This window comes from Aplidium turbinatum, chromosome 18, assembly GCF_918807975.1.
Source record: "Aplidium turbinatum chromosome 18, kaAplTurb1.1, whole genome shotgun sequence".
Lineage (NCBI taxonomy): Eukaryota > Metazoa > Chordata > Ascidiacea > Aplousobranchia > Polyclinidae > Aplidium > Aplidium turbinatum.
The window spans coordinates 9,067,346-9,197,836 of NC_137489.1; the positions used below are offsets into that span (position 1 = coordinate 9,067,346).

The window sequence follows — 130,491 nt, forward strand, 5'->3', positions numbered from 1 at the left end:
TTTTTAATTTATCTTTCTTCTTTATCGATAAAACAGTTACCAAAAGAACAAAACCATGTAAAGTACGGTCGTTTTTCTGAACCAACCACTGGATTAAATGTTATGCTGTGACACAGCGTTTCAAAATAAAAATAATAAAATTGCACTGTTGTTTTAGAATCAGACACATCGTATGACGCATGCAAACCGCATTTTCACGTACCGGATATCAACGCACTGAGTAGGGGAATCATCGGTATTAATTTATAGCAGCATTTACAACACTTTTTCTTGGGACACACCGTTTCGATGATGATAAGATGAAAGAATAATGACACATTAATTACAGGTCAGCATATTCCAATAAAATGCAATTTCACAATTGAATCACAATTTCCCCTCACTATGATTAATACATTTAGCCTAAATCAAAATCAAGATTGGTGATAACGGGTGAAAACAAAAAAACGTGGTAATTAAGAAAGACGTTTACCAGTACAATTTTCCATACGCCCTATCCCCTGCTAAGCAGCACATTAGGCTACACGCCTTAGGCTACTGTTAAACTGTTCACAAACTTTCGCACAAAAAAATTAAATTTCAATCAACTGAAAAGTCTTTTGTAACAATAGCCTACTAGTAGGACTAGACTACAAAGGTACATTACTGTGAGGGCCTAAATGTCAAACAACATATCCCATAACCTGTGCTCATGATACAGTACCATACAGCGTGCATCATTATGAATTCCACTGATAGCAAACTGCTTTATTTTACAATATAGCCTATTTTGTGTACTGTATTACAGTATATGTTCGTTCAACTGTAGGCTACGAATCTCGGCAGCTGTTGCTAAATACTCTTTTTTCTTTTGCATTAAAACTTTTCAGCTGATTTGTAGTCTGCTAAGATACGACTGTCTTGCATTATGTTGCGAAATTAGAATACTTAAAATTCCCCTTTGATTGACATTCTCGCTTTGTGACATCACTCGCTTTCAGCAGTCAACAATAAGGAACTCAGCACTTTCATGAGGTTTTCCGTTTGGTGGAGCAGGAGAGCTATATTTACAGTAGCTTATCAGACACGGACACTTTGTCAGACAATGCACTACGTTTTCTTATTTATTTCAACTTATTTCAACAATGCACTACGTTTTCTTAATAATGATTTGGTATTGTAACATTCTGCAAGTGTAATTTCTTGAAGTAAAATTTGGAAAATGTGTTTCACTATATTTTTATTTTAACTGCCTTCCCATGGTTGAGACTGAAGACACGACAGTTTTTTTGTTTTAAATATCATCATGGCTTCTTCATTTTACTTTTGTTGTTGATGTAGCCTATTTGCAATAAAAAAAAGAATGCAAGCCACAGAATGGCAATTACTTGAGGGATGTAAAACATGTATGTTCAGTTGTTTGGTTGAGTAATAAAGTGCCCAAGCTTACTGTCATATGGGCTAAGACTACGGAGCTAGTATGGCTTTAGTGCCCAAATCAAAGATAAAAAACGATTAAAGGAGTATGCTGTGACGTTCTTCTTGTAACTGCAAAAAGTAAAAAAGGGAAAGTATTTGTAGGCTGCTGAAGAAAAAAGTGTTTCTACATCAATATAAACAGGGATTGACACAGGAAGAAAAACAATTAGTATAAAGTAGGCCTATTTCAAGGCATATTACTCTGCGCTACGCTACGGCAAAGCTTTTGCAGCTATAGGGTCTACTGCATTTACTATAGAAGAAACTCCACTTCCAAAGCAGGCTCAGTTCTAATGCAAACGTTTTGTCAATTGTCATCGTTTAAAAATTTGAACAGAAAATTAAAACTTGGTAGCTGGAAAGATTTGTAAATTGTAATAATGTATTTTTGCAAAATAACAAGAGACATTTTTTATACGAGTTTATGGCTTAAATAGCCTGCTTGAACGCAGAAGGTATTTTGAAAAGCTCTTTGAACGTTTTGTAAATATCTTAAATCACTTTATACTACCTGGCCGAATAAGTCAACAATTGCCTATTTTCATTCGATTGACAAGCAGGGCGATTTTATACCAAATTGGTTTTGCAGACGAGAACGCAGCTTTTTAATTTGGTTTGCAAAAGAAAATTGCTTACAGAGTAAATTACTGCATTAACTAACTTTGGTAATTCTTATATAACATTGTGATAACCTCCAATACAAACACAATATCTTGTGGTATTTACTTTCGACCGAAAGCAGTTGATGGTTTCAGATAAAAAGCGTTGCAGTCTTACATCCCACTTTCCAACAGGATGCAAAAGCAAAGACCCGGATATTTGTGAAGCATTTTAAAGAGCGATTGTTTCTTAAGGAAAAATTGTTTTAGTGTCGGTTGTCGCCAAAAGCTTGTTGTCACTTGTATTTGCTGCTAACTGGAGGGCATGGCGCAAGGCAAAAGTCCACTAGGCTACAATAGGTGCATTTAAAAGATTTGGTATGCGGGTTTTTATAGACGTGATCAGCAAATGCCATTGATTATGCAATTAGTTTTTATAAACTAAAGTAGGGGTAAATAGAGGCATTACACAATTTGACGATTTCATTGAAAAGCAGGTTTAAGTTAGACGAATGAGATGCACCCACGCATATGTCCTTAGCTACAAGTTTATGAGAAGGGTTTGATGTTAGGGACAAAGTAACGAGGCAGTAGGACTTGAAGATAGAATACTGAATACTTTCAATACGTTGCGATTCATTGTTTTTGCTTTAAAATATTATGGCCAAATACATAACATCTTCCCATCTTCGAATGGGACTGTTTGCCTCCTTATTTTGTAGTGTAAGTTGGCTACAAATCTGTTACTCGTAAGTACGTAGTAGGCTACTGGTTAAAACGATTCGAATTCTGATCGCATTAAACTTGAAATTGAGTTGTTGTAAATTTAAAATGACAACTCTGTCAGAAATATACAACTTCAGTAAAAAGAGATCGATTGTTTTCTTGTGTACAATGGTAACTTTGACGGCGAAGTTTATTTTTGAAATAACACCAGCATTCAGATGTAGTCTTTTTTCCCAGTAGCCTAACATTGCTGATCTGTTTTATCTGCAACATAACAAAGCTTAGATTTTAAATGAAACAATACACACCACATTTAACAATTCACTGTTTTGCAAGATATGTTTCTCGGCAGTCGATAGTAGCAAGAATTGACAGCGATAGACACAGGTGTGTTGCCAACGAGGATGGTGGGCTCATCAATATCGTACCACAGGGGCCTCGTGCTGACGAGAAGGGCGTTGTTGCTACAGCGCCATTACAACTCTTATGAAATTATTCTTACTAATTTTAGGTACAGTATTTTCCATCTAAAATAGGAGATATGGTTGTTCATTCACATTGTTTGCAGAATGTCACACGTCGTATAGTGTATACAGACTTACACACACCATATTGCTTGTGAATAAAACAAAAAGCAACTGAAGTTGCAGTCTACCATAGACATTGTTCTCAAACTTTCCTTGGTTTAAAAAACATTGTTTAGCTTTGCAGTTGCCAATTCATCATGAGAGCATTTGTGTTGCCCGTTTTGTTTTGTGTATTGTCAAAGAACCATCTCCTCGGATATGGATCACCAGTTTCTTCAGAAGAAGAAACGACAGGTGATGGAATACGTTTTTGGTGCTGCTTGAATAAAAAACCTGCTTATTTTTTTTTTTAGATTTGTCTTGAATATGTTTTTAGCGCATATTCTTGCTCACTTTCGGACACTGTTTCTGTTTACACTTAATCGTTTATCTCTGGTGTTATGGTGTTGTGTTACGTAATCTTATTTATTCTCTAAGTACTTATATCATACTGTAGTTCAGAGTGCTAGAACTTGCTAAAATGGTTTGCGTTCCTCATGCCAATGTAGAGATTGATTGTACTTCTACCAACGAACTCAATTTACATGGCTGTGTGGTTCTTCACATATTTATAGTACAACTAAAGTTCTTCAGTTCAAACCAGTACATTCTGTACATTCAGTGCTTTTAGTTAACTTGCGCCAGAGTGTGTTAACTTCGAATTCGGTGGGTGTGAACTGCTAGTTTGTCTACTGCTGCTTTTCTTGCTTATTGTCAGTTTGGTTGTCAACATTTTTCAGTTTCATCTTTATTTTTTTTTTGTCTAGCACCAAATAGAATTTGAATATTCCATACGCAAATTTATTCAAATAGCATATTATACACGTGTTTACATTTTGCTCCTGATATTTCCTCTGACAAGAAAAATAATGCCAAAGAAATTCCTATGTAATTTTGTTACGTTGCATTGTTTTAGTATGACGTATTGAACACTTTTGTTTTAAAATTCTTCAACCTATGTATCTGAAATACAATATTTATTCATCGCACTTCCAAACTGATAAAAAAATCGACTCCAAATGCTTCCTAGAAGCTCAGTGCTGCCATTTTTAAAGATTATATTAAAGAAGTTATTTGTTTCAAGCAGAGTCATCTTCTAATTACCAACTACTATCATCATTGACGAAGTATCACCTGTTCATTCCATATCAATTGCAAGATGGTGGTGGACAAGTAAAACACAGTACTCTAAGCACCGAGCATCCCGACGTATGTATTACGTAGCACTAGTGGTGCTTTTTTTGTCGAAACGAGACAAAATGAAATTTTTTACAAGAAATTTAGTTTCAAAAGTGTCGAAGCGAAATCATATGACAAGTTTTAAAAGACCTATCTTTAAACACATAAAATAATTTGAAATGTTTTTGTCCTAAACACCAATAAGCTCGAATAAATAGTAAATTGTTTCTTTTCGTTTCGAATTCACCACGTAACGAGTTCAACGTCTAAAAGCTAATAGCGTTTTTCATGTTAGCAAATAGTACGTGAAAAGCACTTTGTTTTTGTCACATTAGCTTAGAAAGATCGTAACTCAAGCTCACAAGCTTTTCTTTTTATTTGATTGAGAAAAGGAGTAGTGTGCTTTGTGGCAGACATACTGACAAACACAAAGTAAAATAATAACTATGACGTATGCTGTGCACAGTAGCGTTGACAAAAGGGGTTCAGGGGTACTGTTGGACCCGGACCAGAGATGATTTTAGGGGCCCGTAACCATTTCAAGGGGCCGGAAGCTTGAGGAAACAACTTTGTATTTAGTGGATGTAGTACATTTTTCTTAAAAGTGTTGATTTGAAGCCAGAGGATCTCATTGTTACCGGGCCTAAATTATCCGCTCAACGGCCCTGGGTGTGCATATCTACCATAGCCTACAAAAACTAACTCGGATGTTTTTTTTGTGTTTCACAGGTAACAGGTATTCACAAGACAAATGCTTTCTTTGTGGTTGACCTTGAAGACACAGAGTTTACTCTCAATCTGACTCTGAATCACGATTTATTGCCACACACTTTTGCGACTTCAACTTACTCCACTGATGACAATTTGATCACGAAAGAAACAAATAAAAACGTAAGATTAATAGGCGAGCTAGTTGCTTCACTTTTTATGATCTTGCAACTTAATATTGCAATGTAAATCTATGAATGATGAATCAAAATTACATTGTTCAGGTTTATGACCACTGCTATTATCAAGGAGAAGTGAACGGCATTCCAGGCAGCCAAGTTGTATTGAGCACATGTCGTGGTTTGAGGTAAAATGATGGTCTTTGACTTGGTAATTTAAATTTGTGGTAAATCAAACGTTTGGATAGCCTACTGGCAATAAACTGGCGTTAAAACAATACATGCAGTATAAGGTAATAACTAAAAGTGGATAAAAACAATGGATTTCTCCACTTTTTAAAGCACTCTTTTGCCTTAAATAGTGGCGGAAAAATACCTTTTCTCTAAATTAGGGCTCCATGTCATTGAGCATCTAAATGGGCTAAAATGATGAGCTAGTACGATGAAACATACTTTAAGATTTTTTACCGTCTTCTTTCACGTTTTGAAGGGGTTGTGTTATTTTGCCTGACGACTTTTTCATCATTGAACCTCTTGCAAGGGAAGGAAGTGAAATAGCAACCTTTCATCACGTCATATACCGGCCGAGCGATAAGAAACAGGAAGAAAGCAAATCTTGCGGCAATAAAGACATGCAGCAGAATGCGGAAACAATTTTAGGTCAGCAATTGCTTATTATCGCTTCCGAACAATGTAAAGTATTGAATAGAAATTTGTTCATCTTGCGATATGTAGCATTGTTGAATGTGGTATTTTTGTACGTTTAAAATATGTTTGAAAAGATTCAGGTGATGTTTATAGTTTCACTTGCTAAATTCTGTCACGGCATATGTTCCAGTCTCCGTTCCATGCAGGCCTACCTAAAAATCTTTTCCGTTAACACGCATTTTTTACATTCGAGCTTGCCTATATCGACATCGGCTATATCGTCAGTTCGCCTATATCAACATTTTTTAACCTCCAGAGCATTTTGTTCGTTTATTGTGCCAGTTATAATTTTTCTTTTCACTTTGGGACTTATGTTTTAATAACCGATGTGTTGTGAAATGGTTGAACTGTGAAAAGCCAAAACTAATTTCATACTAAATTACGTTTTAAAACTGGACGTTGTTGCGACTGTAGTCAATCAGTCAAGAAAACAAAATAATTAACAATATTTTGCAAGATTACTGCACTGTGCCTTACGGTGTAGCAACGCCACATTGCTCTGCATCAGTACCGACTCCGTGTAGGCCTATATTAAATTTAAATACAACTTACGCTATTTTTCACCATTTTGTTTGAGTTGTTTTTTGTCAAAGTGCACTTAAAAACAGAAAAATTTGCAGCAGTGCTGATTAGAGTGCACATTGTACCCTGACCAGGCTCTTACATTGAGCTAAATCCGAATTTAAGAACAAATTATATTGATTTTTTTATGTCGATACTGCGCCTATGTCGACACTTTTTCTTCATCTCTTTGAAGTGTTGATAAAGAAAAATTCTTCTGTATCAAATAGACCTAATTTAGATTGATAGCATGATGTATCTGGTTGGCGCTGTAAGAAACTTTAACTAAACTTCATTGTAAAAGCCCAACTAAATGAAATGTTGCTCTTAGGTATTTATACTGCCCAACTGCACCCTCGGAAACAACTAGCCTTAGATAAACGTTTTTCAGTTTTGTTTTTCGTTATGAAGCTAACCCGTTGAGTTTCTGTGATAGATTGCTAGTTTACCACATATTTATATGCTGCAATAACGCTCTGCTTTCCAGATTTTATCAATTCTGCTCACCTTCGACAAAAAAGAGGAGTGACTCAGCAAAACATCAAATATGTGGAGCTCATGATTGTTGCTGATAGTTACACAGTAATTAACATATTTTAAAGTTGAATTTTTATTGGAACTACAAATTTTTGCCTGGTTTGGATCTTTATCCTCCAACTGAAAAAAATCTGAAAGTTTTTTTTCTGGCAGTTTCGCATACCTGTAGCGGCTTTGAACCACTGACGCAAGCCCAGTTACCAAGATTGACAGAGTGACGTTTTTGATTGTCAAAGTGTTCTTGTCTGCAAATTTTTTCATTCATTAGGTGCCACCGAATAGAAAGCATTCCATGAGTGGCTCAAGCGCACTCCCCCAGAACTAAACTACCAACATATTGCATACAAAGTTAAAAATAAGTTTGTGGTACTGTATTTGATTTTTTACACGTTTTAGTACAATTAGTTATTATTAATATGGCCCATGTAGTGTATATGCTAAGTGCTGCTGCTGCTACTGCTACTTCCACCACAGCTACTACTGTTGTTTTAAAGGCCAAGAGGTTTTCCACAACTGGAGATCTGGAAGCTCATGTCAAAGAACTTATCAACTACGTGGATGCATTTTATCATAAGTTGGGAATGCGAATTGTTTTGGCACACTTAGAAATTTGGAAAAACGCTGACAGGGTGAAATTGTCGGCAAACGCTCAAGAGGTAAACCTCTGATATAATCATGGCCTTGCATTTGTGATATCTTAAATTAGGAGAATTATTTTTGAGTTTATGAAAATCTTGTATCTTTCTGTAAGATAATTTCTACAACCAACAACCCCTTGAGAATTTCCAGCACAGTAGTCCACAGAAGTTTTTGCAAAACCATCGCATAAACTTTCGTTAAGCTACCATCCTCGAATTAATTTATCCTTTGCATTTGACCTCTACTGGGGTATTATTTTTGAAGCAACTGTTGGCAGGTGGTTATGAACTTTTAGAATTTAATTCAACACATGAGTAAAAGTTGGCTCCGACAATAAACTACCTTGCTTTGCTATGGTCTTACAAGCGTATTATGAATTCACATTTTAAGGAGTTCGTAGTAACCTACTTATTACGTACACTTTTTGTTTCACATTTGACAAATACAATTTTGGTAAAGAGGTCTCTTTCTTCAACCACAGACATATACAACCAAGCAACTACACGGCATTTAACTAAATGCCGTGTGGTTGCTTGGTTGTATATGTCTGTCATTTGACAAATACTATGCATGTGAAGTGCATTAATACCAAATCACACGTCTTAGTCCAATGTCCAATGGACAACTGCTATGCATTGGTGCCGAAGGTTTAGTATAACGAGAGCCTTATCTTCTCATTCACTATATTTGGAACCAAGTATGGCATTAATATTTTTTTAATTTATGCGCCTGAAAGCTCCTGATGTAGGATGTAGCCTATTTCAGCATTTGGAAAACAGTAATTTACGCTCTCAAATTTTTTGTACAATGCAGCAAAAACCCAGCATAGATCGGTGAGTTAATAATAACATTATTATATACAATAATTATATTGTTATAATGCAATAATATTATTATTATATTATGTTTGTGAAATACTTTAGCTTGATAAAAAATAAAATGTACAATTTTTGTAGACTGTCACTTATATTGCAATCTATAAAGAAGAGCGTTTGATTTCTGATTTGGTTTTGCAAGTTAACAAGATCAATACAGAATCAATATTGTATTTCCACCGCCGTCATTTGAGCATCTGGGATCAAGAGTTTATTTTTATATCACCCTGGCCTTTCGATATTCGTCCCGACAACACCGAGAGGCTATGAGAGGGTATAAAGCCGGTCTCAACATCAAAAACACAGACAAGAGATTAACACAAACCTTCTGCCCAACTGGTAAAATAAATAAATAGGGTGGGTATCGGCTTTAAGGGTAAAGGAGCGAGGCCTAATTGTGTTTTGACTTTATATTCGTTAAAGGATTAGGCTACATATTGCTGGAAATTTGTTGTTTATTTTGCAGGCGTTGGATGCATTTCTGGGTTTTCGTGAAGCCATGATGCTTTCTGAGCCGGCATCTTCCCCGTGGGTGTATGCAGACAACTTCCACCTTCTTTATGGCCGTGACTTTGATGAAGTTATTGTTGGCATTGCCTCATCCGGGACCATGTGCACTTCCCGTTCTGGAGGAGTTAATCAAGTTTGTGAAAGATATAAGCAACTTGATTAAAAAAAAAACTTTACCAGGAATATATCAGCAATCGACAAAATCCACAAAATTTCAAGAAGCAGGACGTAGTTATCTTTAGAAAGCCATGTAATGTGTTAAGGGCAAACATTCAGTTTTATTTGTCAAGCCAACTTTTCTAAATCATTTATTACGCAAACACTCTTTTAAATTAAAGTAGGCCTATTGTAAATGGAGAATGCTGGAAACTTTGAAATATCGAATGAAATTGACTTGCCAATCGTAACTTGACAACTGACGTTTACATGGTAATCTGATTTGACTCTGCATTGCTGATTTCTATTAAAATTCAAGAACAGTTTGGCATACTTACCAAAATAAATCGCATTTTTCAGTTTTTTTGTTTTTGTACTGTATAAAATTTCAAAGAAACTGAAAAAATGGTCGACCGTTTCTGACCCTTTTGCATTGCTTGTATTGAATGAATTGAATTGTATTGCTTGTCGAAGGCATTTGATTACATTGGTCGATCTTGTTGTTTAGTAGTAAATGTTTTGGCTAGTTAAATAATTTTAACTACTCATCAAAACGTGCTTCAAAAAAGCTCTATAACTTTGATATAGTCTAAGCAAAGAAATGTAGCAGTTATGTATCAATCATTTCCGAGATCACCTAAATGAGTACATTTTGCCAACATTTTAAAACACGGTTGCTAAGTTTCCTTTCTAGTAAAAAACGAAGTCAATTAATTATAAAGGTGACAACATTGTCGTTTCAGGATACGTCAGCCAACGTCATCAACACCGCCGCAATTTTAGCTCATGAAATTGGGCACAATTTTGGAATGGCTCATGACACTGCAGAGTGCTCATGTCCTACATCTAGGGATAACTGCATTATGACGGAGTCTACAGGGTTAGTAAGAAAGATCTACAAATTAGACGCTTTGGTTTCCATTGAACTTTCATCATCATCATCCGTTCAGTCGTTTACGACTCTCGGTCACTCTATACGTCATCTTTCTCCACATCTCTCGATCCCACGCAGCCTCCTTCAATTCATGCACTCCCATGCCACTGTCATTTACAATCGTGTCAAGCCATCTTGTTTTCGGGCGCCCCCTTCCTCTTCCTCCGCTCACCAAACCAAGCATGATGTCTTTTTCCACTGATTTGCTTCTCATTATGTGGCCAAAATATAAAAATTTCTGCCTGACGATTCTAGCTTCTAGGGATATGTCCGGTTTAATTTGTTCAAGAATTTTCTCATTTGTTATTTTGGCTGTCCAAGGAACACGCAGTAACCTTCTTCAACACCACAATTCAAATGCGTGGAGACTAGCAACTGGAGACTGTGGAACAGATCACCAGTTGCTAGTAACCAAACTAAAAGTACGTTTTTGCAATGCCGGTACAAAACAGGAAAAAAGAAACATGATATATGACACAGAACAGATTGGACTAAATTATATAGCCGAACTTGAAAACAGTTTGAAATTTCTTAACACTGAAAATAAGCAAGCTGATATGATATGGGACAATATAAAGGAAAAGATCTTGGACGCAGCTGCAAATAATGTACCGAGTAAAAAGACATCCAAATCTGCTCAATGGATTTCCCCTGTAACAAATAAACTAGCAGAACATAGAAGGAAAGCAAAAGCAAATGGAAACAGAATACAATTCAAAAAGCTAAATGCTGAATTCCAAAAACAAGCTCGGAAAGATAAAAACATATATTGGGAAGAAAAATGTAGGAAGATGGAATCAGCAAGTAAAACTGGGAACATGCGAGAGCTTTACTCACAAGTAAAGAAAGCAAGATCAACCTTCAAGGCCAAGAATGCTACAGTACGTGGAGAAAATGGAGAAGATCTGCATGACAAACAAGCAATTTTGAATCGGTGGAAGGAGTATGTTGAGCAGTTATATCAGGACCCTCAACTGCAACCACAGATTGAAGAACATAAAAGTCAACAGTTTGACCTTGAACCTGACATACTGGAAAAAGAAGTTATCTGGGCAAGAGACCAACTATCTAAACATAAAGCTCCAGGAGTCGATGGAATTCCAGCAGAATTATTAAGACATGTGCCAATTCAAATACTATTGGCCTTATGCCAATGTATTTGGAAATCACAAAAATGGCCAAAAGATTGGAAAAGATCAATATTTATTCCAATTCCAAAAAAAGGAGACATACGGACATGTTCAAACTATCGAACCATAGCCTTAATACCTCATGCAAGCAAAATTCTTTTGAAAATCATCCAAAAACGACTGGGCTCAATTATTGAAAGAGAAATGCCAGATGAGCAGGCTGGTTTTAGAAAAGGCAAAGGTACCCGTGACCAAATTGCAAATCTCAGATGGATTATGCAAACCAGCAGGGAGTACAAAAAAGATCTGTACATGTGTTTTATTGATTATTCGAAAGCTTTTGATGTTATCCAACATAACATTCTTTGGAGTAGTCTGAGAGACATGGGAACGCCAATGCACCTGCTGGAACTCATAAGGTCATTGTATGAAAATCAAGAAGCTACAGTTCGAACAGCATACGGAAATACAGCTTGGTTTAAAATTGAAAAAGGAACACGCCAAGGGTGCATTTTATCTCCTTCTTTATTTAATATGTACACAGAAATGGTCATGAGGAGAGCAGGGTTGAGTAATTCCAATATAGGAGTGAAAATCGGTGGCAGAATTATAAACAACTTGAGATATGCAGATGACACTACCCTTTTGGCCGAGAACGCACAAGATCTTGAAGACTTAATCATCAAAGTGAAAAAGGAAAGTGAAAGGGCTGGATTGAAACTCAACATCAAAAAAACAAAAATTATAACAACTGGTAAAGCAGATAACATAAACATCAAGATCGAAAATCAAGAAATTGAAACAGCGAATGAATTCATATTTTTAGGCTCAAAAATAAGCTGGGATTCTAATAACTCACCAGAGATAAGGAGAAGAATAGCGCTGGGAAGAAATGCATTTGTTGGAATGAATAGCATTTGGAAGAGCAAGGATATAAAATTAGAAACAAAAAAGAAGCTGATCAAAACTATAATATTCCCAATACCTAAACTTTCACCAAGACTTAAATATACCAGGTTGCAAGCAAACGATACAATCCTAAGCAATACACGTTTGTCATAACAAAGAGTATATGCCAACATCAATAAATCTTCTAAGTCTCAATAGCATACTTTAAATTAAAAAAAGTGATCATGGTTATTTAGTAAAATGAGAAAGTAAAAATTGGGAAATTTTTCCCATTTTCCATCTATGCCATGTCCATTGTCCAACCTGCAAGAAGGTGGAAAACGGAGACTATTGGTAAGGTTGGAAATTTATGCACTTTTTACTTAATAGTGTGGCAGAGCTCCACGATTTGTTGCGAAACTGGCATCCCTTCATGATAGATGAAACAAATCTCGCACCTCCTATTTTGATCGGTCAGTTTGTTTGTTTTTCATATCTTTATCCTGCATTGCGGGAAAGCGGACTTGAGCGCTATGCATCGGTGTACGCCTTCCGATGTACATCTGACCCACGCTGCAGCCGACAGCAATGTCTGTTTCCGATTATCTACTCTACTTATGACTTAAATTTGGTACTATACCCATTACTCGAAATCGATCACTGGGTAGAGGCAATTATCGTAAAGTTTTTTTCCCAGAGAAACACCAGCAAGTGCGGGTGGCTGGAGTCGAACATGCAGGCTCTCGACTGCGAACCCAACGCGCTAACCACTCGGCCACTGCTTCCGACTCCAGCGACTCCTGCCGACTCCAGCCAGCAATTATTGTAAAGTTTCTTGCCCAGAGAAACAACAGCAAGTGCGAGTGGCTGGAGTCGAACATGCAGGCTCTCGACTGCGAGCCCAGCGTGCTAACCACTCGGTCATTATAAAAGAAAACATAACACGTATTAAAAGCAGTACGGTACGAAAAAACAGGTCAGTGAGAAGGAGCGATCTTCCTGGCGTCAGCACTACCTGACTACTCACTATAGAACAGCGAGCATATTGTGTTTCGCTAACCATACCGGTGTATAGCCTCCACACTAGCCATCAAGACTATTTCCCAAAAACAAGAACTAGTGGTGCGGTACTGATGAGCCCAGCCTCATGGGCAAAATACGTGTCTATCGCTGAGTTCTTGCTACACTCGACTGCCGAGAAACACATGAAAAAACAGGTCACCGACAATAATTGGGAAAGGAGCAACTTGCAACAAAGAAAATAGACACAACTTTTAACACAATTTTTTTGATTGATTCATTGATATAAAGATACGGAGGAGTAATAAAAGGAATGATAGATTATATCACTTTTATGCTTGTGTTTTTACATAATCTCTATGCTTTCTTATCCTAAATCACTGAATTCTTGCACCCCGGACAGCACCTTCTCGCACTTCCAGGAGGTACAAGCTACAAACACCCCCAACATGGAAGCACTGATCTATAGACTAGGTATGCGAGAGCATGATAGTACCAAAGCTTTTAATCTAACAACAACGTATCTTCACAGATACAAACCTCCAACAGATTGGTCTTCATGTAGTCATGCTTATCTAGAAAACAATGTTAAGTTTGGGACCGAGAGTTGTCTTCTTAACATTCCCTTGCCCAATCGGATGTACTTTGTCGGAGTGTGCGGGAATGATATCGTTGAGGAAGGAGAAGAATGTGATTGTGGCCACACATATGATTGCACAAGGTAAAAGTTCTTTAAAATCTCCATTTATTTGTATTGTTTAAAAAAAAATCGTGCTTTTTTCAAAAGTTAGTTAAAATAGCTTACGTGGACAAGTATTGCAGTCTATCTTAAACAACGGAGTTGTTGTAGCTTCCAGCAATTCCATAAGAGCATTTCGTCCACAATCTTTTTTTCTGTTTTACAAAAATTGAAAAACTGGTTCGTCACTGTTTGGCGAAACAGAAAGAAAAGCTATTTCAACAACTTTGAAATACTAATGGGACTTAATCTAAATGTCGCTTATAGCACGTGTTGCAATGCATCTTCATGTACACTTCTTCCGGGAGCACAATGTGATGGCGAGACATGTTGCTCTAATTGCCGCTTCAAGACGGCTGGAACATTGTGTAGAGATAAGATGTCAGAGCAGTGTGATTTAGTGGAAAGGTGCACTGGAAATTTAGCTCATGTAAGTTTGTGAAGTGAAATACTACATTGAATTCAGCAGCTAAACATGTTGCGTTGCGTCTTCCTTCATCACCACATCAATCATTCTGGTTTGGATTCTGAACAATCGTTAAGCAAAACAAAGCAGAAATCACTTCGACAGAAAAAAATTCAAATTTGTATCACTATTTATTTGCGTTGATGTTGGGTTATTATTGTCAAAAGAAAACAAACATACCACTTTATTACATACCAAAGTCCTCTTGAAACAACTTAATATATATTGTAAATGCAGTGCCCTGACAACTTGTTCCTTGAAAATGGATCGCCATGCGACAACCAGACTGCTTTATGCGTTGAAGGAGTTTGTCTAAACTTTGATGTGCAATGTGAGAGTACATGGGGACCAGGTGGGCTGTCCTGCTTCAATTTATGTTAAAATTCATCAGCTCGACTTTTTACCACACAGTTCAACGTTTAGTCTATTGCTCTCCATTTTCTTTTAGCATATCGACAAAGCCGACTTGTTTTTGAACTGAAGTGTCTCAAAAGTTAAGGATTTACACTGATTCTTTAATTATCATGTGTTGTGTAGGTTCTGTTAACAGCAACGAAATATGCTATAAGGAGTTGAATGCACGTGGTGATGAAGTTGGGAATTGTGGATATAATCAAACCGAGCAAGCGTTCATTGCATGCTCAAGAGAGTATGCTATTTATTGTATTTATCGACAGAAGTTAGGTTTTATTTCTTTATTTTATATCTTTGCCGGTGTCTACTTTAACTAATTGATTTGGTTGGTTTTGTTTAGTTTTGAATCTTTACCCTCGGACTGACAGAACCTTGATAGGTAATTCCTGGTAGTTTCGCATACTCTTGTAGAGGCTTTTGACGCAGGGCTGGTTTCCGAAATTGACAAAGTGAAGTTTTTTGATTATTATTGAAGTATTGTTGCGAAAGAATTATTCTATCCATTAGGTGCCGTTAAATGGAGAGCAGTCCTTAGAATGCGTTGCTCAAGCGCACATCCCGAGAGTCGAACCAGCGCTGCTTGATCTTGAAGCATCTTCGTTCACGAAGCCACGCGCTAACCAACTGAGCTAACGAGGCGGACTGCTCCAGGCCCAGGCAGCAAACTCCGTGATTTTTACATTAATTCAACGTCTGCAGACGTCGAATCAATATAGAAATCTCGGATTTTGTTGCCTGGGGGTTTATGATTTACACTCAACTTTTACTTTTCAAATTATCTTATAAAATTCTTCGGAGTTTTAAAAGTACAAAAGCTGAAAAGTGTAGGCCAACTAGGCAAGGGTTTTAACAATACGTCTCAAATATAGATTTTCATATTGGTTACCAATAACCAATTAGAATACTAATTGCAAACTAACAAACTAAATATTTTGAAAACAAATAGCCTATCAAACTAGCCTATAAATAAGCTATTGCAAAGAGTTTCTTTACCTCAATCTATAGTTTAATCTAAAAATCCGTATTATGCTTAAGTCTAAACAGGCAAACAATCAACTATTTTTCACAATTCTGCAGACGTTATTCCAATGTAAAAAATTACTAAGTTTTTGATTAGGCACTTCTCTGTAACCCATGATGCTGATTTAACAAACAAGTCGATACCAAAAATTTTAATTTGAGTTTTTAAATTAACAATAGCTCCGTTAGCTCAGTTGGTAAGCGCGTGACTTCGTGAACAAAGAAGCTTCAAGATCAAGCAGTGCTGGTTCGAATTTCTGGATGTGCGCTTGAGAAACGCGTTCTAAGGACTGCTCTCCATTCAGCGGCACCTAATGGATGGAGTAATTCCCCGGCAACAACACTTCAAGAATCGGAAACTTCACTCTGTCAATCTGGGTAATCGGCCCTGTTTGAAAAGCCTCTACAAGTATGCAAAATTACCAGGTGTAACCTATCAAAGGCTTTGTCAGTCCGAGGATAAAGATTCAAAACCAACCAACCTACCTACCAACTAACTAATTGACAAAATTATTTTATTAAATCAGAAACGCAAGATGCGGCAAACTGCAATGTTCAGGAGGAGGTCTTCAACCTGTTATAGACCGGAATCGTGCTTCATATTCAAGTTCCATTGGTGTTGGTGGAACTGGTGAAACTTTTGTGTGCAAAACCATTGCTTCGGAACCAGCTCTGACTGATGTTGCTTATCAAGGATTAGTCAGGGATGGGACAAAGTGTGCAGAAAATAAGGCAAGTGAAGGCATATCATCAAAACATAAAGTAAACATTTCATTGGAGACATGCTGCATTACTTATATTGTATACCTACATTTAAATTGAAGCCTTGAAGGTGAAATTAAAAATATCTTTTTTGTCGAAAACAACGTTTCTTTAAAATATGCTTCACAAAAATGTAAGTTTTCGCAAGAAGATTTGTTCATCTTTTTAAGTGCGGTTTCTATTTTGGCTTAATTTTTGTAACATAATAACCTTAGTAAGGGAAACTCGAACACCGCCATGACGACATAAGATGAACTGTAATAATTGTAGTCCAACGTTTACAACATAATAATTCTTTTTATAGTAAAACGTAACAAAACTGCATTTGCAACTTAGGTTTGCTCCGAAGGAAGATGTATATCATCCAGAGCATCATCATGTCCTTTCAGATGTTATGGTCATGGGGTGAGACCTCTACGTTTTGAGTTTAATAAAGCAGTTTTGAAGAAAGTTTGCAGTTTCGTTCATGTATTGTTATTTATTGATCTTGTGCTGTTCTGTGTCGAATCTCTCCAAACCGTTTATTTAATTTGGTTTTAATCGTAACTTATTTATTTGCAGCATTGCAGTAATGATGGCCACTGTCACTGTGACGTTGGCTGGGAACAGCCATACTGCCGCTTTCGAGGGACTGCAGCAGGAAAGGAATGCGGTAATCACGTCGTTGATGACGGTGAAGAATGCGATTGTGGGCATATCGATGAGTGCAATAGGTAAGCTGCCTAAAAATAAATTCAAAAGATACAAAAAAAAATTTTTGATCATGGATTTAAATTAGTATCCTGACGCAGGTCTATGTTTCAAACAAAAATTCTTGAAGCACTGGATATTAAATACAATGATCGCTCAATCAAGAGGCAACTGCACGCCAGTGGTTCTTCCTTTTTGTTTATTTTCTGATCAATTTGCTTGGCGTCTTTTCTTATCTGTAACATTTCATGCAATCTGTTCCGGCCCCGATAGCTCAGTTGATAAGCGTGACTTCGTGAACGAATTGAAGCTTCAAGATCAAGTGGCACTGGTTCGACTCTCCGGGTGTGTACTCGAGCAACGAATTTTAAGGACTGCTCTCTATTCAACGGCACATAATGGATGGAATAATTCCCCGGCAGCAACACTTCAACAATCAGAAACTTCACTCTGTCGATCTTGGTAACCGGCCTGCCTCAAATGCCTCTACAAGAATGCGAAACTACCAGGAATAACCTATCAAGGCTTTGTCAGACCAAGGATAAAGATTTAAAAACCAACCAACTTCGAAAACTTCGATTTGTTGAGCTGATTGGGTACAATGTTGAGTGGTGGCGTTTTGTTCAGAGTTGTTGCTCGCAGTTTAATATGATAAAAAAGATATAACTCTTAATTTAAGCTACTTCTAATGTAGGTTAATTCAGTCATTTTTTATGACAAAGGCACAGCACTATATCGATAACATTCGATTCATTTATTTTTTGTTTTGAAAACTCTCAGTAAATTAGCATTGAATCCGATTAATGCTCCTGCAAATAAGAAAACCACAACAAAGTGTTGCAATTATTTATTACTATTGCTAATTATATTGTATTCACTAATTTTATTATGCAGTAACTGTAACCTATTTACTACAATTTACTACATTTGCAGCTCAGTAACTGCCACTTTAGCACTAGACTATGCTATAGTTTCTTTTATCAAGTCCCCTATGTTTGAAAACTAACATGTTTTTCAGCCTTTGTTGCAACGCTTCAACGTGTAGATTGCTGCCAGGGGCTGAATGCGATTCTGGGGTATGCTGTGCTGATTGCCAGTATCTAAAGTCTAGAACAATTTGCAGGGGAAGAAATGGAAATGTTTGTGATTTGTACGAATCTTGCACAGGAACATCGGCCAATGTAAGTATGTTTTTAATGGATAGGATCCTTGTATTGTATGTATAAGCCTGTACGCTACAGATTATTTGTGATTGAACACTGACGATCGAAGATTAGATTCCTTTGTAAACAGGATAGTCTATGAAGCCTATATGGATGTCAGAATTCTCAGTCTGCAAACAAATAACGTTTAATTTGCAATGCGTATCTATTCTAAAGCAGGCTATACCGACTTAGTGAAAGAAATGAAAATTTTGATAAAAAGAAACTAACATCGGTAACTTTATGTTTTTAGCTTTAATGTATGCTTTCAACTTCACGTAACTAAACGTTAATTATTTTAGTGCCCAGGCGATGTTTTTAAGCAAGACGGAACTCTTTGCCATGATGGGAAAGCAATGTGTTACCAAGGCATTTGCCTCACCCGAGAAAGGCAATGCAATGAAATATGGGGAGGAAGTAAGTTCAGTATGTACACTTAAACAAGCTTGTAGCCAACTGGTGGTTCCCACCACACCAGTGATGTTTAACCTTTTCTTGCACATGTTTCCTTGATACTTAAAACACTTGCTGGTGGTTAAGTTTAAAGGGGTACTAAAGGAAAAACCTGACTTGGCGATTTTCCACGTTCTTTGTGTTTAACATGCTACCATAAAACGATTTTCAATAAAATTTTGCCCCATTGCGGTCTGACCACCATTGCGCGCGTGCTTTTGTCAGAGAGTCAGAGCTTTCAAAACGAGATTGGGCTTGAGCAGCGAAGCGTGCGACTGTGCAGTCTGCGTCACTAGAGACTAGCAATCAGCTGATCACGCAATAATTGTTACTGCGGGCGATTTGACTGTAGGCTATGTATGTATGTACATCAAAACAGCACATTTTAACATCAAAACAGCAGACAGTTTGTTCAAAACATCAGATGTGGTAACGTGGCTTTTGTTATTGCTGGCTTTTATGACGTATTCTCGAGCAGTGTTTGCACGTTTTGGTCATTTTGAAAAAAATGAAAATAAATGAAACACTGGACTTTGGGCCTTGCCAGCGCCATTGAAAACAATTTTTTTTCGGTAATTTTTTTTGAAATGTATTCTTGAATGTTCAGTTTACTCATTTTAATGCTTAATTCCGGTTTGAAATTTTTCTTTAGTATGCCTTTAGCAATGAGTAGACCTATATGCAGCCGAAGGAGCTTTAGTTTGCATGCTGCAAAATGCCTCGCTTCAATCAGTATCACACTAAATCGAAGAAATACCTGACTTTCTCTAAGTTATTATGGTGATCGCAGGGCCGTTAAGAGGATAATTTGGGCACAGTACCTATGAAATTCTAGGCCTCCCAATTGAGGCACTTTTTAGCAAAACGCATTGTAATTGTATCCAATCAAGACACGGTGCGGTTTCTTCAAGTTCCCAGCCCATTGGAAAGGTCGTCGTCGTCGTCGTCTGAGCTTCTGAGGCCGAGGGTCTATCCTTTTACCACCCCAGATTCACGATGTTCCCGGACTACACTGGAAGGCTGCTAGAGAGCAGCCAGTCTTTAGTTTCATCATCCATGACGCGCAGACCTTCCACTCCGTTAGGTGGTTTGAAGATGGTACAGTCATTGATGATGTGGTCTGCGGTCTGTTCCTCGGCACCACATTCACAGGAGGAGGAGGAAGCCATTCCCCATTGGTGCATGGTTGAGCGGAAAAGCCCGACGCCCGTACGGAGACGGTTGAGGCGCACCCATGCCTGTCTCTGTAGTGTCAGGCCGATGGGGCGTGTGTCGGCGTCGGGGTTGAATGAATGGAGTCTGGTGGTGCTTGACTTCCATTCAGAATTCCATTTATGGTCCGCCCAAGTAGCCGCAGAGATGTCTTGTTCATCAGCTTCGTTGATCAGAAGCCGAGCGGCTGGCACGAATGGGTGTCTTGATTTCAGTCGGCGGGGGTGCCCGTTTGGGAAGGCAGAGATCTTGTGGTGGAGAAGATGGTTAGGCTCCAGTGCCCGTCGACCGAGGGACAGAGTGGCTTCTTCGCGACGAAAGGTTAGGTTATGTAACCTTTCCTGTTATTGGAAAGGTTACAGGCCCTATAATCATCCTAAGCCTGGGTCCAAAAAAATACCTCCTGTACGCTACTGGAACAACGTGATTCGCTTTTGCTGTAGCAATAAAAATTGTTTTTTTTTCAACGACAATTGTGGTATGTTTATCAAAAAGTTTTTCTTTTTTCCAAGTTTTAGAATCTGATGTGCCATTTTGAAAAAAAAATTACAGTATAGCCTACATGTTACTGCAAACCGTGACGCGACAATTTATCGAAAGACAATTTATTCATCGAAACGACAGTTTATCGAAACGACAGTTCATCGAAACGACAGTTCATCGAACGACAGTTTATCGAAACGACAGTTCATCGAACGACAATTCATCGAAGGGGCTAGGGGCTAGAGGCTAGGGGTTAGGGGCTAGGGGTTAGGGGTTAGGGGTTAGGGTTAGAATTAGGGGTTAGAGGTTGGAGGTTAAGGGGTTAGGGGTTGGGGGTTAGGGGTAGGGTTAGGGGTTGGGGGTTAAGGGGTTGGGGGTTAAGGGGTTGGAGGTTAAGGGGTAGTTAGGAGTAGGGTTAGGGGTAGGGTTAGGGGTAGGGGTAGGGTTAGGGTTAGGAGTTAGGGTTAGGGTTTAGTGGTTAGGGGTTAGTGGTTAGTGGTTAGTGGTTAGGGGTTGGGGGTTAAGGGTTGGGGGTTAAGGGTAGGGTTATGGTAGGGGTTAGGGGTTAGTGGTTAGTGGTTAGGGGTTAGAGGTAGGGAGTTAGGGTTAGGTTTTAGGTTAGGGGTTAGGTTTTCGATTAACTGTCGTTCCAGGCCCGTAGCCAGCCGGGGGCCAGGGAGGGCCTCGCCTCTCCTGAAAAAAATTTCGCCCTCCCTGGCAAAATCCCAACATTTAAGAGCAACAGCTTCAATTATAATGATTTTGCCCATTTACAATTTTTCGGCTTCCCCCCTAAGAAAAAGTTGGCCCTCCCTTGCTCTGCGGTCTGGCTACGGCCCTGTGTCGTTCGATAAACTGTCGTTCGATAAACTGTCGTTTCGATAAACTGTCGTTTCGATAAACTGTCGTTCGATGAATTGTCGTTTGATAAATTGTCGTTTCGATAAACTGTCGTTCGATAAACTGTCGTTCGATAAACTGTCGTACTACCACTGCAAACAGTGCAGCGTGCGTTCAGGTCAAACCGATTTTTTTTCTTTAACCGTAACAGAATGTAAAGTAATGAATTGTGACTTTTATTAGTAAATTTGTAATTTATAGGCTCATTAAACAGTGCGGATTTGTGCTACACGATTCTCAATGCAAGAGGAAGACTTGATGGAAATTGTGGCTTTGATGCAGAAGGAAACTTCAGACACTGCAGTGAAGAGTAAGCAAGTTATGAGTGACACGACACTCATTTACAGAATAATTTTGGTCTATTTGTTCTCGTGTGAAAACTTTGCCACCTAACGTGTTTTGCGACATTACATAGATGTAAATATGAACGTTTTTAGTTTTTATTCTTGTCTAACTTTAAAGTAACTTTTCTGCAAGGGACAGTAAGGTTTAACTCATTGACACAATAACACTAGGTTTAATAAAAAAAAAATTGTCAGTTTGCTGGTGAAAAGGATGTAATTTACAAGCTGCAGACAATCAAAATTTATTAAAACAAACTTTATTGGGTAAAAATCTAATCTGAAGCAATAGTTTCAATTTTTCTATTCAAAAAATAGGCCATAGCGAGACCCTGTGATAATTTTATAACTCAACAGAGATGTTTTTTGCGGGACCTTACAATGCCAAAGAGGAGCAATAAGTCCTATCATCAACGGAGTTCAGTTTTCGTATCAAAACAATATTGTGACTAGACGTGAAACATTGCAATGCAAGTCAGTTGGATCTAATAAGTTGTCATCTAATGGGAGGCTCCTTGGTTCTGTGAAAGATGGAACAATGTGTGGTCCTGAAAAGGTGCTGTCTGCGTAGACTGTTGTAGTTTTTGTTACTATGCATCCGATGTTTAACACACAGTTTCAGTCTAAATAAGATCTTCCTGGCGAATCTCTGTGAGATGAAACAGGCTGTTAAAATCTCAGAATTATGATAAATTTGTGTGTTGTAGCTACATGTTTGTCAGTTGTCGGAAGAATCGTTGTAGCTCTATCTGCAAAAAATAACTCTATCTGCAAACCTGTCAACACAGATCTTCCACACTTACCGTGCACCTGCAGGGGTCATCAAAAGTGGTCATTGCCCTGGGCTAATACAGATGCACTACCATTCTCCAACTTGGCATATAGAAATATTACAAATACTGGCTTTATAAGGAGAGGGACACACTCTTGAACCAAGTGAAGATAAAACCGTAAACGTATTTTTGCTTTTGTACATTTTTAGGTGTGCATGAAAGGAGTTTGCCGGAAGCTCACAAATACATCAAACATTCCGAAAAAATGCGAGTGCAATGGTCATGGGGTAAGGTCAAGTTTCGCGTCCTTCACTACTAACTGTAGGCTACATTATATTAAAGTAGATTTGTGGCTGTATTTGGCAACTTTACTGCATCAAGAAATTGATGCTTTTGCTCATGTAGGCCTATCACACGTCATGTAAGAGACGTTCAGAAGAAAAAAGCTGACTTTATAAACGAGAAAACTGAAAGATCAAGCGATGCTGGTTCGACTCTCAAGGTGTGCACTTGAGCAACACATTTCAAGGACTGCTCTTCACTTAGCGGTGCCTAGGAGTGGAATAATTCATAGACAACCCCACTTCACCAATCGGAAACTTCACTTTGTCAAACTTTGTGACCGGACCTGCTTCAATGGTTCAAAGCCTCTACAAGTCTACAAGTATGCGAAACTGCCAGGATTAATCTCACAAAGTTTTCCCAGTCCGAGGTTAAAGACATCCTCAATCAAAGTAAGTCAGGGTTGTTGCGTTATTTTCAGCATTGTGATAACTTCGATCATTGTCATTGTAACCCTGGGTGGGCTGCTCCGGATTGTGCAACGCGAGGGACCAATGAGCCTGAATGCGGAGATCATTTTGTAGATGAAGGAGAAGAATGTGATTGTGGACATCCAAACGTGTGCAGAAGGTACAAAACTGAAAGACCACATTGCAACTACTTTTGTTAAGTTTTTCGGCAGCCAATTGTAACAAGAACAGACAGCGATGGACTCGTGTTTCGCCCATGAGGCTGTTCTCTTTTTTTTTTTCAGTATCGCACCGCTTACTCATGCCACATAGTATCGATCGCCGTCTTTATTGGTCAGTTGAACTTTTACAGTTGTGGAAAAAACAAACAACCAAACCAGCAAGTGCTATGAGTAAACCAAGCAAAAAGGAATTTTTTTATACCAGTCAGCACAAGACTTTGTGTTGTCTGTCAGGAAGAACACTTCTCCCTACATACCTTATAGTTAACTTGATTTTAGCAATTTGTAGTTATCTCGAGTTACTCTCGCCTATTAGCTAAAATATAACCATTTCAAGTTACATGTTTATAAAGGGTTGTATTATACATCTACCAGCAAGTGCTGTGATCCAATTACGTGCCGTTTGTTACCCGGAGCAGTATGTGATGGTGGAGTTTGCTGTGACAAATGCCAGTTTGTGTCAGGTGGAACAGTATGTAGAGAGACCGACAGAAATGAATGTGATTTGCCGGAATATTGCACAGGATATTCTGCAAAAGTAAGTGAAATGTATTTGTCTGTTTAGGAATATATCCCTGTAGGCCACTTTTAAGATAATATTATGGTAAGTTACTATACTTTATAAAAATACTAAAATCGAAAAATTATTTTCAATGTACGTATTGTTATTAATTTTGCATAACACCATCAGTCTATTATTCCAGAAGCCACCTCTACTGTTTCAAGAACGACATGAACATAGCGAGTAGAACTAGAAGGTTGCACATAGCTCGAAGCTGCAGGTTGTCGTCTGACCCTCTTCAGGGGCTAACGTCAGAATCAAAGTAAATTCAAATGCTAAGCCCTGAAACTTAAATTCTGACGTTAACTCCTAAACAAAGTCAGACGAAAACCTGCAGCTTCGAGCGATGTGCAACCTTTTACTCGCAATTTTCATGTTTCGTACCACCAATCAACTCGTCATGAACATACAGTAGGTGGAAAGCTGCGTGACCGTGATATTCGTGGTCTGCAAATGTTTAGTTGAGTTGATGACGCTGCAGTGACGCTATACGTAAATTACGTTATGGAATAGTTTTGTAAAAAGAATATAACCTTGTTCAGTATCAATGCAACAAAGTAGCGTTAAGCTATATACCACGTTTGTGATTTTTTACCGAAACAAAACTAATATTTTTTTTACATCAACCTAAACCTTGTAGGCCTATTTGAAAATCTTCTAACAAATTGCTGCAGTGTCCAAGCGATGTATTTTTGGAAAATGGAAGTCCTTGTTCTGGAAGAAGAACTGGCATAAACGCTGGATTGGGTCTTATCGATGCTTTTTGTTATGATGGTTCCTGTCGCACGCACGATTTAGCTTGTCAGGATTTGTGGGGAAAAAGTAAATCAAATTTTATGAAAATATTTGTAATCTGCAGATATGTGATGATATTGACCAGAAATGTTGCCAAAAAAAGTTAACTGCTGTTTTATATTTTGTTGGACTATATAGCCTACACTTATACAGTCCCATTGTTTTAACATTTTTTTCTGTACACAAACTCCTGTCAATAGCAATTGTACAATGTCCATAGTTGACATAATGTCCTTTGGCGCTAGCTAAAGTGATTAAATCGATGAAAGGCATTTCTGTTTTTAGTGCATTAATCTAAAAAGGCTTTGTATTAGAATAGTGTATTTGGAGTGAGTTAGTTTTCAAACAATAATTATGAACGATTTAGATGCTTCGAGCAGTGCAGACGTTTGTTACACTTACGTAAATGCTGTTGGAAACATGAACGGAAACTGTGGGCCGAAAAATACAGGAGGATTCTCAAAGTGTTCCAAAAAGTTGGTTCTTGCAGAATATCGTACTTGAAATGTTGCACCTTAAAATTGCAATTGGCTATGCGGTGTGGCGTCCTCAAAAGTGGCAAATAAAGCTATGGAATACTTTTGACTTTATTATGTTTAGTGTGCTTTAATAATAAAAATAATTATGACAATATTTTTTGTCCATTGTGACTTTAAGATGAAAGTAAAAAAAGTTAAGCTTTAGAAATTGCAATTTTGTCAGTTTAAAATTTACTACAATACTTCATCATTTTTGAATTTTCAAAGCTGGTGTAATATCAAATCCCATTAAAACGTAGCCTTGTATTTTCCCAAGACGGAGCCTCAATCTCTGTGTGAAATTTACTGTCTTAGTAACTTGTACTTCATAGTAAGCAACTAGTTAAGCGTTTAATACTGAATTAACTTCATTTCTATTATAATTAAAACTGAAATTTGTTTGTGGTTTCATCCCGCAGAAATGCTCTCTGCGGTAAGCTTCAATGCCACGGAGGTGAAAAGAAACCGAATACGAAAAAAATTAAAAGAGCTTTCAACAATCGACTAACATACGGAAGGAAAAAAATTGTTTGTAAAACGATTGCATCTCCAAGAAGAAAAGCGACGTTTGAAAACGATGCTGGCCTTGTGAAAGATGGGACTGTTTGTGCTCCTGAAAAAGTAATAAAGGCTTATAAAGCTGTTTTCTCTTAGTGTGTAATTATTTTCTTAGATATAGCCTAATGTAGTTTATTCTTAGTTCTTTTCCTTTTGTGTTAAACTTTTGACCAGGGAGCTGCCACCTCACAAGAATAACTTATGATCTTCTTTAGCAACTTGCTATAGTCAATTGAGATGTTGAATGGTGTCATAACGCGTCTCTCTTTTTATGTGCTCAATTCCATTACAAAACGGTATGCTATATCTCCTAAATGGGCGACAGGAAAATATAGCTATTTTATTTTCTTTTTCATTTCGATTAATCATTTACTGAATATGGGACTTTCTTCAGCTTCAATAAAAGTTCAACCAACCGCGCCATTAAAATTTTTTTTAAAAATAAAATAGAATTATAACAAACATGTCGCATAGCGTGTGTCCATCTCAAAAGTGTTGATTTTATACCAATGCTCTGTTCTATGTTTTAGATGTGCTATCGTGGAAAATGTATAACTGTTTCAAACTCAACGTGTTCTTCAAAATGCAATAGACACGGGGTAAGACACTGTGCAGTGTGCAATATGTAACCTATCACTCTGACTGCTTTATCATTTTTGTTGCTTTAAGTTTGTTACAACTTAAAAAAAGCAGGGTATGTAGATTGAATTGGGTGATATATTTCTTTATCAACCAAGTGAGATTTTAGTCAAAAGTGATCTTCCCGAAATCAGATAGCCCAAAAATGTTTTACTCTTTTCTCAATAATTTCAATATCGTAGAGATTTCGTGCATAGGTATGAGACGTTATACGAAAACCAACAATATTCTATATTTGCAGGTTTGTAATCACCTTGGACATTGTCACTGCGATAGAGGTTGGGCGCCACCTCATTGCATCACTGCTGGCGCCGGTGGGAGTGTCGATAGTGAAGTAATAAAAAATTGACACCGAAAAATCTTCAGTTAAAACCTCAGTGACGTTATAACGTTATTTATTTGTCAGAAAGATGTCAGGCCTATACTGGATAACACATATTTGGAGCTTGATAAATCATATGCTTAGTCATTTATATTTTTTCAGCATCATTAGCAAACATAAGTGAATTGTTTTCATATGTAAAGTTTCTGCTTGTAACATGTCATTTAATTGATCTCATTGTTTATTCAAAGCTAAAATATTTTATAGCACGAATAAACTATATTGCAAATGTTATTTTATAATGGTTGTCAACTTGTCGTATGCGCAGGCTCATGAGTCATGACATGGAAGACAAGAAGGCCAATCTATCTGTCTACCTTTAAGCAAAAGGTCTTAATGATATTTTTAAGCATTCTGCCAAAACAAAGTCGCATGCTTTCGGTATAGGTGTAGACAGGGCCGTTGAGCGGAGAAATTGGTCCAGCTACCAATGAGGTCCTCAGGCTTCAAAAAAAAGAGAAACGCATCACATCCAAAGAATACCTAATGGTTTGTTCAAACTCCCAGGCCCCTTAAAAAGTTTATGGTCCCTAAACTTATCCGGGCCCGTGTCGAAAAGTACCTCTGGACACCGCTATCAACGGTACTGGGTGTAGAACACTTTTGGAATTCCGAATGAAACACGGTCACATTTTCAAACGTCGTGCAAGCACTCTCATCACTCGGCCACATAGCTGACACATACATGATCAGTGACGTAACTATGGTAGGACAATGGAACCAGTGGCGGATTCAAGGAGAGGGGGGCCCTAACCCACAGAAAAATAACTTTACTGACGGTTTATTTGCAAGTTCGGATTAATGTTGACCTACATATCATAAAGTTTTGTTAAAATTGGTGTCGGAAAGTTACTCACTGGATCTGTCTCTAAATGGGACATGCGTTATATTGTTGGATTCGGTTTCTAAGAGCACCGGATTTACAATAAATTATTACCCTTATGGCTCAAACGTTGTCACCAGTAAGCGTAAAAAGTAACGGGCTTTGAAAAAGTGATCTTCGTTTGATGCTGAATTACGATGACTTCAATGTTTCCTTCCGGGTAAGCTTTTTCCGGATAGTAGCTGCTACACTTGATTTTGCTGTAGGCATTTTGAGCAGTTTCATTCGAACCAATTTTGTAACCTCTTGTTGAGCATGATTAGGTAAAATTGAAGTTCAACATATTGTAAAACGGAGTACAGCACAAAAACAGAAAACACGACGTTGATCACTTAGCCATGACGTCGGCATAGTTCGCGTCAGATGCTATAGGTTCAAAGGTCAACAGCTGGATTGTTGCACATTCTGTGCCAACGTGGAAAGTATGATGAATCAGTAAAAGCCTCTCCCCATGACGCAATCAGCAAGAACATGTCTGATGCAACGTCGATTAAATGATTAAGCATCCAGATCCAATTTTCGGTTAAAATAAACTGTCTGATTTAAGTAAAAATTAGTAGATTTGCGGCAATTATTTTAGTGTTTTTCAACTTTTTTAGCTGGAAAAACTTATCTACTACAATATTTTGGGAAACAATGAACAAAACCGACAAAAATTTGAACAGCCTTGTTGAAAACAATATATTCAATCGAAGCACAGTTTAGTGGGCTTTTTTTCAGTGTAATATTGTAGCTTATTTTGTTGTCTGTGAAGTGTAAATTGACCAGTCTACAATCAGGTTCTACAATGCTACGCTTACACAAGATCGCTGCATTTAAACCACCAAACCTGACCTCGTTAGTGTTTTTTCTGAACAACAGAACCTCCCCGTGATAACAATGCGGAATCACGTGAGAGAACACTTTTTCGCGGAACACCTGGGACCACAAAACACTGGTGTTCCATAGAACACCGGTTGAACATCACTACCAAGCCTATCACATTAACAATTAGGCTAACATTAGCAGGACAGGCCTATATGTTTGGTAACTGATACGTCACAAAATCACCAGTGTGGCCTGATTAAAGTTTGATAGGCTATATGGTGGTCAGGTTTCATGAAAAAATTCCTGAACTGGGGAAGGATGAAATTCCGGATGAAATTATTATAATAAGTCCATGCTGAAAGTTTAAAACTTACTATAAAAAATAGTCTTAGTTATCAGGGAAATGTTTTATGAATTCTTTGTAACAAAGTTCTGGGTAGTCTTCATAGCAATAGGCCTAAGTACATCATCTGCATGTGAACTTTACTATGCTACTCTGAGGATAGTTTACTTTAGTTGGTAGCCATGCAGGGGCGCCGGTAGCAGGGGGGAAGGGGGGGGGCGGATGCCCCCCCTGCCCTCAATTTTTCTGTGGATGGGGGGGCAGGAGGGGCAATGGTGCCCTTTTGAGGTCATGTAAGTTACTGCATATTTTGCAATATAACAATTTCTGCTATTTGATTTTAGCCTACTTATAATCTTTCATTTTGCCTCAAAATAATAACTTATTCACGACACAAAATTCTATATCACAGTAGTCAGTAGGTTACATCATTACAACATACCATGATGCCCTTCCGTGCCATTGTTCTTTGTATACCGTACGGCGGACACCTATATCATTACTCGATAGTGAGCGGATAGATGAACATTATCGCTATATCTTAAAACTTTAAAAAAATTGGCCTTTCCGCCACAAAAGTGCCCTTTTTTCATAATCTTGCCCCCCCCAGTCAAAAATCGTTCCGGCGCCCCTGTAGCCATGGTTGACTTTATAACTGGGTGGAAAAGAATTTCTTCACTTCGGAAGTTGAACCATGAAAATCACATAACCACATAATCCCTCGATACTGGCTAAAGATCAATAATATTATAGATTTGAAGCAAGTATTGCTCTTATTTGATTGGTTGAATTTTTATCTTCGGACTGGGAAAGCTTCTTGCAGGGCTTCATTCTGGTAGTTTCGCAAGCTTTGAATAACTGACTCAGGCCCGGTCACCGAGATTGACAGAGTGAAGTTTCCGATTGTTGCAGTCTTGTTGCCGGGGAATTATTCCAAGATGTCGCTGAATGGAGAGCAGTCCTTAACGTGTGTTGTTAAAGTGCACACCCTGATGAGAGTCGAACCAGCGCAGCTTGATCGTGAAGCTTCTTCGTTCCAGAAGTCACGGCATTTAGTTCAATAACATGATGAGTTTTACTGGTGCAAATTAAGCTAAACTATCACAAGATGTACAGTATAAAGTGACAATCTGCTATTATTCCGATGTTTCGTCAATCAGACACGACTGACTTTTTCAGGGGGCTAAACCAGGTAGTGACTACTTGTCTAGCATGGCAAAAAACATGAATCATGTCGCTGAATGCTGAAATCAACTGAACTGAACATACAAAATGAAAAATCAACTTCTAGACAAAAAATTATCGAGCGCAAAACTTTGAAAGTAGAAAAAGGGAATTTAAATGTTAACGATCAACAACAAACTTACATAACAGCAGAGGCCAGAGATCCGGAGAAGAGACGGTATGAGCATTGAGCTGCTTGACTCGAAGACCGTCATGGTCACTTCGCAGCTTCCCGTTGTGATTTACTTACTTCAAAGATGCAGTGTACATTTGTTATTTTTCTTTGTTTCAATTGTGTTCGTTAAGCATGCTGCATCATTTAATGATTTTGCTGTTATAATATTGCACAACAAAATAAACCTGTAATAATTAAGTTTATTGAAATGACTATAGGGTGAGCTGAGGATCATCCAATCAAAATCAATTAAACTATTTAAATGATGTAAGTTAGTAGGAAGTAGACTATAGGCAATACAAAGTTAGTCTAACTTTACATCATGCAGATCAGGCCATCTTTGAAATGAGAAGGTTTCAAAACTAGTCCAATCTTTATCAAAACTACGAAGCAGGCCTGAACTGTGATGTTCCTAAAAAAGAGCTCCTATTTACATTGACTCAAGCAGTCTTGTATTTGATAGTCTACTCTAGATACTCGCTATTTAGAAGGAAATTTATCAATTTTGAATATAGGCTATACGCATCCATTATTTTGTCTTACTATACTTTTTGTCGTACTCAATTTCTTGAATGTCAAATCTACAGTGGAAGAACTTTTTAATTATCTTTGCCCCCAAATTATTATACAAAATTATTTTCGACCAACAACGTCGGCTGCACAGCCGAGTGGTGAGCGCCTTAATTGGTTTAACGTTCAATAGGTCGTCGGTTCGACACCGCTCAAGAGCATGTGGCTGTGTCACGTGTATTTGGCAAGACACGTGAAGGTGTGCTGTCGATTGCGGAGTGGCACCCCTTCGACCATAGCTTAGCCTAAGATTTTTCTCGCTATAATAAACAGTGCGCTGTTCTGAAGAGATTTGCCTACGCCCTTTTTAGGACTATTGCCTGCAAACTCAAACCATGTAGGCCTACATTATAATAAAGCACTACATGCGGTTATTTGGTATTGATGTTCGCCCTTCGTGGATCATGACTTGCGCGTGATTTTGTTTTAAGTGAGGGAGGGCTGCGCAGGACTCCAACCTCACTCTCTTGTCTCAGGTTTCAGGGTCCAATGGCAAGACATGGTCAAGACGATTGGGTGAAGCATGAGATGTAGCAGGATGACCATAACGTCTACGTGTCACGTCATGCTCTTGGGCACGTCCTGCAACTGTGATACTGGATGGTGCCTTCCTGTCCGTTGAGCTATATCCAGTGATGAGCTTCTTCCGCACAGTCTGCCACACATCCAGGTTTGAATAAGGTGACAAGCCGGAGTGGTGTTATTTGACCCATAGCTGGGGCCCTGACAGGTGCTACTGCTACGGGTCAGAGCAGACCTGGGAGTAATGGAAAACTAAGGGGTGACTCCATATTCCCCATAACTCCAGAGTTTCCCACACTGGAGCCTTTCCCACCGATTGCAGTTTTAACGTCGTGCCCAGGACAAATTTTTGTATTTGGTATTAACCAAAAGCACACTGAGCGGCGCGGTTGACAACAGTAATCGCCACTCATCTTTGAATAACAATTTAACTGAATCTTTGAGCAAATAATGATAGCACAAAATTGTCAGTTTTTAAACTGACTGCTTAATCACAACCGCGAGATGGAACAGTAGACAACTTCAGTAAATAATTGATTTACAGTAATAGATAGAGTTTTTAGTTGATCAATTTTGCAAACTTGAGTTGTTGGAAATCTAAAAATACATCAACGATATGCAGGGCCGTGTGAGCACCATTTCGCCCCTCCCCTCGAAATCCACTAGTAGGTCCAATGTGATTGCTCTTAAACATAGGACCAGAAAGCGTTTAGAGCGGCAAATTAATATTGGGAAAAAATTACATTCATCATTGTAGCAAAGAGTAAACAACTTGTAAAATTTTATAGAAAAAAAATAGTTAATAGGCTATGCCGACAATGCAGAAGGGCATCTAGAAATAACTTGGAAAAGAACCAGAATTTTAACAAAGTAAAATTTATAACAAAAGTGAACAATGCAATGCAAAACTTAATGTCCAAATAAATGAAACGGAAAAGGGGTGTGGGGGAATTTCATCCTCAGAAAATTTTGACAAATATAATCTTGTTTTGGTCAATTTTTAAGAATTTTTAGAAGCAATATTTTTTTTTATCAAGATGCACGCTCTGTATGTAACCAAGTTCACCGAATTAAAATTGGATTGGGGTAGAAGTTTTGTTTAAAATTTATGTTACTCTACCATTTCAAAAATGTTTTATTCACAACTACAGAACGATTTCAATAAATTATTTCTTGAAAATTTGTACAACCTAGTGTGTTGTAGGCTTTCAGCAGGCAGGCTAAAACTTCGAAAATTTTACCTGAGGTGTCCCCACTTTAACAGATAACATTTTCACTTCATAATGTATCGCGATTCACATTGAAATTTATCAATTTAATTATTATTAAAAAACTAGGCTATTTGAGTGAGCAGTGTTTACTTCAAATGATTGCAGCCTAGCAATTGTTTTTCTATACACGAAAAAACTATTCACATCCCTAAACCTCCAACTATCTTTGTCCAATATCGCCAAGATGAACGAAATGTGAGCGGGTTATGAGTGGGCCCATAAATTAAATATGAGCGGGTTATGAGTGGGCCTCCAGTTAGCGATAAACCCGCAGTCGGGGGTTTGGAAAGCAGTAAATACGGCCTTGCATGACTCAATTCGCCATTGATTGTATCGAGCTTCTATAGTATTTTTTTATTTTTTAAACAGTCAAAAAACAATTAACAGACTAAAATGAGTGGATCTCTTATCAGCCGTCCCCCATGGCTGAGGGATACGTGGGGCGATTAACACGGCCCTAACGATATGAAAAAGTGTTATTCGTAAATGAAATTGATTCCAGTGCCAGAGAGTTTTTCTTCCACCAGTTTATCCACCATTTCGGATTGAGCAACTGTGAAATAGTTTTTCCAGTTTCCTATTTCACCTGTAAGAATAAAAATAAAATAAATAGCTTTCACAAACTACAATAACAAGTTCTCATGTTGAATGAAAACATTGGATGTTTGAAACAATAATATTTTTAATTTAAACATTGAAAAAAATTCCTTTTGAAGCAAAATCTTTCATTTCAGTTTCATTTTCTACCGAAGAAAGTGATTTCCGGCGAAACGACTTGCCAGTTAAATACGCCAAGGCCTTCGGGAAAATTTGTACTGGTCGGAAAGTAGCCTAATACAAAAATGGGCCCCCAAAACACTAATTTTCATCAAAAGCCCTTAGCATGAATTGATTCCTTGAAACTGTCAGTTTTAGTAACATAGCTTATTACCGAATATGTGCCTTCATAAAACTTATTGTAAATTTACACCATGTATTTCTAGTGGGGCACTCAGCGGAAATCGATCAACTAATTTGAGGCAAATTAGCAAATCGGTCACTTGAACTCACTCGACTAGGGCACAAAATGCCATTATCATTGATCATTCACGCCAAAACAAATATTTTAAGACACATAAACTTTTGTTTGTACTTCACAATGTTCAGGGAACAGTGAACTTTGTCGTTTTTTTTTTATTTGGTGTTTTATTTCAAAAGTAACGGAAGTCCAACAAAGACACAGGAAGTCAAAATTTAAATTCTTAATTGTTCACAGTAAAAATAAATTTTTTCAAGTGAGGGTTTTGTGATAAAAATATCTAAAAAATATAAAGCCTTCACCTTTGCGAAAAAATTCAAGCATTTGTTGCTCCTGGTTCGCGCTCTGCTTCATGGATTGAAAACTTGTAACCTTCACAACGTTTGCCACCTCTTCATCACTGAGGTCAACGTTCAGAAAGTTGGCAATTTTTCGAATTTCTTTTTCTGGGTTCTAGAAAAAGATGCAAAACATTACTATTTGACATACAAGATAGACTCACTGTATGGAAGAAACTTATCATTGATGTAATTTAACGGACACGAAGACGAAGGCACCATTTAGGCTAGCTTCATAGTTGCAGGACGTGCCTAAGAGCATGACGTGACACAAAAGACGTTATGGTCATTCTACTGGATCTCATGCTTCACCCAATTGTCCTGACCATGTCTTGCCATTAGATTCGGAGGCCTGAGACGAGAGAGTGAGGTTGGAGTCTTGCGCGGCCCTCCCTTATTTCAAAGAAAATCACGCAGCAGTCGTGTTTCATGTTTCTGGACATCACTACTTGGATGTGAATAAGTTGCTCTGCTTTGCTGAAGTGTGATGTCGTTATTAATGGTAGCCACTTTAAAAAGTCGAAATTCTGCCACTGCGAATGACTAGCAATGCAACCGCCAACCAATCAGAACATGTTATAAGAGGCTATACCGTCCAATTGTGATCCTTCTAGCACTCATCCAGAGAATTAATGCTTGTTTTGAACTTTATTTGGTAATTACAGAAGAAAAAGAGCAATAGCAGTAGTGGGAATCGAACCCGCGTCAATGAAATGACTACTTTCTAGCCCTAACCCTAACCCCTAAGCCAACCAGCTGACAAAAAATCCATCACTTAATTTGCTTTCTATCAGCTTCTTTTCGCCATTTTTTACGTCACTTAAACCGTAGCTTATGATTGGTTGGCGGTTTCATTCTAATCAATTTCAGTAGCAGAATTTCGACTTGTTAAAGTGGCTACCGTTATTAATGCTGAAGTGAAGTGTTTCCAATCCTATTCATTACAAAAGCTGAAAAGGAAATACTTTCAAAAACTAATCTCAAATCAACATTTAACAACAACAATTCAACAAACGTGTGAATAGACAAACAAATAGGCAAACAAAGAAAACGATTTTACGTATGCCTACATAATCGTTTTACAAAATAACAAAAGACTACAAAGCAAATGAGCTACAAAGAAGTTAAGTGAGAAACTGTACAAGAGTCCATACAAAAACTTACAATTTTGAGATCCTCAAAAACAACGAACAAGACATTGGCGTTATTTTTGTGCTTCCACCATCCAAGTAAATTGTCGATATACCATTCGTTTTCTTTCTGTAAATTTGGAATTTTACCTGAAACAAAATTTAAATAACATATTATGAAATATATTCTGTAGGCTAGCCATAGTCTGTAATTGAAATACTGCAGATTATTTAGCCTAGTTTATAATTGCAGATTATTAGCCTAGTTTATGCATGTGTCAACCACCATGCAGTTCATCTAGGAAGATCTCTCGAGTGAGAAAATGACTGAATGTTTACACGTCGATTTGCATCTGTTTGCTGATTTAATCAGATAATATTGTTACTTATTAACGGTTGCGTCAAGTACAATGTTTGAATCACGACACCATTGCACCTGATATCACGTTGTTGAAGAAATCAGTCCATTCGTTTCCAATTAATTCTTTGGTAACCGCAGGATTTAATGGAACCTTTTTCACCATGTGATAAAGAGAAACCATTTGATCCTTTGGGTTCCGCATCGTATATATGATCTAAAATATAATGAGCGAAAATATAAAACTTAAAGACCTCATTCAGATATTTCCGCTAATATCTCGGGTTGCCTTGCTAAAACGCTTGGCAGCCACAAGTGGAGTGCAGGCACTGACTCCTTGCGCACTGCAACCTTGGCTTAGATTCACTCCATTGCTGAATACTGCGCCCCCGGCAGGTGCCGCAGTGCCCACACCTGCCTCATCGACCGGCCAATCAACGACGTATTGCGAATTGTGACTGGATGCTTGCGCCCAACTCCTACCAATTCTTGCAGGCATCCAACCTGCTGAACTTCGCCGAAAGGGAGCCGTTATACATACATTTCGCTCGCGGGGCAGAAGATCTCAACCACCTGCTCCATACAAAACTCAACGTCCCACTTTAGGAGCCCTGCCGGCGGCTAAATTCAAGACACTCCTGTGTACCAGCTGTCGCTGAATTATTACAACCATTCAGGGATCATACAATCAGCGCAGCACATTATATGGAAGACATTTGGGATGCATCATGGTGTGCCGCCGACACCAAAATCCACGGTTTTATACCTCACCCGGTGGCACGCCCTCCTGATATGGATCTGCTCCGGCCGCGAAATCTTTTTTCCCACGAACTTTCTGTCTCATTTGCATATTTCTGTAAGTGTAGCCACTACCGCGCAGCGCGAGTAACTGTTTTTACCGATTTTCGCCCTCACAGCAGCTGATTTTCGCCCTCCAGGTCCAAATCTAAACAATGAACTTGAAAAAAAGTCGTAGCCTGGAGACACACCTAGTGTAGACAAGTTAAAAAAAGTTGAGGAAAGAAACTGATTTTGGTCACTAGTCTCAAAGTAAGATTTTCCGAATTGATTAAGAATTAACCCTAACCCATTAACCCCAACCTTACTTTTTTGAAAAGCTTTGGTGCACCGCAAAAAATAATGTAAAGAAAAAAAATGACTTCGATGGGCGTCGAACCGAAGTCCTCACGAATATAAGGCAAAAGACGAAACCACTGAACCAAACACGGCAACCAAAAACGTTTGCATTCACACGGTAGCCTATAAATACTAACTCTACGCGAAGTAACAAAAAGTTTGTGGGAAAAACAATTTCGCACCCCGGCCAACTTGGGTTTAACTTAACGGAATCCGAACAGGAGTCGGCCGCTTCCATTCCAACATGTAGGCTACAGGCAGAGATGTACGTATACGCCGCAGACTTGCGGCGTAGACTTTTTGTTTACGCTAACGCTTACGGCCACATTTTTTTGAATAGTTTGCGCTTGAGGCTACGCCGTAAAGTTTTCGCAGTTTTTTAGCGCATAGCGTCAACGCATACTTTTTAATGTATTTTTTTCGCTACAACACGCCAATACCTTCCAGCGCTGCAGTTGAAAGAATGTTTTCAATGGGCAAAGACATATTGGAACCAAAACACAGCAAAATGTCAGATGAACACTTTCAGATGCTTGTGTTTCTTCGTGGAAATTCAAAATAAAACTTGTTTGTTTCGAGTGGTTTATACCGTGTGAATGTTTGGCACCTAGCAAACACAATGAGTTTACGCTAGTGTATGCGCTGACGCTGACGCCGCCAACTTTTTTTTACAAGTTACGTTGATGCATACGGCGTATGATTTTTCGAACGTTTGCGTTTACGCTGACGGCGTCAATATTTTTTGTATGCGTGTACATCACTGGCTACAGGTAGGGTTTGTCTCCATCATCAGCTTGCGAGTGCGAAGCGAAGAAACAAACTGCTGACCATGTCATTCTTGAATGTTCCATTTACAAGGCACCAAATGGAATGCATGGTATAGCAGCACTGGACGAAGCTAGACTCACCTGGCTTTCCATCACTTGCCCTGAAATTTTAACAATCCTGTCTCATACGAAAAAAGAAGCTGATAAAACTAAATCATATTTTAGCTATACAAAAGTGGAGCTCTTTTTGCAATTGTCTGTTTGCTATTATGGATAGTTTTTGACCAGTGGCTATATTCTCAATATTTTTAGTTATCTTGGGTCATGGTCATTTCTTGATGCAAAAAAAGGATTGACACCATTTTCAATTCTTCGGTTATAATCTGACAAGGAAGCAAACTGGGGGAAAGGAAACTTAGCATTCGACTACAGAAGTATCGCCCAATACTACACGTTATCGATGCAACTAAATCAACAAGATAACATATTAGCGAGCATAATATTTCACACTGGCAACAGGAAATGTTCTTCTACAAGCAAAGCTTATTTCTACTGCAATACCATAATTATGTGATCAGTGAATGCACAGCATCACAACATTCCTCTTAGAATTGGGACCCACCTTTGCTCCAGCATTAAGTATCTTTTCCACATTAACTAGCTCTTCACTGAGGTGAGTCCCTAATAAACGGCGTTTCCATGGGTATTTGTCAAAAACGTCGTATTTTTCCTCTGTAATAATTAAATTTTAAAGAAAAGCGTCATTTTGGAAATGCAAGGAATTTTTAAGAGGAGATATAAATTTGCAATTAAATCTGAGACTTCTATCTTGTTACATCAAACCAGTCATGTCATATGGAAGTGAAAGTTGGTCCTACACAGGGCCGGATTTAGCTAATGGGGGGCCCGGGGCACTTTTAGATCGGGGGGCTCCCGTGCAAAAAAAATTTTTCGCGCCTTCGGCGCGAAAAACCATCTCTACGTCTACAGTAGCATCAGTCCTGTAACTGCACAGCAATTTGCAGAAGCTTTTAAGTCCAAAAGGAAAAAATTAACACAAAATCACATTTTTTTCCACATAGGGGGTCCCTTCAAAAGTTGGGGGGCCCGGGGCAACTGCCCCCTCTGCCCCCCCCCTAAATCCGGGCCTGATCCTACAGCAAAGAAATTCACAAAAAAATTAATGCTTTTCAACTCTGGTGTTACAGAAGAATATTAAAAATATCATATAAAAAACACATTACAAACGAAGCAATTAGGAAAAGAATTGGAGTGTAAGATAGATGGGCAAACGACTTAGCAAAACAAAAGATGAAATTTGCGGGAAGTATTTTAAGAGGATCGGCAGGACAGCTACATCAATTGGTTATTGAAGGTATGGTGGAAGGAAAGAAGTGCAGGGGAAGAAGGAGACGGACATGGGGAGATGACGTAATACAGTGGGCTGATTTGTCAAGCATCGGAGAAACAAAAAAAGTAGCGGAAGTATGTGACTTGTGGAAGAAAATGACAGCCCACCTTCGGATCGAAGACGGCACGTGATGATAATGAATAATTAAAATTTGTGAAAAGAAGTTAACTAATTGATGTGCTTTTAATCATTTTTAAGCAGGTAAATAAACGAACACCAATAATCCTAAACTACGTCTGAGTTTATCATTTGATTTTGCTGCATCAGCAAGCCATTATCATAGATTCAGTCGCTGTTGGTTATAGTTTGTAACATGCAGGGGCTCCGGACACTTCCTGAGAGTGGGGGGGGTAATTTTAGCAGAGCGGGAACGATGTTTTGACATCGACAGGGGGCTTATTGGATTATCGCATCACATATACTTCTGGGAGGTCGCTTCCCAGACCCTCCTTCGCATTACTGAAAGCTTCAATTTCTTATACAGCGTCTTAGGCGGCATATTTCGCGCCGAAGGCGCAAAATTTTTGCCTTTCAGCACGATTTAAGGTCGAAAAATTATTTCAACGAATCTAAAATCGCGAGCAAAAGCTCTTTAATATTTGCCACATTTTTTGAGGTTTTTAGACAAATTTGACTGGAAGAGGGGACGTAGGCCTACGCAAAAATTCCTCTCTGTATTCTTCCTTGGCTCAAGTCTTCCAAACTTTGCGCTTCAGACGCTAAATGGTTAGATTTAAAAGATCAAAAGCGTTAAGGTCCAAGCTTTCTATAACTTAATTTACAATTGCATGAATACAACACGATAACCTGTGCCATAACATCTACAGTGAAAGAAAAGTTTCGGCATTTAGGGTCTAGGCCAACGGTGTTTAACCTGCGGCCGTATGGCCGCGTGCGGCGTCGATGAATAATTATGCGGCCGTTAACACGTAGCCTAATTTCATAAGCATGTGTTGGCGACCGTGTTCTATTGTTGAAATGAAAAAATTATTTCATTAAAAAAAAAAATGTATTTTAAATATCATAGGCTACAAGGATATCTAGAACCACTGGATACCTTCAAATTTTAGAGCTTGAAAAACATTTTCATCGTAAGTTTTTGTAGGCTAGACTGTATTGTTAAAATCGTTTAGAGACAAAACTTTTTCCTCGACCCAATTTCATTGTAACATTAGCCTACATTGCATTATGTCCTTAAAAAGAAAAAGAACACTAGCAGAGGAGAAAAGGGTATTTAGTTCCAAATGGGAGTTGGATTATTTCATGATCGAGACGGCAGCGCATACTATGATGTGTCTAATATGCAGTCAAGTAGTTAAAACTGTTAAAGGAGATAATGCAAAGCAGCATTTTCGTCGTCATATGTCACACAATTACGCAAAATTAGACAAGTCGAGGAAAATCTGTGTCAAAAATGTGGAAAAGTGCACTTGATTATCCAATGTTGCGAGAATTGGCAAGAGAAACTCTTGTTCTTTTCGGAAGCCCTTAGGCTACGTGTGCGAGTCTGCCTTTTCACAAATGAAGTAGCCTACCTAAAAAAAGAGCAGCCTACCGAACGCGATTGTTGGACGGAAACCTGGAGTCTCAACTAAGACTGTATCTCGAGAGGTTCTCAACTTAGCAATTTTATCTGCTCGTATGCAAAATCAAGGGAGTCACTTGTTGCAATGTCGCAGACGGAATAAATTCATTTCAAAAAGTGTTATGGCGCTATTAGGTATAAGTATGATGAGTTTAGTAGATATTAACGAATAAACTCTTCACTTTAATAACGCAAATTAAAATAAAATCATTTAAAACTCACTAGCGGCCGTGCTTTGTAGAATTAATCTGAATGCGGCCGGCAATAGCAAAAAGGTTGTGCACCCCTGGTCTAGGCCTACATTCAATTCACAAAAAAATAAAATAAAAGCTAAAATGCATTAACTTTTACAACAACCAAAAGTATAAAGACATTGAAACAGTGCAACTGCAGTGGGTTTCGTTCGTGAGTGGTAAAAGCGAAATTAAACAGTTTGTAGCAGTGAGAAACTATGACGTCACACACAGCGCATTGCGATGCGTATATTTTTGACAGGATTCATAGTTTGGCCATAGATGACTTGGCGTTGTCTTGCGAGTCGGAGTTTCCAAGCAAAAACCTCAAAAGTTGTGCAAAAAATAAATAAAAACATAAAAATAAAACACAAAAGTAAAAAATATATTAAAAATGAAATTTTTATCTCTACATTAGTGGGGGGTAATTTTGCATTAGTTACCCCCCCCACTCCGATTGGTGGGGGGGTAATCACCCCCCCGCCCCCCCTCTAACGGAGCCCATGGTAACATGACTTACTGATAGTGGATTCCAGATATCTATGTAAGTTCAATTCCTTTAGTATATCCTTCATTTTTGGCTGATCTTTGTACAAGATTTCCATTGCTATGCTGTAGACCCATGTAGTTCCTTTGAATGCAAATGTGATTTTTTATTATAAAGTGCATAGTATTTGAAACAAGTCTTTTTACACAAGAAACCCGATTCTTTGGCAAAACCAAATGGATTAAAAGACCAGAGCGATCACCACTCGGCTATGAGAGAATAATTAAGTGTCTTACCGAGGCATAGCCTCAGGGCGATGTTGAACAGACGTTTTTTTTAACGTTGCACATACGATCTCAACACCTGACTACGCAACCTACAATCATAACCATCTGGTAAGCATCAGTGAGAAGAAATACATCAGCTAATCAGCCATACCTGTTTTGGGATATGTTGCAATTATGACATCATTTTCCCATGGAGTCCAATTATCAAATACCCATTTAGCCAATTTTAGGGAAAACATTGGAAAGGACCGACGGCCATCTTCCTCTTGGATGCCTTGTTGAGTCATTGCTTTCTTGAAAAACTCTATGAAGGGCTTAGGGTCCGGTCGGTCGGCTTCGGACAAGTGAATAAAAGGCAACATCGCAACTTGCGTGGCCATAGCCTCCACTTGTTCAGGAGAAGGTTTTAAACCTCCTTGTATTCCAGAAACTGGCTTTTGAGTGGCAGCCATGATTGTTGAAATACTTTTTGTTGAACTAACGTAGGCTACTTATTTTTTTAAATACAATTTTTTTGTTTAATGTCAACCACTGAGCGGTTATTTAGTCTATCTGACGTGAATTAGTTTATATTAGATTGAGAACATTATGGTAACCGGAAAATATAGAAAAGTGTAAACAAAAATTATTCAGCTGTAAAATCAATGAGTTTGCTGAGCACGAGGTATGGAAACATTCCATTACAGCCTTTGTAGCAGCTAATTAAAAACAACAACGAGGCTGATCACGAGCTACAAGAATCTATAATGGTTTGTCGATACTTTCGGTATGCACAGTAGCTCAACATTCATTTCTTCACTGTCAATTTATTTTCAATTTGTTAAATCAATCTTACATTTCTTTAATTTATTTCGCAGCTACACCTCACTGCTTCCACCAAATCTTCTATGCGAACACTAAGTTAGTGAATAGCGATTCAATGTCATAAACAAGGGAGATGTGCTAAAGACAGGTCGTCTGCATTGATCACATACGATGAGGTATAACTTCTTGATATTGTCGAATACCCTGAGCCTGCACAAGCAAGATGGACCTAAATTGAATCCTTTTCAAAGCAAAAGTAAAATTTGCCACGTAGGCTGCAAATTGCCGCAGTACATCAAACTATAATTGCCATGTACATAAAAATAACGTATTTAAAATGCACCTCCCATTTTTCCTGTCTTGAGTGAAAAAGCACTTCTTCGAAATGCTTTGAAAGACTGTATGGCTTTACACTCCTTCCATCTTTTTTTGCATTGTCATTGGATTTCAATGTTCGCCGACTAACCATTCTTTCAAAGTTTGTTTAGTAAGCTTAAGGCTTGAGCAAACAGCATAGTGATTAGCGATATTGCAACGCTTCGCACCTCAGCTCCAGTATGAAACTGATGATTAATGCAATGTTTTATAACCGTAGAATTCAAGGTATGTAACTGCAGTACTGCATTTGCCCATTTGTCACCATACCGAAGCTGAAGCAGTCTTGGTTTGGTTTGAGTAAAAGGGCAAACAATTGTCTGCAGCTACTAAAATCTATCCTGTTTACATTGATTCAACCTCTGCACGGTTGACTTACATTTTGTGACACAGCACATCACTATGGATGACGAGACTGTCGAGTGGCTGATGACCTCATGCCCAAACATAGTGTAAGAAAAGCTCATATATATGGAAGAAAGCTCATACGACGAAGAAGAAGACTATGTTACAAATGCTATTATTTCATAGAATTTTGGTCTGTCATGGTTTTGCATGTCTTTCGTACAGTAACGCATTATATACGCCGGCAATGGATATTTGTAGGATCAAACTTCTACTGTTTTCAATCATTTGCATGTGATCATTTGGTGGTGGATAACTATTTCTCGAGTCGCTAAAAAGAAAAAAATAGAACGTATTCTTTTTTATGAACGACTGCGTGCTCCTGGCAGGTATATTATAGCACAAAAAATGCTTGGGCTGGGCAGTGTGTACGATTTTTCAACACAATACTGTGAAAAAGGAATAACATGTTCTATTGTCCACCCAAGAACAAAATATTTTTTGTTTGATATTGGTTTCACGTATTGAGACGTTGAATCAATATAAAAAAGTGATTTTTTGACTGGACTGCCCTAGCTATCAGCTTGGGACAAATTTAGGTCAAACAAAACAAAGAAAAATTCCGCGATACGTCTCTCTCCTTGCGCATGTTGATGCACGGAGCAACTATGAGCTTATCGCTTGTAAGCGAAAAGAAATCGGTTTCTTGCTTTGCCAAACGTTGGCCAAAAACAGCAAAAATTCACCAAAACCTTGAATTGCAAACAAACTACACAACTTTTGCTATCAACCTTTGCATCATCAGATCCGCCTTGCAATTGTTGGAAGTCAAGAAAAACCAAGTGCATGACATTACTGTGCTTCAAGTAATTAAAAGAAATGTGAGGGGGCCAGATCTGGCCTCATAGGCCTGCAAATGCGGCGCGGAGAAACAAACTGCTGATCATGTCGTTCTTGAATGACACTCACCTAAATTTTGAATTGAAAATCTTTTGAAAACAGACGATTCTAAATGTTCCTAAACAACAGAGCATATATCACAAATACAAAAAAAATTTGATTTTGGTAAATGTAATTAAATCGAGACAAAATTTTCAAAAATTAACTTTGTTCACAATTTTGAATTCATCATAACATACAGACTCTTGAAAACGAAATCACAGTTATCATAAGATTGATGACGTCACAAATTTCAGAAAGGTCTTATAGCTGGCCCTATTTATGTCAACTATTCATATCCTCTTAGTCTAACTTCTTACACGTTTTCTAAAGATGAAAAGCTATCCTGTTGTCAAAGCTAACGAACAGCAGTTTGGTTTGTTTCTAATTTTAGAACGTAATCGTTTAATGAAGTGACGTTGTAGAATCACGGGTTGGTGAGCCGCACAACTAATTTGAGCTGATGAAATAGAAGGAAAGATGGCAATGTTGGTGTGTTGAACATAAAGCGTCAACACGAAAAATATGACGAAATCAACGAAAATTTTATTCACACTGACGAAATAAGAAAAAACATTGTCTAACGCAATGTTGTGAAGTCGTTTGATCCATTGACCTTGTTTGTGGATAAGTCTGATTTATCGTTTCCCTCTACATTTGAGGTATGATGACTATTCGTCATTATTGCGTTTGTGTGCGTTTTGCATTTGTGTGTTACTGACAAATCACAACCATTACAAATTGCAGAAATATGAGCAATTTGCAACAATAAACTAAATCTTTACGTTCCTTCAACAATGTTGAACAGCAGGAAAGTAGGTTAGTTGGTGAAAAAAAAAGCAGCTGATGCATGTAAAATATGTAAAAATATAGTCGAGCGTAAGGTAAAAGAGTAAAAATGGTTCCAAGCTTTGGATATGAAAAGACAACTCAGACAGCAAATCAGTCGTTTTTATATTGATTCAACGTACGCAAACGACCTTGCAAACGTTGACTCAATGTAAAAAAGCGACTGATTTGCTGCCTAGGAAGGTTCTAATTGCAACAAGCCTGAGGCACTAATTGAAAAGTGGCTAAAGTTCCTTTTCTCTCGCTGCCTTTTCTTCAGTAACTGCGCCCAGTTTGTTGCTCCCTGGGTAGAGGTGAGCTTTGTTTTCAACAAGCCATGAGTCAAACATGAAATGCATGATTGGCATGCAAGCTCCGTGTGCGCTACACCATCCCACCGGAAATAGAGAAATAGGAGGCTTAAACTGGACTGTACTGCTTTTACGATAGGCCCAGTAATATTTGTCACTCACAGTCACAATCCAGCAAACACACTCATGTTGATTTTTGCTGCAATATCTCTTGGCGGCTGCGAAGCAGAAATATTGTATTGACAATATTGTATCGACTCTTCGCAGCCTGACTGCTGGCCGGTTGTGTATGAATGATTGTCACGCTCTGTTGCACAAACCAAGTCTGCTTTGACTTCAGAATGGTGCCATAAACTGCTATTGATAAATATACATTTTTTCGTAAAGGCAGTATTCAATTCAATTTAATTTTCTTTGTTGAAACGCAAAAGAAACGATACTGTAAAAATAAAATACAGCAACAAAACCAACAAAAGAAAAAGGTGGCAAAACCGTAATAATTGAAAATATGCATGTACAAGATCAGGGGCGCCGGAAGCGGGGAGGGGGCAGGGGAGAATGGTGCCCTTTTAAGGTCATTTAATCTACTTCACACTTTGCAATACGATATAACAATTTCAGCTATTTGCTTTTAGCCTAATTATAATCTTTCATTTCTGCTTCAAAATAATATTCACGACACAAAATTCTGTATCACAGAGATTCACCACGTAGCAGCTTGGGGGGGAGGAAAGACCACGTAGCAGATTATGACGGTTTTTATTCACGAAGGAAACGTGGCTATGAAGTATGAAGCCAGCAAATGATAGAAGTGCTTTCGTTCAAGAAAAGAAAAAAAGGAAGCTGCACTATAAAAACCTCTTTTGTATTAAAATTTTGAACAATTGTAGTTTGAGATACTTCCGCAACAATTCGACTTGTTTTAGATTAAAAAAGATTTGATTGAAGTAGGCTTCACTAAAAATTGTTTTTTGAGTTCAATAGGTTTTCATTGTGCTTTTCAAAAATATAAAAATATTAATTGATGATGGTCCAAGCAGGTCAGACGCTTCCTTTACAATGATGCCGTCCTGGTTTGGCACTCGGCTGAAGCTGTTTGTTCAAAAACACCGCTCGTTTTTTTTTTATTGGTGTGTTATCAACTTTTGAAAACGATGTGCAATCACACGCGTAGATGAAGGATGCACTTGGAAGGGATAGCATTCCTCGGTTTGAGTTCTGTTAATAAAATGCAATAACAATAAAGTCATTTAATATAATATCCTCAACTTTGTTTGCGTGTTTAATACCGTAATAGGCTCTTTGCAAGATAATTTTCATATTGCGATTCACCTTTTAAATAAATAAGGTGCATAAGTTTTCCACAACATTGTTTAAGGTGCACCACCATACCTACAAGGTGACAAGAGTAGGAGAGCATCTGAATTTAGCTAATTTGAATCAAAACAGTGCAATAATCCCTCATTGGAGTCCTTCGAAATTGTTCGTAAGTGTTTGTCCGAATTCGACACCAAGATTCACGAGGCATTGATAATCAAATCTTTCAACCCAGGGCCCAACAGGCAATTATTTGCTGGCGGAGCTTCCTATCTTTTAACAGTTTTTGTTTGATTTGTCACGTCTTGTGCTTCTCGTATTTTTACTTTGTTTGTGCCACTATCTCGTGCTGTGCTTCTGTCCATCTTGCGTAATCTGCTTGAGTCCTTTTCTGAACAATTAATTAATTTCACCTCTCAAATACTTGACCCGTTGTGCAGCGTAATTTTTAGTTATCAGTTTGTATGAGCTAGTTAAGCAAGTTTCTCAAATGTTTAGATTAGTGTCCGTATTTTGTTGCGATAGTGTATTATTCTTTAGTATTCCTTTCAAAAATTTTTTTCTTGGAAAGGGTTGTATGATTAGCCGAAAACGTTAGCTTATTGTTTTGTTTTTTGTTTTTATCATGTTAAATGTAGGCTAGTGTTGTTGCTGGGTTACGTCTGTTTATGGTTTAAAAAAGTTACCTCTACCTAAATTGTCTTGTATTTAATTTTTGAATCGTATTCACTCTATAAACTTTGTTCTCACATGAATGTGTGCTGTTGGATATTAACGGAGCAGTTGTCTGCCGGAGAAGCTTGTCATTTGTTTTAAAACTCATTGAATTAAACCATCACCCTTTGTGTCCTAATCCCTTTTGTTTGGCAATCTTTTTTCCTATCATTTCTCGTTTCGGTTAACTTTACACAAGTGTTCAGATTCTTGACAAACGCCAGATGCACAGGTGAAAACGCTCACATTTTTGGTATCATGGTAAATGCCGTGGAATTGCTTGGATTTGTGTGCTTATCAGTTTTGTTTTGCCAGATACATAACTTATATTTGCATTCAAGTTAAAGCTTGTGAGATCATGGCTGCTACTCACAACTCAGTTTCTGGCAAACCAGGCTCAAAACCTTCTGAACAAATCGATGCTGTAGCAAAGCGGTTGGCAATGATGCCACTACTTGCCTTGCCTGAAGAAGATCGACCAGACCCCGAACCCTTTATAGAATATTTCAGGAAAGTATTTTTGGGAGGCATCACAGAAGAAGATGGCCGTCGATCTCTACCACTGTTTTCCCTAAAATTGGCAAACTGGGTGTTTGATAATTTGACCCCATGGAATGGTGATGTCATAATTGCAACATATCCTAAAACAGGTATAGCTAGTAACTTATTGTTTTTAAAAATGTTTTCAAAGTTATTGTGATAAAATAATCTGTTGGAGCAACACATTTTGAAAATACGAGAAACTTTTTAAAACCTTTTTTTGACCCTTTTGTTGTTGTATTTTTTTTTAAAAGCAATTTAGGATAACGTTCAACGGTCAACTTTGTCTCTTACAGAATTTTTTCTGTCATTCCTAGATTAAACGTAGGTTTTCTACCCCATTTGAGATAAATTTTACAACAATAGTTGATGATACCATGATTTGGGGGTTGTTCTTCAGTGCCAGAGTTGCAGAAAGAAATGCAACTCTCAATTATTCGCGGTTGAGCAAAATAGCGGCGGTAGTGGGCGTACGAAGACGATGAAGATGCATTCACCCCTGAGCGAGACGATGGAACTGATATGGGGTTTGACTGGGACGAGTTAGAATTTAGAAAAAACGTATTTTTTCAGTATGGTAACGTGTCCACGAATTCCCGGATTTGCTATAACTTCCGATTGATTTGGTGAAACCAAAGATGGAAAGCACCAAAGCTTTCTTTAAACAAATTATTTTTAACATAAAATAATATTTCTTTTACACAAAATCATATTTCTGTTGAAAGGAACTACATGGGTCTACAGCATAGCAACGGAAATCTTGTACAAAGATGAACCAAAAACAAAAGAATTACTGAAAACTTTGAATATGCATAAATACCTAGAATGTGGCATTAGTAAGTATCGTTTTACTTACGCCCTACATTTACCTAACCTGAAAATGCATAGCTTGATAATTTTTTTAAATGTAACAATGTTTAAAAAAATAAAGTAAAAAATACCACACCAAATCAAAAGAATCGGTTTATTTAAATACAGAGCTTTCGCCACACAAGTGTGGCTTTATCAGTATAAACTTATTCAAATAGAATGGAATTTTATTTTTTGGAATTTTAATAAAATAGCCTACGTAATAAAAGTTTGGGAATATTTACTTGTCAACCATGGCCTTTCTTCCACGCGTAATGGATAATGATAAAGGGTTCATAAATTAATGAACTCCCTTTCACAAATTTTATTTGTTACAGAGGAAAAATACGACGTTTTTGAAAAATATCCATGGAAACGCCGTTTATTAGGAACTCACCTTAGTGAAGAGTTAGTCAATGTGGAAAAGACGATCAGTGCTGGAGGAAAGGTAATTTTTACTTCAAGAGGAATGTTGTGTGTTCACTTTCTATTTCGCGTATGCCCGCATAACTGAGTATTTAGAAAAGTGGATGGAAAAGAGAAGAACCCACTCTTCGTGGTCATTTTCAAGCATGTCATAAAAGTTTTTGAGAAAAAACAGCCACATGGTCTCTATGGGTGTCGAGAAAGCTTTATGGAGCGTTCCTCAGGCATTTCCACCACGGCGTTACACTATCCCACAAATGTATTATATCGATTTCTCACGATTATCTAGCTAAAGTTGAAGGATTGAAACAAAAGCCCCGGTTCGTCTCTAGGGGTGTGCCCATTGTAAGGAATGCTCTCCATTCAGCGGCAGCTTGTCAATGGAACTTTTCACAGCCAGCTTTGACAATCGGAGACTTTTCTTTGCCAATCTCGCTAACTAGGTCTGTGTCAGTGATTCAAAGTCTTTACAAGTACGCGGAACTGCCAAGAATAACCTTAAAAAGACATTCTCATTCCGAAGATAACGTTTCGAAACGAATCAATCTAATGAGCGACTCCAGAAAAAATCTACTCCGCAGCTTTGTAAATATCATATAGGAGGCCTAAGGTAAGGATTGATAAAATATTATTATATTTGCATCGCATTATTGATTGATTTGATCTTTATCAGCGGACTGAGAAAACTTCTTTGAGAGCTCAATTCTGGCAGCTGCGCTTACTTGTAGAGGCTTTAAATCACTGACGCAGGCCTGGTCACCGAAATTGACAGAGTGAAGTTTCCGATAGTTGCTGAAATGTTGTTGCAGGGGAATTATTTCAGCCACTAGGTGCCGCTGAATGTACAGTAAACTAGTTCTGAAATGTGTTTCTCGAGTGTACATCCGGAAGTTCCGAACCAGCGCTGCTTGACCTTGAGTCGAGCGCTTAACCACTGAGCTAACGGGCGGTTTATTATGATCAAGGTGGTTTTTGTTGATTGACCTACTAGCGATACAAAGTTAAAGAAAATTATATTTTTAGATCATATACACCATGAGAAATCCGAAAGATCAAATGGTCTCATTCTACCACATGATAAAAAATCTTCCACTGAATCCCGAGGTTATCAAGGAATTAACTGGAGACGGGTGGAATGATTTTTTCGACAACGCAATAGCAGGTAGATTATGCCTGTAAGCTGTTGTAACTATAATTTCAACCACTATAAGCTACACTACATCACACTAGATATCTGTCCGTGACTTAACAACAATATTTTCTTTGTGTAAAATGCAGTGGTGCCACATCACATGGTTAACATTATCTTCTTCCCGTCATCCGTTAACGAATCCGTAAAAACCTTGATTCTTTCCTAACATGGAAGGACACTTATCTGTTGTAACTGAGCACAATTTTGACCGGGCAAAATGTGGTTATGGAAGTGAAACATATGTATAATTTATCCTTTTGTTGTGTCGTGAATGATCAACTCCCCTGCTAAACACAGCTAATTGCTCAGTATCTGTAGTGTGGAGAAACGATATTATGAGGCATTTTCTTTGCTAGCACATAAGTTATGTGACAACCATGTATTATAGCCATTTTGGGCAGTTCTTTTAGCACAAATAATAATTTTTCTGCATCGATGAGGGCCGCAAGAAAAATAGTTGAGGGCCGCACGCGCCCAATGGGACGCGGTTGAGAATCACTGCTCCAGCTCCAAATATTGCCGGAGAGAGAGCACAAAGAGTGAAAATATATCTAGGATGGTAAAAAGAAAGAATGGACCATGATTCAGAAGTAAGATAAGAGTCGGATTAAGTCAGACAAACAATTTACATAATATAACATCTACTTTTTATTTTGGCCCAATTCATGGCCAAATTAAGGAAGCAAAAATGTTATAAATGACAGTTGATCACCATATTACCTATTCCGAGTTAAATAAATAATCTTAACATTCCAAAAAGATTTTGAAAAAAACATCCCCCAGCCAGAAAACCAATCTCTTTTTACATTGATTCAACGTCTGCAGACTTACAGTAATTGCAAGATCGAAGTCACCATTTCGCTTCAACAGTATCACGAAGTCTCGTTTGGTGATCCTTGTAACAGTCGTCAGTCAGTGCATACTTTCCGTCACTGATGCAAAAATAGAGCAAGTTCAAAATGTTTTCCTTCGTTTGAGCCTGGGATGGAAAATGTCTTATAGATTTATCATAGTTTATTATAAATTTCTTTTCAGGAAAAATTCCACAATTACAGAAAGAAAACGAGTGGTATCTGGACAATTTACTTGGATGGTGGAAGCACAAAAATAACGCCAATGTCTTGTTCGTTTGTTATGAGGATCTCAAAATTGTAAGTCTTTGTATTTAAACTGGTTGTCATCATTAATTTTTTTCTTTAGTTTAATGTTTTTCTCATGTTAGTAGCCTATGTTTTTTTATGGCTTTCATGTTGATGCATGAAAACATTTTTGCGTTTAGCCTGCTTCTTTGTTAGTCTGCATATGTGTTAACACATCACACACTGATGTTAATGTTGTTAAATATTGTTGAGTCATGTTATATCGCTGCTATCTTATTTTAAACCTCTGCTATGTTTGGCTTGCAGGAATGACAAACTAAACTGCTGTAAAAAAAACTTTGTATTTTCAGCTGTGATGTTTAAAACTGTCTTAGACTACACCTTAGCATCAAAGTGAAATATTTTCGTATCAAAGCATTGAGAAGCCTAGCTGCCTTTGCCTAATACAGTAGTAATGTTTACTATGTCTTCAAGAGTGCGGAAAATCAAGTTCGAAAAATCGCCAACTTTCTCAATGTTGACCTGAGTGATGAAGAGGTGGCAGACATCATAAAGGCTACAAGTTTTCAATCGATGAAGCAGAATGCATCGCAAGAACATAAAATGATCGGTTTCTTTCGCAAAGGTAGATGTTTTGATGTCGTTCAAACACTGTGTTCATAACATCATTGAAAAACTTCAATCACTTTTTTTGCTGCAAGTAGCCTATTATTGATAAAGTAAATTGATCACTTGGTTGCAGGCTTCAAATCGCATCACCAAACAGACTATATAATGGTCTAAAGCAGTGGTTCCCAACCTTTTTGTTGTCACGGACCCCTTTAGACAAATTTTTAATTCTGCGGACCCCTACGGCCCTACCTAAATTTTGCCTGAAACTCACATACCATTGACTATTGTAATAATTATGCTACTCAACTACTGTACTGTGTCATATTGCATTGCCGCTATGACTCCTGCTGCAAGTATCAGGTTAAACAGTAAGAAAATGAATGAATTGTTCAAGAAATGTCAGCAGTATTTGAATATTAAAGGTGACCCAAAGTGCCATGCCGATACTTTTTCAACGTAAGCAAATTAAATGAGAGGGCTGTTGTTGCCTTTCCTGAACCAAACGACTGAACTGTGGTTGAGGTTTTGACAATGCAACACTCATTTCAACGTCCAGGCGATTTTGATGTTTAGTATTCATTGTAACAAGAGCTGAGAATCCTGCCTCGTAAAAGTAAGTGGTTATGAATGGTAACAAAACAATAATCGCTTGCTTTGCCAAGAATGGGTAGGTTTGCAGTTGTGAGCACCAAAATTCTTCAACAGTTTTTGAATGAAATTCAATGCGTAATAACTCTTTTGATCTCAAATCAATTAGGTCCTCTTTACTGAGATCGTCATCGCTAATGTTGTTCAAGTCAAAAAGAAAAGGATCTCGAATCCATGTTTCAACTTCGTTCGGCAGGTGTTCTAAATTAAAATAACGTTGAAATGAGATTTTTAGGGTTTCCAAGTGTGCGCAAAATTTTTCTCTCGTAGAGATCAAAAGAGTACATAGGATACTCTTTGAATTTCATCCATCAAGATAAGATCTTCTAACATTGGAAAGTTAGCGTAATTACCTGCTTCCAATCTGCGTTTTCAAACCGGCGACTTGGCTAAAAACGCTTTCAGTTTTTCAGCTGCATCAATTATTGTCACACCTGGTCCTTGAATGCCACGATTAACATTGTTAATATGACCGAAAATATCGGTTAAGTAGGCCATGTCGTATAGAAAACTTTTACTCTCAAACAATTTTGAGAGGGGACTTCCTTTTGCTTTCAAAAGAGTTGATACCTCATTCTTTAGCTGCTGCAGTCGTTTTAAAACTTCTCCTTTAAATAACCAACGTAGGCTACCTCAAAATGATACAAAAGTAGGCTACTTCGTAATCTGACCCTACTTCTTGACAGAGCGCTTTAAAATTACGGTGTAGCCTACTTGACACATTTGCATTTAAACAGAAAAATGAATGTAGAAAGATCGCTTTTCGTTTGTTTTTTTTTCCAAAATTTATCAAGGTAATCACGGACCCCCAAATGCTTTCTCACGGACCCCCAAGGGGTCCGCGGACCCCTGGTTGGAAACCACTGGTCTAAAGGCAATGATGAACAAACTGTCAAAACGATTTCAATTCGTCTAAACGAAAATTTTCACTAAAAACCTTATTTTGACAAATTAAAACTGAGCATCCTGGGACATGCATAAAAAATGAACTTACTTCAAGTTTATTTTCTATCTTTAATTTCAACAATGTAGGCTGAGATAGAAGGTGAGGATAACAATTTTTGCATCGTCTTCTTGTAGACCCACAGGTTTCGCATTCTCACTTGTGCAGTTCTTTCATGTTTGTTGGAGTCTTTTTCTCGTTTTCCTCCCCACGTTCCATTGTTACAAATCCGTCCTTTGTTATCCTACCTCTTCACTAAGTTTCGTCTAGAAATTATTTTTAAATTCCATGTCGTTTAAAATTAGACTTTTTTCTATGATCAAGACACAATTATCTCAAAGGGCCAAGATTGAATATTTATGTTCATGATGTGAAGTGCTTGTTTCCCGTGCATTAAGATTTTTGAGCAGTGAAGAATGCTTTTCAAGGTACAGAAACTATATGCAGACTTATACATAGGCTACTTGTTTCAGGTGAAATAGGAAACTGGAAAGAGTACTTCACAGTTGCTCAATCCGAAAAGGTGGATAAACTTGTGGAAGAAAAACTGTCTGGCACTGGAATCAATTTTATTTACGAGTGACGCTTTGGCATGTATTTTTATCTGGCACAGATGCAAAAATATTTAACGTTTTATCTTGCTAAGTTGATGAATTCATAAATGCATCTTCTTATGGTTTGTTGGGCTTATGAGAACGCTGCTAGTCTGTCTAACAAGACAATGTTATTCTTCTGTTCAAACGATTTGATATAATTGTTGTCGAGGAGTGGTGGGAACAGCAAACTTTACTTCTCCACTACATCTTACTATTATTTCCTTTTTTTCAATTGGCTAATTACTATCATTGATGAGTTTGAGGGTGGCTGCTTGACGAATGGCCACTTTGCAGTCTCCCGTTGCTATCCATTATTGTGCAACAGTTTTTTGTATATAAATTGTGATCTTTTTAGCGGTTATACTTCAGGCTACATTGTGTTTTAGTTTACAGTAGGCTACATTTATTCGCAGCAACCAATAAATCTCTATCTATTTACCTTATAAAAACGTTGTCTTACATGTTTATTCGTGTTGATTTATCAGTAAGAAATAAAAGTTAGTCAACGCAAATTTAATATGATGAAAGTCAATGTTTAATTGTTTTCTTTAGTGCTAATAATTAGGCTACTTGTACGTGTTCAAATAAACTTTCTTGTATTCCAAGGTTGCGTTAAAACCGGGCTTGCGATAAATTCTTCCAAAGTATGAAAGTGATGAGAATGGGATCGGGACAATTTTTGCACTTGTAAATGTGTGATCTGGAAGGGGCTACTGCCAATCACTACCGGCAATGCTATCACTGCTTCCATCTATCACCATTGTTTTGCTCGGCGACTTATTGTCACATAGCAGACGCAATAAACTCAAATACAGAGACATAAGAGGCGCTTTCTGGACGTCTGGCCCAGCATATTTTTGTAGTCGCAAGGGTTACGCCCGGTGATGTAGAGTTTAGATCAAGTGAACGAGAAAATATGGAAATCAAACTTTGTGTCGCCTTCGTCGGTGTATTATTACGACTGGATGCTCTTGAGCGGCATCGAACCGGCGCCCTTTTGAACGTCCCACAAGAGCTCACCACTTTGCTTTACAAGAAATGTTCCCAGTCATCATTCAGATAACATAGGCCTACGGTCACCTTCTTAAGTGTGCCAATATTCCACTAATAACGTTGTCAAAATGCTACAAAAATAAAGCGAATATCAACGTAAATACAATGTCGGTTGTCGACTTGTCGTTCTCGTATTTTATTTCGAAATGTGGAAAACAGACAAATAGCCACAGAACGACACAGGATTAGAAGTTAACCAGTTCGAAAAAGAAGAAGATTAATTGAGACTCGCAAGACAAAAACACAGTGCTCTCCACGAGAGACATCGTGCTGAGGTAGAGCGACCAACTAAGAAAGTTTGGCCGCCTTCAAACACTTCGCATGCAAAAGGGTAGATGTCTAACAGACATTCTTGGCGAAGTTTAAAGCTTTTCACAACTTCGCATATAAATTGATGTTTTTTTTTTTGGCCAAGCAACCACAATCCAGACAACAAATCAACCATATTTTACATTGATTCTACGTCTGCAGACGTTGATTTAATGTAAGAAATGGTTGATTTGCTGTCTGGAAACAAATCTGGAACCGTCTGAAAGTATCGCTGATTAAAGAATCATTCGCACAAGTACCGAAAGACCTGACAGTCACAAAATTACAACAGCCAAACTTATGAGCAATGTTGATTGACAGACACAGATCCTTCAGAAATAAAGCGGCCACGTCAACAGCATGCTCATTGCTTATTCACTATATGATACAATATACAATACATGCAATATTGTTACAACTACATCAACTATCTGCAAAATGTTTTAAGAAAATAGTTGAAACTTGTCGTGCTTACGTAGATTCTTTGTAACTTTTAGTTGTATCTACATCAGAAGACAGTTTAGCATTCTTCGGATTGCCTACAACAAAGTCTCGGCCACAGCAGAAAGCCACAGAAACACGACGCCAGATCATCCGAACAATAATTTCATTGCCCGACTTCGAATCTCTCGTGGGAAAAATACTTTTCTGTTTTAGGTGATGAATCTCGGCACCAAAACAGTTTTTACCCGATGTTGTTTCATAGTTTTTCTTTTCTTCTGTAGTACGAAAGAGTTTTGGATTTCACAGAAGCGGAAAGATTGCAAGACTAGGAGATGTAAAATACACATACAATGTGATGCTGTAAAAAACGACAATTGGAAAACTACCTTAACCAAAAGACTTAAAAAAAAAACGATGTATTGTATGGTATTAACAACAAATTGCAAAGCTTAGAGTCGAAACGAAAAAAAAAAAGAAAAATAGCATCTTTCACACTGTTTATAATAACCATCAGGCCAGGTCAAAGCACAACGAGCGAAAAACATAAAAAAATTGTCAATAAAAAATGATATTGTGTTTGCTCGGAGACAAGGAAGAACCAATGGAGGAGGCACCGAATTGAAAAAAAAAAAACTTTCCAGTAGATTATTATTATCAAACTTCAATTTGGGTGAACGGATGTTTGGAGTATCCCGCTTATAAAATATGAAGCAGTAGATGCTAATATCGCTCTCGAAACTCGATCTAAACGAAAGGAGAACGATTATAAGAGAAACAGATAGATTACGACTACATACTCATAGACTAACAGAATTGCCTAAGGAATAAAAATACCGAGTGGTTTTGCAAAAAAAAAAAAAAAATGACACCAAACAGGCGGCCAATAAGAACTTTGATTATTGTAGCTCAAATATCGCTAGAAAAAAACTAATTTTTGCATTAACTTTTCTACTAGTAAGCAAGGTAGAGGTTGTAGTCTAATAAGACCGATACTGACCGATAGTAAGACCGATACGATCGGGCCCGGATTTAGGGGGGGGGGCAGAGGGGGAAGTTGCCCCGGGCCCCCCGACTTTTAAAGGGCCCCCCTATGTGGAAAAAATGTGATTTTGTGTTATGTTTTTCCTTTTGGCCTTTAAAGTTTCTGCAAAATGCTGTGCAGTACTGGACTGATGCTACTGTAAACGTAGAGATGGTTTTTGCAAGGGGGGCCCCCCGATCTAAAAGTGCCCCGGCCCCCCATCAGCTAAATCCGGCCCTGGATACGATACCGTCTTGGAGAAAAGACAAGAAAAGATGAATTAAAATTCTATCAAACACAACAAATGAAAAATTACGTTTTTAAGAATTAAACAGTCGTCTAGTGTTGCCACAACGACGAGAAAATATGAAAATTAATGCTCTTGTACAATACTACCTACGTTAATTTGACGTAAAAATTACGCTAAGTAACTTGCAACGCAAATGCACAAATTCAACCAGCAAGAGACCACCACGCAATCTAAATAATATTTCTGCAAAAAAAGTCAGTGAGATGCCATCATGCATGTAAACCGGCGTTGATTTTCTGCCAGAGCTCTTTAGAGCAGCTCTTTGATCGATGGATGCTCTGGAGGACCTAGAGAGCATTTAAAGTTGTAAGAATCAAGACTTCATATGTAAACCTTACAAAAATAATTGAAAGATTGAACCATTTAACTTTTAGTCGTTTCCAGGCTTAAGCCCGGCAGTTGAAAATTTAGATAAAGTGAACGGGATCTTCATGTCAATCTTCAGGCGTCCAGCCAAAGACAAAAACGCATGCTTTTCAGCGGTGTCGAACCGAGGCCCTCTCGAGCCTGGGCTCTCATCACTTGGCGAGGCAGTTTTGCAGCCATTTAACTCTTCTTCTTGCGTTTGAGGCCGCCACAGATCACGTTGTTACATCCAGGTGCAGCAGCCAATGGATTGTGTAATGTGTATTCATCGAGTGTTGTTAGGTCCACATGTCTATCTTGTGGTCGGTATACATGACATTGATAGATAATGTGGTGTGCAGTTTGAAAATCTGAGCCACAGGCAGAAGATGGTGAATCGGCGAGGCCCCATTTAACTGAAATATGCCTTCGACCTTGCTGTTATTTTCTTTTCTATGAAATTAATATCCATTTGAAGCAGATTTATTCACTAGCTTCTTTTAAAGTCGATGATGTAATCTGTAATTCCATTACCCTGATTTATTTTAAGTTTCGTCGCAGGCATGCATTCCTAACGAGTTAATCTACTTTTCTGCAAAGAATATCGCTTTGAAATTTCAACCGATCAGTCCTTAGTGTGATCACGTGACGACAAAGCCACTTACGTCATTAAACTGCATCATTCCGCCGGGGGTCATACAAAATGCTCCGCGGGCGGTGTGCACCAGGGCCACGAACTCGTCCTGGTTCGTGGAGGGATGGAGGTGGTAGAGGCGGTTGTGGATGAAGTGAGCGTACATTTGCAAGCAGCGATTCATGATGGGGAGGATGAACGACACCCTCAAATTGGTGCAAATCTTGAGAAAAATAATTCACGTTTAGCGAGATAAGGAGTGCTAGAGAGTGTCAAAATTGTTTAGTTTTATTTTTCATTTCTGAGCTTCAGTGCGAAAATACTACTTCTTGTAACCTAGCAAGGGTCTGGAAAAAGACGGAAGCAACAAAACGCAAACGTTAAAACAAATTCAAGACTGAAATGATTCGCTGAGCACGAAACTTTGGCACGGAAAAAATGTAACTTTAAGCAAAATAAACCTTCATGCCCTTAATATATGCAAAAATCTTTGAACACATTCACAGACAGATAGCAAAGCTATTACCAGTTTCACAAAATTCGAAAAAAAATTGACTCTCATCACTATATTGTCTCGTATTTGCAAAGCAGTTTTAATTCAAACCAATGCTTCACTTCTCACCGGTTGGTTGTTCTGTTCCGACAAGAACTTAGCGGCTTCTACGGCGATGTCCTGCAAGACATACGGAGATGATATCCCACCAACTGCAGCCATGCAGAACTGCTGCACGTACTGAATCCCTGGATGCAAAAGAAACAAATTTGAAACAGGGACCATCACGCAACTAACCCTGAAGAAAAGTGAATTATAAACAATTCAAATGCAACACAAATGAGTCTTCCACTCAATTGGATCCTGTGCTTCTCTCACCAAGCTTAATGGAGAGGTTCATGAGCCACATGACGTTCCCCGCGTAGGGAGGATTTCTGGTGTATTTGTGGATGGGGCGATCCTCCGTACGCTTCGTCAGGAGATCTAGAGCGAGCATCCCAACACGGAACGAACTCTGGAGCTGTTGGAGGAAACAAAATCTTCTGTTGTATATTGTGCCAGATGTGCTTTATTGGTCTCTAAAGTCCGGACAATGGGGCTCGTCTAAAAAAACTTTTTCCAGATCCAAGATAAAAAAAACTTTCGAAATATATTTTCAAAATAAGAAAACAGTCGATTTCTATGAGTTGTAGTTTTCCTTTCAATACATTCCGTAACTATTTCTTACAAAGCCAGTAATTGTTTATAAATGTTGAGTCAATGTCAAAAAGGAGCGATTTTCTGAATGGGAAATCGAAAACAGTAACAAACGCCTGCCCTGCATGCAGATCGAATGAATCCAATACTAGATAAAAGTTGAAATTGACTTAATCTACACTGCCTTCCGCTACATAGTGCTTGCAAGCTAAAATCACAGATTAAAATATATTGATTTTAAAGTTTTGCTAAAATAGATTCTGCCACTCTTTCCTTGATAGAAGAGCAGATCGCATCCTATCAAAGTCATTGGTCTCACCTGGGAGGACACAGGAGGCATGGTGATCGCAGGAATAGGAGGCATCGGAGGAGGAGCATTTTGATGATGATGATGCAAAGCCGCAGCGTGGGGATCGGGAAGAAACGCGCCGGGAGCGGGATGGTATTGTAGCGCGTGAAGATTCACAGCGGGCATGGGAACCTGGAGGGATTGAAGAAGTTATGACATCAACAAATGAACTTCCGCTTGGAATTATGATGATAAACCAATCCAGGCAACAGAGAGAAAGTGAGTCTTCAAGCAGTTTGCTTTCTACACAGATTTGATGATTGTCATTTGCGCACAGTAGGCAACTTTGATGGGTTAAACATTGCAAGAGCAATAAATTTAAACCATCAAACAGCTGAGCTTTCCTATCTTGGGATTACCATTTAAAACGAAGTAACAAAAAACTTTAATGGACGATTTTACGATCGCAATGATGCGTTTGTGGACTTACCAAGTTGATTGCTGTGACGGGGTTCAAATGAATAGTGGGGTACTGGTGCATGGGTTGCATCCCAGGGGTAACGCCAGGGATTTGATGACCGCTCAGCTGGTGGTCAAGAACAGTTGGTCCGAACCCATGCAAAACGGGGGCGGGGTGACACTGCATGGGTAAACGAGGATCCTGAATAACAGAAATAACAAATAGTGTAAGATTTGAACAGCATTTGCCTAAAGAAAAAATTATAAGAATGTGAGTGGTGTTGTAATATATTTGCCTAAAACATTTAGCTGTAACCTTATACCTGTATTGTAACGACCCCCCCAGGCAACACCATCCCCCCGACGGAAACGGGTATACTTTGACTAGTGAGGGTGCTCGATGACGTAGGTTGAGAAACGGCAACGACTGCCCCTGCGAAGAGAATTGGAAATTGAGTGGTTATAATTTAATTACTCTCCGATAAATTGTCCACACCAGCAATTTTTAAAACCAGCGAGTATGGTATGGTCAATCTTTCTTACTTTGACAGCTCAGTTTACCCCTCGGTGGACATAACATGCATCCGTAGAAAAACATGCTATAAAATAACAAAATCTGTCCTCTTTATATAGATTCAACGTCTGACAGATTTTTCTCACTAGGATACTTTCATGATCATTTCGTTCATGGCTGCTATGCCTCCCGACAATTACAAAAGATTGCCTGGTCATTTTGCTGGTATGCGAGTACCTGAGGTTACAGGAGGAGCTGGAAATGCGTTCACAGGAACAGGAGGAGCTGCAATGACTGCTCTAGGAAGATCGTGATCACCGGATTCGTTAACCTGCAGATGGAAGAGTTAAGAAGTTAATTACAAGATTGAAGAGCCACTTTAGAAAATCTTACCCATTGAGTCTGTCTGTATCAAAACATGTTTCTCGGCAGCCGCTTCTAGCAAGAATTGAGAGCGATGGACAACGTGTTTCGCCCATGAGACTGGACTCATCAGTACTGCACCACCAGTTATACTATCTATACATTGTCGTTACAAACAAGTAACAAAAATTAAACGTAACGTAATGTGAGAAAAAGACCAAACACCTATCGAATCATCAAACACATTCCAATGCTTAACTACTGCTACAGTAAACAATGTTTTCCAGTGTTTCCGATACCGTGCAGTATCTCAAAGTGTTCTTGGTTGGCTGATTGATTTATTTTGTTAAAAATTATATGAATATATCATTCATCTGCCATGAGCACGTCACCCGAGAAGGCGACCGCTTACAGAAATCTTCGAACCATTTTTTTCTGATGATTTGACCAAAAATTTGAGTTGCCTTTGAGTTATGTTGTTCAATAATTTCTTATCTTGATGTACATGGTTTAAAACTTCTGCACAATGCTTAACAGCTGATATATAAAAAAGTTACCTTTTTATAAATCCAGTCCCACTGGCGAGCGACTTCGAAAAGAATTTCAGGATAAACACCACCGCCCCTGCCAGCTTGCTCTACCTCGTAACAAGCTTTTTCTAGCATTGAAACGCCCTGTTTTGACAAAAATGCAACCAAGGTATAAAAAATGCTGTTTCATAAGCAAATACAAGCGGTGATTTTTTCAGTTATTGTGAAGTAGTGGTAGCGCATTCAACGTTGAACCAAAAAGCTCGGTGTTCGATTGCATGCCTGCTAGGCTGCAATACATATCGCCCGCACTGCTAACGCGATAAGAAACATGTCCACCACAAAAGCGACGCCAAAACTGCTGAGCAACCGATACCTGCAGTGTATGCGGATGCGCAGTGACATAAATATTTCAAAATTCCCCTTACGCACCTGTTCTCTGCATTGTAGTAATGCTCTTTGGATCTCGCTAGGATTGAGCGCGTGTGCGCGAGGAAGAACACTCAGTGCCAACTCAGCAGCTCGGCGGACGGTGGTGCTGTCTCTTCCCCGGGATGCCCGATCAGCGAGAGATGCAGTTTCAGGAGGAGTAAGATGTCCTTCCCATGAATCCACTAGGATGTGCAGAGCAGCGCTGCCAATCTCCATCGCTTGACCTAGATTCGATCTTTGCTTGTTAAAAGCCTTTTCGTTGTTTTGACGTTGTCATACCTTGTGAAAATGGAGACACGTTTACCTGTTATCCACGAGACGTGAGAGGAATAGGTTCTGCTCAGCCAGTTTGGAGACACGCAGTTGTGAAGACCAAGGGCGTACAGACCGATCTCAAAAGCAGCCAGGACCAAATTTCTGTGCACACCTGATTGGCCATTTCCTTGGGGCTGCTAAAATTTTAAGCTATTGTCAATAACTTACGACCGAATGCTGCTGGAGCCTGGATCGCCAGCTTAGAAAGTGAAGTCACAATAGACTGTAATACAAGCTGCAGCAATCTAACGAGATAACAAACGCAATTGTATGACAAAACAGTATGGAAGAACGATGCGTCATTTCCTGAGAGGATCGAACCACAAACCAAGTGCTCACTGAGACTTTCGAGTTAATGCCTTGAGGTGCTATTTTTCTGAACAGATTTTTCAACTTTTTTTAATGTCGATGGTAGGTGTTTTAGTCTATTGTCACAACATCAAGCAGAAGATTAATAAGCCAGTACTCATTGATGTTATGAAACATGACAGTGAAAAACACCAGCAACAAGTCACCGCAACAAACCTGCATAAAGAGAGACGTGCTACTGTTTCCACCGGCCTTCACGAAAACATTCTTCGCCAGTTCGAAGAAGAAATGAGCGCCCGCCTCAGATGGTTGGTTGGGAATATCGGGCACTGCAATCAAGTTCCTTCCACGAGTCTGCGAAGGAAATCTATGACGATATCTGCACTCAACTGCGCTTCATCGCACCACTTTCAAGAGTTGCGTACGATTTTTGTTTCTGGGTAGAGATACGCCACGATTTCAATAGAAAATTTTACGTAAAAGTTAAGGAAAGCCAAACCTTTTTGTAACTATAGCCAGCCCTATTGTTTGTGGTCGGGGGGAGGGGGTTGTCCGCTCGTAAGGGAGAGCGGTTAGGCTGCGAGGTTCGTCCGTTGTCGAAAGTCCGTTTGTTCTCACCCGAACTCGTTCCCATCGAGTCGTTGCTGATGCTGCTGCCGCTGAAGACAAAAGGATTTGATTTTTTTTGCATGCAATCGGTTTTCGATTGCATGCAAATTTGAAAGCATAAAACTGAGTCAAAATAGCATGAATACGTGTCAAAATATCCCTTCATACATAAATTTGCACTGTTGTTAGTAAAATAACCGTTTCATAAATTTTTCTTTGGCTTCAGATTGTCTATAATTTGACTTTGCAATATAAAAACATTCGCGGCTTTGAAAATTGAAGTCAAAACTGGCTAATAAATAATTAATACATAGGCGAGCATTCTTGCAAACAAACCTATCACTGCTTGGGCTAGAAGGATATCGCTGTGCTGCCCATGCAGAGCCAGCCATCGAATGAGGAAAGTTATTGAGCAATCCGTTGTTCAAGTTGCGTCTTCTGGAACGTGGTGACGTGTCACTCAACATGGCTTCTTCTGACGCAGAACTGTTCACGTTGGCCAGACCTGAGAAGGAGCAACGTCGCATAAATGAGTCAGTGACGCTTGTGCGTCGCTGTACGCAAAATCTGTACGTAAGCAAAAAAACAAGCTTGTGCAAAGAAAAACAAACAAAGCGAAATATTTTCCTCGTGTGAATGATCCGTTTCGACACAATGTGCCAAACAGTGGTCAAAAAAGTTACGCAAAGCAAGGACTCAACGTTGAAACTTACAATGTTGTTTTCGCTTCGGTCTGACCGTTGGAGATCGATACGACAACTTGGCGTCTCGGCGAGGCGGACTGCACACTGTTGATGACGAAGGATAGTCGTCATCACAAGACGTGGATGACTTCACGTCGCCATGAGGACCGGGTAAAGAGTTATCCACGTCACCTTAATAAATACGAATTTAAACAAAAATCGATAATTAACAAGAAATAAGTCGATCTTATGATAGTAATACTGCACTCTGATATATCTACTTCATAGCTGCAATGACTTTGTTGTTCTGCGCAGAGATATGTCGTAGCCAACTGTAGCTTTACTCAGACGGACGCCTTACAATTAAAGAATAACTTTTGACATAAAAGAAATTTCATTGTCATTCAACAACTTAACACAATAAACTTGTAAAATTAATAAACCAGAAGAGCTAACAATTTATTCAGAAAAAAAATGAACTCTTAAATTGAGGAACATACATTTTACTGTACGTTGCAGCTTGAAATATTTCCGCAATATATTCCACATGTAAGCAAAAGTGTACGCAAACACAAAACTAGACGTTAAAATAACAAAATACAGGCCTTAGCGGTTGAAGACGGGATTAAAAAAAATGGAAACTGAGGCCCAACTTGGACAACATAATAGCAAGAATGTGGAAGTAGGGAATGAGAAGTAAGACTGAATGTTAAAGGAACATGAAGTGTAAAGGGGCGGTACTCACTGTAAGGTGATCTATTGCTTCTTGGCCCATCATCGTCTGTACTTTCGTCTACGTTTAAGTTCACCGGCGCTTGACCCTGCGCAATGGTGGACAAGTCATTTCTAGAGCTTGGCAGTAAAATTGCTGATGACACGTCAATAAAACAGAAAATTACGTTAATCATACAAAAAAAGGGAAAAAAATAACGAAGATAGTCGTCACTGAGCAGCAACTCACAGTTGAAACGGTGCCGAGTGACGTCACGTGATCTGACGTCGGTGATAGTTGTGAGCGGCTGGATGACTGGGATAAGCCGGATGAAAAGGAGGTGGTGCGTCGGGAGGATCCGTTGAATTGCGGAAAAGCGGAAGAAGCACGAAGATTCGAAGACAAAGATTTATCTAGCAAGTTGTCAAGAATCTAAAAAAATGTCAGACAAATTCAAATATGTATATATCACAACATGCTAAGAACTTCCATGCGAATTTGAATACCGATCATTACCGCACAAAAAGTCATCGTTGTGTTATCAAACAGAAAAGCAATCAACTTTAAGTGTTATTCTTCATTCATAATCAAATATGTTAATGTGTGTTACCGTTCGCAGTTTGTGCTGTTGATCCTTGTACAGTATGAGTAGTTGCATGGTCAGTTCACCCTTTTGCTTCCTTGTACCTTCGCACAGAAGAGGGTGCTCTGCTTCCGACACATTAACCTGAAGTGTTCGATATGTTAAGATTGGTATTGGCAAAAACTAACAAATCCACTAAAACCAAACATACGGCATTAAAAAATTCGAGCAAAAATTACAAATTTTTTAAAAAGTTGTATTTTCCTCTTAGTGTTTCGAAGAAAAAAAAACAGGATTTTTTTACAATTATTTACTTTGAGTGTTAATTCAGACTGGGTAAAAGTTAATCATTCATCTCCTTTGCAAAGCTTGTTCACTGTTTAGCTTATGAAATAGATTGAGTTTCGCTTTTAGCAGCATGATCATTGCTTACTTCACAATGTAGATATTAACGAACTGTTTTAGCCTGATGCTGCGAGTTCGCTGTGGTAATAGCGATTTGCACCAGCTTTCGGAACACAGTTCCCTAGTCATGTGCTATGACGAATGGTGTTGAAGTCAGTGAGTCGTTGTTTTATGGGATTCTTTTGTTTGGCTTGAGGCTGCTGTCTGTTCAGTGTTCAGCTTACCTTGAAGCCCAATGCATTGACCGCTGCCTCGAATCCCAACTCCTGGTCCGATGGAGAAATTTCGCGAGCTTTGAGATTGCTACTGCTCCGTCCGTTAGAGGCTATCAATGCAAAGTTGACCATCAACAAGTGTACGTTATAGGACTAGCGGAGTATGCAAGTACGCATGTCGCGTACGCACAAACACATTCAAAAATTGATGCAAAACATCCGTTCCCTTTGTGGGTGGTATTTTATTAAATATCACTAAATAAATACCCAGTATAGAAACCAAATAACATGTTTCCTTTATTTACCTCCAATAAAATTTTGTTTGACTAAAAAATCATTACACTGTGAAAAAGCAAAACGAAACCTACTCGGTTGACAGAAAGCGTCGAAGACGAAAGTAGCCAGCCTCAGTGGTAACACGTGACTGAACTCCTGCGAGGAGTCGACCAGGGCGAGCCAGTTCGCTTTCTCCTGCAGCTTAGTGACTTCTCGAGGACCAAGTGGGAGTCTCTTCATCAAAGCAGCCAATTCCCCTTGTTGGTAGAATAGCTTGACCTGATGAAGTTAATTTTTTTTAATTGGTTCTTTCAAAACAAAGTAATATTACAAGTGTTTCTTCTGGTTTCCTTCAACAAGTCGGATTCGGTGGTAAAACCGAAAAGTTTGCCCAATGAAAGCAAGACATGATTTTTGATACCATTAATGTGTCCTACAGTCAATAAAAACAAATATGACAAAAGACCTAAGTCGAAAACAAACATGGCACATTGGCACATGGAAAAGGATTTCAAACTTATAAATACAAAATTAAACCAAAATCAATTTTTAAAAATTAAACCCAATAAACTATAGCCTACCAAGTAAAAAAAAGAATTTATTTTCAGCATTCCTTGAACAATGGTGTACTATTACCTCCAGAGTCTTGCTGCTCGCTGGTAGCCTCTTTAAGTCCAGCCCTTGCAATCCAACTCTGAAGGCCAGGGTATGGTGGCGCTGATGCTCAGATAACACAGTGCAGAGAAAGAGTGCTCTCTCCAAAGATTTGCATGCATATGAAGTACTCAAACGAATCCATGCTTTTCTGTCGCCCTGCAGTACAGTTCAGTGTCAAGAACAATGCTTTTGTTTTTCAGCGCAAAATACGCACAAGGAGCACAACAACGTTTGAGTGACATTTTGAATTAAAAAATTGTACATTACAATGGCAATAAGCATGTTTTGAGTCACTAAGTAACTACTAGTGTTTTTTTTATCGCATCCAAGCTTATCGGTGGTTGAAGATTTAGATCAAGTGGATGGGAAGGCAAGGAAGCCAATCTTCGTGTCCACCTTAAAGCCTTTAAGTGTCTTACCAAAGACACAGCCACATGCTCTTGAGCAGTGTCGAATCGACGCCCCTTCGAGTGTGGTACCAGGGGTCTTACCATGTAGCGCAGCCGAGAGCATTGTTACCCTGATTCCGTTCAGGATTAAGATTCAGTGTCACTTTAAAAAAAAACTTTGTTGTGACGGGACAGGGTATCGAACCCATGCCTACTGATTCAGGGGCGGACAATCTAACCACTAAGCTATTGAAGCAGTAAATGATATTCCAGTGGCAAGATTAAATTAAAAAGAAGCCGAATAAGAAAACATACCTGCAAGGAAGCTGGCTCAGTGATAAGTTCCTCAGGGTTGTTTAACACTTCCTCAGCAAGTTTTGTCGCAAGATCACAAGCCTCTCTTGATCTTCCATATGCGTATAGAGACTCCGCTCTGTAACAAGTCAAAGGTTACAAGCCACTGGTATGACAAATAAGAGCTTATACTTTTCAGTTGGCATATTAACGCGTACCTGGTAAATAAAGCGTCCAATTCTTCTCGATATTTCTTCAATTGCAAGTCCTCTGTTGCGACTGGATCTGTGGGCATTCACAAGTTCAGTTTAAATTAAACGCGGGAGCAGATTACTTAGTGCTACAAAAATAACTCGCCCATTGGACACTAGGTTATAAACTGCTTTAATTTAAAGTTAAAAATGCAGGAAAACGGAAAATCTTGTGTAATTCTGGCGGTGGCGAATAATAAGAAACGCCATGCAGCAAATGCAAGATACCCCATGAACACGTGATATTTTTTGAACTTGTTATAATTTTCTGTATCGAACAAAGACTTGCGTTGCTGTCGTCGATTGCTTACAGTTCCGGTGCAGACAAATTAAAACAGAGTTATCCGAACCCTTCAACCGCCGTTGTTATCAAAAAGCATGTGTTTAAAAAATGTGAAAACATACCACACAAGCATTTGTTTACACACCTGACATACTGCGCTGGCTCGGTTCAATGAGTTTGCTTTCAACGGAATTTTGGATTTTTTCTGGAATTTAGAAGTTAAACATCATCAATGTGAAAAGACAAATTTAAAAAAAATGTGCATCACTATGAACACACGAGACACATCATTCAATTTCATATTCGAAAAAGAATAAAAAATGGTCGACATTTTTGTAAATATCGACGGTTTTTATTGGGAGAAGAATGGAAGATTGAGTCGTGATGACACGCGTTTTAGAATGTAAGCCAAAATGAAAAACATCGATTTTTCTTTGACTATCGCTGCTCGAGTTGAAGCTGTCCCCCAGTCTTGTTATTGCGTAACAAAAATATCTGAGCTTAGTATACTGTTTGCTTCTCATTTAAAATAAGATGGTGTGTTTTCTTCAGTCTTAAAAAATCTGAAGAAACAATGAAAGCACATCACCTCTAAGTGACGTAGCGTTCGTGGATAAATCATTCTCATCCGATGAGGACATGTTAAAGTGATCCGGGGAGCCTCTGGAGGATCCATCATCGGATGTGAAGTCAAGAGGTGATTCAGCGATTTCTCCCCACCCATGAGTATTGGCTCCTCCTGGTCAAGAAAAGATGTTGAAATAGATGAAGTTTTGTTTAATCTACTTGTAACCTTACCAGAGTTCTCTTCCCTTGAAGGGTGTATCAGAAGCTATTTCTTCAACGTTTAGCCACAGCGTGTTTCCCAAAATAAACGTATTTTTGCTTCCAAATGTTGCTTTGATGAAGAAACAAGATAACACTGGTCTGCACGATTTTTCCGGTATGAACTTTGAAAACCAAGTTAATTTTGGGGTGCTGAATCCACATCTAACCTCAGATTTGTTTTATCACGTCAGGTTTTTGAGACACGTTAATAACAAATCGTCACTTCTGTCAAAAAATGGAAGAGTTTACATTGCCCATTACACAATACACATTGTGCTATATCCAGAAATCCAGGCCATGCGGTGCATACATAGCTGAAATGCACCCACAAACTACAGTTTTGATACCAAACTGTTTTCGACGCAACGTTATCAAGAAAGCAATAATGACAAGCTAAAAGCGAAGCACCAAGTATAACTGACCACCCCCTGTCAATGTTTTGCATGAAATCGCAAAGATTGACGCAGGCCTATAGCATTATGGCAATGCTTGTCGACTAACCTTAATAAAGTTATTTTTGCCTGTCTAACGCTAATCTTTCGCTATGGCACTGCATATGTTGGTGGTAAACGCAATGCCAAATCTTCCACTTTCGGCAAAAAAAATATTTTTGTTATCATACCTCAAAAATCTGAGTTCAGATTCGAATTCAGCACTCCAAAATTACCTCAAATCAGTTTTTAAAGTCTGACCCCCACAAAAAATCTTTTTTTTTGTAGACCAGTGTAATGGTTCACATCTTGGCGTGTAAACTGTGCAGTGTGCAGTTAATCAACGCAATTTAAGGTTTACGTCTTCGCGTACCGCGAGCAGTATAAAAATAAAACCGAACGTAATGAAATAGTATACTTACAAAAACACTCCACCTAACATTGAAAACTGCAAATTGTCAACCAAAAGTGTATATTGTTATTAACAGCTATAACGTAGCGTTAGTTAAAGTAGGCTATAGTTTCGTTTAAAAAAGACGTGTAAGAAGCATGGGATATATCTTCTACTTACTGACATTACTAACAAGTTAGTAGCATAACACAGCATTGCGGCAGCATACCAACATGCAAGGCTTCAAAATCCCGTTCTATGCAGGAATCATCACTGGCGCTGCCTGTATCCACGAGCTTTCCTCTCAAAGACAATCTGTGGGAAGCTGTGGTCTTCTTTGCTTTGACGGCTGCTTTCGATGGTTCAGATACAATGGGCAACACCAAACTTTTCCGCTGAAAATAGTAATACAGTATTCACATGTTATGTTTCTAGGCAGCCGATTGTAGCAAGAATTGACAGCGATAGACACCGGTGTAGCATTGCACCACTAAGTTGAACATTTGAGCACTAAATGTATTGTTTTTTTTTATAAATTCAGAAATCTTATCTCAAAACTGTGTGTTTCTCTTTTATCAACTTAAAAATACGAAATTTTGCCAACTGGGAAAGCTCTACTGTAGTTTGGCCGATGAGTGTACAAACGATTCACATACGTCACAGGCAAGTTTTACGCCAACTGAAATGAACGTGCAGTTCTGCACTGCGCTAGTCTGACAGTACAGTCACACTTTATATCAGATATTAAACCAAACGCTGACAAAATACTTTGCAGATTCATGTCTTGAGCAGTGGTTCTCAAACTCTAGCCTTGTACACTACACATCACAATGGAGAATGTGGACTATTACATCACAAAATGTCGTCATATCACGTGATGGAAAAAGGGAGCCTTTACTCACCTCTCTAAACATCTGGTACTAAAACCTCTGGAGAGGTTTGCAACCCTGGTTAGAAATAAATGGTAATGTGACCAAAACTGAATGAATATTGAATACATTAATTGAATAAGTATATTGTAAGCGAAATTGACATACTCTCACATTTAGTTTTTCTTTGCCGAGTGTTCTATTCGCCCTCGATTGCTGGGTAGATGCCGATGGTTTGGTCTGCTTAGATTTCCGGACTATGTGACTGCAAAGCGATATTTCAGTTGCAGCCCAGTCAAAATTGCATGCGTCTATGGCTGGCTTAAACCCCGTGAAGAAAGCCAAATGGGCGTCTTTGTACCTGAAGAAAACGCCCATTAAAGTGATTTGCGATCAATTGAAGAATGGCCCCAACTATTCTTCGAAGCAGCATCAACGAGTGATTTTGAACATTTTGCTTGTACAATGTACAATACTGTTTGTGTTGCTACAGTCCAAATTAACTGAAACGCCTTTTTCCAACTTTTCCCACACAATACCACATAATGTCATTTGTACGACGACAACTTAGAAAATGTCAAGGAAAAAAGTCAGAATGAGAAAATCAACATCTTAAAGTGTATCAAAATTATCAAAACCAGCGGCGATTGTTTTGTATTTGTGCTGTTGCGCATATTCTCATAGCAATGACATGTATTTGAGAATTTAGACAACCAAAAAAAAAAACGACAAACAAGCTAGTGAAGGTCTTAGGAAGTTATTTCTTTAGGTGACTTTTGACAACTCAGCTAGCAAACGTTTCACATTATTTCAACGCCACGATACGTTGTAAAAATGACAACTTCAGCTGGTTGCTGCATTACATGCGAGTGGTTGAAAATGACACGGCTCATTGCACAGGTCAAACCTACTTTCCACGCTTGATGATTTCCAGCGTTTTGTCATGGAACTGCAAGAGTCTGGTTTTGAGTTCTTTCTTGCGAATCAAGATGCTCTCAACTGGCCCAAGAATGATTAGTCGCCACAAAGTGACAATCTGAATCAGGAAAAAAATGGTGAAAATCGGACGAGTCAGTCAGTACACATAAAACGTTGTGACTCATGTTATGAACAAAGACATTCGCTGAATGAATCAATTGTGATGACAGTTGGACTGTACGAAAATAAACTCGGCTCAGTTGCATGCAGCAATGCTTTGCAGAGAAGCGAAATGAACAACCCATTGTCTTGCTGCCGAAAAGGCCACTCAAGGTTTGTGAAAGCAAAAAGTGAGTCGACTACGTTCGGTCACGTTTGTTTGAAACGTTTCTTTGTTTAAGATTTCCAGCTATGAACCGTAACCGAGCCAAAAAAAATTGTCGTTTTTGCATGATTTTAAACTCTAGACGATGTTAAAATGATGTAAAAAAGAGAACTTTTAGTTGTCCCAGAAAATAAGTCAGAAAAGTGCCATAGAAACGGTGGCGGATTCAGGGGGGAGGCAATAGGAGCGATCACCTCCATATAACACAGAAAAGTAACTTTATTCACGATGCATTAGCAAGGTCGAATTAATGAAGACCTGCACATCATTGTGTTTTGTTGAAATCGACCTCTCCTAAAGTCAAAAACCTCTATAAGGTATACGTTGTCAAACCAAGGAAAAGATTCAAAACCAAACCAAAACAACTACACTTGCTGAATCCGTCCAGGTTCGAAAAACGTTATTATTACGTCAGATTTAAGTTGCAAGTGGTGCAACAGTTCAGCACTACGGGTCATACCTCATCGCACATGCTAGCAGCCGCATGCTGGGCTATATCAGAACTAATGTTGTTGGAAGGTCGATGAGAGCTAGGATGACCGCCACTGCCGCTTTGTAAAGACGACGACGACGTACGGGTGTTGTACCACCATATGGCAACCTGTTGGCAACGCAGATTACTATCCATCCTGCTGAATGGGTTATCTGAGGTCAACTAGCCAACAAAAACTGCTTTAAACCGGTCTATCAAATAGATGTTTGTTGTTATAAGTTCATCTGTCGCAAGATTAATCGCATAAAATAGAAGACAGTGTTGATATCTAAATAAAAATTAATTGACAAGATATGAAATTGGACATTACTTTGACGAGTATGCTGTGTGGAATTATGGTGGCTTGTTTGAAGTCGTGCAATGACTTCATGTGGGAGGCTGGTCAATAATTGTGAAACATACAGGAAACTATAGAAAATCAATTTTCACAATGATTTACTCTTCCACAATTAACATTGAACATTCAGTAAACCGTGTATCAAGAATCGACGGCTGATTATACTGATACGGGTAATTTAGCAGCAATAAAAGCAGTAAAATTCCTGTCCGCGCTGGCTGCAAACCTGTTCAAAGCATAGGCACTGCTCGGTAACGATATCCAGTAGAAGAACAGCATTCGAGTCTCTTCGCTTGAGCATTTCGCGTACAATACTCAAGAGATTCCATATGCCTTCTGGTTCTCTTCCTCTGAAGATACAAAAGATACGTTGGTCAAAGAAAGGCTCAAAACCCGACACATGGACTTAAGTTTGAGAATAGCCAAATAATTTTATGCTCTGTTTGCTGCCTTAGCCTTGTTGAAAAATCTTAAAACTGGCTAGCCCACCCTGTTGCGCTACATATCCAAATACATTGCATGATGCACCTTAATATCAGCACCACAATCTACTGTTTCACCATGAAACTAAAAATTTGATTACAATATACTGTACTGTGTGAATAAAAATAGGGCGCTGACGAGCAGCTTGATTATAAGACAATGTAACAATCGTGGTGTATTAACTTGGTCTCTGAGAAAGTTGCAACATGAAAAAAATATTTTAAACAAAATCCGGCCCAAATTACCTCAAAGGACGAAGTAGGCTCGAATATTCAGCCGCAGCGGGAGGTTCAGTGGAGGACAGGTACAAGAAGTTGACATCACTATACACGATGGGGGTGGGACCACAGAACTTCACCAGTGTCTTTTTTATGTTGTCGTTGAGAGCATTTTCGTCTAAATACCACAAGCTCTTGTCCACCATGCTAGGTCCCGCCGTTGGATCTGCGATGTTCCATATAACATCGTAAAAATAAAATGATCTCAGTTGAAACCAATTATTAGAGATCCTTTGGGTATTGAGAGTCCTCACTTCTCAAACTAAATATCAATTCAAAAGTGATGAGTTTGAAGATGTTATAGAAATTCGGTAATTTAAAATATTGTGAACACGGAATTGATCACACTGAGTGACCGATTGCTGGCAAATGGGAACATCAAAAGAGCAATTGTCATGTGACATGGAAGAACGTACTGAGGTTAGTTACCAGCCATTGGAGAGCGAATTAAATGAAACCATCGTTGGAACTACGTTCTGTATGGTAATAACTGTTACTAGAAGAGAAGTTTAGTTTACACGCTTGAAACAAGCGAGCTGATGGCTGCCTACTATCTTCGTGCATCCTTCCAAGTGTAAGTCCTAACAACAACTTGCAAACTAAGACAGTATATCAACTATCAGGTTTAAGAAGGGGGACTCGACCCCGAGAGTGAAGCTGAATCGCAGAAATATTTGTTAGATCTCAGTACCTGGAGCTCCACTGAGCGTGTTGATCACAGTTGAGTCGGACGAAAGCAGCTCATCTAGCAGTCGCTGCGCAGTTGGCAATATTTGCTGAGGCAACTCGCTGATCAGGTACTGAGCAAACTTCTGCAATTGGTCCCGATGAAGACGAGACAGTGATTCCGAAACAGGAGCTCGAAAGCACACAGTGGTGGGCTGCGGCGTCAAATTAATTTGTTAATTGTGGGAACTGGTTTGAATTAGTTAGTAGTACAGTAGTAGAAACAACAAGTTTAGGTTGGGGTCACGATAGGGGACGCCCCCAGAGAGCCCACCCTCTTCCGCGCTACTCTTTCACTTGACGAGACGCACAACATGCAGACTATCCAGGAAAACTTCTTTCTCGTAAAACTAAAACCCAGCAGAATTCAATGTTATCATAAAAATATCACACTTTTTGTTAATTTTAACAAAAATAAAAAAGAGTCCCGGATAAGATACGTTTTACAACTCAGCTACTACAGCAGAATTGGGTTGTTGTACCAGCTTCTCAGGGTTGGCAAAAGTTTAAAAACACAAACACAAAGATAATCTAAAATCACAAAAAATATATATGATACAATGACTAAATCAAATATAGTTATTACTATCTGAATCCTTAACAGCCTGTTTCACCTTTAACGGATCATCAGAAGGGTCTTATTGAAATCTTATTCAAATAGAATCTTAATTCTATTTGAATAAGACCCTTCTGATGATCCGTTAAAGGTGAAACAGGCTGTTAAGGATTCAGATAGTAATAACTATATTTGATTTAATTCGCTCTGCTTTGCTTTTTTGCTTAGCATTGAGCACTTTTTGTAGTATTAATAGTTTTCATTGTTTTATACAATGACAATGTATATTTTGCAACTACTTCTCAGACTATTAACTTTCAGTAACGATTCTACGTGTCATCATGTGTAGCAGATCGGTCTCCACTCCAGTCAAATTTGAAGCTTGCACGGCCGCCATGATTTCGTCAAAGAAAAAGAAAGAAGTTACAAAACTCCACGATTTTCTTTCTTCTTTCGTGAAATTTCAGGAAAAATGTGTCATACCGAAGTACAACATACAGAGGCGTAGCAACCGCCCTCCGAACCCTCCGATCGGAGGGGGCCCCGCAAGGAATGAGGGCCTCTCCGCTGAAGTTTTTGGAAGACTATCAGAATACAGGATATAGGCTAACCGCGTGGTCACAAACGCACGCGAAATAGCAGAGCTTATTGGTATTGAGCAGGTGTTTTTAAAAAACACGGTACGACGTAGGAAGAGAATGTTTGGTTACGAATGTGCTGATGATTCGAGTCGACTTTCTGCTGAAGAAAAATTCAAATCGCATTTTTTTCTTGTTCTCACTGATCAGGCCATGTCTTCTGTTTCTTTGCGCTTTGACCAACTCGTAGAGTGGTACAAGTTGTTTGAATTTCTTTAGGCCTACAACGCTAGCAGCCTGAAGAAGTGTCTCAGAGAAAATGGTTGGGTTGGTTGGTTTTGAATCTTTATCCTCGGACTGACAAAGCCTTGATTGGTTATTCCTGGTAGTTTCGCATACTTGTAGAGGCTCTTGACGCAGGGCCGGTTACCGAGATTGGCAGAGTGAAGTTTTGCGATTATTGAAGTGTTGTTGCCAGGAAATTATTCCATTCACTATAGGTGCCCGCTGAATGGAGAGCAGTCCTGAAATGCGTTGCTCAAGCGCACACCTCGAGAGTTGAACTTGCGCCGCGTGGTCTTGAGTCGGGCGCGTAGCCACTGAGCTAATGGGGCGGACAATAGAACTGGACAATCACTGCAAAAAAATTAAAAGAAAAAAGGGAGACATTGATGCAAACGAACTAATAATGGAATTGAATCGTTTTATTTACGATATATCATCGAGAAAGAGAGAGGACTTGTCACGCAAGCATTTTTTTAAACGTACAAGAACAACCTTCAGGAGATACAGTATATCCGAATCTTTGCATTTGCACCAGAATTCTTCTGACCGACCACACCAGTTACTGTCGCCAGTGCTGAAAGGACCATCAGCAAAATGAAACTGATCAAGAATATCCTGCGGTCAACCATGACAGATGACAGGCTTTCTGCTCTTACTATTACCATCGAAAACAAGATTGCCAAATCCCTGGACTATGACCCATTACAATTTGTGCAGAACAAGGCTCGCAAAGAAACGCTTTGTGTAATTATGGAATATATGTGATGTCCACATTGTCACTGTAGACCTATATGTATACACAGTGGTGGGCGCAGCTAATGTAAAAGTTAGCTTTTAACAAAGAAATCAGCGGATTTCCAATAAATTTACTTTCGCTAACAAGTCCGCTAAAATTTCTAAATATTAGCGAAAATGCTAATCCGCTAACCAAAGCGTTAGCTTCGCTAATTAGCGGAACTGTGCCCTCTACTGTGTATACACAATATAAACCCTGCATGTTGTGTAAAATAAATACTACATTCCAGTTTCTGCGTTGGAAGGGGCCCCGGACTTATGTTCGGAGGGGGTCACGTTCTTTGTTGCTACGGCCCTGACAACATATATATTCAAAAACTTCTAAAAGGAACATAATCGACAGACCAAAACTTTAAATTTTAAAAACGTTATAAACACAAGAAAAAGTGGTACAGTTGGGCCATTTTACAACAAAAAAGCAACCAAATGAATTGGCAAACCTTCCGTTTGCAAGCACGCCCACATTCATGACATAATAATTACCTGCTGAATTCTTAGAAGGCATAGCGCAACAACATGAGCGCACCATTTCGCGTTCAAACCGCAGTTGCAGCTGCAAGATGTAATTTTGCATCTATCAAACGTAACGGCTACACAGCACTGGGTCTGAAAAAAATACAACAATTTAGTTCAATCTCACGTCAAAGATATTTTCATAATACACCATTGAAGTGCAAACCCGTTTTGAAACAAAGCAACGTTTTTTCGTTCGTGTTCAGAAGTCGAATGTGCTGCATAAGTCGAATGTGCTGCATAATGCACGTACAGTGATTGCAGAGAGCAAATCAGTCGTTTTTTTACATCCCTTCAACGTCTAAATGTAAAAAGAGACTGATTAGCTGTCTGGGATAGACACCGTGTTTCGAGCATTAAGCTGTCATCAGTATCACGCAAATTCTTTCACAAAAGTTGAGCATTCTATTCTGATCGACTACTTTCTTTATATTTTAAGGGGGGAATGCACACGCACAGTTGCATACACATGAGCAACACGGTGCAGTTGCAGACGTGGCAAGGTGACTCTTGCATTGATGAAACGTTGTCCAATGCAAGCTTCACGTCAATGCCTGTGATTGTATTGAAGTCGACGTCTGTTTAAAACATGGTTTAAAACATCGAGCAAAAAACTGAGCTTGAACAGACGACGCACATAAAATTATCATGAATTAAATCATTGAAAAGCTTCACGGTTTTCTGGACGACAAAATACTTTCGAGTGAAAAGCTATCTTCGCTTTAAAACAAGAAAGCCTACACCTCAAGTCTTTGTAAACAAATCTGCTGAGTTGAAAATTAAAAAGGCTTTTGTACGTGAAGACTTGAATTTCACTTGGCATACGCTTTCACGTCAGTGAATGAATAACAGGTATCAGCATCAGTTGTCAATTTGGTAACGTCAAACTGACGAAAAAAAACTCAGAAAACGAGTCTATTAAACTCGCATGAACCCAGCAAAACACCGCAGCCAGGAAAGGCTTCTTGCCGATTCTGACGTGACACCTGTCTTACGAGTAAAAATAAAAAAATCACAAACGCTTTGGCTACACGTTTAACCCTTGTGTTTTAACTTTTGTTTAAAGGCTTGACAGGGGCTAAATCAGGGGTGGACAAAGTGCGGCTCTTTTCCATTTTCTGTGCGGCCCTTCATCTTCTTCCAGCTATTTTTTTAGCTTGCGTGAACACAAAATGACCATTTTCCTACATTAAAAGGTGTCTTTAATGGCAGTAATGAGAGCCTGGATGGTCATGCTCGAAGAGTGGCAGTATTGCGTAAGGAATTTTCATCTCGATTTACACAATTTCGAAAATATGAATTAGTGTTTATTTGATGTGCAGCCCTCCTGTCAGCATTACATTTTTCTAACTGGCCCTTGTGTTAAAAAGGTTGCCCGCCCCTGGGCTGGATGCACTGCCGAGACCGTTCGGAAGTTTTCGATTGGTAATCATGATAAATGCCGTGTTGCTGCTTAGATACGCCTGGTTTTGGTTCAACAAAGCAACCTGTCTACCATAACTTATTAATGAAAGGATAGAAACAAACTAACTATCTATTCAGTAACCAAGCACAATAACGTGGTCCCGAAAGGAAGTTAACGCGTAGCGGGGAAACAATACAGCGTCGAGTTTGCCAACTTAGTAAGCCAACTAGCAGCTAGGGAAAAGTGGTTATCGGTATTTACTTATAAACGTTTATTCCGTTTGATTCAATGACAATGCTAGTGATCTGGTAAAAGAGTAACAAAGAACAACTAGATATTCAAAATACCAAATGACGAACGAGAAAAAAAAATAAAACCGTTGCTTCAAATCCCTCACAAAGTTGTTTGGTCGCTGTACCAATATGTACGTTGTACAAAGTATGCATGCATCAACCCTTTGAGTTCTTAACTAAGGGAGAATTAAAAGGCTGAAAGCGAACAAGAAAAATTTACATGTTATTCAAGAGTTTTAGCTTCGCTGTGTTGCTCATCAGTTGTTTTATATAACAATCTTGAAACGAATGGAATCGTTGCACATTTGGATCTAACAAACAACAAAACTTGCGTTCCGCCGTGAAAGGTCACACTCACTTTGTTGATGGCGGTGGCAGGAGGATTCACGTCACCAGAGAGATGAAAGCCGATTTGTAGAACATTTCCAACGCATTTAGCTCGAACAAAATGTTCACCTCGCTGGAACTCGTCAGAACTACCGTTGGCTAGACAGGAGTAAAGTCTAAAAACGGAGACTCAAATAAGTAACATCCCAGCTGGCCAAGCAGTCTTTTTTGTGTTGATTCAATGTTTGCAGACGTTGAATCAATCTAAAACGGACTGCTTTTCTGGCTGGAATAAGCATTTCGTTTTTACACGAATTTGTCATTATAATTTATCATGATAACAACAAGGCTGGGTTAGTTGACAAAAACGTATTTTTCTACAATAGCCGTGACCTGTGATTGAAAAGAACAAGGTTGTAGCCAATGCTACAGCAAAGTATTCGCCAAAACTTACCACTACGATAAATATACAGTAGGCTATATGTTACATGTTTCAGTCAAGAAACTCTCACGATTTGTCGTGCTGTAAGTGTGCGAAACAGCGAAATGCGATGTTTGACTCAATAACTCTGACAGTCACCGATTAGCAGTTAAAGTTAAGAAAATAAAGCTAGAAAGAATGCACAGAAGAGAAAGAAGAAACCTAGCCAGTACACTTCGCGTTTTACACTATCGACATCACAATTATCTAAATGCAACCAATGATCCAAAAAGGCAACTATGGCTGGTTGAAGAGAAAATAAAGGTGCTTGTGGGACAAACCACAGCAACTTTAAACAATAACAAGTATATTCAAACAAGGCCAATTTGAAACAAGGCTTCTTGAGTGAAAACGTATAGCATGAAAGGAAAAATAAACCTGTATCTTACAATCAATGATGAGTCATAAGACACGTCAAGGCATTGTACAACAACATAACTGTAAAAATAACTTTTGTGCAAGTGCAGAGGTGGCTATACGCGTCATATGCGAAGGATGCCTCAGGCTACATCCGCTGAAGCCAGAGACAGAATTGACAGCCCCACACACAGAGCATAAACTTGAAAGGTTTGTCCTAAGTTTTGTACGAAAAGGATTCGCCGACTCGGATTCTGCGAATAATAGCAGACCGAGTCTTGTAATACTTTTGTTCCTATGTATGTACAAAAACGAAGTTCTCGAAGCATTTTCAGAAATGAAAGAAGATCTGTATAAAAAGGGTTGATGGCATTTATCTTAGCTTTAATTTGCTTCTCCTATTGAGTGACATAAAAATCAAACACTAATTTTAGTCGGTGAAATGATAGAGAAGCTTCATACCTTATATCTTCCTCATTGGCTGGGAAACTCCAATACGCGATTCGCAACTGAACGTTTTCCGGCACGGGTGGGTACATCTTCTCCACTTGCTCGAAGGGAATATGCAGTGCAACGGCTTTGGCACATGAATCCATCAGTGATGGAACCATTCCTCCTGGCCAAGCGTAACATTAGCTTGGTAAGCATCAATTTGAAAGTTTAAAACAATTGAATTTGACTTTCCAAACGTTTTTTTTTTAAATCGTACAGTAATGGATTCCCAAATGAAAGTTTTCATTACAAATCTTAGGACAAAGCTAGATAGGACATGCCCTTTAGAGTTTATGGTTAGATAAGGTCATGGTAAGGGAAAAAATTCCATTGCAACTGTTTTTTCGTTATACTGAACCCACATAGCAATGCTTAGCAGTGATTTCTGTGTTCAACTGTTCATTCGATGAATGGTAAGTAAAAGTAGAAACACACAAATTGTTCTGAAACACCGCTGACGTTTCGCACACAATGACAAGATGCATCCTCACACCAAATGAGGTAAAATAGAAACTAACACATAGTCTTGGATTATTTTCAAAAACCCTGCCAGCTAAATCTTGAACAAGAAAGGTATGATAACACTTGTCAATTAATCAACGTTCTGATAACGTTTAAGACTGGTCGATCAAATACGAACATACTTTTGAGACAATGTCATGCAGGGCTGCGATTTTTGCCTTTTTCGGTGACGAGGTCACTCGACACGCGCCATCACTATTCGACAAACGCCGTGCCTTACAAAAAAAAAAAACGAAAAAAAAGGAAAATACAAAGGAAAAAAAAACTGAGAGAGGACTAAACGTCGTCAGGTCGAGGAACAATCGGGGGGGGGGGGCATCACGTGATGCAATCATAAGAGTGCTGACTTATGTAAACTTTCTTGCGCCAGGTACTTCAAAGCAAGGTCTAAAAGCGACGCTTCACACGAGAAACTCCCAAGGCGTCAGCGCCGCCATTTTGAACACTGCGGGAGAATGCTTTGATCGAAGTTCCAACGCCTGGCATCAAACATTTCGCCACACACGTTTTGTGCTATTCGACACAACGGTTTTTTTTTATAGATAAAATAACCGAAATAGGCTACTTTAATTGTCAACGTATTTGCAAGTTTGGATTTATGTCTGACTTATGCACTTGTTGTTCCAAGATTGCAGAAATGTTTTGCAATGTGAATAAAGAATAGTAGACAGATAAACACAATTGCAACTTGACTTCCATCCACTAAAAGGGTTTCTGTGATTACGTAATGGGCGATTTTGCATTTGCATTCACAAAAGCACACAACCCAGCTGGCAAAACCCGTCGTTTTTACATTAAAAAAACGAGAACCGAAAAATATACTAGAGTAGTCTATCTGATGTTTGATTTGTAGTGATGCAATAATACCAAAAGTAGCGATACGCACGCTATTACGTTAAATAACTCAAGAGGAAAAGTAAGTTAATTTTGGGTTGATTCAACGTTTGAGTCAGCACAAACCTATTTAATTTTCCTGGCGGGTTACATTGCGTACCCAGACAGCAAAAATCATCATTTTTACATTGATTCAACGTCTACAGACGTGAAGTCAATGCAAAAATAACGAATTTTGCTGCCTGCGTAACAATTCCCAAGAAGAAATTTACGTTTGTTTTACATTAACTCGACATCTAGCGACTTTGAATTATCAGAAAATAACGTTATATTATTGTTCAATCAGGTACCGGTAACAAATTAATATCTCACTGCGAGATGATTGCCTCGATTTACGTTTACACTAACATAATTTCGGCACAATTGAGATACTGACTGAGCAAACACGAGTCTGTTTGATAAAGAACTAGCTGTCAGAATCGGAATCATAAGACGCTGTATGGGAGGATGAGCTGCCGCATCGTCACTGGAATACTTGAAGACGCAAAACTGCCCGTTTATGAACGCGCAATGCCATATGATCAGAAGCATTATTTTTCTTTTCTGCCGAAGAACCGTTTATCCAATTTTGTACTACTTTTTTAACTTGACCCCGTAGCTTTTCTAATTCCGATTTGTTTCCGTCAAAAAATTCTTTACATATATTGCAAAATACCACACTAACTTTTCCTTCTGTTTGATAATCTATAGCAGGTAAATTCCACTTTTTAACTGTATCTTCTTTCACGATGATTTATATTCGCAACGACACCGGTAAACAATAAGCATTCGATGAAAGAATAACTTTTGCGTAACAATAAGCCGGTATTTATAGGGTTGCAAACTTTTTACAGTTCACAAGAGCATTGGCAGCGCATAAAATAGCTTGCGTGATGCTCTGGGCTACCGCCGTGTGACACGCGATGAAGAAGCGCATAAAATTTTGTTTGATTAAACATTAAAGCATACGGCAATTGTCGCAGCAATCCAAGGTGTGTTGATTTGGCGACGGCAATGTTTTTGCCGTCGTAGATGAAATCACTCAACCAGCGTGTGATTAAAAACTTAAAGTAAGTAACTCTGATACCACACAACTTGTGCGGTAACTCGCGGCCAAACGCTTATAATCTGACTCTTGTGACGTCATATTACTATTCGACAAACAAGCGTAGGATTTTTGGTCGTTCGACAAGAAAGAAAAAATCGCAGCCCTGATGTCATGTATATATAGCGAATTTACAAACAGCAAAGTCAGCCATACAACATTTAGTTTTATTTCATCAACCAGACAAGGCAATGAATCACGACAAGAAAACAGCGAACACCACTGTTTTTTATATCATTTTTACGTTGTCAGACACTAAATCAAATTACAATAAAAGTATTATAGCCAAGCAACAGTATAAGATTACACGCCGATGCTCTTAATCAGGATACTTGAGGCCTTTATAGTTTATAGTACCGGTACCTGCTTGACTGTTTGTTGGTTGTGCTCTTTGGGGCACTTCAAAATGCATAAAGAAAATATTTTCGTACTACTTCCCCACGCACAAAAGCTGGTTCTTTGAAAAGTTATTTTAACAAGTGAAAAAGGCATGCTGACTTGCTGAAAATGTCAACAATATGCGGACAATTGCACGCTTCAAAAATATGTGGAGATATACATTAAGTGTAGCACAACTAGCACAAGTGCTGCGTTTAACAAGTCTTATAATAATTGAGATCGATGCAGTAGTTACTGTTACTGGGTACTTCCCAGTAACTACAAGGAATGGTTGGCCGTTTCTTCGGTAGTTTAGTTAATTCTCTACCATTTTAAGGGTGCTAACAAAAAGCAGGAAGCATGACAATATTGTTTGCCCACAATTTGAAGTTACCTGAATCCATAAGTGAAATTATGCAACTTTCCAAACATTATTCCAATCCATACAGATGATACTATGCCAATAGCCAAAACATATTACGGTACTACTAACGACATCAAACAAGTCCATTGCTCAACTAATAATGACCGGAATGGCCCGTTTCGGTGAGAGCCTTTTTCGGTGAGAGCCCTATTTGGTGATTTTTTTTAAATTATTGGGTACCGTAGCCTAACCATCATTACCGTTATAGGGTTAGGGGTTTAGGGTTAAGGATAGGAGTTAAGGGTTACGGTCTTATTTCAACGTTTAGCGACGTTAAAACGATTTAAAAGCGGCAATGATAATTAGGCTACGGTACCCGATAATTTTCAAAAAAAAAAAAATTCAAAAAAATCACCAAATAGGGTTCTCACTGAAAAAGGCTCTCACCAAATCGGACTCACTGAATAGTAGCAGACCCAATAATGACAGCCAAGCCGACGAATATGAAGGGAAATAAACACTGAATAATTTGAGGCAATAAACAAAATAAAGCAGAAACCTTAAGGATATCCAGGGTGGGCCAAAATCACCAAATAGGGCTCTCACCGAATCGGACTCACCGAAACGGGCCATTCCGACTTTTGGCCCACCCTGTATATAAGTAACAGCATCACAGCCATAAGCAAATAATAATTCAAATTATCTAAACCTCTGATCTAGTTTGTGATTAAGCCTCTACACTGCGGCAATGTTTCAAAACCTTTTTCAATCCGTTATCCAAATTCCGTTTAGCAATCATGGTGTATTACCCACAATATTTCAATTCGTAAAAGAACTCAACCATAATGCTGTATATATATATGTATATATCACTTTATTCATTACTTTTTGACAGTAAGTTTTTAGAAACAATCACTGCAAAAAAATAGTGTTTTTCGTGTGATGGCTGAGACTGCATCTGCGAGGCCAATACTGTCAATACATGGATCGTTTTGCACGTTCACTCAGCCTATTCGTTTATAAACCCATCACAGTTGCAACTCCTTTCTCACACAAATAAGTAGTTGAGAATGGTGTCAAAATGTTCTAACCTATATATTTTTTAATCTGATTGTTGTGCCATGTTACCGATTGAAATAGAATAGCATATAACCCTCCTACCAGGTAATTTAACCCTAGATTGGGAACCACTGCTGTACAGCAATAATGTACAGGTGGCTTTTTCAGCAAGGATTAAACACTTGCTTAATACGTAATTTGGACAATGCCTTTTGTATCATACTTTTCATTGTTTAACTTTGATATGAATGACATGAAGCCTAAAAATTTTGAATACTATGAGCTGAAAATGCTAGTATTATAGCAAAATCGATACTAAATAAACTACCGTATGCCAAGAGATTACATTGCGCAAATGCCAGCATTGAGCGCTAACTAGCAGTACAACAACCCAAAAAATTATCACTATGCGTTACAGCCCGCAGATATGCAAAATGGCCAGAAAAGTCTTTCTAACTTAGAGAATAAGTTTTCTTTGTTGTTTGAGAAATAAGGGAAAATTTTGGTAAAAAAGCATTAGTTATCTTAAAAAAATTATCAAATGCATATTATGTTGATTGTCAATACTGTAGTACTGTATGTTGAATTGCATGAGTTACAAACATTTTTCCTATCATCTTCCAGTAGATCTTACCAATTTGGTTTCCACTTGCAAAAGCAAGAGAATTGCTCTGTCGTTTCCATCCCCTCCAATTTGTGCATAAGCTTTCTGGCTCACTCATAAACGAACACAATGACTCTTCATCAAAGCGATCGCTGTCCTCAAAGGAAAAACGTTCTTCTGCAGCAACTACACATAAAAAATGCATATTAAATGACAAACAGATGAACAGCAATATCTATGTACAACTACACTGTAAAACTGGTTGACACTTCTTCACTTCAATGCACCATTTACACACTTTACACTGTCATTAATGGTCATTGGTCAGCATGTACTTAAGACGTGCTTGTCAAGGGAGGAATTTTTAAGCACAGTGGTGTTGAAAAGTGATCTTTCATTTTTAATAGGCTACAGTATACAGTATATCATATCACATTATTATGAAACTATCCAGTCACTGTTGAACACTTAACTTTAACTCTATATGTGATTACAGTAGTATTACATTAGTTTATTAGCTTAAAATTTTTATTTTCTCTCAGAGCATCACTTTCTCTCAGAGCAATTAGTTGTTGATGTTCAAGAGGAAACGTGATGATACTTCAAAGTTGAAATGCCTTCTTTCAATGATACAACTGACAACAGTAAACCGATGTAGTTTTAAGAGCAATGCACCTGTGTTGATACCAATCAGTTTGTCAACCGCTTCAAGTAGACAACTAGCCTCAGTTTGATTATCCGAACCAGAAAAATTCCATAGAATACGTATGACCACTAGCCTACAGTCATTTAGTGAAAGAAATGCAAATTTAACAACAACCAAGAGGGTGCACGGTACAAATGGACAAGAATTTATTAATATATCATCACGTCATGGCTTATCTCCAAACAGTCCATTCACTAAGATTATAGAAGGAAATTCGTATGACTACCGGTACTCCAACAATGGAGAACACTACAAAATTGTTATGCACTAGAAAAGAAATAAAATCACTTACCTTCATCTCCTGCCTCCCAATTCTCCATTCCAGCAGTTGGAAGATGATACAGCAAGGACCAAATTTTTGAAATTATTATATCATATATCAACCCTTATCGCCTACATGTGAATCTATTAAAAGACATCAAAATCTGCTCATTATCAATTTTTTTTTCAAGGTGTTATGGTAACATTTTGTTCAAATTTTCTGCAAGATGTGTAACCAGGCCTCAAAATTTGTTTTTGCTGACGGCGGACAAACGTGTCCGGTCTGAGCAGGTATCTCGGCGGACAAATTAAGTCTCACGGCTGACACACCAGTTTTAGCGTCGATCGTCTGCTTAACACTGACTTTATCTTGATAATTCTTCGCCATTTGAGAACTATAGCTACGGTTTAGAAGGCTTTTTAAAATTTCAGAAGTCACTCTGAAAGGCTTTCATCAGACCAACGGCTAGCGCTTGAAGAGTCAAAGCGCCGGGTAGCTGCTTAATATGCCGCATAACTGATTAACTTCCACCGAACGAGGTCGTGTGGCTTCTTGCGTCACAATGCTCTTGTCATGAGTCGGAAAATTTCAGCACTAAGGGAACGTTCAAATATTACGTAACGCCTTCGAGGGGGAGGGGGGGGTTTATGCAAAGCGTTACGTTAGCGTCACATCGGGGGGGAGGGGGTTCAAGCAAAACGTTACGTAACGCTTTCGAGTACGAAATGGTAGTTTTTTGTGCTGAATTCGTAGTGAAAAAGCGTTACATGGGGGAGGGGGGATTGAAAAAAGCGTTACGTTGGCGTTACATGGGGGAGGGGGGGTCAAAAACTCGGAAAAAAAGCGTTACGTAATATTTGAACGTTCCCTAACGCTACTATTTTCTGCTTTGCAAAGTTTCACTAGGCTTTTTTCGTTGGGTTTATTTTTGAGTGTCATGTGAGCGAAAGTGAATTTTCCCTGGGCCTTTTCTTTCTTACTGTACTACCAAAACTTAACAAATTTTGCTGCATCTTGCTGTACTAGCCTACTTGCATAATCTAGTTTTGTAACCAACCTTGCCTTATCAATATTACTCAATATTACAATAGACATTGTGACGTAAGACTTGAACTAAGTTGTGCGTGCTTAGTGTAGAAGTACGGGTACTCCCATCGTCTCTGAGCGAAGAATTCACCTTCGTTACGCTGATTCAACGTCATACACCATCATCAATGTCAGGAAGAAGAAAAATGTCATCAATAGTATTTTTTTTTCATTTTCTGCTCCCACTAATATGTCTTCTAAAAGTTTATGTTATCAGATGTTATTGATGGTTAGAATTATTAGCTATGAAACTAGCTGTTAACCTAATTAACAGCAAATGCGTTATGTATATCAGAATGATGAAAAAGCACCTCGGTGCTTACAACATCAAATATTTATTATTATTATTATATTATAATAGTTGAAGAAAAATAAAAACCAAAAGTTTTCCTACTCACTGGAATGGAAGCTAAGGGATACAGTATTCACATTTTCCAGATTCACGATAGAATGCGCGGGAAATTATATTCTCGCAACAATTGTTTGTGCTATGCATTATGCAATGACAATTTGTATCGCTCCTGTGTTATTTCTCGGCGGACAAATATGACCGATCTAGATGGTACTTCCCGTGGACATCACATGCTGTGACGGTGGACATGTTTGCAGTGTCCGCCGTGAATTTCGAGGCCTGTGTAACCAACATCAAAAAAGAATGAATTAATCAAAGATGTGCTTGTAGAGACAATATGATTAAAATTAGGAAGGGTTAAGGTAAGCGTTAGAGTTAGGAATAAGGTTAGGGTTTTGATCTTTGCCCAGGACTAAAAAAATTCCAAAATACCAGTTTTTGTTTTCAACAGCTTTAAACTTTTCTCAAATTAGGGCAGAATTTATCTGGCAATGCCATTGAGGCTATATTTACACTATATGATATCCATTCCGCTTCATCACTTATTTCGCTGTTTTTCACTCTTTTCCTTCTTCCCAAAAGTAGTTGCGCCTTTTTGTATGACATCACATCGTCTGATGACGTCAATGATCAAGACGACCCGTGGACAATTCAATAAGAGAACCGAAAATTCTATGAGTGAGAATGAGGACAACGAACCTACTTGCTCTTTATCACTTTCGCTCACATGACACGCAAAAACAAACCTAAGAAAAAAAGCCTAGTGTAATGTTGCACAGCAGAAAACAGTAGCGTTAGTGTATATATAGAAGTTTTCCAACTCATGCCCAAAGCATTGTGACGCAAAAAGCCACAGGACCTCATGCAGTGAAAGTTAATCAGATATTATTATATTGTATTCTGGTCCAGTACACATGGTACTACGGAGAAAAATATTAACATACTCGCAAATAACAATTGATAAGAAAACATAAATAAATAAAATTAAGAAATTTTTGAAGAGAAAACAAAAATCATAAGGAACAGAAAAGATAAGACACAATCATAAATAGTTTTCGACACGTCGCTTAAATATCGCAATAGACATACTATTGACTACAGCATAATGGTAAATTATTCCAAGTGTCGACTACTCTATTGGCAAAGGAAAATTAACGGCAGTTTAGTTAAGCAAACTGTTTATGCAATTTAAAATTATGACCTCTGGTTGAATTAGAGTTAAAAAGGAAATATTTGGAAGATGGTGATACCGAAACATTGTGTACTAATTTAAAAACTTCTGTCAAATCAAAAATTAATCTCCGTTTTTCCAACGAGAGAAGGTCTAGTTCAAACAGTCTTTGTTCATAAGTTAGGTTTTTCAGCCCATAAATGCATTTTGTTGCTCGTTGTTGCACCCTCTCCAGCAAATCAATGTCCCGAACAGAATGAGGATTCCAAGCCACCACTGCAAATTCCAAGTGGGGCCTGATCAACTGTTTATATAATCTTAAAAAGACATGCTTGTCCCTGCTGACCAGTGTTCGTTTTAAAACACCCAGGACCATCTCTGCCTTTTTAACTGCATACGAGATATGGGTGGATGTTTTAAGATCAGTCGTTATCATGACGCCCAAGTCTTTTTCACTCTTTTTAGGAGCAATTGGATTTGACTCTTCAAGCGCACGTTGTTGTTCTGATAAAAGTCTTTTAGAGTGACTTCGGTGAAATTTTATAAAGCTTTCTAAACTGTAGCTATATACGTAGTTCTCAAATGGCGAAGAATTATCAAGATAAAGTATTAGGCAGACGATCGACGTTAAAACTGGTGTGTCCGCCGTGAAGCTTAATTTGTCCGCTGAGATAGCTGTTTAGACTGGACATGTTTGTCCACCGTCAACAAAATCGAATTTCGAGGCCTGCAACCTATTTCGTCGGGCCTGAAAAGATTAAGATAAATTTGAAATGTTTGCGGCAACTCCCATCAGCGACTTCAGCTCAGTTGTATTTTTTCTCGAGCTTTTTAGGGTACAAAATAGGTGTACAAAGTGTTCAGGGGACGAAATAGGTTGCACCCTCTGAACAAAACTGCCATGCTGGCAGAATAATTAGTTCTGCGTAATCCACCCAATAAAATAGCACATAAAAAATGCGCGGTAAAAAATATGACAGCAACAACATGCAGACCCTGATGAAAGCACTTCTCATTAACCTATTTATTTTTATCCCACTTGAAAGTCAGAATGCCATTTCTCATTTCTTTTTTATGAAAAACAGAGTTTTTCTAAAAACGTACCTTTGACAACCAAAAATCTAGATCTAGTGCACTTTCTACCAAACTAAGCTTAGCCCTTTTGCTAAATTACTTTTATGTGTGATTCCCTGAACTTCAGCTAAATCTGCAAAACTCCTGCTTTCACCGTAGATGATTTTTAAGATTAGTAGATTACTACGTACCATCTAATAAATCTATAATAATCTATGCTTTTTTACTCCACACAAAATGACATTTGAACAGGGTTACCAGATACTCAAGCTATAGTAAGGCCAAATTCAATATAAAATAAGGCCAAAAAAGGCCAAATTTTTTATTTACTTCTATTAAGGCTAAATAAACGCTAACAACTTAATTAAAATATTTTGGATATTCTGTTTAATAAACAATTACGGTACTGTAGTAGCAGAAAAACTAGAATCCATTATCACTTTAATTCATCATCAGTATGCCTTACTTACTGTATACTTACTCATTTTTAATACTTGGAGAATAGGCTATACCTTAACCTTTCAAAAAAATGATTAAAATATAACTGTTTCTGATAAAATTGGTTCTTTCTATTAATTATTATTAATATTACTCTATAATTAGCAGGTCTATGAAGTTTTTAGATGGTTTACAGAATCAATTGCTTACACATTACTATGCTGTTGGTAGCCTACTATGTAGTGACTGCTGACTAAGCTAAGAGACTTCACTAATTAGGCTACTTGGCAATAGTCCCGAAACCAGGTTCAATCAATCAATGTTTTATTTGTCAGTAACAGGAACATAGGTACATGTTTGAAATATGCAATTAATATACACAATGCAAAGTTACACAAGTTCCCATACCGACAGGGAGACAACGAAACGACCATACGGTCTACAAGTCAATTGCCACCCTACGGAAATGACGATTTTACCATTTAAACTAAGCTTACAAGAGAAAAATAAAACGTTAAATAGTACGGTACAATTATAAACAATACGAATAAAATAGTACCATAGCTATCTAAATACCACAACAGACAGGAAGCAGCGAAAGACTATATCAGTCATCGAGTCAGCTGCTTCCCAGTTCTTAATGTGACAAATGTCAAGCATCGGCAAATTACGTTGAAACAAGATAGGCTGATGTTCAGTAATATTAATGAAAGAAAAAAAAATCATGTGCTGCTGCGATCCTTAAGTGAAGTCCTGTGGTTTTATTCAAATATAAACTTTATTCCGGGTGATTAAAAATAGGAAAAACTTTTGAAATCAATAAACTCTTGTAGCAAGGGCGTTTAAACTTCAGTGCAACCAAGAAAAGTTCAAGCCAATAAATAGTTCAAGGCTACGAGTAAAAACATTTTCAGTAACAGTATCACAATACAAAAATAATCACAATTTAAAAAAAAAGGTATAGCCTAGACCTATTGTTCTGTCATAAAAGAAAGGCAGTGGCTATTTGACCGGCGCCGGTCTTTGAATCTGAAACACTATTTGACCGTCATTACGTCATTGTCCAGTCACTTTTTTTCTTTTTCTCTTTCAAAGCAAAAGATGAGAAGCGCACATATAAGTTCTGAATCCAACCATTTTATTCAACTCGTTATGTGGCGCGTGTGGTACGTCGCCGCTTCCTATTCTAGAGGGACTGAGTTCGATACTACCCAGAAGCGTTCTTTTTTTTTAACTAAATTTTGACCCAAAGTGCATTTTGTTGAGAGCAAAAATGTATTGCTTCGTTCGGCAAACACGGTCACATCAATCAATCATTTTATTTTTCGTCATTAACGCGTCCGGGACGAAAAAGATACTAACTACAAAAATCGATACATATAGACCTCCCAGCACGTTAATGAACGGGAAGACGTGGCAAAACCTTGAAAAGTTTAAAACGTGCCTGAATTGAAAAATTATGTAGGCTAGGCTATATACCGTATCAGTAGTTAGCACGGCCACAATCGGAAAATTACCCAGAGAAATTCTCAAATTCCAGCAAATTAAAAAAACTCTAACTTTATTACTCACATTTGAAAAGACATAAAAAATAATTAAAAACTGACTAAAAAATGCACTTCGTGTCAAAGTTTAGTTTAAAAAAAATAAATAAAAAAAAAGAACGCTTCCGGGTAGTATCGAACTCAGTCCCTCTAGAGTCGGAGGCGGCGACGTATCGCATGCGCCACGTTACGAGTTGAGTGAGATGGTTGGATTTAGAAGTTATATGCGCTTCTCGTCTTTTGCTTTGAAAGATAAAAAGAAAAAAGTGACTGTATAGTGACATCATGACCGGTCAAATAGTGTTTCAGATTCAAAGACCGGCGCCGGTCAAATAGCCACTGCCTAAAAGAAATGGCTGAGTGACTCTCAGTGGTACCTGTTAGGCTGCATGAAACTAGCGCAATGTGACCATATAATTTGACAAACAAATTGAATAGAATGTAAATGAGAAATAATTGAGTGTAACCGAATAACACAATAGGTCAATAATGTTTTCTTCAGACGAAATTTCAATCAATCAATCAATGTTTTATTTGCTCATGGTTACTTGTTAATTCAACTACCCATATAGTTGCTTTACATCTAGCCTACTGCAAAGGCTTTGTTAAAAAAACGGCTTACTGGTAACTTTTCAACTGTCTTTGTAAACAAGTATTCTTTAAATATGCTCTATGTAACATTTGCTAACCGTCTTCTGTAGCTCATTGTACCAGCTGCACTACAAAACTTTCTACGATTTTAAAAAGAACCACATGTTTAAAGCACTACAAACTACCGCCCTGGTAGTGTCATAAGAATAAGGCAATCGCTGCGAGCCTTCATATCCCCTTCTCTAGATATCCCTATGCAACTGCAATTTAGAAAAGCCAGATTTTTGGCCTACAAAAAGGCTATCTGGCAACTCTGCATTTGAACCTTTCTTTATTGGCAGTGTTGCCAAATATTCTTCAGATTTCCATCACGGCCAGATTTGGATGTCTATGACCTTTAACCTTTTAAAGTGACAATATGAACGATGTTGTTTTTTTCAATATTTGGCAGAAGTCCTATCACCTGTAAAAAAATTAGGTTCTTACCTAACCTACTTAAGCAGTAATAGGGCCTCAAACATGGCCAAAAATAAAAAAAATTGTGCCCCCCCTGCAAACCCCCCCAAACTAAATGCTTTATAACTCTCGTGTTTCTCAATAAATTTCACTCGAATTTTGCAGGTGTTCATCATATAGGATAGTGAAAGAGTGTGTAAAATTTAAGTAAAATTGAAGAGGTTGAATTTCTTGACTGTGTAAATTGACACGCAATGGCCCAATGGTAAATTTTCAAGTGGCTGGTGGCAGATCAAGCTCTCGTCAGATTACATTCTAATTTTGCAAGTTTTCCAACCCCAAGCTAATAAAATTTTTATAAAAACGTTTTTTCAATCCACCCTAGTGTGCGCGTCTTGGACGATGAAACCAATGGCGGCTGCTCTCCAATAGCCTTCCAGTTTAATCAACATGAAAACCTCAACAAATGACACCCACCTTTGCAGACCTAAATAAACTCGGAAACAAACTACAGTTCACACCCTTTAAGCCGCAGTTAATAATTAACTAGATATTTGCACATATCAAGTCGTCACTGTCATGTTATCGAAATGCATTTTGCAGTTGATCAAATAGATACAACCGATAACATGCTCTAAATGCACAGTCGTTGCAGTAAAATAGACTCTGTTCGTTATAGCCTATCTGAGTAGAGTGCTCTGCACAGAAATGGAAGATTCATGTGATGATGAAACGTCTTCACAGGTTTGTCTGATCAGCAAAATCGAGGTAAACTTAACTTTTTGTTTGACATTTTTTGTTTCTTTAACTAGCTTAGGGTTTTTATGCCTATACTACAAAAGTTAAATTGTCTTCACTTTACAAAATGTCTCAATTTGTTGGATGAACAGAGGGCGTAAAGTTTTTGACGTCATAGCCTATACAGTTATAGCCTACATCGCTTTTTGTTAACCTCACCGTTTACCTAACAACTTTAAAAAAAAATCGATTATTAACTCTATAAAGGTAATTCAAATTCTGATCAGTTTTCTTGTTAAGTTTACCACTTGCGCATTTCAAGCTTTATAAGTGTTCGTTTTTTTGAATTAATCATTACACAATAGCCTACACATTACACAGCCAGAGCTAACTTACTTTGAAATATTTATTAGGTGGTTGGTGATGCAAAATTTTAAAAAATATGATATCGATCATCATCATAAGATCAACTAGCCTACAGCGAGTCAACTTTTACAAGTCATTCAAAAATTTTACAGGCAAACGATCAAATGCAAACTCCCACCAGTGGATCCGATAAAAGTAGGTGCAAATAGCCTATTGCTTTTTTAATAGCGAAAATGTTGGAGAGAACTGTATTATCTTCAGGTTACTTTAGTCTAGCGATTTTTGTTGTACCGTAGCTTAATTTAATAACAACGGAAAGTAGTTTTGAATCCGATACAGAATGTGATTAAACTTCATTAAATTTTGGTGCGCTACTCCTATAAAAATTTTCAAAATTTATTGGCATTTCTGTCATTAACCTGTTGATGACAAAATAACAATGTCAAAGTAAGTTTTATGAAGCTGACTATTCTGTAGCAGACATAAAATTTGCCAAAGCGTTTTTTGTCGTAAGCTGGTTGTAAAATCATTACCTGACGATGTCACAACCCGTTATGTCGCCTTGCAGATGTTGTAAAATGTGAAGAAGTGTGACTTGTAGAAAATTTCATCTAGACTGTAAGTAAGCTATAGGCAGTTGAGAGGATATTTTGAGCCGAGTACCAATAAAATCTTTGAGCCCCAAATCAAGATATTTAGAAGAAAATGCACTGCATTCCATAGTCCATACGCTGTGGCTTCTTAATGTTCCGGGCTCCTTGAAAAGTTTCAGGGCTCGGGTCCGTATCCAAAAGTAGCCTACCTTCTGGACTCCCTATCAAAGCTACTGCTAAAAGCAGGATAAAGGTGATCCGATTCCGATACTTGATTCCGTGCGTTGGAGTTTATGATAAGATTCTCGTTAAACTTAACCTGTAAACAGTAGGCCTAAGCATCAAAATCGGCAACGTTTTGCAGATAATGACAAATCAGGCTGTAGTAGAGTAGGCCTAGTAGATGTTGTAGGAACTTTTTCCTAAATTTTGGGTGACTTAGTTTTTGTTGTTTCAGAATTGGCGTTTGACGTTTCGTCATTGCCTTCAACCGATTGTAAAATTCAATATCAAATCAACAATTGACATTCTATAGCCTGTGCTGAACTGACTATTGAGTGCTACATGAATGTACAAGATTAACTTCTTGAATGTATTGCAGCTAAAACAAGTTATCAAAAGTACAAACGCAGATGGTATATTTTGCTTCAAGTTTCTTTGCTCAATTTCATACAAACGGCGATCGCGGGAACATGGAGCCCAATAAGCGTATCCGCAACAGTGGCTTTTGGTTTCACTGAAAGTAAGTTTTCTATCATTTTTACTTTAGAAAGGAGGGCTGTGGAGTCGGGCAAAAATATCGACTCTATCTCCTTGGTTTATAACTGGCCGACGCCGACTTTGGACACGTTAAAATTTCTCCGACTCCACGACTCCTACCATAGTCCTGTAAAAAAGTTCTTTTTTAATGTTTTAAAGAAATACTTTTTGTTACGCACGTTCATGACTAAAGCTTTGTAATGTATCCTACCTGGACCGGTCTTTACAGGACTCGCAAATCAGGGGTCCGAATATCGTCCGTATGTTTTAACAACAACAACAAAATCATTCTTTTCATCAAGTTAAATACTATCCAGATGAAGTCGATATTTAATATTGTTTGATGAAAATTTTAATTTGGCAGTAGAAGCAGCATATTTTTTACTTCTCGTGAAAGATAAATGACAACAAACCAAACTTGCACAATGGTAGTGAATAAAATTTTATGAGAAGTTTTAAAAATGACGTTAAATATAAAGGCAGTTAATTAATATTGATAAGTATATAGAAGTTAAAATAAGTGTTACCGGTAATAAGTAATATGTACTTAACTTCATTAATAAGTATAAACAAGTTAAGTAAATCAAGTTTCATACTGTAGCATACTTTGATGTATTACTATTACATTTTCGAATCCTTTTGATGCAAAAGGTTAGCCTACATCACATGGCATACCGTATTTTAAATTTCTTATAGCCTATTCATCAGTAGGCTAACTTTTATTAATTTTATCAGAGGTTGTAGCCCAATAGCGTATTTAGGGGGGAGGATAAAGGGCGATGGCCCCTCCTAATGATCAGGTAAAAAAAAGTAAAAAAAAAATACAAATTTTGCAAAAAAAAAAAGTTGCAGCGCAAGACGTACCGTAATTGCTTGGATGATTCATCCTTCGCAACTGTGTTGCAAGACCTAATAGTAAAGGTCCCATACTCAGGTACTGAGCTTTGGGGAATGAGAAGATAAGGTTCTCATTATACTAAGCCTTCGGCACTAAGGAGAGTAGGGTGGCCAGTTCCTTTCTCTCGGCGGCCTTTACTTCAGCAACTACGCCCACCCAATTTATTACACCCTGGGTAGAGGTGAGCGGTGTTTTTCAACAACCAGTTGAAGCCGGGAGTCGAACCAGGATTGCATAATTGGAAAGCCAATGCCTTATCCGCTGCGCCATCCCACCCACCTGCAAGACCTAATAAGGGGCAATAAGACCTAATAAGACCTAATAAGGAGCAAGACCTAATAAGGGGTGATAATAGGCTTTTTCATCAACTTTTTGGCAAGGCTTGCTCAGTTTTTGGCGAAGAAATCCGAATGTCCCTAGACAACAACATCGACCTAACATTCCAGCTGAAACTGCGAAGATCTATTTCAAACGAACAGTTTTTCTTCCTTTTCTTGACAATTGCGGTACTATACGACAGTTTATCGAACGACTATTGATCGAACGATAGTTAATCGAAACGACAGTTTATCGAACGACAATTAATCGAACGACAGTTAATCGAAACGACTGTTTATCGAAACGACTGTTCACCGAAAGACAATTTATCGAACGACAGTTAATCGAAAACCTAACCCTAACCTAAAACCTAACCCTAACCCTAGCCCCTAGCCCCTAACCTCTAACCCCTAACCTCTAACCCCTAACCCTTAACCCCTAACCCCTATTAATCCTAACCTTTAACTCCTGAGTATTCCATTGCATATGTGCTTCGTCGTTCGATAAACTGTCGTTTCGATAAACAGTCGATCGATTATTCTTCTTCGTTCGTATGAGAGGTTGTTTTTGGACTACATTTCATTGGGGTCAAAATGTCCGGGCATTCTTCGAGCAGCCACTTGATTGTAGAGTCCTCCAGCGTTGACAGGCCAACTGCCCTTGGAGGAGTAAACGTCGGGCAGTGGTATAGGATGTGATCTGCTGTCTGTTCCTCTGCACCACAGTTGCATGCCGCAGATGTTGATAGGCCCCATTTGTGCATCAAGTAAGAGAAGCGCCCTACACCCGTGCGGAGGCGATTCGGTCGATAAACTGTAGTTTCGATAAACAGTCGGTTCGATGAACTGTCGTTTCGATGAATTGTCGTCAGATAAACTGTCTTTCGATAAACTGTCGCGTCACGGACAATTGCATGGCACAAATTCACGAGAGATTCAATCAGCACTGCTCGCTAGCTTTCAAAGTCAGCACATTTCTGCCTTCATTGATTCATGAAGATAAGGACTGCCCGATCGACGAGATGTTCGATTTCTACCTTGAAATGCTGGATGTTGAACCAAGCAATTGCTTTGCAGTTACTATTGAATTGCGAAAAAAGAGAGCGAATTGGCTTGCAGTTTCTGTGGATAAACAACCTGCGACTCTTGTGGATGGCACTTATCTGATTATCATAAATTACTTCGAATCTTTGCTACGCTTCCAGTTACAACTGTCTCCAATGAGCGATGTTTCAGTTCACTACTACTGCACGATCATGACCGAGCCACGTTTGGATGGTCTAGCTCAGATGTATTTAAACAAGATATTGTACTCGAGTATGATGCAGTCATTGATATATTTGCCAAGCGCAGCCATCGCATTAAACTGTAAATTGTCATGGTGAATAGCCGAGAATGTTCTAAAGGTGTTCGAGGTCGGAAGGACTAACTTATTGTTAATGTTCTGAAGTGTTTGATATCTTTTGTTGGTTCATTGATTAGAACAGTAACTTACTTCTGCGGATTTGCTCTTGGTTTTGGACCCCCTCCCCCTATCTGACGGTATTCTGACGGTTTCAGCTAACCCCTTCCCCCTGTTCTGACGCATCATATGACATTTTGGTATACCCCCCCATATTTAAAGGGTCAAACAAGTCTAATTTTAACCCAAGTAGAAAGATTTGAACCAATTAACAGCCATTTTCACCAAATTTGAGCTTTCTGTGCGCTACCGTTGATACTACCCGGTGTGTATTACCCCCAAACCCCCATTGGCCTCCAGCCACTGAGTCAGCCGCTACGTGGCTGAATGACACAAAGTCTTGCTCCTCCCTAACAAACTTTCTAAATACGCCACTGTTGTAGCCTACTCCAATAGTACAGAAAAGGAAGTCGGACAGTTGTAGGCTAAAAATCTCATTTGAGTAGTTTATGTTCGTATAGGCCTACTCTAAACTCTAAATAAGTTTTAATTATCGTTTACTTTACATTACAGGGGATTTTGTTTTACTAGCAGATTGGGGAGTTGTGGGATTGTTAATTTGTCTTCCTTTCTACATGTGGCTGTTAGTAAAATTTGGATTACGTACAACCATTGTTACAGGTAGGCGAGATGTGCTGTTTATAACTACAGCAGTTACTGTACAATTTCTTGACTAGCTGAAGTTTCTTGTACAAAATTGTGACATGCAGTTGCGTATTTTGGCTAAGTCTGTTTAAATTTTTAAAAAGAGGTTTACGAAAGCAAAAAAACAACTTAAAACAATTAATAGGCTACCCAGTAGCCTACACAAAGTCGTTCACAATGGCTAGTGTCTAAATTAGGCTACAAAACATGGACATTTCGAATAGTTTAAAAAGCATCAATTTCCTTTCAGGAACGCTGTGCGTCTTTATTGGGAGCGGGATACGTTGCCTTCCAGTGGGCAGTGGGCAAAAATAGTGAGATGAAAGTCTGTAACTAACAAAACAGTAAAAAAACTTGTTCTCTCTGACAACTGGGTTATATCTGCATGCTTTTTACGTAGGGGCAATCTTTTAACTAGACAAAATATTTTAGAGGTTCTTAACCTGCAAGTAATAGGCTACCCCAAGTAGGATAATTTGGGGTTTTCCAGGGGGTAGCCTAGTGAGCAGGACAGAGTAAAAATTAATTGTTACCAGTTTTTAATCAAAGTTAATTGATTTTTTGTTTTAATATTCCATTTAATTGATTGCAAAACAGCAATTAGTACAAACTGAACTAATTTTATGTTGTTTGAAAGATTACGTCACCATTGCATCATTCTGACGACTAGAGCAGAGACGAAGAAAGACCCTGTGTGACGATATAGTATAGCCGCTACACTTTACACATGGCCTAAGTATAGCCTACCACAGCACAAATGCTTATAGGCTACAATATATTAGCTTAAAATGTTATTACATTGGATAGTTTGTAGTGACTATAGTCTCAAGAAGAGCCGATGATGTCATCTTGAAAATGTTGTTAACAACAAAACCTTATGTATTTCAGTGCGATTCACGTCGGACAGTTCATAAATGGCGTGGCAGGCTGCCCTACCATGGCCATTGGACCTTTCGTTTCAAACACTTGGTTTCCTTTCAAAGAGAGAGTCCTGGCCACTGGAATCATGACTGTAAGCGGAAATTTGGGTATGGAAAATAAATTGTCATTATAATATTAGATTAGGTATGACTGTTCGAAATGAATTTTTGGTCGAAACTAAATTCTTCACAAATAACAACATTTCGATCGCTAAGAGATCACGCGTGGACGTCGCTTCATCGCTGTTCATCTCATGGCGTCAATCTACAGATTACTCATCAAAAGTGCTTGTTTTCTAAGGAAAAGTAGAACGAACAGTATCTTGGTCTAACAAGCCTTTAAGCTCCCCGGGGGCCAATGGCCTCCGAAACCGGTCCGAAACTACAGCGCCGGTAGGCCATGTTTGGTTGCCGGCTTCCACAAGCCAACATTTCTTCACTCCGTTGGTAGTTAACTTTTTTTTACTCTACTCGCGTTCGTATATCAAGCGTTCTTTCTCCACTTGCGCTTGTACGTGAAACTTTTTTTTCTTCACACGATTGCAACCTTTTCTCACAAACATGGCAAAGTCTCTCACACGGCGACGAGAAATATTGATGATGAAATATTTGCAAGAAGGCTGAGAGTCAACCAATAAAAACTCGAAGACTAGCTCTAAACTATACTTGGGAAGCAGTATCTACGTTTGAGAAACGAAGTGCGGTCTGTTGGGTGAGGGAAAGCGCTTTTTGTTGTAATGAAGGATTTTTTTTATCTGGGCTGCAGGCGCAAAAATTTTGTTGCCGAGAAGCTCTAGTGGGCCATGCTTGGTCGCCGGAAAAATAAAAGGGTTTAGACTAGAGGCTTGTCGAGGAAAGAGTAGGGCAGTAGCGCACCCAGAAAAAAATTTAGGGGGGGGCTAATTCAGTAATGTCGGCCAAGTGATTTGCAATAATAATGAGGGTGACAATAGGCCAATAGGCTACCCAGTACCCATCCCTTTGATTATTTAAAGGCACTCACGGCCCACAACCCACCAGCTGCCGATACATCAGGATTTGTTCTCTCAATCAGTTTACAAGTTGGCCTATAGTGAACTCCATGCTACTAGCACCTTCAGCATCCTCATTACTACGTCTACTCTCGCAATCTTCTATAGATGTCGACTTTTTTCTCATATAGGGGAGAGTGGGGTTAGTTGGAAGACGGGTTAGTTGAAAAATGATCATTTTTTTAACTCTCCATAACTTTTTTAAATATTTACTGCAAACATGTGAAGTAGTTTATAAAAACACACAATCCATGTTAGTTTCGATTTGTTGAGTCAAGGTATGTTGGTTTAGTTGACAATTTTGTGTTTTCTTACTTTCGAAGTAAATTTTTTAGCGTACATGTATTTAAAAACATCTCATGCGTCGATATCGTTAAAGATAGGGAGAAGTTTTTTGGTGTGTGTCAGCTGTAAGTGTTCTACAACACTAAGAAATAAACAAATTTTAGTTTATTGCACCATGCTTGAATATTTTAGGAAAATAGTTTGTCATATGCTAATGGGGCTAGTTGGAAAATAGTGGGTGGGGTTAGTTGGAAAATGTTTTGATAGCGGTATGACCATGTAGTAGCCTATGTTACGAGTATATCGTCGTGGTACGATAATAAGTAGTATAAGTTCCAATGTACCTGTTTTAAGCAGACATACATTGTAAAATTTTAATTTGAATAACTTGGAAAGTGCTATATAGGCTATGCAGCATCACAAGTTTTAACAATGCGTTTATTAAAAAATGTTTTTCCGATGATTAGATGTACAATTTATTGCATTTTGATTTTAAAGCAAGTAAACATATTTGCTTACAACCCCATGTAAATGTTTGTTGGTTGAAAAAAGAGTATCCACTTCATTAGTGGGCATTAAACTGACGTTTTTCAACTAACCCCAGGCATGGGGTTAGTTGAAAAATCAACTGTATGTTTGTTTATTTTAAATTTTCTTTTAAAGCTGAATTGATTCAATACTTATTTTTGGTTGTATGATAGAGGACATCATAGATGATAATTTAAGCCGCTTCAACTTGTCAGGTTATGCACCAATTGTTTTAAATTTCACTTAAAAAAAACTTTCCGACTAGCCCCACTCTCCCCTATGACAAAATAGAATTAGCTTTCTGTTTGCCAACACAAATAAGTGCGAAAACAACAACTAGCACGAAAGCAGTTTGAAACAAAACACTAATTTTGTAAACAGTACGGTAAATTTGATGTGGACGTTTTGCCTACTTACAAACTATTCAAAATTGGTTCGCATTTTGAACTAAAGTCCCAGACGCCTTCGTCTCTCTGCTCAAATTTCGTATACCGGTACAGTTTTACTTGTCCGTGTGATGCAGCATTGACCTACGGTAGCCTACATCGGTAGCCTATATGTCCACCAGACATTTGACCACGAGAGCATCTGAACTTTAAAAGTAGGCTTACACTACAGCCGTGGCCGAGTGGTTAGCGCGTTGGGCTCGCAGTCGAGAGCCTGCATGTTCGACTCCAGCCACCCGCACTTGCTGTTGTTTCTCTGGGCAAGAAGCTTAACGATAATTGCCTCTACCTAGTGATCGATTTCGAGTAATGGGTAGTACCAAATTTAAGTCATAAGTATTAAGTAAAGTAGATTACCGGAAAACAGACATTGCCGTCGGCTGCAGCGTGGGTCAGGTGTACGTCGGAAGGCGTACACCGATGCATAGCGCTCAAGTCCGCTTTCCCGCAATGCAGGATAAAGATAAACAAACAAACAAACATCAAAGACCATATCATAGATGTTCTTTTTGTACAGATCGAAAATTCTCTGCTGACTCATTCAAAATTTTACGCGAGGGCAAATCCCAATTTGACACCAAAATTCACGAAGCAGAGTTAATCAAACGCTACAATCAGTGGCGTAGCCAAGGGGGGGGTTTTGGGGGTTACAACCCCCCCCCCCCCCCCTTTGGCACACGTGTGACGTCACGATATTGAGAATGATGCTTTCAGTCTAAAAAAAATTGCCTAATTTTATACAAAACTGCATTAAAAGAGTGAGTTTTGCCAATACCAAACATTCAAACATCTCAGCCAGGAATTACCAACAAGAAAACATAAACACTTATAGTTTTATTTCCGAAAAATGCCGAAGAAAACATGATTTATCTTTTTGCTATGCCACCGGACAGCACCATTTTGCAGTAATATTCATACCCACATTTTTGTTGAAAATGCTCTCAGAATGCACCAAAATTCAAGTAATTTTTCAAAATTTTCTGGGGGAGGCCCCCCAGACCCCCCGCCGCTGGGTGTCGTTTTAGGCGAAAACCCCCCCTTTCAAAATTCCTGGCTACGCTACTGGCTACAATCCAAATTTAAACAAACAATTAACTTATTTACTGGAGGCGAGTCTATTCTCCTCAACATTTACTTGATGTAGGCCTAGGTATCACGTTCCCTGTGGTGCAATTTTTTTATAGTTATTCATGTAGTTGCCTTTTCCTAATGTAATTTTACCTTTAAGAAGTTGAAGTTTATTGCATTTTTATAAATATTTTCAGGTTATTTTCTGATGAGGGCTTAAGTTAAGCTGAAAAAGTTCGACTGTTAAAACTATTTGTAAATATGTAAAATATATTGTTCTAATGTTCAGCCCTGTTGTATTGTTGTGTCTTATTCATATCTTATCTGTAAGCAAAAGGTATTAATGGAGAACATACAAAAACTTCATTTTTGGTGGAGGGTTTGGTGGGGGCTTGAGCCCCCTTAGCCCCATGCTGGGTGCGCTACAGGAGTAGGGTAAAACATTCAAGAGGCGTTATTGCTATGCCAACAGTCTAATAATTTTGTAAACGTTGTTTCTAAGGTGGAATACTTTCTTTTCTGTTGGGACCAGACCTTGTCGAGCAGCCTCAAAACACAACTGGAAAAAATATTTCAAATAATGCAAAGGAAATCAGGTGACAAGTTTATCACACATAAAGTGCACAATTTATCACACAAACATAATAATTTTTTCTAAAAAAAATGTTGTTTTAATGTCCTTCGCCATTTAGCCCACTGTGCTGTGCAAAAACAAACAGGCTAGCCTACCCTATTTCAAACTGTTTGAGGCAAACTTCTTTGTCTTGATTTCGTTCTGAGTTAAATTGTTGTTTTGTTTTTCTACAACAGTAGCGCCAGCCCGCTATTACCCACCTCAGCGAAATATATTAAAAGTAACACGAAACATCATGGCAATACATTTGAGAGCAATCTAATACCGTACCGGTTACTGTAATGTTTTGTTACAATTTTTTCAAATGTTGATTTTTGCGGTAAAGTTATGACATAAGCATCAAGCAGAAAAACAAGCTAAATTGTTACAACAGCATTGCAATAAATGAAAAGAAAAGAATGTTAAGATCTTTATATTAAAAATTGCAGACACGAAATACAACTTTACTTGCTGATCGAGCTGGCAATAGCAACTCTTCTTTTTGTCATGGTGCTAACGTACTTCCCCAGCAAGCCACCATCACCTCCAAGCCGTAGTGCTGCAACAAACAGGCTTGATTTTATGGTAGTCTACTGTTAGCCTACGTTGTAATAATAACAATACTGCAATAATGCAACGTGAAAAATTGACATAGAGCAAAACATGTTTTTTGAATTTCCAAGTAAAATTTTTCAACAGAAAAATAGTAGTTCATGCAAAGGTCTTTCGCATTCTGAACTGTTCTTTTTTTAAACTTTTGTGTTAAGTGTGTTGTAACGTTTGAAACGGACAAGAAATTTTTAGGTTTTTCATGTATAGGCCTAAGCATCATAATCTACTATTAGTATTAGCCTAAAAGTGAATAAGCTACTTTAGTGGAAAGTTACAATCTAGAAAAAAATGTTCATAAACATCCAATTGCACGAGAAATGCAGAATGTTTGATTTGCCATAAAAGATGAAATACTCTCATTCCAGCTCTTGGTTAATATCAACATTTTTTAGACAGGAATCAAAGCTCTTCGAAAAAATGGAACGTACTGGTCTATGATCATCATGTTTTGCACCATTGTTGGCTCATATTACGCTTGGTCGGGAATCATGCCTGTTTTGTACGAAGACAAAGGAATATCACAAGTTAGTCAATGCCGCGAAAAGCTGTTGTTCTTAAATATGGTGTTTAAAAAGCTACCGGGATTTTTATTTTTACAGAAAACCATGGGAAACATTGGAACAGTGACATCAGTTGGAGGAGTTATTGTTGGAGTAATTTTGTCTTGGTAACTGACGTTAAGTTTTATTTAAAAATCTTTCAAGTAGCCTAAGCTGTAGTCAAGTTCAAGTAGCTTTGTCAAGGTTTAGGCTTGCTCTCACTGGCTTTATGCCAAGGGTTCTTAAACTTTTTTTAACGCGGACCCCTTAGAACAAAAATTTAGTTGGCTTGGACCCCCTTTGTGGCAATAAAATTAAATTGAATTGGTAACAAAATTTATGTTTTATTAAATTTAAGAAATAGCGAATGTAGATTGTTTTTCAATATCTTCGATTTAGTTTAATGAAGGAAGCTGCTGTTTGTCTTCAACAAGAACATGAAATTGTGGCTTCGCCTTTGATAGGACAACAGCAACACGCATGTCATCCTTTGCATCCAACCGGATCGGTCTCTTTGTTTTGATAGTTACCAAGGATGAAAATCCTGACTCACATGAATATGTAGTCGCAAAAAGGATTATAGCAGTCATGGCTCTTTTTACCAAAAGAGGATATGCTTGCATCACTGAACTCCAAAAATCGCCAATACTTTTGGAATTAAAAGACAGTTTTAATGAATAACGTAATAAACGTAACTACGTAACAAAAAAAAACAAAAAAACAGTAAACTACAATGCGATAACAACTATCCGGAAACGCCAAACTAGAAATCATCAGCGTTGTTTGAACTTAATCTCCTTTCTGTTGAAAACTGTATTCCATTTCTGAAGTTTTACACCAAGATTTCCATTGGGCCTTCATGGACCCCCTAAAACTAGTCCGCGTACCCCTTCCTTGGGGGTCCATGGACCCCGGTTTAAGAACCCCTGCTTTATGCCATGCTCAGGCTTCAGCCTTAATGCAACTAAATCTGACGCTCATTTACCTTCAGGTTAGCAGATCGGTTGAAGTTGTACAGAAGCATTATTTGGATCGTGTCCGTTATTGGCATTTATCTCGCGTGCCTGTACGTCATTGCTATGTCAATGAATTGGATACATGTTCCGCCGTTTGTATTCTCCACAGGTGAAGGCAACGTTTGAAAACAAATTAAAGTTGGAGCCGCGTAGCACAGCAAATCAGAACGTATAATTCAGCAGTAGCCTACTGACGTAGTAATACCAGAAGGTCCAAATCAATAGACTACGTGTCCATAGGCGTAGCCAGGGGGGGGCGAACGGGGCCATGGCCCCCCCCAAATTTTCAAAGTTTGGATTCCGAAGTTGAACCCTTTGTTGAAAATATAATATAATTTGTATAAATTTATATTGTTTTCCAAGACATTTGGCTATTAACACCCCCCAGGACTTGTTTTAGACACACAGAAAGACACCAATAAATTTTGCAAATCGTACATCGCGCAAAGTTTACGCGATTTACGCTTCTTTTAACTAATCTGTGGAAGCAATTTCAGAATCGCTTACTCTGTAGAGTTTTTGTGTAGCTGAGTTTTTTGTGTTCTCTAATTTTAGCCGCAGTTTTTGCCCGTTTGTGTGTAGATAAGAGCTACCTTTAATAAGTTAATAGCTGTTTATCTGCTAATAAGTTTCATACAAATATTACCCTGAAAGTGTTTCCAGAAAGCGTTATAATCCATTATTTAAGTGTAATTTTGCAAAAATAACAAAACCCCCACCAGCTTTATTGCTTCCCTTGCTTAACCAACCAGGATGCGCCACTGCACATTAGGTGGCGATGTCTTAAATCAAACATTTCGTCGTTCTCTTCAATTCATCAAATATTTGGCCCCCCCAAAAAAAATTTTCTGGCTACGCCACTGTACGTGTCTAGCAAAGCGTTTTACAGAACTTGCGTTGTTTGATTTATAGGAAGCAGCACACTGAACTAGGTGTGACCTCATCCTCCCGGACGATCAAGCTTACCAAGCCTACTATAAGAAAGGGCATTGGTGGATATTTGTAATTCAATTGCTTCTTCTTGGACGTAGCCTAATAGTTTCACTACAGTATCAGCTATACGACACCTCAGCAACAATGAATTTGCATTCTAGACGGATTATGGGCTTCCCTGGTCATACTTGGAGTTTTAGTTTACGGTGTTCAGCCTTTGGCTTATGAAATGACTGCAGACGCGGCTTATCCCATTGACGAAGGAATCGCGACTTTCTTGTTGGCCTGGCTTGCCATTCTTACCAATGTTGTTTTCTTTTCTACACTTGGTGCTATTTCGGGTAGGAATGTTGTGTTAATTCACTCGAAAACCAACCGGATAGCCTACTTGAAAAAAATCTGGCAAAAATGACGTAGCCTACCAGGGAAAGAAGGTAAATATGGACCACCAAAGCGAAAATTGCGATAGCCCTCACATATTAGCTTATTTTTCGACGACACCCAGTTTTTCTGATAAAGACTCTAATATCAAAGTAGCTAGAAAACCAAGACCGAAAACCTATCACTTCCGGCACAAACTGCCGTTAAATTTTGACCCTGCGGTGGCCTATAACTTATTAGCCTACACAGCTGCTGTGTAATATGGGCTACTCACTGTAATATGGACCACCAAATCTGTTAGATGAAAACCGGGATGAAAATCAACTGTTTCTTGTCTAATGTTGATTCAATTAACTATCCAGTTCTTAAATATAAGTTACAAAAATAATTTGTAAGTTAATTGAAAGATGTTAATCAAAACAACAAACAAATCACACAGGATAAAAGTTGATAAACAGGAAAAAAAGTTATTGTTTTTTTTATTTAATCGTATTCTTGCTGCTTTTTTTTTTACTTTTTTTCTAAATTCGTGCGGTCTCTCTGTTCATAAAAAACGTCCTCATAAAATTATCCACCCTCCCCGCTTCAATAAAAAGTCTGCAATTTGCAACCACTCGATCCATAATTTATCCGCAAAGAAAGCAGCTTGGCGTTGAGTGTTTTACGTTCAGCAGGATACTTGCAGATGTTTTAAACCACTGGTAGGCTACAGGCTCACCGTGTGTGACATTTTCATTTGCTCTGTTTGTATTGTAACTTTATTTTCAGATCAAAACGTAGCCTTCTACATGATGCTGGGCTGCATGTCAGCGGCGCTTCCTTTTCTATATTTCTCCCTTGATCAATCCATCACTAGAATTCAAGTCGATCAAAACTCATGAAAGTGTTTTCCACAGCATTGCGAGTGAACAAGTTAGTGTGTCCGCCTCTGAATCGGTAAGCATGGGTTCGATACCCAGTCGGGGGATACCAAATACTTTTTAAAAATGGTACTGAATCTAATTCTTGCTTGGCACTGAGCAATGGAATGGATTCGGGTAATAATGTACTCAGTTGCGCCTATATAGGTCTGCATTGACACTGTCTGCTTTGTAAAGCGCCGAGGAGCAACGCATTCTGCGATGGATACAGCGCTATATCAAAACAAGCATTATTATTATAAGCTAGCTAGCCCACCAACAAAAGTTGCATTTACATCGTTTAGCGATAGCTAGCCTGTTTTGAATATTTATTTGTTCTTTTGATCAAGTGTCATCCTGCGTTTTAATTGTTTTCATTGATTGTTACAGAAACATGTGTTCTAAATTTTTCATAATGACGTTACACCATTCGCTCTGAAGACCAGTCTAAGTTTTAATCAATCAACCCAGAAAACTACTCCTTTTACATCGATTCATTATCTGCAGACGTTTAACCAAAGTAAAAAATGAGTGATTGGCTAGATAGATAAGTAGACTGGGACACACAAAATCCCGGGAATTCTTTGATGCAAATCTTGGAAAGGGATGCTTAACATTAAGTAAAGGAAGTTTAAATTGATAATGAAGCAATCTTTATTTATAACAATGTATGATTGACGACAACATTGAAAAGCAAAATGTCATTTTCTTATGTTCTACTGCGTTTAGTGTAGCAATGCAAAGAAAACAAGACTTATTCTGAGAGCAGAATAGAAAAGTATGAATAATGATCGAAGCCATGAAGCGTTAAAAAATCTACAAAATTGTGCGTTCAAATTCTATATCCTCAAATCAGGTGGCAGTTGAGGATACGACAGATCTAGTGAAAGACCACAATGCACGACTTGGAAAGGAAGACTTCTTAACATATGAAGGGGGTCTATGATGTTGGATGTTTGATATTCGTTGGAGAGCTAATTGTTTTCGGTTTCATCGCTATCGTCGTCAACTATCGCTCGACGTTTCCGTCGGTGACCAGAGCCAGTTCCTTCGCTACTCTGGTTGCTGTCGCTGAGAATAATGTTGCTTTGTTAGTGCTTGATCACATAATATGTGGCGGTACGCATTGTGATGAAGTAAAAAGTCGAGAGTTAAGAAACCCCAAGATTAAGCAACACTGATTTACATCTAGGGGTGCACACTTGAGCAACGCATTTTAAGGACTGCTCCCCATTCAGTGGCACCTACTTGATGAAATATTCAGACAACAAACAACATTTCAACGATTGGAAACTTGACTTTGTCAGTCTCATTCGAAATCAGCACAATTTCGTTTGTGTGGCCCATTTGAAAAATTTCAACAATGATCTTGTTTCTTTTCGGACCAGCGTAATGTCGAGACAAACTAACCTGTCAGAAGAAGCATCTCGTTTCCGTTTCAGCGTCGACAGGACATGTGTCACTTGGCTAATGGCGTCGTCGCTAAGCGTTGGTGGGATCCGCCAAAACATTTCCTGTAAATAACATTCAACTGTAAGGTGGCAGTCGAAGATAACGTTCGCGTTTTGTCGCTTCTACCTGGATCTCTGCTATGTTGGGATGTGTCGCTTTTCGTCGGGATGGTAAAAAAAAAAACTATATTGAGGTTCCAAGCGGAATGGTGAACAACACTGTTTTACCTGCTCGTTACCCGGAGGATGAATTCCTGCGGCCTTCAATAACTTTTTGAAGTGGCGGTTCTCCATGGCATTTTGTTGGGATTCGCTAAAAGGCACAATGGGCACAGGCTCTCCTGAAGCAACAAAAGATGCGACAATGAGCATCATTCAATGGTCCAAGCACATATTACTCTGCAATCTACATCACTACAAAAGCAAACTTCACCACCACCACCAAAACTATAAATTTGACATTTTGACATAATTTCAGCGCTGCCAAACCAACAAGCGGTGCAAAAATATTTTTTTTTGTGCGGCCCGTTAGCATGATAGCGCTACATGATAGCTTAATTGCCCCTTAGTGCTATATAGTAAATATCTCAGTGTAGCAACAATGCCGCTTTATCGCTATTAAGCCAATTTAGTGCACACTGAAAACTATTGTATTAATCACCGCCTTCAAAATCCGGATCTTTCCTGTCGTTCAGCACCCCGTTCAAGTTCGTTCCAAGCCAGGCTACTTCCTCGTCGTATCCAGATGATCCGCACTTCCTCACCAACATCTCTATTCTATCGGCTGAGTGTGCATGTGAATGAAGGGACGGTAGTGTCAAGTAGGTTTTACAACAACTTAAAGCACTAACTGCAATAGGGCGATTCAAAACCAGGGATAAATTTTTTTAGCAATGTTTACGGGTTACCTTCTCAAAGCCATCCATTTTGCTAACTTGTGTGAAATATGTTTGTAAAGTATTAATGTTCAGAGGTGGCCAAAAGCCATGAAACTTTGACACATTTTGAAAAAAACAGTGTAGATTTGAAATGGCCATATTTTAAAAACCCTTGAATCAAATATAGAAGATTACAAGTGTTGGAGTTAAAATCAGTACAATGATGTTACACTTAACGATCAGCCGTAGATGCAACTGACGGAAGATAAAAACAAAGAAAGTGAAAAACGTTCAAGTTCGCGCATCAGCCATCAAGTATTTGAATATGTGTGAATATGAATTAAACCCAGCGATAAGAAATTTGAAAAATTAAAAAAAAAAATTGAACTATAAAAACTTACTGAAGCTTGCAACCTCTTCTTCGTCACTGGAGGAGGCATCTTCATCATCATTTGCAACAGGGTCTTCGTCACTGTCAGCTCCTCCTATAATATATTTGTCATTAAAATAATTTTTACCACAACATGCGTATACCTAAATAAACTACACGTACAAAAAGTAATCCCAAAACCTAAGCTAAATACCTGGTGAACAGCCTCATTCAATTTTTAGTCCGATTCAAATGTACTGCAATATCTCTTATAATTTTTGCATTTATTGTATATTGTATTATGCAATTGGTTGCTTTGCTCATTGGTACACAGCGGTGCGCAGAAAACGCTGAACTTTGCAGTTTTAGTTTCGTTGTAGTTTGAATCAATGTCTTTCAAAACCCAATTACTTTTTATCGTTTGTCTTTTTGCAATAAGGTTGCTGTCGTACAGAGAAACTACGTGAGCCATGACTTACCAATGTGCACAGGTTCAGCTTCGTTTCTTGGCCGTTGCTTTTTGGCGCGCTTCTTAAACAATTGTTTTCTGACGTCAAAAAAAAAGATAACTTCAAACATTGCAAAGTAACAGTCACAGAGGAGATCATGTGCCATGTGCACTTAGTAACCAAACATTCAATATTTTTAGCTACAAAATCATCCTTTTTTTTTACATTAATTCAACGTCTATAACGTTGATGACTGATTTTAGAAAAATCCAGCAAATGACATCTGAGGCTAACCTTTGACAGTCACCAGATACTACTCCAACTTAAAGAGTTAAAAGTACACTGTACTTTGGATACGTCAAGAGACATCCTACAAAACGTTTAAGAGTTCAAGGATAAAACTATCTGCATTTGTCGTCCCACTCAACTTACCTGTCTGCTACTAAGCCTAAGACCGATATTTTCTCAATAACTTTTTGTCTCGACCGCTTTTTGCTCATCATTCGAAGAATATTTCCAATGGGATCTAAATGAAAAAAAATGTCAATTTCATAAGTTGCTGAAAAAGTTATAAGAAACCCTCGTTCACAAAAGTCGTAAACGTCATACCAGGTGATTCCAGGTACTCTTCCACGAGCCTTTTCAACTCCTCAATCTCATCCTCTCTCCACACACCTTGCTTTGACCTGTTCAAAAATAAACGGAAATATTTCAGAAAACCTGTAATCAAATTTTTCTTATCTTACGGGTTTTAGCAATATCGTTGAACAAAGCAAGCAAAGTTGAACAAAGCAAAGCAAGCGTTAAACGTTTTAATAAAAGTGGCAAGCTTATAGCCGCAGAAAGTTCAAAAAACAGTCATTCCAAAAGTTTGTAACAAAAAAAAACATTCGTTGAAACGTCCTAAAAAAAAACATCTTCTACAGCAAGGCTGTGTATTTCCTGCTGCATTTCAAACAGACGATCAGAATAATGCAATATAGTTTAAAGACTTAATTACCCTTTGGACCGTTTGAGATCAGCCAAGTTATCCACCAATCCCTGCTCGACAAGCTGGTGACAGATTTGCCTTCTGGTCCGTGTTTCATCCGATATGCTTGACATTATTCCATCGACGACGTCTGCGAGTAAGAAGATGGACAATGCAAGATGCAGTAGATGTGAGTACGTTGTCAGGTTGGGTGAATACAAAAAGTCGTTAAAATGGCACTGGATTGCATTCCCATGATGATAGAGTGGAGTTTGAGTTATAGCAGGCCTCGAAATTCACAGCGGTCATGTCCGCCGTCACAGCATGTGATGTCCACGGGAAGTACTATCTAGATCGGTCATATTTGTCCGCCGAGAAATAGCGATACAAATCATCATGGCATAGCACGAACAATTGTTGCGAATATATAATTTCCGCGCATTCTAGCGCGCATCTAGAAAAGGTGAATACTGTATCTCTTAGCTTCCATTCAAGCAGGAAAACTTTCGATTTTTACGTTGCTTCAACCATTGGTGACATTGAATCCGCGTAACAAAGGTGAATTCTTCGCTAAGAATCGATGGGAGCACTGCTACTTTTACACTAATCACGCGCAACTTAGTTCAAGTCTCACGTCACAATGTCTGGCTTTGATCGAGTAATATTGATAAGGCAAGGTTGGTTACAAAGTTAGATTATACGAGTAGGCTATTACAGCAAGATGCCGCAAAATTTGTTTAGTTTTGGTATTACAGTAAGAAAGAAAAGGCCCAGGGAAAATTCAGTTTCGCTCACATGACACGCAAAAATTAACCAAAAGAAAAAAGCCCAGTGAAACTTTGCACAGAAGAAAATAGTAACGTTAGTGTAGAAGTTCTCCGACTCGTGCCCAGAGCATTGTGACGCAAGAAGCCACACGACCTCTTTCGGTGGAAGTTAATCAGTACAGTATGCGGCGTATTAAGCAGTTACGCGGCGCTTTGACTCTTCAAGAGCACCTCGTTGTTCTGATGAAAGATTTTCAGAGTCAGTGACTTTGCTGAAATTTTAAAAAGCCTTCTAAACCGTAGCTATAGCTTTCAAATGGCGAAGAATTATCAAGATAAAGTGATTAAGCATGACGATTGACGCTAAAACTGGTGTGTCCGCCGTGAGACTTAATTTGTCCGCCGAGATAGCTGCTCAGACCGGACACGTTTGTCCGCCGTCAACAAAAACGAATTTCGAGGCCTGTTATAGTGTATTCGTATTACAGATTGTGTACAATGGATTGTGACGGTTGAATGCTATGCATAAACACGAGAAACGACGTTTTTTCACAAAGGCAATGGTAAATTTAATAACCTCCAGGATGTGAAATAAAGTGGAAGGAATGTCTGATAGAAATACGATGTGTTATCGTCAATATTGCCACGACATGGTGAAGTATAAGTGAAGCCATGTAGGAAAAATTGCCATTTAAAAAGTGTCAATGAGAATTTCTACAACTAAAGTCTCACTTCCAAAATCGGTCACAGTTCAAAAAATTGACAATAGAAAAGCATCCATAGCAGTGCAATACACTCATTACACTGGTTATTACTTTGTTGTTAATGAAATTTCGAAATAATCTTACCCATAGGATCATTTTTATATCTGTTGTACAACGCTTGAAGTTCCATCTTCTCTTCGTCACTCCATTGCGTTCCCTTGCGAGTTCTGTTGACAGGTTTCATAAAATTTAAACTAACGAACAAAAATCACGAAATAATTCAACATTTAAGGAATACGTAACAATAAACAAGTTTTTATTCGTTTACAAAAAATTATTAATGTTGCCTCTCCTCTGCCTTGCCGTTTCATTCTTATGCGTTTCTTTTTTCGATTTTTGTATACGTAGATCAATTTTTTAATTCCAATTTATGAAGAACATCAGTCTGTTGGTTACTTGAAAAGGGCTAACATGACACATGAGAATGGCCGAAAGCGTTTGTAATTTTTAGCTTATTTTCATGTTACTATATTATGTTAAATGTCGTCTGGTTGTTAGGTTTTATTTGGATATGGTTCAAAAAACCACCTCTTTACCAAAATTGTATTAAAAAATCATACAGAAACGCATCTGCTTTTTAAAAATAATTGACCCAGTGTTAGCATGATGACATAGTCAGCATATTGATGGCAACGTAATTTGCTTACGGCGGACAACAAATAAAACCACGGAAATAAAGTCGTGACGTTTACCCGGACGAAGCTGTGTACGTGCCATATCCTTCTACCAGCTCATAAACCTCTGCTGCGTTGTTCTTCCAAAATAACATTTCGGTGAAGATTTTTTCATTCCTGAGCGCTACGTCATAGAACTTGCCCATCAACCACTTAGCAAAGCCACACAGTTCCGAAAACGACTTGTCTAACTTTGCAGCTTCAAAGACCTGAAAATTTCATGATAAAGGTAAAGGTATCTCTTCAGCCTTGAAACAGATACTGAGATGGTAACGTTATGTTGATAACGTTACCAAAATGCTACTGGTGCAACACTGCAACGCATGCATTTAAAATACAATTTTTTTTGTTAAAACCTTTGAAACAATCGCGAAAGGTGTAAGTATTGAATAAACCAGGTCAGTATGAAGACCACAACAACTATTATTATAGTATTATAAGCAATAGCGACATATATGCACAGGCCTTATCAACGTGCAAATCTATAATAATCACTGGTGGCCGATGTAATTTCGATTATAAACTCTAAATCAAATGTGCTTTATATGTCTTTGAAATGATAGTTTTGAAAATCTAAAGTACCAAAGTGTGATCACTAAATCTCAAGTCACTGCAAAATTCTTAGTTCCAAGCTTAGCAATAACTTTTTTTTCTGTTAACAGGGTTGCCACATGATCTTCGGATTTCCAGCACAAGTGCCAAAATCTATTCATTTATTTGTATGGTGATAACTGATAATAGCACAAAAGTAGCTCAAAATCACACAAAAGATACACAAAAAGACTATCAACTGCTACTCAAAGTAGCAACGTATGCTAGTGACTGATTACTATCAAGCGCAGCAGATCAGCCTCAAGTCAAATATGAAGGTTGCACGTTGGCTTGGCCTGTGTACACAGGTTGCCAAAAACATAATCCAGCAAACATATTTTTATGGCAAAGGAATTGCGCGTTTGCCTGGATCCACTTACCTTTTGAAAGATGCGGAATAAAGAAGCCTGGAAGAGCAAGCCATACATTTTGAGATCGTAAGCCACACGGTGAAGCATTTTGACGATGCAATGATTGATGTGAGGTTTGTTCTGCTCAAAATTCTTCAGTAACTTGACGTATGGAAGAACGATCTTGCCATCGGCAAACCTGTTTCAATACAACCCAGATAAAAATCTGTCTTTTTTATATTAATTCAACGTGCGGAGACTGTAAATCAATGTAAAAAGACGAATTTTGCTTGATGGTGAAATGAACCCCTTACTTTTTCAAATATTCACTCAAATTGAATTCAATTTCCTTCGTTCTTTGAGGCAGCCTCTCTTCATCTTCCTCGTCGCTGAGTTCTCTGACGTCATTGTTATCAGGCGTGACATCATTCGAATCATCCACATCTGACGACATTCAAAGGCAATTGTAAAAACAATTCGACGCACTTAAGTAAAAGCAACCACTGAACACAGCTGATGAAACAATTAAGTGACACGGGATTAACCAATAACCATACTTTAGTGTTCACAAAATTTATTTCATAAGACATTTATAGCAAATCAATTCACAGATTAGTGATAGGTGTTATAAATTAAATTTAGTTGATAAAAATACAAATCAATGGTGAATTACTTGTAAGATCAGCAAGGCATATCTCGTGCAACGCCGTGACCTCTTCCTCTGCTGTGATACCTGCACTGCCGAATATATTTCTCTCTGGCCAAACTTCTCTGAACATAAGAAAGACTTTAACACTAAAGCAAGATAAGGGAGTCTTAGTTTTCTAAGCAGCTTAGAAGTTATTGATAAAAAAATATCACATTTATTTCAAAGACAGCAGGCGTGTCAAGTGCTGCTACCCAGACAGCAAAATCCCTCAATTTTAAATTGATTCAATGTAAAAATGACGGATTTTACTGTCTGGGTAGTGTGTGTCTAGCGAACCTTGCTGTTCTCAGTATATTGATGGCTTCCTCGCAATCTCCGTCCAAGAGAAGTCTCTGTATTTTTAATACCGCTTGTCGTTGTTGAGTTTCTTCGGTCGATTCTGACACTGGATCAAAAACGTCGGTCGCCCGGATGCATTCGGGATCAGTGGCCGCCTAAAAATAGTGAGATTTTACCAAGGCGGTTAAAACCGGTTCAAGGCCGGTTGATATGGAGCAGAAGAGAAATCAATTATGTTGGAGTAGTACTGTGAAGAAAGGAGCGTTCTTCCCCGCTATCAGCACAAGACTGAGGACTCACTAATACAGCGAACAGTTGCGATTCGCTAACCATAACGGAGTAGCTTCCACGCTAGCCATTTAGACCATCCAATCAACTATATGTTTCTGACGATATGCGATACTGACGAGCCCAGCCTCATGGGCGAAACACGGGGTCTATCACTGTCAATTGCTACAATCGGCTGCCGAAAAACATATTGAAGTAGTATGTTGAAAAGAAAAGTCGCATGAAAGTGTAGTAAAGATTCTCTTCTATGCGCCAATGTGGCCGGCGGTGCTTCTCGCTATCAGATAACAATCATCATCATCCAATCGTCTTTAAACCTCGCACTCTTCTCCTGCTTGCAGGAATTGATCAGGTTATCAGTCACTGCAAATATCCAATTACTACCTGCCCTGTGCTGTATTGATAACAAATTTTACTGTGCTAATATAAATAGCAATGTACGTGAAAGTCTAAGCATATCTGAATAAATAGTACGAACATTGAGAACTGATTCGAAAAATGTGTTACAAAATTAATAGAAAAAATGCTGTTATAAGTTGTTGCCGAAGCAAGCAAACAAAATTAATCTAAAGTAAAAAAATTTATCGCGTATGAAGGTTGCATGCTATCCGTTCCTCACTTGTCCAACTCCAAGTTATTCGTACCAACGAACAAACAAACTTCTCAATGACGTTTAATAAGTATTTCTGAAGCCTCACCTGGGCTTTTTCTCTAATTTTATCAACAAGTTGTCCCCACTTGGTTGCCCTGTCTTCTTCGTTTAGCAACGTAGGCGTTGACGTGCCATTTGAAGTTGTGGATTTCTTTTTTCTTTTCTGAGCTCTGACTTTCTTCTGCACCACGATGGTAGAATTCCTTGAAAGACAAAAACGAGTAAAAATGATTTGATGCAAACAATATGGATTTTTTCTTACAAATTGGACGATGTGCTTTCACATAGATTTAACCCTTTTCCCTTGTCTGACCTCTGGAAAAAAAATGATTAATTTTAAAGACATAAACCAAACAAGCGTACTTGCAGTGATTTTCGAACATTTTTAGGAACAAATGCGTTGTTTTGATTAAATCCTTCAAAAATTTTTGAGTCTGTTTGCGCTCGTCAAATTTTCGCAGAAGCATCAGAAAAATTTCTCGATATTCCACAATGTAGAATACGTTATCTGAAATGAGAAGGTATAATAAAACATAAAGCAAGGTATTGGAAATAAGTTGCGTTGCAACGTTTCAAGAAAATACAGCCATTCATCACTCAAAGCACACCTTGCAAAAAGTTTTTGGTATGTTTAAAAACAGTAAATCGAGTTTTCTCGAACTCTTTTGCAAAGAATTCCAACTACACATTATAGAATGGAATAAATAGACCAATGGTTCAGGACAATTGGCATAGATACTGCAAAATCATTTTGCAAATGTAGAGAACTAGATTTTTGAAATGGTAAAAGGACTAGTATTTAGCGGCGACAGCCTACACCTGATGGACATGGATACAAGAAAAACAAAATAGTTTAAAAACTGCGCCATACTCAACAAGACTTTGGCGCTCTCCTTTAAAGCTACGTCATTGGATGATTCCATGGTGTGGACAGTCATAAGGAATTCGTGATAACAACACAAAGCTAAGTGCATTCTGTACACATAAAATACCAATATTGAAAATCCAACGTCTGTTACATTGACCATTGCATGGATTATTACTTGTTATGTTACAACTGAACCTAACATATTCTCAGCATGGTAGTCTACAATGCAGACAGTTTGAATGCTGTTGAGTTTATTATCTCTTAAAATTAGTTCCTTGTAGCGAGTGAAGGGAATAAAGTCTGTTTGGTTTGATTAAACCAAACAGAAACCTTGAACTCAGATACAATCAGCCTTAAATATTCAGCTCCATAAAACATAATAAGCATCAATAACAGAAACATGGCAAGCTGCTGTGGTCCAAGCATTTCACATTAGACAGGCCACAATAATCCGAATTAACTTAGTTTATTTTAGCATTGAAAAAAATGAATGAAAACGCATGGAAAATATTTTTCTAAAGCAGATATCTGTCAGATAGTGATAAGTTTCAATTCTCGTCAAGGCTAGATTGCACTACCTGCGCCCCCATGACTGGCACTCTTGTTTGTCATTGGCCATCAGCTCAAAGTAGTTGACCAACTGGGTGTCGAGAAAGTGAAGAGTTGACAGTTGCACTGTTTCCGACACAAGCTCGATTCGGAAATTAGCCAACCTAGAAAACATGCTCAATTTCGACAAATAGGCTTAAAGTCTGAACCATACATGGAAATTGAAAGACGTTTTTTCTTATCCAACGTCTCTACAGTGACCAATGAACGAAGCAAGTAATGTGAAGCCGTTATGTAACACGAAGCCATTCTAAACGTTGAAGCAGTAAATTTATCAACATGGAAGCACACACCTTTAAGATCGAAACTAAAATGGTGTATTGTTACCTGTTGAACTCAAGGAAAAAACTCATGGCCCACAAATAGTACGTTTCGTCATGATCTTGTGCCTTTTCTCTTGTGAGTCTATCTTTAATGGCACGCATCAAGACGTTATATCCATTCTCAAGCAATCCGTTACAAAATTCTTTCAGCATGCTGCGTACGGTCATCGTTGATCGTCTGAATCAAAGAAGGCGTGGCACAATCAAGGGACAGTTTTCTGACTTACGTAAACATACAGTACACTATACTAGTTTCTTTACCACAAAAAAAGCATCAAGACGCTGGTTAAAGTGACACCCTTTCTGCGTATACATTTTGTTGCAAGTACAGCCCAGACAGCAAAATCCATGCAAAAATGACGGATTTTGCTATCTGGGGTATATATGCCGGCATAGGTGTATATAAATGTAGAAACAAACCTTGATACTGAGTCGTCCATCATAGGCCGTCGGTTTTTAGCTTTTTTCAACTTTGTTTTTCCGTCATCAAACGATATTTTGTCACAGTGACGTAAAGGGCGGTGCACAATAACATCCTTGTCATCGGCAATGCTCTTTGTCCCCCGCATCACGTATGTACCCCCAAACCGGGAATGCCTGATTCATTGATAGTATTCAATAGATACAAGATATCTTTCAAATAAAGGGATGAATGTTGTAGTCTTGAGTAGTTCATAATCTTTATACATCACAAAATTCCTTTAAAAGCTCTACTCAAACTAATTGAGGAAGTGATGATACAGCACATGAAACTCAAAACTGTATTTAAAACCTTTAAATTTTGAATTTCTACTTGCTTAAAAAAGTGCACGGTTTATGCGAAATACAAGAGAAACCATTTATCACACTGTGATGCAACCAAAGAAAAGCTGATTACAAATAATTTCTTTATACCACGGGGTCATCTTCGATCGAAATTGTTGCTTTTTTGAATTTTCAAATTTTCTTAACTTTTGTAACTCATCTCCTTCTTTTTCTCGTTCAGCCGCAGAGCGGTTTATTCCGGTTTTCGCCAGCTGCTCAGCATTCTGAAAAAAAAAAAAAATTTCAATGACCGAGAGGTAATCTCACAGAATAAGTATCAAAAGCACCTTTACGACTGCTCACTCGCAAATCAGTCCTTTTGTCATCGATTAACATTCTGCAGACGACGAATCAACGTTGAAAGAAACTGATTTGCTGTCTGCTTTTTTACTTGCTACATGACATCGAAACAATGACAAAGCTAAGAATGTATTATTTTCTTGTTGTCATCAACGGGTCTAATAACAACAAAACACCAGCTACAACATATCAGCCTGTGATATATCAGCACAACAGTGGACAAGAAAATATAGCAGTTTCTCGTTTCGACAGCAATACAAGTTGTGATTAATTAATTATTCACTGGTCTACAAATTTCAACTTTTTTTTCAGGTTTGGGTTTTGACAACTGATTTTGGCTAATTTTGGGGCGCTGAATCCGAAAATGAACTCAGATTTTCTCTATCACATCAAGTTTTCTTTCTATCGTTGCCATTATTTTATGAAATTGACCAATTTTTACCCTTTTTAGTGCAGTAAAATGTCAAATATAATTATTTTCTGACAGCTATAAACTTTCAAACATAAAGATATTTTTACACTAAATTCATAAATTGGTTCAGATTTCCTCTAAAATAAAAAAAATTCCTGTTATGATAATCGTAATAGGACATAGTGGAGATTGGTAGCGTTGAGTTTTTCGATGCTGGCTTGAACTCCCTGTCTTGGCTTCTCAGGCGTTATCTGTGGGTCAGCTGCTATCTCTGTGCAGATGGAATATCGTAGGAAGACAGCTGGTGGGAGTAGATTTGACTTAGTAATAAATTCTTGCTTAGTAAGGAAGATTTATTTAGAAGTTTCATAAAGCACATGTACATTGTACAGACCAACATCAGAGTTCAAGCTGAAAAGTGGTTTGTAGAAGGAAAAGGTATTTTCATACTTTATAAGTTTGAGTTCAAGTCGGTTAGAGTTTTTGGTATAGTGGTGTTTCTGTGGAAAACCTTGCTCTTAGAAAACTACTAACAAAGAAAGGTTATATTTGATCTCAAGCTATGTCTGCTTCCAGCAAAAGAAGAAAATGTTGTAATGATCCGGATATACTTTGTTACATTTGTGGATGCTTCATGTTGAAGTCTCAACAATGCAATATTACCACGTTTGTAAAAAGGGCATATCTTGCTTACTTCAAAGTCAAGTTGGGGGACCAGGACAAAAGCTGGGCTCCTCATAAAGTGTGCAAGACCTGCGTTGAATGTCTGAGAAGTTGGACGCAAGGAAAAGGTTCACAAATGAAATTTGGATAACCCATGATTTGGCGAGAGCAACGAAATCATGTTGACGATTGTTATTTTTGTCTTGTTAGTGTGAAAGGGTATAACAAAAAGAGTAAACATCGTTTGAAATATCCAAATCTGGATTCGGCATTGCGGCCAGTTCCTCACAGTGATGAAAAGCCACTGCCAGTATTTACATCACTTCCAGAACTACACAAAGAGGCTATTTCTTCTTCAGAAGCATCGTTTAGTGAAGGAGAAAGTGAAATTTTTTCAACCAGCACCCGAGAATCTGTCAGACAAGCCTTCCCAGTTTAATCAGATGGAATTAAATGATTTAGTGAGAGATTTGTATTTACCTAAGCAATCTGCGGAGTTATTGGCATCAAGGCTACAGGAAAGGAAACTTCTCAAAGCTGGTACAAGCATGACATTTTATCGCAAACGAGAAGAAGAACTGCTTCCATATTTTGCTTCCCAGAATGATTTCGTTTATTGCAACAATATAGAAGGGCTTCTTCTAGAAATGGGATTACCACAGTATGATGCAGACGAATGGAGAGTTGGAGACTTTTCATTGATAGCTCCAAACGAAGTTTGAAGTGTGTTCTACTTCATAATGGTAACGTGTACGATTCTATTCCGATAGGACATTCGGTGACAATAAAAGAAGAGTATCAGAACATCAAAACTGTTCTTGAAAAGTTAAAATACCATGAGCATGGTTGGCTCATCTGTGTAGATTTAAAAATGGTGAACTTTTTGCTGGGGCAACAAAGTGGCTACACCAAATACCCATGTTTCCTATGCTACTGGGACAGCAGGGCCAAGGATCAGCACTGGAACAAAGAAGAATGGCCTCCAAGGCTCACCTTGACACCTGGAGACAAAAATATCATACGTGATCAGTTAGTTGATATCAAAAAGATCCTCTTGCCTCCTCTTCACATCAAACTTGGTCTTATGAAACAATATGTAAAAGTTTTGGATCATGAAGGAGAGTGTTTTAAGTATATATGTTATGCTTTTCCTGGTCTTAGTGAAGAGAAAAAAAGAGCTGGGATTTTCAATGGACCACAAATCAGGCAATTGTTAAAGGATGAAAATTTTGCAAAATCAATGTTGCCATTCGAGGCTAGAGCTTGGAATGCTTTCGGTGCTGTTGTGAGAAATTTTTTGGGAAACAGAAAAGCAGAAAATTATAAAGATCTCTTAAGGGAGCTACTGCTTGGTTTTGAAGATTTGGGATGCAGGATGAGCATCAAAGTTCACTATTTGAAGAGCCATGCATATGAGTTTCCAGAAAACCTTGGGAAAGTTAGTGAAGAACAGGGTGAACGTTTCCACCAGGATATTAAAATTATGGAGGAACGTTATCAAGGTCGGTGGGATTGTCATATGATGGCCGACTATTGCTAGAGTTTTAAAAGAGAAAATCCAGATGCTGCTCATAAAAGAAAGTCCCTCAAAAGAGCATTTTTAAGCTTATAAGTGAAGAGTTCATATTTTATAAAAGCTCTTTTTTTGACTGTTTCTGAACTCGCCCTGCCCAAGTCCCTTTGAGTCGATCTTTATTTTGGCACTTTGCTATTTCTGTGTGTGTCTTCAGAATTTCTGCACTCCATTGGAATGTCTATGTGCATATTGTGTGAACTGTAGGCTATAATTTAGATAATACCTTGTCACTGTCCTATCGACATGTTCGTCAGCATAATGTAGCGTTTGATGTTATTATGGTTGCTCTTTTGCATGACTATTTTTTATTCCAAGGCATGAAATTTTAATAAAGACAACGCAAATTTGTGTGAATATAATATAGAATACTTGTTTGCTAATTAAAGCTAGATTATTGCAGGTAAAACAGTGTTTATTGCATCAGAATTCCTTGTTTTGACAACAGAGGGGGGGCAAAAATTGATTTTTTTCAAAAATTAGGGATATTTCATATCTCAAAAACGTGATGTGATAGAGAAAATCTGAGTTCATTTTCGGATTCAGCGCCCCAAAATTAGCTAAGATGAGTTGTCAAAACCCAAACCTGAAATTTTGTGTAGACCAGGTTATATCTAAGGTGAGTGAAAGCTTCTCCATAAAAACTTACTTCAATTGAAACACAACTGATTAAAAACAAATGTATCAACTCTTCACAGTCTTCATGCATATGTGAATTTTACCTGTTCTTTTAGCAATAAGCAAATGATCTCAATTACATGAAGGGACCATTCTTGTTCAGTATTCGAAGCAGCCAAGTAAAGAAGAAGTGAATCTATCCCTGACTGGTGCATTTGCCTGGATAGATAAAACTGATGTGGTCAACGCAATACACGTTTCAAATACAAAATAACGATGTACTTTTCATTGAATGCAGATTTTGTGAAAACACATATACTGTATACCAGGGGTGGCCATTTAGCCAACTTCTCATTGATTGCAATGGACTAGAAAACTTAGTGATTACTAGCGATTGACCAGTCGATGATCAAGTCACCAAGCAACTTTTTTTAACACCTTTACTATCAATATCATTGGATTAACACAGCACTTAGTTATCACACATTTATCGTCGTCAGCCGTCGGCTCAAGCTCGTGTACTACGTAAATTGCCATACTGTTCAATATTGCATGCTATATCAGTATCTGTAAAACCCTCAAATACTGCATGAACTAGCATGTACTACCCTAATGATGCACCATACCATAAATCAATACTGTACCATACAAGTGAGAAAATTTAGAAAACTGAAAGTTTCTTTTTTAAGATAGATTAAAATGAATTCAAAATTTTTAGTTGCTAGGTTTGTCTACTTTTTTTTGTCAAATGGACTTTGAATGCACTCATTGATTTTTTTTTTTAAATAAGGAGAACCTGATAAGTTTTACCTGCACCTGACCATGCAAGGTTAAAGCAATTTTTTCAGCACAACAATTTTGTGTCTTTTTATCATTGAATGGCAGAAATTTAAGGTAACACTACTTCACAAACCATAGTAGTTTATCATGTGATGACAAATCAGTGGACATCTTCTTCTGATCTTCACTTGTGGCAGGAGTGTGAAGCAAGTTTCGGATTAAAACAAGTATTCTTTCTACCAACAAGCTATCTTCCGGTCTTCTATCCTCCCATTCTGCTTCCAAGACTCCATAAATTTGTTGGGCAAAAACTTTCCATATCTCTTTGTGCTCGCCAAATGCCTATGCAAAAAAAATTGACACTAATTTGGGAAAAATGTCTGTTTTTAGTGGAAGTCTACAGCAGGCTAGTGCATTATATCAACAAACATCTGATGGTGTTAATAAAAACTATTTAAAGACTGCATGGTTACATCATTATTAATTACAAATCATTAATATTGTAGTAAACAAAAATTAAAAACTGAAATAAACCAAAAATGTACTACTGTATATATTTCCAGTTATACCTCCTTTTTATTAACAATTAAATTATAAATTGACTTACCAAACTGCACTTATATTAGACATGTGGTAAATGAATGTATCAGAAGTACCCACATGAAGCCGTTAGCATAATACTTCAAATGAGTTTTTTCACCTTAAATATAGATATTATATATAGGCTAGCATTACCAACCTCCTTATAAGCTTGATTATATGACATCACATCTAAGAAATGGTGATGCATTGTAGTGTCCTTTGGAATTTTCCCACCAAAGCAAAGCAGAGTAGGTTGTGTTAAATTGACGGTGAATCTGTAGTAACAACCCAGTGAATAAATCAATGCATGATAGGATACACTGAGAGGAAACAAGAGACAGGCCCCTTGGAAGACTTTTCATTCGAGAAGATGCTGTCATTTTAAAGAACACACAACTCAAAATGTGGAAAAGGCATAAAAAGATACAAGAACAGCACCCACAACCTGCTCTTCTATTTGACATCAAATGTTCAAAATGTAAACAAACATTTAAGGGTAAAACTAAAACTATTAGTCATTCCAGGTTGTGTTGATAAAAATCAATGGAAAGAATATCATCCTCAAACATAAGCAATAACCAAGACTACAGGTTCTTGTTATTTCTATCGTTTATAGCAGGGGTTCTTAACCGGGGGTAAATTTACCCCTGGGAGTAAATTTCACCTACCGAGGGGGTAAAATTACTGAATCTTAAATTAAAGCAAACTTCACTTTTTCAGATATTAAAAATCTGATAGTGTTGCATTCGATTTTGATTCAAATTTATGCTTAATGTAACTTTTCGTCTTTTTCTTTTAGCTCCACACAAGAAGACTGTCAGTTTCATTGCAGCAGCGTATGTGTGCTACATTTTTACTGTACACAACCTAATTAGGACTTCGACCACAAAGTGGATTGCAACTTTGCTAAGATTGCAATTTCCTTTATTTGCATTTGTTGGCATGGTTGATGAACACCACGTTAACTCAGTGGTTACAAGCCCGGCTCAAGATCACTCGGCGCTGGTTCGACTCTCGGAGTGTGCGCTTGAGTAACGCATTTCAAGAATTCTCTCCATTCAGCGGCACCTTGTGGATGGAATAATTCCCAGGCAACAATCGGTAAACTTCACTCTGTCAATCTCGGAAACCGGCCCAGCGTCAAGAGTTGACAAACAAGTGATGCCAAATGCAAAACTACCAGGAATAACCTATCAAGGCTTTGTCAGTTCGAGGATAAAGATTCAAAACCAAACCAGACACGATGGCATCACAAGGGGCCACCAAAATGGTGGGGGTAAATTTTACTGTTTTCATTCGGCAAGGGGTAAACGAGACAAAAAAGGTTAAGAACCCCTGGTCTATAGCCTATGCAATTACTCTGATTATTGTACTTTTGTAATGTAAAAAGTATGGGAGAAAATGCAATCTGCAATAAACAGCTTAACACTTTATGTCTTGTTTTTTAAATTTTAAATCAAGGTACGGTATCATCTTTAAATTCATTTACTTAATAAAGTAAAAAATAAATTAATCAAGTATTGGTAATATTTTTCTTGATATACCAGGCCTCGAAATATCCGGCGGTCATGACCTCCGGAATGACCTCGAATGTCTGCCAAAGCCGACTCATTGGTCGGTCATAAATGACCGCTGCAAAATTCTTGACAAAAATAGAGCTAATGCAGCAAAAATATATTTTAAATTTGAATTGTTACAATTGTTTGTTTAATGCAAACAAATACGGAGCTGAAACAATAATAGTACAGGCAATTGCTTTAAAGATTACATTAGAGTGGCGTGGTTAACGAGCTGATGGCAAAAGTAGCCATTTTTACATCATTTCAACGCCTTGCAATGTTGCCTTGAGATAAAGTTGTCTGAACTTTTCGGCAGGATATGTATTCTAATTTTAACAATGAGGATTATTGCAACTGCGTTACATTGATAGTTTGTTAAAAAGAAACGTCACAATGAAGCAAGTCTACGCTGGGTTCCGCACGTGCTTAGGCAAATGTGGCGACCTTATTCACGCTGATACCGATAGAAATAGAATTTCTGCACAGAAGGGAGGGTGTCTTCCTTTATCGTCTTTCTCACATGTTGAGAGGTGTTTTTCTTTGCTGAAAAGAATATTGGGTGATTGGCGTACGATCCCGTACATCCTTGAGAGCTAACACTATTGAGTTAGTAATGCGCATTTGTCTGGACGGTCCTGAGCTGGAGATTTACGACCCCGTGCCGGCAGTAATCGCTTGGCACAACGACTCTATAACGCAAAAACCACGGAATAAGTAGATCATAGTTGCTATTGTAATAAGAAAATTTGGATTGTTGTTTTCAATTGTGTTTATTGCGTCATTACACGACTGTTATTAACGCAATTTAGTTGCAAGCAATCTGCTCCTGTATACTTCAGGGTGGTTAATTAAGCCATCAACCATTGCAGAGCTATTCTGTTGTAGAAAATCTTCTTCTACAAACACGACTACACAAAACTGTAGTGTAATTTTGTGCAAAATCTACATGCAAAAAATATGTCCGGTTGAGATATTTAATGTCCGCTGAAAGGGCCAGTCTGGTAGAACATGCTTAACCGCTGGAAAAAAGTACAAGTTTCGAGGCCTGTATACTAAATGCGTGGCTAGGATCTAACTGCAAAATAATAATCACTAAAAAATAAAACAATTTTAATTAAAAAAATTATAATTTATAATATACATTAGCCTACTGTGCAACTAAGTTTGCGCAACACATTTTCTAGAAAAATACCTTAAAGCAGTTTGAAACAAATCTTTGTCATTGGCAAACTGTGACATGATTGGGAGAAGATCGTTTTGAAGTACTTGGGCCGCACCAAGCTGGATACGAACTGTACGGGTGCTGTCTTCGTTGTGGACATACTTTATAAGACATTTTAGGGTATCTGAAAAGGATAAAATACAGGTGTAAGCCGGGAACAACGTATTAGAATAAAGTAATATGCCATTTATTGTAGGAACACTAAATATATAATCCACAGACAACCCTTTAAGACATTATACACTCGAGGATGTTCAAAGAAGCGTTGGCTTGACAACATTTGGAAGATCTGTGAAGTCTGAAAGATTTTGTTTCAGTAGACCCTCAGGACTGGGTGGAATGGAGAAATGCCACCAGACAAAGTAGACATTTGTTGGCGTCCCACTCTTGCAATACGAGGAGCAAGAGATGTTAGATCATATACGGTAGATAAACACTCCCAATGTTGAAACTCTTGGAGTCCCAATGTTGCAAGACCTTGTTAAATTTGTAGACTAACTTTTTTGAAAGTGATAGATAGCTACAATATTATTTTCATTGTCATTATAGCCATTGCCAATCTATGGCAATTATTATGAAATGTGCATCTGTCAACTGAGTTACAATGACAATCTCTAAACTCAAAACCAAACAATATACCAATGCAATCTGGCTCTTTAAAATATTCCTCTTCCTCCAAATAACCAAGAGCACTGCAGGTTGTTAACAACTCACAGTTCATTGCAACAAATCTTACGGCAAATAAACTACAAAACCAAAAGTTTGTGTCTTCTGATCAAAATTATAAGAGTAACAGTTGAGGCAGATATAATTTCAGATGTCACTCAGGTTACTTGTATTTTTCTGCATAAAAAAGTTCCCGCGAAACTGCATTAAATCTCAGAGTTGCCAGATAACCAAAGTGATTCCGAAAAACAACTTACAAACGGTTTACAGATTGAAGATTAAGTATTTAGAATTAACCGTATCTGTCACTGCTTCCTTTTGGCGGCAAGAGTTACTGGCCGAGACCATTAGGTCTACGTCTCTCTTATTGCTAATTACTCCGTCAGCTTACATCAAATAATAACGGGAAAAAGTATGCCGTTGGTCAAAAGCCTTATCTATCACTTCAATCCATTTATTTCGCAAAATATATTCGTGATTGTGTATTTTAGGTTGAAAAAGTGATAAAGACTCGGTTTTTGACCTATTTTCGCCATTTCTTGGTCAAAATTCTCAGTTCACATTTTATTTTGAAAGTCCTCTTGCATAGAACACAGAATTTCATCAATTTTGTTTTTCCGTTTTTGTGCAAACAGTATTCCATGCACTTTTTGCACTACAAAGCAATTTGCACAAATAATTAATTACCTTCCTAATCATTGTCTGCTAGCAAAGAATGACTCAAATCGCGTCAAAGACCAACTCCCTACCCAGACAGCAAAATCGACATTGAATCAATGTAAAAATGACGGATTTTGCTGCCTGGGTAGAGAATGGAATTTTAGCGCTGTGAAGTTATGACTGACAGACACAAAATGAAATCGCACGCTAATAGTAAACTGTCAATCAAGCTATTGAATATCAGGAAATTTCTTGCATTTTATAACTGGCTGTGACAAAAGGTTTATTGTGAACTTCACAATTATCCGATACCAACATAATCGGGATTAAAAGTTGGGGCAAGAAAAAAAAGTAAAAGTCAAGAAATCTCAGGTTTATAGCGTCACTGCTTCTATGTGAAATTCCTGAATTAGCAGACGGCGAGACCATAAGGTCTACGCCAGTTACAGATACGGTTAAGTATAAGATTAAGTATAAGGTCGCAATTTATTCCAGGTGGCCCTATACCCTATATTTTCGCATTTTACGCTCAGACTAATTACAAAACTATGAGAAAAAAGGGTGTTTGGAAAAGGAAAAGTTATGATGATATGATTCAAACTTTTTAATACCTCTAAGATCTTTATGAAGCTGTTCCCGACAATTGTTCACCAAATCAAACGTCATATAAAACCGTTCAGGTCTAGTGAATCTTAGCTAGGGACCTAATCTTAGTGTATTACGTCATGGAATTTTTCCTACAAAATGAGCCAAGATTGCACTATCGTTCGTAAGACTTGTATCACACCTGTTGAAACATTGCATCATCGTCTTTGAACACCTGTTGAGAATTGCTTCACAATGTTTCACTATGACGTCACAGTACCCAGCTAGAAATTTCACGTGTATTACACGTAGATTCTACGTACCTTGGGTCGTGTATTATACGTTAATTTTCACGTATAATACACGCATATGTGTAGACACTATTTCACGTGCATTACACGTATATTTGGTGGTGGATTTTACGTGTTTTACGCCCGCATTACACCTAATTTCCTCGTATCTGACAACACTAATACACGTGTTTTCCACGTATATTTGGTGGTGGATTTTACGTGTTGTACACCCGCATTACACCTAATTTCCTCGTATCTGACACGTAGATTCTACGTACCTTGGGTCGTGTATTATACGTTAATTTTCACGTATAATACACGCATATGTGTAGACACTATTTCACGTGCATTACACGTATATTTGGTGGTGGATTTTACGTGTTTTACGCCCGCATTACACCTAATTTCCTCGTATCTGACACGTAGATTCTATGTACCTTGGGTCGTGTATTATATTTGCAAGAGTAATTTTTGCAAGAGTAATATTCAAAAAATAATCCCTGATAAAACTTCTAGAATCATATTTACACACTAGTCATACTAAATGATAGCTAAAATATGTCTCTAAAAAAATGTTTTTTAAACAAGTGAGTTTGTGTTGGTGTACACAAACTCCTTAATAACACCTGAATTCTACCTAAGATACCATACTACCTAAAATCAACCAAAAATCAACGTGTAATATACGTAGCTTTCTAGCTGGGTAACTGCGTA

General features: G+C 38.2%; 7 protein-coding genes across 7 annotated transcripts; 4 read left to right on the forward strand and 3 right to left on the reverse strand.

The window, feature by feature from the left end:
- The first annotated feature begins 3,568 nt into the window (after positions 1 to 3,568).
- LOC145787154 (uncharacterized) lies at positions 3,569 to 27,497 on the forward strand. Its single transcript, XM_082598882.1, has 22 exons — positions 3,569 to 3,604; positions 5,258 to 5,419; positions 5,521 to 5,603; positions 5,906 to 6,075; positions 7,172 to 7,266; positions 7,716 to 7,877; positions 9,202 to 9,378; positions 10,145 to 10,281; positions 10,856 to 11,971; positions 13,906 to 14,094; positions 18,483 to 18,645; positions 18,969 to 19,083; positions 21,916 to 22,024; positions 22,413 to 22,611; positions 23,038 to 23,115; positions 23,592 to 23,740; positions 24,177 to 24,339; positions 25,038 to 25,185; positions 25,526 to 25,634; positions 26,096 to 26,297; positions 26,765 to 26,833; positions 27,115 to 27,497. Exons 1-22 carry the CDS (start codon positions 3,569 to 3,571, stop codon positions 27,220 to 27,222), a joined length of 3,939 nt encoding a protein of 1,312 aa, XP_082455008.1. The 3' UTR covers positions 27,223 to 27,497.
- Positions 27,498 to 32,199: 4,702 nt separating this feature from the next.
- Positions 32,200 to 43,255, reverse strand: LOC145787354 (sulfotransferase 1C2-like). The gene is made up of 7 exons (XM_082599080.1): positions 41,953 to 43,255; positions 41,548 to 41,658; positions 38,421 to 38,530; positions 35,973 to 36,111; positions 35,571 to 35,686; positions 34,371 to 34,521; positions 32,200 to 33,636 (listed from the first exon to the last, which is right to left on the reverse strand). Exons 1-7 carry the CDS (start codon positions 42,251 to 42,253, stop codon positions 33,527 to 33,529), a joined length of 1,038 nt encoding a protein of 345 aa, XP_082455206.1. The 5' UTR covers positions 42,254 to 43,255; the 3' UTR covers positions 32,200 to 33,526.
- A 4,537-nt stretch (positions 43,256 to 47,792) lies between these two features.
- Positions 47,793 to 54,339, forward strand: LOC145787155 (sulfotransferase 1C3-like). The gene is made up of 7 exons (XM_082598883.1): positions 47,793 to 48,084; positions 48,700 to 48,810; positions 49,162 to 49,271; positions 50,273 to 50,411; positions 51,477 to 51,592; positions 52,016 to 52,166; positions 54,218 to 54,339. The coding sequence occupies exons 1-7, from the start codon at positions 47,793 to 47,795 to the stop codon at positions 54,325 to 54,327; spliced, it is 1,029 nt and encodes a 342-aa protein (XP_082455009.1). The 3' UTR covers positions 54,328 to 54,339.
- Positions 54,340 to 55,742: 1,403 nt separating this feature from the next.
- LOC145787128 (zinc finger SWIM domain-containing protein 8-like) lies at positions 55,743 to 86,449 on the reverse strand. The gene is made up of 37 exons (XM_082598853.1): positions 86,338 to 86,449; positions 85,370 to 85,525; positions 80,405 to 80,558; positions 79,136 to 79,280; positions 77,050 to 77,172; positions 74,318 to 74,507; positions 73,594 to 73,792; positions 73,092 to 73,215; positions 72,496 to 72,636; positions 71,644 to 71,768; positions 70,907 to 71,093; positions 70,093 to 70,258; positions 68,803 to 68,952; positions 68,359 to 68,418; positions 67,898 to 67,964; positions 67,701 to 67,818; positions 66,976 to 67,152; positions 66,432 to 66,618; positions 66,073 to 66,173; positions 65,471 to 65,587; positions 65,110 to 65,292; positions 64,894 to 64,969; positions 64,179 to 64,340; positions 63,802 to 63,970; positions 63,356 to 63,515; positions 63,073 to 63,210; positions 62,537 to 62,684; positions 62,233 to 62,456; positions 61,828 to 61,944; positions 61,145 to 61,238; positions 60,717 to 60,826; positions 60,425 to 60,595; positions 59,965 to 60,126; positions 59,328 to 59,469; positions 59,079 to 59,197; positions 58,488 to 58,679; positions 55,743 to 57,764 (listed from the first exon to the last, which is right to left on the reverse strand). The coding sequence occupies exons 1-37, from the start codon at positions 86,363 to 86,365 to the stop codon at positions 57,687 to 57,689; spliced, it is 5,160 nt and encodes a 1,719-aa protein (XP_082454979.1). The 5' UTR covers positions 86,366 to 86,449; the 3' UTR covers positions 55,743 to 57,686.
- A 7,320-nt stretch (positions 86,450 to 93,769) lies between these two features.
- On the forward strand, positions 93,770 to 108,050 carry LOC145787156 (solute carrier family 49 member 4 homolog). Its single transcript, XM_082598884.1, has 13 exons — positions 93,770 to 93,787; positions 94,276 to 94,318; positions 95,318 to 95,458; positions 98,666 to 98,773; positions 99,048 to 99,111; positions 99,686 to 99,825; positions 103,578 to 103,671; positions 104,138 to 104,273; positions 104,693 to 104,824; positions 104,900 to 104,967; positions 105,831 to 105,964; positions 106,950 to 107,129; positions 107,938 to 108,050. The coding sequence occupies exons 2-13, from the start codon at positions 94,288 to 94,290 to the stop codon at positions 108,048 to 108,050; spliced, it is 1,341 nt and encodes a 446-aa protein (XP_082455010.1). The 5' UTR covers positions 93,770 to 93,787; positions 94,276 to 94,287.
- Positions 108,051 to 108,283: 233 nt separating this feature from the next.
- Positions 108,284 to 128,331, reverse strand: LOC145787451 (protein timeless homolog). Its single transcript, XM_082599195.1, has 27 exons — positions 128,213 to 128,331; positions 127,544 to 127,697; positions 124,950 to 125,067; positions 124,344 to 124,552; positions 123,535 to 123,649; positions 119,955 to 120,088; positions 119,481 to 119,657; positions 119,065 to 119,238; positions 118,707 to 118,841; positions 118,132 to 118,235; positions 117,624 to 117,768; positions 117,307 to 117,463; positions 116,318 to 116,475; positions 116,006 to 116,103; positions 115,647 to 115,776; positions 115,363 to 115,531; positions 114,410 to 114,600; positions 113,802 to 113,884; positions 112,217 to 112,337; positions 111,826 to 111,902; positions 111,649 to 111,742; positions 111,247 to 111,314; positions 110,799 to 110,882; positions 110,181 to 110,303; positions 109,748 to 109,860; positions 109,479 to 109,582; positions 108,284 to 109,139 (listed from the first exon to the last, which is right to left on the reverse strand). Exons 1-27 carry the CDS (start codon positions 128,292 to 128,294, stop codon positions 109,043 to 109,045), a joined length of 3,414 nt encoding a protein of 1,137 aa, XP_082455321.1. The 5' UTR covers positions 128,295 to 128,331; the 3' UTR covers positions 108,284 to 109,042.
- Positions 121,022 to 121,961, forward strand: LOC145787847 (uncharacterized). Its single transcript, XM_082599680.1, has 3 exons — positions 121,022 to 121,367; positions 121,458 to 121,622; positions 121,660 to 121,961. The coding sequence occupies exons 1-3, from the start codon at positions 121,139 to 121,141 to the stop codon at positions 121,959 to 121,961; spliced, it is 696 nt and encodes a 231-aa protein (XP_082455806.1). The 5' UTR covers positions 121,022 to 121,138.
- Positions 128,332 to 130,491: the final 2,160 nt, after the last annotated feature.

Coding starts and splice junctions, on each gene's coding strand:
- LOC145787354 (XM_082599080.1), bottom strand. CDS start 42,253: ATGGCTGCCACTCAAAAGCCAGTTTCTGGAATACAAGGAGGTTTAAAA. Junction 38,531..41,547: donor ATATCTGGAATCCACTATCA/GTAAGTCATGTT, acceptor TAATTATTACAG/AGGAAAAATACGACGTTTTT. Junction 33,637..34,370: donor GCTTGAATTTTTTCGCAAAG/GTGAAGGCTTTA, acceptor TTATTCTTACAG/GTGAAATAGGAAACTGGAAA.
- LOC145787154 (XM_082598882.1), top strand. CDS start 3,569: ATGGATCACCAGTTTCTTCAGAAGAAGAAACGACAG. Junction 9,379..10,144: donor GTTCTGGAGGAGTTAATCAA/GTTTGTGAAAGA, acceptor TTGTCGTTTCAG/GATACGTCAGCCAACGTCAT. Junction 26,834..27,114: donor CAAAATGCAATAGACACGGG/GTAAGACACTGT, acceptor CTATATTTGCAG/GTTTGTAATCACCTTGGACA.
- LOC145787128 (XM_082598853.1), bottom strand. CDS start 86,365: ATGGAGAATTGGGAGGCAGGAGATGAAG. Junction 79,281..80,404: donor GCCAATGAGGAAGATATAAG/GTATGAAGCTTC, acceptor CTCCGTTTTTAG/ACTTTACTCCTGTCTAGCCA. Junction 72,637..73,091: donor AGTGCCTATGCTTTGAACAG/GTTTGCAGCCAG, acceptor CGTTGCCAACAG/GTTGCCATATGGTGGTACAA.
- LOC145787847 (XM_082599680.1), top strand. CDS start 121,139: ATGTCTGCTTCCAGCAAAAGAAGAAAATGTTGTAATGATCCGGATATA. Junction 121,368..121,457: donor AAGTTGGACGCAAGGAAAAG/GTTCACAAATGA, acceptor TTAGTGTGAAAG/GGTATAACAAAAAGAGTAAA. Junction 121,623..121,659: donor ATCGTTTAGTGAAGGAGAAA/GTGAAATTTTTT, acceptor AGAATCTGTCAG/ACAAGCCTTCCCAGTTTAAT.
- LOC145787156 (XM_082598884.1), top strand. CDS start 94,288: ATGCAAACTCCCACCAGTGGATCCGATAAAA. Junction 99,112..99,685: donor GTGGGCAGTGGGCAAAAATA/GTGAGATGAAAG, acceptor TATGTATTTCAG/TGCGATTCACGTCGGACAGT. Junction 104,274..104,692: donor CAAACAGGCTTGATTTTATG/GTAGTCTACTGT, acceptor AACATTTTTTAG/ACAGGAATCAAAGCTCTTCG.
- LOC145787451 (XM_082599195.1), bottom strand. CDS start 128,294: ATGAACTGTGAGTTGTTAACAACCTGCAGTGCTCTTGGTTATTTGGAG. Junction 113,885..114,409: donor ACGTACACAGCTTCGTCCGG/GTAAACGTCACG, acceptor ACCTGTCAACAG/AACTCGCAAGGGAACGCAAT. Junction 111,315..111,648: donor TTAGGCTTAGTAGCAGACAG/GTAAGTTGAGTG, acceptor TTTTGACGTCAG/AAAACAATTGTTTAAGAAGC.
- LOC145787155 (XM_082598883.1), top strand. CDS start 47,793: ATGGCTGCTACTCACAACTCAGTTTCTGGCAAACCAGGCTCAAAACCT. Junction 50,412..51,476: donor TTTCGACAACGCAATAGCAG/GTAGATTATGCC, acceptor ATTTCTTTTCAG/GAAAAATTCCACAATTACAG. Junction 52,167..54,217: donor GATCGGTTTCTTTCGCAAAG/GTAGATGTTTTG, acceptor TACTTGTTTCAG/GTGAAATAGGAAACTGGAAA.